Here is a 119,753-nt window from a genome sequence, read left to right on the forward strand (position 1 = left end):
CAGGGATCATTTAGTCAATCTCCTCTTTTAAGAATATTGTTGGGAACTGCCTCCAGCTCCTTTGCTCTCTCATTATCAAGGGATCAAATCCACAGCTACAAAACCAACAGCCATGTTAGTTACTCCCCTTATAAACACATCACAAACATTTGCGGAGGGCATCCATCCACCTTTCAAGCTCATTCTGAAGGTGTTCAGCATGAACAATTCAAAGCAGACATTCAAAGAGTATTTCAAACAACGGGATAAGGTCAAGTATTACTTCATCCATTAAATTTTCCATAAAAATGTACAGAAGAGTGACTGGTCTCCAAAGTTTATTAAAAATCAAAGAATAGAAAACTTTACATAAAAATATGTCAATTTTAGCTTCCACATAGTTGTCCACACAAAAAATTTAAACATGATTCTTTTTAAACCTGTAGCACATAACCACAGTGATAGCCAGGCCAATTTATTTGGTTCACCATGACTGAAGTGTTACATGATACCACTTTTCAAATGAGTTTTGCTTTAAAATGGACGCTAGTATAAGACACCAACTAAAGCCTTTGAAGGCTCCTTAATGTAGTTATGCTCAATATTGCTAGTGTGTGAAGACTAAGCAGTACAGGCTCATGTAACAGCCCTTAGATATTATTTATGAATCAGCTCACAATTTTTAAAACTTTTTTTTTTTTTTAAATTGTGATGAGTCTGGAGCATTAAGACAAACTTTTTGCAAACAGATATGCACTACTCTACTTTGGAATGTTGCCCTCTCTCCCCTCAAGGACCTGTTTGTGTTTGACAGATTCAGTAATAACATGAACTACTTCTGCTTCAAAGGCATACAGCATATTAAAAAGCTTCATGCTTGACACCTCATTTTAATATTCAGATATCAGTTTTAAAACCTTCTATATCTGTACACAGTATAGATGTCCTGTTAACAGGATTCTTCAGCTTTCTCTGCTAGTGGACTTACATAACTGATCTGTAGTTTTCTGTATAGCTTAAGAACTCTCATTAAAAAAAAACAGGAAGTCAGAGGGCATGAGATGTGACCTACTCCCAGGACAACTGTGGTGCTTTAAAAACTCAGGGTTAGGCAGGATGTACATTTTTCAAAAAGTTAAAGACAGTGTTTGTCATGGCAATACACACTTGCATAGTATACCTGTATGCATCTGTAAATTAAGTGCCAGCCACTCATACTGTGTACAACACTGGGCTGTGCTCTCCTGCAATACATTAAAAGATACTTCTCGTAATGCTTAGAGCAGCTGAAGTACTTTTTATATATTTGCTCTTAACAGAACTAATGCATACTGCTATACAGATTCCTTAATGGAATCAACATATTTCCTTTCTCCACATTCCTTAAGCCGGGTACCTCTGTTTAATAATGTTGTTTGAACCCAAACATTAACAGGTTACGTTACTAAAATGCATCAAAGCATGTAGTTCACAGCTTTTTAATTTCACATCAGGACTTGAACCAACCTTTTTCCCCTCCCTCTCAAAAGTTTTACTTCTGGTACTACAAATGCTGGATTTGTTGTCTAGTTAAAGGAATAAAATTAAAACTCATTGGTCAGAGCAAGACGACTGATAGAGGCCAGACAATGAGCTAAAAAACACAGGGTCAAAATGCTTTGGAGCTTAATACCTTCTTAAAACCGTAAGCCAAATCGCACTTTCATTGTGAATCAAGAAGCCTCAAATATTACCAAATGTCATGTTTGTAACACTGCTCAGACAACCTGCCAAAACTATGAACCCAACTTAGATAATGCAACCTGGGAAAGGATCTGTAAATTAAAAAACCTCTTCCCCTTAAATATAACTTACGTGACAATATGAAATTAAATTAAAAATTCCAAGTTATTGCACAAATTATACTTCCAATATTTACAGAGCAAAAAATTCTGAACTTTGAAACAAAAACAGGAGAGCAGCAAATTTACTTTTATGAATTCCCAACCTGATTTGCTGCAAAGAAAAAAAAAAAAAGAATTCCAAGGGGCTGAAGTTTCCTTCACTTCTAAAATAAAAGAAAACAGAACCCACAAAGGAACAGATGTAGCCACAGCAAAAAAGCCACAGCATTTGTAAATGTCCTTGCAGTTCTAGTGTCAGAGCTGCTTCGGCACTGTATGAACCATTGTGGGAAGGCAGAAAACAAACTTCCACATTTAATAAGGCTTCACAGATAAGCACAACTACTTCTTGAAGATGGACTGAACCACCACACAAAGAAACATGCAAAGAAGTCAGCTGCAGATATTTGGCAACACCAATAAAACGATGTGCTGGACGCTGGTCTCCATCCCTCAAGTCGAGTGGCACTCACTCCATTTGTCTGAACGGGGAAGGTCATTTTGGCATCTGCCATTATCTGCTCAGACTAATAGGCAAACTGTCTCTGTGTTTTTTTCTTCTCCATATATTACGATTGTACTGGTGGTGTCCTCGGTTACCAACTGGTTGCCTCATGCCTCCACTGCTGACAGGGCTGTAGCTGTTGCCTTGGTTATGAGTTCCTTTCATGGAAAACTTCATTCCACTGTGCTGCTAAAAAACACAAGATAAGCACTCAGTTTAGGCATACAACTGAAACAAGGCACACATTACCAGTGGTATCTCCTCAACGTACAAGTCATTCCCACAGAACACTGCTTGAAGCAACTAGTCCTTTCGTGCTTGTCTAATTTTAGCTGTGCAAGTCCAATGGCACTAACAGCTTAAGAGGTGTTTTCTGAAGTAGATGTCCTGCAAATGAAACGGTGTAGATTTCAAAGTGTCCTTAAAACCCTTGGAACTAAGTATGGAACACACTCCCTACGCATCACCCTTATAAAACAAAGGCCTTCCACATTAAATACTGTGACAGTCATGTTTATTTTAGAGGATCTTAGCAAGAGCATGACCAAGTGAGATACTCAGTAAGACTTTCAGAAACATCATGGATAAATGTAAGGGCGTGATCATATGTACTGATACATACAAAGCACGAGTCTGCTCCGCTCATAATCTCACTCGGCTACAGGTAAACCAGCTGTGGCTTGTAAGGAGCTTGTAAATCCTACTGGTCTGATCATACAGCTAGACGGCTCCTAGACCATACCGCACATCCAGACCAAGGCAAAACAACTGAATGATCAGGAACATAGCATGACACTTGTTTTGGGGGAATCTCCAATAACTTGGAACAGAAACTGCCAAAAAGGTTTAGTGGCAGCCTGAGTAAATCTACCACACCATAAGGTACTACAGGCATCCCTATCACTTAGTGGCATACAGTAAGTTGGTTTAATGTGTATGTATTTAAAATGGGTGCAAGAGTTTCAAAAGGTTAAATTGAAACAGACTTCCCAAACTGATAACTTCAATGCAAGCAACCTGACACCTGACAGCAATAACTGTAAGACAGACAACTGACTGCCTTTAACAAAGCTAATACATCATTTTGTCTACCCTAAGTGGTTAAACAGGAACACCATAAAGCTGACATTTGAGACAACTGTTTAGAATGTGAAATATCTGCAGCTACTTTAGTAACCTGTATTTCCAAACAAGTTTGGAGTAGAAAGAAATATGAGAACACCAAGCCATCATTACAGTGGTGTGCACAAAACCAAAACAGTTATTGAAGGCATAATTCCATAAGCAACATTTTACTGTCAAATTATAATTAGAAGAGACACTGAGCATACAGTAAAACAAACTGGTGAAGACTAGTATTAAGGAATAATTAAAGTTAACTGCAGGGTGGCAAAAACCCCTTAAACTGTTTTTTAATTTGTAAAGTGTGTCCTACAGCAACCTAATCAACCTTCAACATGCACGTTCTAGACTCCCAAGACAGAGATACTAAGTGTAGACTACCAATGGTAAAATATTCAAGGACATAGAGAAAAAGGGAATGCAAGCTGAGAATCCCTCATTCTTAAAAGACACAACTACCCAAACCTTATTTATTGACATATGTTGCTAAAACATCTCCTGGAAGCGATTTATGAAAGTCAACAACATGAGACTAAAAAAAATTTAGAGAATGTTTTATATTTTTGGCAAGTGGTCCTTCAAGCAAACACACCATCTTGTCACATCCTTGTGCAGCAAAGTCTTCTAGTTCAGGAAGTGTACATCTGACTCTCAATTACATAAGCAGACAATTAAGCATCTACATTAAATGAGGTCAAAATACTAAAAATGATCCTTTAACAGTCAAAACACTCAAAACAGCCAGTCATTACAGTTACCCTCAACTATATGCTGAAAAAAAGATGGAGGAAAACTTTAGTTTTGCCACTGTACAACCAGAACAAAATTCTGACCAAGGAGCATACAAAGTCTCAACAAGCCTATCCTCTTCAGCTGGAAATGTGAAAAAGCTGGCAACTTCATCCTCATTTTGGCGATTCAGAAAGAAAATTATTGGCGGCAGGAAGGCAGGTCACCACAAGATCAGACAAGTCCCACAGCAAGTATGACAATTAAACCTATCTACCTGTATTCTAAAAGAAGTTGTATCCCTGGTTTGTTCAGAAGGTAATCAAACTTCCAAAGAATGATTAATAAGCTAGCCAGAAAGCAATCTCTATCTTGTCATGAAGCATTTCGCACTGTTTTTTAGGCCATCAAGATAAAGACTGTCAAACTGTCAAGAGCAGAATCTGAATCCATCTGTCTTACAACTCATCAGCAGACAGCAGGTACTTAAGGAAGTTGACTCAGGGACCTCTTAAATCAGAGATGTTGCCTTTGTATTTACTAGTTCTCAACTAGATATTGTTTGCTCATTTGTTCAGATTTTTTAAGCCATAAGCTTTTAGCATCCTGCATCTTGTGCTATGGCATTTCACAGCTTAAATGAGCATCATGTTTAATTTGAACCTACTATCTGATGATTTTTTCAGTTCTTGGAGTAATTAATTTCTTGTCATTCTGCTCTCTGACTTTTCCATATACTGCTGATGACTACACAGACCTAGATCATATACCTCCTTATTTTATTCTCCAGGTTAAAGAATCATTCATTCTTCACACAGAAGCAATTCCATATGTTTGACCACTGTTGCCATCCTTCCCTATTCTTCTCCCACTTGTATTATAACTTTCTTCTGATGTAGAAGGCAAAATTGTACTCACTGTTCACGATGGGGGACGTACATGGATTTTTACATGATGTTTTCATTACTGCTCTTTATTCCTAATAATGTCTGAAATTTGGTTTGACACTCAATTCTCAGTAGGAAATCAAGAAAGCATTATCAAAGCAGTTTTCTGCAAAAACATCAAGATCTCATCTTTGCAAGAAACTGTCAGCCCAGGGCCTACCGCTCTTTACAAAGTTTAAAGTATTTCTCTCCCTCCTGATGCATCGCCTTGAAAGGTCCTGCACCCCTTCTCAGTTGGCCCTTAAGGAACTTAACACCACAAGCAAACTTCGCCACCCTTCATCCATTGCCTTTCAGGTGTTAGGGAGCATGAGGCCCAGCACAAACTCCTGCAGGGCTTTCCTGGTGAACTCCATTTACTACAAAAACTGAATCGTTGTTTCTAACTAGTTCATTCTTTACAAGAGGGCACACATCTTTCACTTAATTTCCTTCAGAATTTTTGGTAAAATAAGTTTACTTCATATCTTTTGGAAATCCCAAGACGCTGTATCAAACAGCTGTCTCTGGTCCACACACTTCTGGATATTCACATGCTCAGGACTCCCATAATCACCAAGAAATGGCAAGTCTAATCTGATGATGGCTGGAAAGAGATCAGATAATCAAAAAAGAAAGCCCTTCATCTGTGATACGACAGACAAATCTTTAGATGTTTTGACTTCTTTAGATCTATTTCTCTTGATAGAATAATCTCTCCCATCATAGGGCTATTGATTCAACAACTGAATGATAGAACTGGTTTGGTTTTGGTTTTTGTTTTGACAAGTCTGTTGAATTTGACCCTCTGCAAATAAAAGTTGCTAGATCTGGAGGGAAAATTAAAAAAAAACGCATTTACAAGCCCAGGGGTGGCAGGGAAGGGTAGAATTCTGTGTCACATAACAGATTAGAAAAATTTCCAGAAATTTAAGAAAAGGATGTTCCTGGCCTTTACCCCAAACAACACAAACCTGGTGGAAATTGAAATGCCAAGAAATTATTTACTATGGAAACAAAACTTTTATTCTTAAGTACTGGCAAATTTACTATATGAAACTGCTAACATTCAAAGACTGCCATTGTTAGAAAAGAAAATTTATTGCCAAAAATAAATCACCTACACTTTGAAATAACACAAGTAACATAAGACAGCTGAAGTCTAAACATAAACAGGGTTTCTGAATTGGTTTGGTGTTTGGGTTTTTTTGCCTGTTAGCATCTCTAAAGAAAGAAGAAAAAAGCAGAGAAGTGTTAGCAATGAAAATGAAGTATCAGTACTCTAAAAGAAAAGAGTTTATACATACAGCACTCAAAAATAATTGGTAAGGACCTACAAAGCTAAAGAAAAAGTTTAGAAAAGGCACAAGACAGTTTAGAAAGAACACATACTTACTATTTTGTTGTTAAGTCTACAGGATTAATGGCCATGATTGAATCTAGTCTGCAGTTGATCAGAATTGTAATCAAACTCATACTTCAAAATCATTCCATGTGAAATATTATGGAGTAGTATTCAGAAGAACTTTAATGAACCATTAACATTTTAAGTATCCATTTAAATAACTTAACATACATCCTCAAAATATTTCAAAGTTCTTTTCAATTTCTCACCATATTTCCAAATTCTCTATTTTAGGCGTGTAGCAAAAAAAAAAACCAAAACCAAAAAAAACCCAAAAAAACCCAAACAAAAAAAAAAAACAATCAAAACCCAAAAACATAAAGAACCCTTTTTTAAAGGATTTATGTTTACTTTCCCACTTTGAGCATAACATCTGGAAATATACTAAAAAATTATTTTGCATGTAAGTAAAATTTAACTTCTTGTCCTTTATGAAATAAATTCACTGTTTTGCAGAGAAACAATGGGCAATGACCTAAGCAACATTTTAGTCATTACTGCACAAGCAGTAAATCAAGTATTAGGCAATGGTTCAACCTAGCCTCATTACTTTGCATTAGCTAACAGGATTCTACAAGATATTTGCACCAGCCACCTGGGCGTACTCTTAATCTGGTAGGATTTATAAGTGGTTTAGATTTCTAAGCTGAAGTATAGCAAAACCAAAGTAAGTTCTTACTCAACTTGTTTAGAACTGGTGGTCTGGGGAAATAAGGCCCAAAGTACTGCAAACTTTAAAGACACTTCCTCTCCTTTTGGGCCCCTTGTTCGGACCTACTGGCTACTTTCAGCTACAACTGACAAGTTCTTGAGTCCTGAACAGATTTTATAAAATGAGCCAAAACCCATTTCTGCTCCTGTTAAAAGAAGAAAACAGCATTTATGCAACCAGCTGTGAGAGCAGCAAAGAAAAAAAAAAAATCAACATGGAGATTAGAAACTGCTCAGAAGCAAGAAAAGTTTTAGATGTTTCTTATCTTCTAACACTAGAGACTGAAAGACTCAAAGCCACAAGGGAGCAGGTTATATCGGTCCTTTGTATCCTATTTTACTTTGTGCAGTAGCTCTGCCAGTAGCCTGTAACAAAGGGAAGCTTTTGGTTCTCTTCACCTTTAACAACAGGTTAGGCAAACTACTGTTTGAGAGACCAGAGGACCTAGTCCCCAGAATGAGTGACTGACAGTAGATACTACCATCATAGTCTCAGCATATTTTGAACTACCTTGTGGTAAAGAAAGTAGAATCTGACACACAAAATAAATACCCTTTTTGATCTTGTCACCAGTCAAGTTTCAAAAGTGAGGGGGGAGAGTCAAAACAACACTACCAGAAGACAGAACTCATACTGCAACTTTTCTGCTGTTGTGACATGGGCCATGAAATGTTATCTGCATACTTGTCATTAAGGAGAATGAGATAACAGCTTCTCTAGCATAAAGCTGACAATTTTAGACCTTAAAGAGAAATCTTACCTCACTGAGATTTCTCACCTTTTTATTTGGAACAGAAAGGTATTATTACTGTGAGCAGACCTAAAACACTTTCCAAATGATGAGCTGGTATCAATACAGTACATGTGAAAAAGTCAGTAGAGGAAATGCTTCTGTGAATATTCAATCTCAGTTTGGAAGCAACAATCTGATCACAGTGACACTGGAAGATAAAGGTATACTACGCAAACAAAAATCAGGTATTACTTCTACATTTCTGTAAGTTTATCTTTTATTTATGGTGGGTTTATTTATGTTCCTAGAAACTATTATTTAGACTTTGTGTCTTTCCTGCAACTCAAAAAGCACTCAGGAAGCAACCAAGGTGGCCAGAGACTTTCATACAGTCATATAAACATCTAGGCTGGATGTTTATATGGAGACCTCTGGAGACCTGGATGTCTATATGGAGACCTCTGGAGATCATTTAGTCTGACCTTCTGTTGTAAGCAGAGTCAGGTTAGGTTATCCAGGGTCTAGTCAAGCTAAGTCAGTTTCCCTATGCAGAAGGAGATCACCACAAAGACTGTCCATGTGAATATATGAGAATCTAAGATGAAAAATATCTTGAGTACTGTTTTCAGCTGAACAGCCTCTGAAACTCAGATGCAGTTTTTTCTTCTCTCCGTTCTTTGGGAAATAAAACATCATCTTTTCCTAATTTTGCTTGTATTAAATAAAAAAACAAGCAATGATCTGTCATACACAGAAGATGGGAGTCTGACATTTAGAATCAAAACTGTTTCCGAAGTAGACAGTAGCATCCTCCTCCTTTTGCCTAACAAAACACACAGACACCAAAAAAGTATTCCACCCTAAATGAGAAAGCTCTAAATAAAAGATAAGAAAAATGCCATTTGGCTGAAGAAACCTTCAGTACCTAAACAGCTTAATAATGCCATTGAAGAAACAAGCCAAGTCACTTCTAAACTGAAGTTAACATACTAAAAACTCTGAAGCATCACACTACACTAAGGGAATTTAGCATATTTGTACATCTGACTAGTTGATGACACCTGCATTCTCAGAAATATTTGGTAAAGTGGACTAGCGTTCCATCTTGACATGAATTAATCTATCTTTACAAATGTATCTTTTGTCAAAGTGAACTACATTTAACCTGCCTGCACTCATCTAAAAGAAATACATTTTTGACTCAAGTCCCTGGCCAATGTTATTTTTGTTTCCAATGCTGCTAACTTTTGAGGAATCACTCCAGAGATATTAGCAGTATCAGCATTACTAGTCAGACAAAGCAACACCATTAACAATTGTTCTGGATAAGAGCAAACTGAAGTATTTTGGCCAGTGAAGTGCCTGTAAAGCAATATAAACAAGGAGTTTACAAGTTTAAGTGTCTGGCCTTATATGGCCAAACACAAAAGAAACAAACTACTTCTACAAGTTCTTCTAAGACTGTGGTACTTCAGCACTGACATTAAGGTTTTATTCCTAGTTGTCTCCTGTGCTTCAGAACTGAGCCAGTGAATGCTGCTATGAAATTTTCAATTAACATATTCATGATCAGACACCACTCATCTAAAGGGTCTTCAGTGGAGGTTTTCTTATCCAGCACAGCAGAAGGACTGGTGCTTACTGGCTTTAGATACTTTTGAATCAAAAGACTGCTCTTTGGGGAAAAAAACCACAAAGTAAAAGAAAGGAGTTCTTCTGACCTAAGCAACACAAAGTTTCTTCTGTCTTCACTGCTGATGAAGTGACCAGCAATCCAAGAACAAACCGAATTTATTTCATCCCAAAATAACAAGGAAAGTAGTCCTTCTCCATGGGAAGTCACCAAGCAATTTCTGCCCCCTCCATTCATCTGGACATGCATGCCAATATCTGTTTTTCTGCTTATTCCAGTGGGCAGCACTGCTTCATAAACTGTTCTGCTCTCCCAAGTAAAATTTCAAACTGCTTGTCAGTAAAGTAGAAGAATGATTACCTTGGAAAAATGACAATGATGATCCCAAAAAGCATGTAGACCTTTATCAGGAGCTTAATTAGTCCCTGAACTACCTGGAAATTCTCCAATTAATTATGCAGTATGTAAACAGAATTGGTAATCACACTAAAGCTATTTCAAAAAAGAAAGTATTAGGAAGCTCTAATGGCAGAGAATTTGCCTAGAAGGCTGCAAGTTGTTCAAAGTACAGTTAGTGCTCTTGACATTGGCACCTCCTGCTTTTGAGGGTAGTACTGGAAACCTAGGTACAGCTTCCAAGCTAAACTGAGGCAGAGAAAGTTGCCAGAGAAACGGCTGAAGACACCATGCAGACAAATTACTCCCTTTCAAAGACTTTTTGAATATGAAAGAACACTCACTGTTAAGAAAAAGGCTTGCACATGTTCAAGTCTATCAGGATAGGAGTCCTCTGAGCTAGTAAAATGTGCCCATTAAAAGTTATAAACTAGCATGGTCTTAAGTTACATCAACTGCAAAAGGAAAGCCATCAACCTGATCTAGCTCAGTCATGCTCCAGAAAGTTGCAAATGAAAAGGAGACATTTACAGTATTCTGGGTTAGAATTATTTCATTTCCTGCTTCTGACTTCGTCATAATTCTTATGAAAAAAGAACATTTCTACCTCACAATACATAAGCTTTTGGTAAATTCAATGCAGAAAAGCCATCATCCCATTTCTGAACTGTATATAGCAAGAAATTCCTCTGATTTAACATGAATCTCAAAGGCACATCTCTGTCAAGCAAAAGCCACAGAAAAATTCCCAATTTTAAACATAAGTATTGTACAAACTACTAAAAGAACAGTTAACAAGTATTGGAGAGGACAGCCAAGTAACAGAAAGCCAGAAAAAGTGCTACAAAGCAGTTGTTTTCCAAGATTCAAAATGCCAACAGAGATCCAAAATTCATGCAACACATTGCCTCTTCACAACTGAGGCAAAAAACTCTGGATGCCAACTTGTTTTGTACCAACAACTGCATGCCTCAAAACCGGATTCTTTTTTAGTGTAACTTTGATGAAGTTAAGCTCCAGGGTACCTCTTCAAAAAAGCCAAGTTGTTAAGGAAAAGAATAAACTCAACTAAGTTTGTATTTTAGATGAAGTTTAACTTCAAATAGCTCTCCAGTTTTGTTTTAAACAAACTTCAAAAGTTTCAGACTGTACACTAGCGTGTGAATACTCAATTGCAGGCACTAAAAAGCAATATATTGTTCTCTCAGCTTCTCACTAATAGACAACATTTCCTGTGCAGATAAGTTGGTTTTGACTAGGTAAGATTCAGCAGTAAGGGAGGACAAATAAAAGGGGAGAAGAGGCAGTGAGGAATCTGTGTAATCACTTAGAAGATCAAAACAAAAGGCATACCTCAAGATACAAGTGGGGCTTTGTAGATGACTGAGGATTGTGGAGGTAGCTGGGAAGAGCATGTGGTAACAGCTTTCAAAGATGGTACCCTTTCTACATTAACCTGCCTGCAAGGAAACAGTGGAACACCTGCAGTATGCAAAGGGAAAGCAGCCTGGTCTAAATGAAAAAGAGGGTGAAAACCATTTCAGTGACGTGCCTAAAACAAGCACTGGCATAGTAACTATGAAGAATTTGGGCATCAAGCTATAACATACCCTAACTCAATGCTGATATTACTGAACATTGAAAATGCTGTCCAGATGAAATTTCTTCATTGTTCATCTAAAAAGTTTCAACATTTAAAGCACTATCTGATTGTTATTTTTTTTTATTCTGTAGTAAGCAGCAGTTACCATCTCTAGACATATAAATCAAACTCACAAGCTGAATGAGAAGTATTCCCTTACGTGCCAGGCTCAAAGTATTTTGATCAGCAGCACGCAGTCCAGCTGGAGGTCAGCAGCTAGTGGTATATCCCAAGAGCTGATACTAGGACCAACACTAGTTAACATCTTTGTTAATGACCTGGATGATGGGAGAGAGTGACCCTCAGCACAGTTACAGAGGATACAAAATTGGAAGGAGTGGCTGATACATAAGATGATTGTGCTGTCATAGAGGGACCTTATCAGGCTGGAGAAACGGGCTGACGGGAATCATGAAGTTTGAAAAAGTGAAATGCTAAACTCTGCCCTTGGGAAGGAATAATCCCCCACACCAGTACGCACTGGTACCAACTGGAAAGCAGCTTGGCATAAAGTGACCAGGGATTCCCAGTGTTGCATCAAGGAAGGCCAACAGCATCCTGGGCTACATTAGGAAAAGTATCTCTAGCAGGTCAAGGAAGGTGATCGTTTCCCCTCTACTCAGCACTGGTGAGGCCACACATGGAGTGCTGGGCCCAAGTCTGGGTTCCCCAGTAACAGAGAGACATGGACATGCAGGAATGAGTCCAATGAAGGTCCAAGAAGATAAATAAGGGACTGAAACATTTGTCATACAAGGAAATTATGACAGAGCTAGGACTGTTTAGTCTCAAGAGAGAGCTTGGGAAGGATCTTACTGATGGGTCTCACTAATGAGAGGGTGTAAAGAAGATGGAGCCAGGCTCTTCTCACTCGTGCCCAGTAAAAGGACAAGAAGCAATGGGCATAAGCTGAAATACAGAAACCACCATTTAAATTTAAGAAAAAACTTTTTTACTGGAACAAGTTGCCCAGAGCAGTTGGGGAGTCTCCATCCCTGGAGATACTCAAAACCCTGACTGGACAAGGCCTTGAGCAACCTGCTGTAGCTGACCCTGTTTTGGGCAGGAGAGTTGGACTAGATGACTTTCAGAGGACCCTTCCAGCCTCAACTACTCTGCGATTCTGCAAAATACTTGAACAATCTCAAAGCAGAATCTGAAGCAAATACATCTTGTGTCATGCCAGTGCTGAATCGAATTAAAAAACACAGTCATTAAGTTGAAAATATCCCAGCCCTAGATTCCCAAGAACTGTGATAGAAAGACTGAGAAAAGAAAAACCTTGTAAGAACCTGACCAAAACTAGGTTTCAAAGAATCCAGCTCATTATTTTGTTATCATAGGCAACCTACAACACACAACTTGCATTAAAGCTCATGTGAGGCAGCTGTTCTGACTAATAGTTTTAATAATCAAGATTGAGGGAATACTTTCCTACAGATAGAGGCACTAAGGCTGTAAGAAAAAAAACTTTTTTGTCCCCGTGTACTATAACAGACACACTAGCTAAAATACTTCGGGCTAGTTGAGTAACATACTGTTTCCATGCACGTTCACCTCCCAGCATATTTAAGCACGCATTTTTTTGGTAAAAATTCTTGTACACATGCCCATAATTAATTTTCTGTTCTCTATCTTTAAAATGTATTACAGAAAGTTACAAGTGTAGTCAGATCTGTTCTACTAATGCAAAATCAAGACAACTAAACAAGCCTAGAGAGGTCAGTACTATTTCTTCAGATTCAAAAACTAGCTTACAGATACACCACCTACATGAAGTTTCTATTTTAAGAACAGGAAGTTAAATAGCCTAAAGACCTGCAAATATCCCACTGGTTAGGCACCAGGAGCCTCAAATACAAATTAAGAAGTCAGACATCTGACACTCTCCCTTCAACTTATTCCTAGGCATCAGTGTGCTGTGGAAGGGCTCTTACATTCAGAGATGCATCTCAAACACCGAACCCTTTCCCACCCATTCTTCTCCCCACACTTCTGACATGGCAGATAAGTACTTTTATGATTACACGAAGTTTAGCACATGCTATATGAAGGTTATCTTCAGAGGTTTTTAGACTGACAGCACAGCAAAAATGATCTACACTTCCGATTTGATCGCTTTCTCATGAAAAGTTGCTCCATTTAGTTGGCTCATACCTGATTACTGGCGGCCATTATCAAGGTTCTCGTAGGCGCAGATTGGGGTTTACCACTTGGCATAGGCAATGCGGGTGGTAAACTGGCCATAAGCTGAGTCGGTGCTTGCAGACTGAACTGGTAAACATTAGGAGCTGTGCAAGGTGGTGTATCAGAATCCTTTTGGCAGAGAAAAAGGGGAAAAGAAAAGCAACTTTACAGAAAGTACAGTATATACAGGCTATGCATGTGAAAATGCACCCAAATATCAACTCATGTAAATACTGTAAAATTTAATTATTTTTTTCAATGGTAAAAAATATAATATAATATAAGCCAGCACTATGTTTATTTTACACATCTAGCAAAAGTTTAATTGAACCTGCATCAAGGAGACAATGTCAACAGGTCTATGGCAATCACAGGTCAGTTCCAGTCAGCTCAAAAGCCAAAGTTATATCTCTACCAAATGCGAATTAAAAGATGGGAACTAAGGTTGGGAAAAAAAAACAGAACAAGAACAGCAACACTGTTAGTGATACAAGGGCTAGAATTTTAGATATCATGACAGAATCAGTCCTCTGAACAGTGTTCTGGATTGTACTTATCTGTACGGCAAAGTTACTCACTGTAATTGTTATAGTCTTCTCCCATTCTACCCAGCAACAGCAAAGTTAGGGCTCCACCTACCAAGAAACAAGGAGACGGTCTGCCAGTCAAGACTAGTATACGCACACCAGCCCCCACTTCACTGCTAGTTAGGAGTTCTGTTCCCCTCACTTTCCAACAGAAATCTGAGTGATAATTCTTCAGGGGAAACAAGATGGATGTAGGTTTACAGAAAAAAAGATACTATAATGGAACTGGTATTACTGGTTACTATTCGTCTTCCAGCCTGACCAACAGGAATTACAGATGCATCATAAATAGTCATAGTGGTGATGTTAAAACACTCTGTGCCTGGAGCACTTAACAGACAACAAGCAAGGAGGCAAGCACAGATGTAGGGGTTTATAGGAATTACTGAAGCCTGAAAACACCCAACTTACTGCCTCAATTCTTAAATGACCAATTATTTTCTAAGTTGAGAAAGTTGAAAGGCAAGCTACAGCCTTTTGAAACAACTTTGAACACAGACCTTGTAAAACTTATTTTTCAGCCATAACACAATGGCAACAGATAAGTACCCTTCCCTACATTTTACTGCCGCTTTTTACCTCACCCTTAATTCCAAAGTGTTCTGAACTTGAAAAGAATGGAAAAACCTATTCTTTATCCCAAAACACTAGTGTTTTTTCCATTCCCAGCCATCTGGCTCAAAGTATAGCAAGAGATGGGACTTGGCCAGTTATCAGTTTAGGAGTTACCATATTAAAAGACATTATTGGCTCAGTTTATCAAGGATCTTTACTGTTAAAGTAATTACTGAAATATTCTATTGCTCTTCCTCTAAAAATTAATTGCCTGGAAGCAAAGACTCTTCACTTAAACCAAGCAAACTTTAAATAGACCTCCAGTGCTACTACTTGCCCTCACATGGCTGTGCTTTCCAAATTAGATTCTTCAGTTAGAGAATAGGCTGTCTAGGAAAATGTTTTCAAGAACAGAAACAAAAAAATATTTTAAAGATTTTCTTCGGGAAAGGAGAAGGTCGCTTAAGACAGACTGACAGTTGTGAATACTGAGCAGCCTAAGCAATGAAGTACTAGAAAGCAAAACTTGCATCCCAGCTGAAGTGAATACCCACAGTAGAAACAGTCCTCAATAAAACTGTCAGCTATTAGAACAATCACTCCTAAGTTGTGCTTACTAAAAAATAAGTTCAAGAAAGAAAGGAGCTGCTCTCCTACTAGGTCAACTAGTGGTAAAAGTTACAGAATGCCTTTGCAAAGCAGTCTCAGATATTTGCATCATTAATTCACTAGAGACAGATTGTACTGGTACCAAGAATCTGTGCAGAAATTTAAGTCTTATTTATGAGATCAGATGTTTACCATTTAATAAATACGTTCACAGTGGGCATGTTGTAGCACTGATCAAAAAATTAAGCTTAGTTGCATGCACGTGCAAAGCCGACTGCCTGGATGAGATGGCATTTTTCTCCTTTGCCCAACCATAGAATATTAGCCATGGGAACAGGCTAAGGTCTCTACAAAGATGAAGCTGATACTTTCTTAACTAAGTAGGTGGTAGAGTCAGGTACAGGGGCAAAAACTTGGATTTCTAAGCTGAAGTTTCTTTAGGCACTATTGGGCATGGAATTATTAAAAAGCTTATAAAAAGAGAAAAAAATAAAGAAGGAGTAGTCATGTTTGAACAGACAACTTCTGCACATGCTCACAAGTAACCATGAGCAGGCAGATGGGAGGGAAAAGGGGATCTTACCATCTATCCAAACCAATGCATTATCTTCTCTGATGCAACCTTCACAAACCTGACCAAGGAATAGTTTTAGTCTCTCCACTCTTTCTCATCTGCTTAGATACAATTAGACCCCCTGAAGATTCACATACCTAACCTAGATGGGACACTTCCCATTTACAAGATTTCTAAGGGGGTTTATGCAATAAAAAGTTAACTCCAGTATGGAAGCAGCAGCAGATGGAAAAGAAAAGGAAGTCATATGGTTTAACTGAGACTAGATAAATTTCAGCACAAGGAAGCTTGTGTTGCTTTATTTTAATTTTGTAACAGGTATGTTCTTCTGCCTCAATGTTATTTACTGATACACGTCTCATACAAGTAGATTTTATCTCTCTTCTGAGGTCATCCTGGATTGCTAACAGGATTACTGTGTGGAATTGATATGCTGACTTATCAGCATCAAAATCCTTTTGTGAAGAGCATTACCTTTCTTACTCAAACTGAAAGGCTAACCTCAGTGACCAGAAAATTGAGCCCAATGTGAACAAAACTGGTTTTCCACAAGCACTGCCTACACTGAGGGATTAAGTCTTATTTGGTCTTCTGGACAGGATTCTTAAGTGTAATGCGCAAACTTGAAGCATTACAGAAGTTCAGAAGACCTACAAGTAAGTAAATGCACACAGGTAATACTCTGACACTTTAGATCTGTATCTGAAAGACAAAAGCTCTGACCCTTATTAGGGTAAGGGCTACAGACATCACACTGCAAAAAGATGAATGTAAAATAAAGGGGTAAGATCACTCAATTTTAGCAAATAATCTAGGGATAAAGCTACAATGACTGCACTAAGAGCCAAGATAAGTTCCCAATCTCTTGAATACTACTACTATGAATGCCAATCATACAGAGTCCCTCATCCTGCAAGGAAAATATCTTATAAAGAGATGTTTTTGGAAACAAAGACAGACTGCCAGATACAGGTTTATCCTACCAGTAAGGTTCCATTTTAAAACATACTCTTTAAACCACTTTCAACTTCCTGACTCAGAACTTAGTACCTGGAAGGAAGATTTCTATTATTCATAGCCTTGATTACTGAGGACTCTTTAATTTACCTTAATGTTAGAAAGAAGATAAAGTATGGAAGAGACCTAGAAACTCAAGTGTTAACGATGATCTCTCATCTAACTGCAAATTTTGCTTGAGAAGTGGGATCCCCTAGCCTTCTGTCTAGACAGAAACAGTGAAACACTGCAGTTGTATGAAAGATGAAGAGCTGAAGCAATCTTACAATCCAAACTTCTCTTCCTGACATCAGGAGAGAACAAAAAAATCCTTTACTCTTCTGCAAAATGCATCTCCCATTATAAAAAGTCCCAGGACCCCATCAGCAAAACAATATTTACTTACCAGAAGCTCCTTACTAACTAGGTCTGGCTGTAAGAGCTTATTCCATTCCATTAATAACTCAAGGCTTAAGATACAAGGTAAACTGTACTGGTACATTCATCCATCAAGACAACAGTTCAGTTTCCATGAATTTCATGTGCACTCGATTATACTCATATGCTTGCTTTCCATGATTCTAAATGCATGAAAAAGTGGTGCCTTCTGCTTTGTTTCACGATGTAGTCAGTTGAGAAGTTTCAACTGACTGACAACAGCTTCCATTTTAGAGCTTTCAATTTCCAAGACAATGTTTTTTTTAAAAGCTGGAGTGGCCTAAGAAGATTAATTCACAGTCTCAGTCTGTTTAAGTTTTGGCCCAGTGGTAAAAGAGTCTAACTATCCTAGAAGTCAGTATTCAGAAATCAAAACTTAAACAATAGAATGCAAATTTCTTGCTTATGTGACAGATTTGGGTTCTTATACTCCACTGCCCACCTCCCAAGAATGAACTACAGAGGTCTTGGCAAGAAGGTTCTTACTGTTTCTATTCTCCAAACTTCTGCCACTAATTAAACAATTTTTTTCTCTTTCCCACAACATTTGGGAGCTGGAAGCTGAGAGAACAATGACCACTTCAGTAAAAATTGTGTTCCATCTTTGAAAGCAAAGAACTGAAAATAGTGAGAAAATTAGTGTTTACAGTTAACACTTTACACAGATTTTTTTTCATGTGCTCCTCTCCTTTCTTAGAATTAAAGCGATTTAACAGCTAACTGCTGCCAGTCTTACTCCTTTTGCCTCTTTTCCCATTCTGGCCTTCTCCATTATACCTGCATTAGCATTTGACATTGAGCCAATTCATAGAGGTGAACCACAGAAATAGTAATCCCCTTTTTACTAGCTTCACCTTCTGAATCAGCTCACCATAGGATTAGGTGAACACCAGGGCAGAAAAGCAGGAGCAGCTAGTGAACAGAAACATCCCTAGCAAGAACATCTAACTACTTGATTGGCTTAGTAAAAGTGTAAAACCACGCTCCTTGGAGCATAAAGCAACACCAGAAAACTTCAGACATTTCATAGTTTGGGGCCACGTGCAAGAGCAGAACTTCAGTGCATGTTCTCACTTGAATGGTTTTAGCCCCCGCATACTTAACTCTGCTCGATAAATCAACATGCTTCCAAAGTGATTTCATGAATCATACCCCCCCCTCCATCTCATTTCTTCTGCATCACCTTGTGCCATTTCCCTTTTTGGTAGGTGGAGCCATAACTTTAACTATGGTGTAAATACAGTAGAATTAAAAGGAACAAAATTTCTCCTTCTATGGGAGGTCACAGGGTAGAGAATTTACATCAATGCAGTTGTACCATTTCCATTTGCCAGCCTATAAACAATACAAAGTCTTGAGTAAGACACAATTGGTTGATTTTTCTGCCTTTAGGTCAACTGCATTACAAAAGAAAAATATCTGGGTCATTGTGCTTACAGGAGGGGAAAGTGAAAGAAGAGATACAGAATACACAAGCAAAATGAAAAATATGCATCCTCCAAAAGCATTAGTGTTAATTTTACAGAAAGACAACTAAAAATGTAATCTAATTAGTATCTACCAAGATTAAATACAAGCACAGTACCCCTTTAACCTCACCTCATATCCTGCCAGGCCTGACTGTGGGCTTATTCCATGTTTTATCAATACTCACTATATTTCAGATAAGCCATCTTAAATAAAAAAAGGTCCCAGAAGTGCGTCATTTCAAATTTGCTTTGTTACCCCTAATACTTTCATTTCACATGCTTTCAATTGGTCTGTATTGTTAAGAGTACAGTAATATTTCATGTTTTTCAACTTAAGCACTCAGTCATAGGACTCATTATGCAAGCTGAACATATACCATACTAGAATATAAATACTGAATTTACGTTTTCTTCCATCCTAAAATGGCTTAGGTACCTCTGGTTTTTTTCAGGGGAGGGAATATTAAGATATGGCAAGAACAGGACTAGCCTTTGGCATCAGAAAGTAGTCTGAGCTTGACTTTTACAAAACTGTGTGCTTCTCTCCTTGCTTCACTGACATCATAGCAGTAAAATCCAATTTTACTTGCTGATGTACACATTCCTTCTATACCCTTTGCTGCTTAGAATACTTGTTATTAAATAAAATTACTTTATAATTTTGTGTTCAAAATTGTGCCTCCTGCAGCTTTGTAGAAATTTATACTTACTTCAAGTGGATACAGATAAAAGACTGCTCAAGCAACTGAGACAGAAGAACTGAAGGAGAGCATAAGACAGTATAAAACAGCACATGGTCAGAGATATGGGTTAGAAACACAAAAAGAAATGTGGGACTACGTGGTGAAAAATAGGCAAAAGCAGCACTGGAAAAATTTGTTCCCCTCTGGTCCACAGAAACTCTCAGTAATCTGCACAACAATAATAGGAGAAAAGAGTAGAGTTTTAAAGGATTTGGGGCTTAAACTCTTAAATGCCCCAAATCAAATGTCAATCAAATGCTTTTCCCTGGTAACACCAGGTTGTCTGTGTCTGTGTGCTCAGAGTTGCCCACTGCTTTATTTGGAGACAAGCTGGCTGCAAGTCACTTAATCTTTAGTCTTTAAAGAAAGATGTAAGAGGACTACTTATTAAAGTTCTTGCCTCTTATTTGTTCAGGAAGGGGAAAAGAGTAAGATAGAATCTGCATTCTTCTACAAAAGGATGATCAGCTATCCGTACACATATTTGAATTATTACTTTGGTTAGGACATGAGAATATTCAGGCATGTAGAAAGAAGGGAGAAAATCTTGCTCTCAGACTGAGAATTTTGTTAGGCCACCCCCTTCTGCCCCCTCTCCCTACACACACAATTTCAACTGGAACTCTACAAATTAATCATAACCATTAAGACAGATTTAACAAGACTACAGAAAGTGCTGTTACAGTAACTATTATGTAGTGTCTGTCCCTCTGCTGCAGATAAACACATGCCTTACACCTGCAAATTTAATTGCTTTAAAAGCAGCAACATTTATCAGGACAAGATATGTCATATACTCTATCACCTCTATCTGTGAATAGGGAAATACAACAGTTCCTTCTAATAAGCTGAAATTTCACAGTCTTTGACTAACAGGAAGGAAGGAGAGATGGTGATAACGTCATTAAGCATGTTGAGTTCAAGTACTAACCCACAATTACTGCAGAGCAAGTAACAGTGCCAAAGTCAGTGTGGATCCTGTATGCGTTCAGCAGAATAATAGGAATAATGAGTATTAGTCTTATCAGTCGTATTTGTATACTACTCTCACAACGTAAGCATCCAATCAAAGTACTGAATATGTAATACTTGAAGACAGTGAAAAGACGTGTTCCACGAAACACTTAAGACACTGCTCAGCATATCCCCTAGCTGATGGGGGCAGAACAGCAGGCAGATCAAGCACTGACATTCTGATGAAAGGTTGTTATAAAGCCTCAACAGCAATAGCTACAGCTAAAATTTCAAGAACAGTCTAAAAAAGCATAGTATAAATGCTAAAAAGTAAAATAGAGGCAAGGATTGTGTTCTCCCCCAAACTAGACTACACAGGTACCTTGTTCACTGAAACTTCAACTACCTTGACATGACTGCATGGTCTTGAGAACTCAGAACTCTTCACAAAATAATCTTGTCATAGAAGCCCAAAGAACATTATCACCAGAAACACTAAGATAAGGTGTATGAAATTTCTTAGATCCAAACTTCTAACAGACAACTTTGAGATTCTATGCTGGACTGGATATGAGATTATATATCCAGAAAAGAGCTTTAAAACTTTCCTATGAGCCATTACATCTGTTACTGATATGGAGGTATCACTGTCACGTAAAATGCTATGCTTTATTTAGCATGACAGCCTCAAAACTGTGGAGCATACTTAGCACCAGGAATTATACCAGACGAAAATGAGACTGCAAAACCATACCTAGGACTATTTTTTACTTGGCAGAGACTGTTGATCAGGCAGCAGATATTCTCCAGCACTACTTTAGGACTTCCTGAGCTAATAAAAAGGAGCTTTCCACAATGCTTAAGCAACAAAAAATCCAGGTCACCAGTTACAGAGTGCAGGTCCAAAATAAAAAAGCACCCGGGGCAGGGGAGAATAAAAAGGCATTTTCAAGAGGAATTTGGTCACTGCTTAAGTTCAGACTGACATCTGCAACTAGCCAGAACAAGCACAGAGCTGGGGGCAAACATAGCTCATTTCATCTGGTTTCAGATTCTCATAACAATCACTTAACTCAGTATGAAGGTTAAAGTGAGATTTCCTAATGCCAAAGGTTTATTTTCTATTGTGGAACAGTATGACTCTTGCTCCCATAGTGTAAAAACTCACACGCTTTGCACTGTCCTTGATGGCAAAGATATTTATAAAGCATCTTCCATTATTCACTTCAACATTTGTTGGATCATTTTGGAATGTGTGGCATTTTGCAACTTACCTGTTGGCATGAGTAAGTGAAGAATACATACTGCCTTTTTGTCAGGGCAGCATATGGCATTTTAAATACCTGCACAGCAGAATACTTCATTGAGAAAAGACTTACTACATAGATCAGTTTGATAATTAACAGAATCCAGAAAGATGTATGTGCAGTCAAATACGTTCTGATGATCAGATTCCTTGCATCCATAAGTTTATTTTATGTGTTCCTCAGTTTGCTCCTGATCACTAATATTTATATGCTTCACAGAGCTGAGGTAACAGGGCAGGAACTTTAGTACTTTGTATCTTGCAAGGAACTACACAGAAGTGCCAGTGGAAGGGTCAGAGCTCTGTATTGACATGTACAGTAAGACAAACCCATAAACTGAACAGCTATCTCAATAATAACAACAGTGATACCAGAAGACAGAGTTCTCTTCTACACAGTCTTTGATCTGAAATTTACTGGTCCTTACGAAAACTTTCTTTTGTGACTAAGATTTCACAGTTTGCTAGGACGCTTACGAAAGACAGCACAACTAGAATTTCATGAGCCAGATAGTGCTAGCATAAGGCATTTTGCAAATAGCTTTACTGCTTTGGAAAACCCATAAAAGGGTACTTCTTGTACAAATTATGATTTAGTCTCATTAGATCCAGTTCTTACTTTTGGGTTGCGCAGACAGTGGCCCAGAAGTGTGTTCCCCTGCAAGCTAGTCCTGGACATGCAGAGATGAAAGCAATCATCCTCCTGAATTTGAGGCAGTATACTGAGGAAAAGCATACACATCTAAAACATACGGGGAAAGACAAGGCTGTCCTTGAAGGAGGCAGTTCTCTTGTTCCTCAGTGGTACACAAGTTCTCATCTTCAGAAGGTTACCATCAGTATGGTCCCCGAAGGAAGGAAAGCAGTAGCAGGAATGGGAAGAACTCAGGGTAGTAACTTTAAGCTCTTATATCCCTACACTTCCATTTTTCTGAGTATGTACAAGAGTCAAGAGGCTGACTTCTAAGTGTTATCTCTGGTTTATGCCAATCCAGTCTCCAGAAAAACCTGCTGCTTTTTTATTGTTCTATTCTGACACCTGTTCTCTGGATGCTGGAACAAATCTATAACCATTGCTATCTCTGAAGTGCCCGTAAGTCCAAGACGCCAGGAGCCTTGTCTATTCAGCTGCTAAGCCATATTTACAGAACAAGGCAAAATCTGTAATGCTGCTAGAACTTCAAGGAAGCAAATCTTTAAACGCCATACAGCATGCTGTATTACAACCAACTAAACTAACTACTGTTACAAGCAACTATTAAACTATAGGGTTTAATAAAAATTCTAGGATCCCTATGAGCAATACTGCACTGCTTTGATAATGCTTGCATACTTAATATATACTGCCAATATTGCTTCCAGGACACACTGACGAATATATGCAAGGCCTCGAGACTTATGGCTGGTGTACAGTGATGTGATGACTTCAGAATATAGCTAACTCCGTGCTAGAGTGGATGGCTGGAATACTTTAACTTCAGTAGAAGCCCATTTCTTCTTCCTCAACATATGTAAGTTGACTTCTGTTATATTGGTAGGCAGATCTCTGAAAGGTCAAGGTGCAGCTGATCACTATTACCAGTGAAACTTTAGCAGTAAATTGAAAAGCAAATACACTATCAAGTCCCTCTACTTTGACAGCTAGGATCTTGTAGTTGATACACAGTAAAAGATATTCTGCTGTCATGCAAAATGCATCTCCAGAAACAGTGTCTTGACACAGACCTTGTGCTTAAGGTTAACAGTGACATCATAGGGATAAATATTTTGCTATTAAAATAAAACCTTAATTATTTGGGAAGAGATCAGCAAACTGTCAATCTAGGATCTCCCTGTCTCCTGCATTTTCTTTATAATCTATACCTTGCTTTCAAGTCTTCAGTATCAGAGAAGTTCAGAAGATTTAACTTTAAACAAATACAGAATCATTCCTGAACAATCCTTCCACAAGATCAGAGCTAACACTACATATAACTCTACAGTGATGAGATATGCCATATTCATATTCCCTTGTTCTGAAGCTGGTACCCAAGTTCACTGCATCATACCCATTTGCAGCACACCAGCAGTTTTTGCACAAATACCAGTTGTCACACATGCTAGATGTTCCTCTGCTGGAAACTGGGCATCGTATTATGCCAGATCATGCCACAGATAGCCTCTTCGACTCAACCAGGACTGCTCAACCAGAACTTGCTCATCCTCACATATCCAAGTGTGATTAGGATGAACTCATCAGTTATTTGTCAGAAACGTGCCATTCCATTCCAAATTAAGATAACATGCTGGCAGCCTACTAAGGACATAATACCAATAAATGACCAGGGCTTAAACTAGGGTCTGTCACAAGCACATGGGCATAAGGCTTTATTTTGTTAAAAAGGGCAGCATTTCCATTTACTTTGTGGATGCCCAAACTGATTGCAGGTCTTTCTTTTTGAGAGCTTCCTTTCAACTTTTCATTAATTTCTCTGGCATCAGGCAATGAAGTTTCATCTTCAACGCCAGGCAAAAAGGGACTAAGGGGAGGTCATAACTACTCACCACCCATTACGTTGGGAGTGCACAATATTAAGCAAATACTTGCATTTTCTCATAAAACTTACTACAGCAAAATCTTTCTGACATACTCAAACCAGGAGCATGGCTAGCAGTATCACTGGCAAGCATCATGCTGTTCTTTTTCCATTAGCCAGATGGTGCAACTAAAGCATTTACCATATTTACTGAAGGTGGAGTGAAAAGACAATTCAACACAGGAAATTCAGTAATGTAAAGGAATTACAGAAAGCAACCAGAACATATAAAGAAAGTGCTTGTATTCAATAAAAAATTAATGAGGGACAATTCCCAACTTTTAATTCCATATTTGACTAGTTTTTGAAAGCAGTCCAGAAACAGGTACTTGGACCTCTCTTGGCATCGTCCAGTTATTCACTATTGTAGTTAACTGGTTATTACATCTTGTTCCAGTCAATACCTCCACCTAGCACAGAATGCTTCAGTAGATTTATAATGAGCACCTCTTGCCATGCAATGCAGTTTTGTGCTTTATAATCTGCATTGCCCAATGTCATGTCAATTTAACTCCATACCAAAACAAAAACACCTTATAGAATCTTAAGAGTCTGGGAACATACCTAAAGAGACTACAGCCTCTTCTTCCAGGAAGTTACAATAAAGCCCAGCAATTACTTTCAAACTGCACTTTCAAACAAGGAAGCTGACAGCAAGGACTTTAACATATGAGGGCCCCATTACCATTAAAACATGAACTGACTGCTTGGCTGAAAATAGTAAGGAAAATTATTCACCTTCACAGCACAATATGATGTTCCATGTTCAGTTTGGTGGGGGGGGGGAAAGGACCAGAATTTGACAATGGGAGATTTTGCTTGATGGGAAGATTTATGAAGATATGTTTCTATTCTTCTACTTAATTAGCTACTGTTAACTTGGGTTTTTATATTTTATTACATCTAACTACTACCACAAAGAGTACCGAAGATTTAGGATGGAATTAAGACCCATTTAATTTAATGAAAAAATATTTGATTTCAGTAATTTTTCTGAGCAGGGGAAGCTATTAATTTGCTGTAGCAGCTTAGGGATAGTATCACATTAACTGCTGTTGTCTCAGTTGAGGCTTTGAAGAGTATGACAAACTCTGCCTCTTATTAGTTTAACCCATGAAAAGAAAAAGCTTACAATGTCACTGCCGGAGAGTGATGATACAGAAGAGGCAGATGAGCCAGAGGATAACTGTTGTGTACTAGCCAATGACAAAGCCAAGCGTTGGTTGTAAGATGGTTCAGAGTCTCTGTTCTGTTGCTGTTCTCCATTGCACGGAGCTATCTGGTCTCTCATTTTCAACCTATTATCTGTTAACAGAAAACATAAGTATCATTTAAGAGCGCAGAATACAAACACATGGGCCTTGAAGTCTAAGAAGAGCTGCAGTTTAACAAGCTAATTGAAAAACAGGCTCAGAGAAAACTAGTCTTGCATTAGAAAGTTACAAATCCCTTTTATTTTTTCCTACATTTCTGAAAGTGATTAATTTCAAGGCATGAGTATTTTGAATTACATCAAATTCAAGAAAAAAAATTTAAGTTGGTTTCAAAGATTCCTGCTATACGTACCAAGTTCAGGTGATAAATTAATTTTGCTCCCCCACTTCTTTTTAATCCAGGCCCTGTAGTCAATCACTTCTTGGGTCACTTTGATGATTCTACCTAATGTGCTAAAAAAATTTTTCAGTTAAGTATTAAACAAAGACTGTTGGTTACATATTTGCAAGCATTTCAACCAGCAATCAAATTATGCTAAAAGTCAGTTTAAGATATCCCTAACCAAAGAATCCTTTTGAACTTTCATTTCCTTAGCATACCATTTAATCCACTGAAGCATCACAATTTTTAAATTAGTGTATTACTTATCTTCTACCATACTAACATGCAAGCACTGACACATAGGTAAGATTTTTACTCTGTGTTTCTAAATGGAGTGCTTCTTAATTATCAAGAACATACATGCAGATACCAGCGTGCTTGATAAAAGCAATTTCCAGGTTCTTGCACTTCTCCATACAGAAAATATTTTTCCACAGAATCTGGATTTCAACAGTTATGGGATGCACTGAAGACATTAACATCCCAGCCCCCAGGCTGACTTTCACACTGAAGACAGAGACCTTCACTAGTCCTTGCTTACAGATTTACAAGACAACTTAAAAGGTGTAAGATCCCACAATTATAAAGGAAGTACCATGGATCGTGAGGTAGTGGAAACAAGAAACAGACTGGCTCCAAAACCAGAATAAGTTAGAATTTAAGAAAATTCATAACAGTAAGTAATTCAGAGAAAAAGCCTACCTGGTCCTGGTGAACAGTGACCAGTTACAAACAAGTACAAAGTAATATTTTTCCAACATACCTTCCCAACATCCAGCTACTTGAATTGTACTACTTCTTGAGCAGGAGTTGTGTCTTGTTTAAGAGCTAAACTTTCAAGCTTTCCTTTCATCAGGGACTAGTGGCTGAAACACTAACTATAAACTCCACGCTCAAGATACATGAAGGACTGACTATTGTACAAATATGGGCTGTAAAAAGTTATCATCTTGGAGAAAGCAAGTTATTTTAGTTTTGAAAATCTTCAATGGTTACAATAAAGCTTATTTTGTATTTCACATCATAAAGGTACATTGTACCTGTACTGGAATTTTCTTTTGGTTTAGGTGTATAATGGGAAGGGAGGACATACATGAAGGTATTTAGACTACCTTTATTAGGTCATTTCACAGTAACACTTTAAAAAGGAGTAATAATTCTCCTGCTAGCTTACGGATTACTATTTCATGCAAGACCAAATACCACATGTTCCATGTTTAGTCTTCCAACTTCAAAGACATGTCAGTGTGTTAGTACTGAAAAAGGCAGTCCAGCATTTTAAGCAAACACTGAACCAAATAATATCTGCTAAGTTGTAAGTCCAATAGCTGCAGAAGGGCCTCACAGACAGAATGAATGTCATCCACCATTCTATGTATGTAATGTGGACAAAATGATGCATGTTGGAAAATAAAATCTTGAATTTTACATGCAGAATTAAAAGCGCAATTGTCACCACTCAGCAACTAAAGATCTGGGTTATAATAGGTAATTCTTTGGAAACCACAGTTCAATAGCTAAGTAGAGCACATTAAGAAAGGAACAAATAAAACAGAGAATAGTATTTTGTCAATGTACACTCCCATCACATAACAGCATTTTAAATACTCAATGCAGTTTTGGTTTCTCAATCTCAAAAAGGAGGTTAAGCCAGAGGAGACAGAATGAAGACAGGGATGACCAATACTGCAGAGAATCAGCTGTGGCCCTGAAGTTGCAGTTTCCAAGACAGCAATGCCAGTATAGGACTCAAACATACACATGCTGGGTCTCTTCAGCACTAGGACAGAGAAGGAGATCTTGCAGCTAAAAAGTTTCATCTGAGAATGTCTTCAGAAAGATTTGAGCTTTTACTCCAGGATAACACAAACTTCACAACTACTACTAGCTGTGGTCTTAGAACCAGAAAATGAACACAGACTGACTAACAGAAGCTCTTATGGAGAAGGAATTTGTCAAGTCTGAAGCTTCTTGGAGTACTTTTCCAGAAGCAAATCAATCAATAGTCATGTCTTCATAGACCAGAAGGAAAATGAATTATATAGGATGGTATTTTTATCAGCCTGGGTGACTGATATACCAAAAATGCCTGCTATTAAATAGGTGTAAAGGAAGAAACTACTGCTACACCAACAGTTATGGCAGAGTTGCACATACAGAACCTGGGAATCTCTTCTCTCACTAGCTCCTTTCACAGAGAATAGAGATCAAAGCCCCACACTCTCATTCTTGGTAGAAAGGGGGGGGGGGGGGGGGGGAAGAAATCCACTAAGTTATCAGGTCAGGAGTTCAAAGGCAGGTCCATGCTACATTGCTTGTACACCAAAATTAAAAGCATTCATTATGAGACATCAGAAACTGAAAGGTGATTAAGGCTATACCGCCATATATTTAAACGTAGCAGCAAAGAAAGAAGAAGCATGATCAAACTAGATACTGCTCTCAGAGAACACCATTTCGTATGTATAGGACTCAAGCACATCCACGGGGTCAGAGAACAATTTAAAATAGACATTTAAAAATTGTGCTTATATCTGTTTTCAACACTGAAAATGCTTAGGAACAAAACACTATTAATCTGCCCTGCCTTTAGTATGAGGAAGTCCCACGCTTTGGGGTTTCTTTTTGGCTGAGGCCAGAATTTCTACAGATATAAGACGCTCCCACAATTCTTCAATGATGCTTGTTTGGAAGACATGGAAAAAGCTGTAGTTAACTGGTTAATAAAATTAGACAGCTCTCCTATGAAGGATGACCCTTTAAGGTTTTTCCCTTAATATCACCATATAGTAGAACCAGGAATAAGCTAATTACATACCTGATTTATTTTACAATAGGAGCTTAGAAGCTCCTCTTTTTACACACTGCAAGCCCTCAGTTCACCGGGACACTTTCTAGCTGTCATTATAGCACAACTACAGTGCAAATAAATCTTAAGATCACTCTTAAAAGGCTCAGATTGCTGACATAAGATTCAGTAAAATAAAATATCTAAAGCTCCAGCCAAGCTCCACATGAACAAGTGAGTACCAGAGCAGGAAAAAACATCAAGTCTGTGAAAGAACAGCCAAAATAACCGTTCGGTAGGCCTTAACTGAACTTATGAAATATCCCCCTGGTATTAAAAGGGCAATATAATCTAAAAGCAGACTAAGGAGCACCTGACTTGAGAAGGATCTGCTTGAGCATGAAGATAAAAAAAAAACCAAAAAATAAAAACCTTTACCCAGACAAATACTCTGTGTAGGAAAAGCTGATACTGCTGACACCTCTTAAGAGACAGCATGCATTCTAGTGACAGACACCCACCATTTAAGATGTGAAGCAAAGGAAGGACTGTTTCAGACGGCACGTTTCTGCTGTGTCGGCACATCTAGCAGGCAAATTTAACATTCCCTTTGACAGCTCCTAGAGCTCCCAGGACTATCTTGGCCAACCAGGGGCAACCCAAATCTAACATACAGACCTGTCAGCAGTTAGATCAGTTGAACTGTACACTGGGAAGAGACCAAACAGCTTTCAAGCACAGAGATGGAAAGATCACTTTATATATTGTTGAAGATTATCACCTGTAAATGACAACTGCAGACATGCAGTAGCAAAACCCTGCCAAGGCTTCCTCAAACTCTGAACTCTGGCCTGTTGGCATGACAGTCCCTTTCCCTCATCTACCTGCACATGTCTGGCACCCATAAGGGGGAATCTGTTGCCAATCTGCAATTTTAGGAACAGAAGGTTTCAAAAGTCTTAGTTATACTGGAAGGGCACATCACAGCAAAACCAGTATTCCATTCCCCATTTCATATGACCTCGTCTGCCTCCCAAATGTGGCTACGCTGCTGTTTAGAGATGCAGACTGAGCACACATTCATATGTGAACCATGCAACAGGTCAATATGCAAGCCAACATCCTGACCTAGAGACATAAATATTAACCTAAGGATGCATCTTTGTCACATCCAGATCAGCATAACTTATGGCTGTCAAATGGTACGGTACCACTCTCTCCAACTTCCCCCAAACATGAACTCCTGCTGCTTCTCTTGCTTCTGATCTGCCCATCATGCAGCCACAAGCTGGATCAAATTCTTGATATGACAGAAGTGTTGATGTATTTGCTTTCAGTCAGACCAGAGAGTTCATCTGACTCACCTTCTGACTGCACGATCGCTAGATCTTATCCAAGGCAAGAGTCAGGAATATACAGACTGAGAAGGAAGAAAAACAGCAGCTGACAGGAGATAGCCCACAGATAGTTAGGCTAGACAAGGTATAATGTGAAGTTGCACCTTAATAAAGAAACCATGGACAGGGCAGTAACAAATAGTCCACTATTTCAATGAACATGAATCAATGAGCAAGAGCTTGTTGCCAAACATCTGCTAAGGTTTCCTGTGGTTTATCAAGAAACAGAATAAAACTGGGAAAATGGTCACTAGCTTGAAACTTTGTATCCAAAGAAGAGCAACAAAACTGGTGAAGGGTCTCATGAACAAGTCTTATGAGGAACAACCGAGGGAACTGGGGTTGTTTAACCTGGAGAAAAGGAGGCTGAGGGGAGACATTATCACTCTCTACAACTACTTGAAAGGAGGTTGTAGTAAGGTGGGGTCAGTCTCTTCTCCCAAGTAAGAAGCAATAGGACAAGAGGAAATGTCCTCAAGTTGCACCAAGGGAGGTTTAGGTTGGATATTAGGAAAAATTTCTTCACCGAAAGGGTTATCAGGCACTGGAACAGGCTGACCAGGGATGTGGTTGAATCACCATCCCTGGAGGGATCTAAAAAACATACAGACATGATGCTTAGGGACATGGTTTAGCGGTGGACTTGGCAGTGTTAGGTTAACGGTTGGACTTGATCTTAAAGGTTTTTTCCTTTCCTTTCCATGATTCTATGAAAATATCACTCCTTACAGACTTCTTTAGTTAGCTCACTTAAGATGACACACTCTTCTCTAGTGACAGGCTATGGCCAAAGCTGTTCAAAGCACATACTGACACTGACCCTTAAGCAGGAGCTATCCTGTCCATAACTATATTTTACAGCTAGACTTATGTCCCCAAGGGTCCAAATATTAAGAAAACAATCATTATTTTCAATCATCTTGGCTGAAGTCACAACACCAAACTTTACCTTGCATACAAGTCGTGCAGATTCAAAATAGATCAGTCTCCTCCTTGTTCTACTAGGAAAACCCCTCCTTCCAAGATAATGGGAATCTGTTTGCTCTAACAAAATATACTGAACTGTCTACTAACCTTTCCTGAGCTGTTCTTGAAAGAGGATGGGTGAGAAAGACTGGGGACAAAACAGGGTTAGGGTAATTTCTGTAGCTGTAAGAATTACCTTCAGGACTCAGCTGACTACTGTCTCCACTCAGAAGATAGCTTTCAACCCTCACTACACTCCAGATGTTTTATTTGGAAGCTTGAATGAAGATGCTGGTAAGAGTTATTTGAGTCCACCCCTTATTATTCTGTGGGACTTGTTACTACAGAACATGGACAAGAAAAAGGCCTATGCTGAAGGTCCAAAATCTGACTCTTTTTTCACACTGGGAATATCAGAAGCAGCAGCTGGCTAGAAAGCCTAAGATTAACTTAGGTTTGTGCTCCTTTGAGTTGGGCTGACCCTGAAAAAGAGCAGTAACAACAATCACCCAGAAAGATTTGAAATCTGAGATTGTCATCTACAAAATAGGACTCTGTACACAGAAATTTTCCCTGGAAAAAGCTGATATGAATTCCAACACACTAGGTAGTTCAAGAACAAACTGTTCCACTTAGGGGAAAGCTAGCCCCAATTATGAAAAAAAAATTAATAAACTCAAGTCAGCCTGGGGAGTTCAGCCCCCTGCAAGTTCCTACCCTTTCAAGTGCTCTTCATTTAGTCTCTGTTGATCCTTCTAGTAGAATGTCATATAGCTAGTCATTGCTCTTAAAGGGAGCCCATTGTTTACAGTTTAACCCACTACCAACAAGCCTAAAAGAAGGAAAAAGATTGATCAGGACAAAGGGCTCCTGGATGGCTAAGGCTTTAAGTCAGGCCACCAGAAAAGTCTGTATACAGTCTGGGCCATTCTGCCTAATGGGTAGAAGAAGGATCTGAAATACACCTAGATTGCCCAGGCACATCAGGTTTAACTAAAAAACTGAGACTGAATATGGACTGCTGATGAGGGTCTGCAACAAACTTGCTACCAAACAGCTCATCATCCACCTACAGGTCCTTTGGCATTGACAAGACGGGTGCTAGGGGAATTACTTGCATACAGGACTTTGCTGAATGCTGTTCCTTTTGCCACACCGCTCCCTTTGACAGAATGGCAAGCCACTGGCATGACGAGTTCTGAGACTCAGACATCACTGGCACAGATAGCCCAGAACTAGCAGAAAGATGGGTCAGATGTATGATACCTGAACACTGCTGCGGGGACTTCTCCCCAGGTTTGAAGTTGTGACAAAATTCAAACATTTTCCCAAATACAATAAGAAGTGTACATGTCATCAGTATGTGCACTTCACATCTGAGGCTGTGTCCTGGTTTTAGCATTAAATGCATTTACAAATATACTTTTTGCTGTCTGTAATAAATACAGGTACCTCATAAGAGAATGACTATATCCGTTGGAGAACCACAGAGAAGTTAATGAAGGCCCGGACCCCAGACACAAGCAAAATTTCAGGAATCCCTAAGTTGTTTTATCTATACTTATGTAAGAATGAAGTTTCATTCAGCAACAAGAATTGTCAGCCAATACACATTTAACAGATACACCTTTAATCCATCGTAAAACAGCAGTCTCAAATGTCAGTGTGTAACACTATGTACCACTCTTCCTATACCTCCATCACAGGCACAAGTGTGGTCTCAACCTCTGTGAATTTAGTACCACAGAAAACCTAGAGATTCACAGGCACTATTAAAATACTGTCAGTTGTAAATCCACAAGTGGAAGACCGCATCCACTTTGTGGTAAACTTACTATAGGAGAACTATTTCACCTTCCAATGACATTAATGCTGGAAGTTAACAGCTTGACTAGAGTTTGAAATTTTATCTAGATAGGTTATGTGACTTGTTACAACCACCCCTCCCTGCAATTAGCTGGGAAGCTCAAAGCTATTGGGATTCTAGGGAACTCTCAAGGAAGAAACATCCTCTGATCTAGCCCCAATTTGTACTGAGGTTTAGAATAACAGATGCTAGAGCAGATACATGAATGAAAATACAACATGTCGGACATGTCTTCATTTTCTTTCTCCTCCCCCTTTCAAAAAACAGAAAACTTGCAAAGGTCAGACCTGAGAAAGTACTAGCCATACAGTGTTTCTATGAGACATTAAGAACTGCATTAAAAATGACACATCTAGAAGTATGCTACTTTTAATGGCAGTTCTGACATTACAGCCAAACTGAACTGATTCTTTTAATAGCTTAATTATATATCAAGCCTTTAAAAACAGCTTATCGGAGCATGTATTAAAGAACTAGGGAAATTTCTAGCCTTGTTGTCTAGTTTTGTGTCTAAACAAGCACTCTGATGACACACATTTCCTTCTGCCATAGTACAGACATACATCATACCAAACATTAAACCAGCAGACCTTCCTTTGAAATACTTTAAGCAGAATGTTTGAGGGAAGACCAATTATCTTCTGGCTCCCTTCCACACTAAGAGAACCTCACATTGGACTCATCCTGGGTTTTGTCATGCTGTCTTCATTTCAGTGCTGCACATTGAGGTATTACACTCTCATACCACTGGGCAGCCTAAATTTCTGGGCAGATTTCAATACAGCTGCAGTTAAACAATAAATAACAATATTCCTTTTATTGATTTAGACCCAAACATTCCTAATTGATTACACAGACAAATGGATATTTAAAAAGTGGACTAATTACCTCTCAGAATCTCTATTTGGATATGATCTTGCAAGTGGTGATACTGCATGGCTAAGAACAATGTAGGCATAATCAAAAACTTGTTTCACTTGCATGGCACCGTAAGAACTTCTGCCAACGTCGTTTCCTGAAATAATGTGACAGTCATCAGATCATCTTTTTTTAATATCAGTAACCAGAAAATTATTCAGACTTAAAGCTCAGAAGCCTTAACAATACAGCTTAACTCTGTTTAAATTGGTTAGCCCATCCTACTCATATCAGGAACAACTTAGGTGTGCCTATCTCAATAAAAGCAGCTAACCTTAGGAATGACACTTAACATAATGCATTCAATTTACCACTTATAAAATACCAATGTACCAGCTCCTGAAAGAAACAGAGAATAGAAATCAGCTTAAAGCTCTTACAGCTGTCTTTTAAGAGGGAACCTACCAAGCTTAAAGCATCATGTCTCACTTACCAGTAGAGTTTCTGCAGGCCAAATTCAGCTTAAAATTCCACTTGTGCAACCACATTATCTTCATAGGGCCAGGCATACTTACATCAACCCCTACTTAACCTTATCAAAACTACAGATTAATAAATGAGCTCATACAGATTACTTATCTCCACAGGATAAACCAGTTTGTCGAACTCTATCATAGAGGATTCCAGAAGTTTGTACAGCATTGTTTTTTGATCAAGTTAGTGGCACTTCTTGACTGCCCCCCTTTTTAAGCATGAGTGACATTTATAGCAGAACTCCTTCCAAATCCAGCACCACATGCGTGGAACTGCAGAAGTTAAGAACATGCTAAAGCTTCTGTATCAGGGACAATGTACAAGCATTGGTCTCCCATTTGACACCTATAAAGATCTTGCTATTACTAGCAAGAAGATTTGGGGGGCTTTTGTAGATTTATTTGGCACCAGACACCAAAGGTTCACTGTCACCACTCAATTTAAGAAACATAAAGAAAACTTCCTTCAAATTGCATGTCTAAAATAGCAACTAGATCTTGAGTGGGTAGAAAGCGGCTTACAGTAAAAGGTTCCCTTCTTTAGAATGATGCTTTAAATGCTGTGAGAACACTGGAAAGGGATGAACCACCGAACACGTTTATTTTAAGCTTGAAAATCAGATCAGGGCCTATGAACAAGTTTTAATGAAAAATCTGCTTTGAAAATTGGTGGGTAAAGGACAGAATCTATCCTTTGGAGGACTGAATCCAATGAGGCTAAATCTGACTTTAGAGGAACACTTCACTCGCTGAAGTATTTTGTCCAGCAAGCTGTTATAGACAAACATGCTGAGGTCTGCCATCCAGGGGAAAAAAAAACAGCCTTGGCTTTACTACTTGACAACATGTTTTAGTCCTTCAAGATTCTCCAACCATAATGCCACTTTAACAGAAAAGCATAATCAATGAAAACAGACTGGGAACATAAGAGCATTTTGGAAACAGAGAATTTCTTCAGTAATTTACATGGTCAAATAAAAACTGATCAAGAAATACTTCCTGTTCACTGAAGTAACTGAGTATCTTGTTCTGAATGCACCACTGCAGTATCCCACGGCTACTAGGTTCAAAATTACAGAAGCCTCTCTAAATGGCATATTTGCAATTGGACTCTATCCTGAAGTAGAAGCAGAGACCAATGTGGGCCTAGGACAGTGAATCTAGGAAGAAACACATTGTAATTAAGTTCAGAGCTGCACTACAAAGTAGCAGAGGACTTCACAAAGGACTTAGTCCAAAGGCAGCTGAATAGAGACCAAGCTATTGCAGTGGTCAAGAAATCGGAACACAAAAATGTTAATTCTACTAGAAAAACAATGATTAATTCAGTACACATTTCCCAGGGGCAGGACACATTGTTGTGTCCTGCAACAATGCCACCTTCCACATAATGACATGCTAAACAAATATACAAAAGAGAATTCAATTGAGAAGCAATATAGAAATGGAATATATACAAGTGGCTAAACACACACAATTGCACCTACCACTAAATTCAAGTCCATCTACAGTTGGACTCAATGATCTTAAGGCTCTTTTTCAACATAAATGATTCTATAAATTCACGTAAATTAAGAATACACACTCAAACAAATTGCATTAGTTTAGTGTAATCTGGTGCTAAGGCAGTTACATTTGATATGCACCCTGCATGAAGTTACACCAAAATGAAGACACTGCTGCTATAAACTGTTGGTTACTCCTTTCATCAGTTGTTGCCACCTCCACTGTTGTGCCACCAAAAGAAATCATAAGCCTTCCCTAATCCACTTACGGCAAACTCAGGCAGTTTAGTTTAAACCACCAACGAAGTTGTGTATGAGTCTTGATTGAAGCAGATTTGGGAACAGAGGCAGGATAGCTCATGCCATAGCATGCCTAGGTTCCTGGATTGCCTCATTCTGCACCTGTAATTAGTTCATAAAAATGTCTGAATAAATACGTCTTATTCAATTATACAGTCTGCAGAGCTTCTGACTTGCACTGCAGCTGAAAAGCAGGTATGGAAGCCAAAGCTACTACGTGAGCTACTGTGAAGTATACTAGTCAAGTCTGTGTAGAAGTGGCCCTACCTAATCCAGAAAGGAATATATTAAAGCAGCCAGAAGATCACATATTTGCATTTGCTGTCCCAAATAGATTTTCTTCTGAGAGATTGTTCTCATTAGCAGATCATGTCTTACATACCTGACTGAGCATCCTTCTTCCATCACAATCTACAGACTGATCAGTAAAAGCACGTAACCCATATGCTCTCACTCTTTAAAAAACATATAGACTTCAATCCTCAGATGTACATTAGTAGATAACAATGGTGTGTGATTTCATGTATAATTCAATCCTGATACTTTCTTACAAAGCCTTCATCCCTAAAGGAGCATGTCTAAGATTTCCATCACTCGCTATCAGTATTACCACTCTGTCAGGTAGCCTTCCATTACCTGAAGCAGTTTTAAGAACATGGCCTGAAAAGGTAAAGGTAAGACCATGAGCTAGGACTGAAGCAGATCCATTTATGTTAATCTATTATCTAGTAAGTACCTTTTTGCAATATTCAGCATCGAAGGGGTTTTTTCAGATGCTAACTTCAATTGATTTGTGTATTTTTATAAATGCATATATTTTATATACACACACATGTATTTGCATGTTCTAATGACAAATAACATATATTGAAAAGCTGCAATGAATAACTTTGGGCAGCCACTAAGGCTAGAACAGATAATCCTAATAGTTGTTGCCAATCTCAAATCTAATTACTTCCTCTGTCTGTGACCTATCAAGATGCAGAAGCAAGCAACATGAAGCATAATTAGTCCTGCAAGTTAAAGAGTCTCTTTTCAAAGAAAATGCACTGAATTTAAAGTTTAGAACTTTTGTTAGTGCCCATAGCAACTCAGAATGAAGAACAACCTATCTCATTAAGGGAGCAGCGCAGGTGGAACTCCAAGTCTTAAACCATGATTTAGCTAGTCTTGCCACTACCAATCTGAACAAAGATCAAAATCAATCCTGTTCTGAGCATCAGAAATGACTGAAGGACTTTGGTAATCACCTGATTCACAAAGGCATAAAATAATAAGCTTCCCTAACAACCTGCTGAATAAACACCAAGTTTGTTTTACAACCACAGACTAAAAGATTTGTCACCTGCAACCAGAGTCATGTCTTCCAAGACAGGATACTGCTAGACCAACTCCGCACAAACCTCTTCTAGGACAATATCATCTACCCTGCTCCAACATGTTCCTGTTAACAGACTTCCAAGTGCCTCGCTTTGCAGTTGTCCTAAATTAATGCTTTCACTTTTTACACATCAAAGAAAGGACAACTGCTTTGAGAAACTGAAATGGTGGCAGCTACAAGGTGTTTATAGGAACTCCCTTCTTTGGATGATGCTAAGGGAAAGATTTTCATCTCATTACCCTGTCCTAGGACCCAAGAGAATCTGAGCAAAACCCACTATGACCAAAACAGCAACACAACAGGTTGATGCCTGTTCCTTCCAAATCTAGGAACTAACAGAAGGTACTGAGCAGGTAGAACTGAGGTATCATATCCTTCTGATGACATCACTTATCTGTTAGCCAGACATCACCATTTCTCACTGAAGAAAAAACAGTTCCTCCAACTTAAAAAAACTAATCCCACTGAACTTAATCCTGTCCTCTACAAGACTGTCTAAAGCTATTCTTATGAGTTACACCTTTCAGCATCCTATTGCTGAACTCCTGCATACACTCATAGGAGGGACTTTTACACTACTTAGATAATCTTGAGAAATTTAAAGGCTTTTTTTAATCCCTGTATTTTTCTATCTGATTTCTGGATTAAGAAGTCATCTTTGGAACTCTTCTTCCAAGGCTCAACCAGAACTTTAGAGAAAGCTGTGATCAGGCTAAAAAAGGATCACAAAAAAGATTAAAAACTTGTGCATACAGTACAAAAACAGGTTTGAGGAAAAAACTCTACAGCAGCTTATGCTAACTTAAGTCAAGAAACATCTGTGTCCACCCTTTACCAAAATACTTGTTCCAATCTCCTCGACAGTACTGGCACTGACCCTCATGGAGTTAGAAACTGAGTGGATCTGACCACAAACTAATCAAGCAGAGATGATGACTTGTCAACTGTGGGCAAGGACCTGAAGCCCTGGAAAAGTTTTTTGTACTGCGACACAAGCAATAACAGAACTAAACTAATTAACAAAATTCTAGACATTAGCTACATACACTTGACAGGTACTTTTAGATACTGTAGGAATATGCAATTAAGTCTAGATCTAAGGAGGCTGTATTCATGAGATCCAATTCAAAGAGCCATCCCATATGTTCTATATAATTTTCCTCCTAGTTCCATCAGGCAAGTTCTGAAGCTCTGTGGTAGCTGCCAGAAAATATCCCTATGGGACATAGTGGTCAGGTAACCAAGCTATTGTCAGCTTTCATTTCCCTTACCAAAACACTTTACTGTAAGAATTACATTACCTCAGCCCATATAACCTCATTTAAAATTTAATTCTTATCAACTCTTTGACAGCATATAAGTATCTTTCTTCTAAACTACATTTCTTTGCTTCTGCAAGATTTGTGCTAGGAGGAACCGTTCAGAGCCCCTACTAGACTTGCGATTTATTTATTTTTTTTCTTCTCTGAAGAGTCATTGAAGAAAAAATTCCAAAGCACTATTAGCAGTGATTAAAATATTGTGCAGTGTATGTAATTTCTTCTCTTTCAGTCCTCAGCAGATCGGAAGGAACAGAACTGGAGACAGTAAAGGTTTTTGAAGAAATGCAGCTCATGCTGCTACTCAAACAGGTCTTCAGGCAAGTAAGTACACAGCTACTGAAGGAAATCTCAATAACACAATGAAAGTTCTGCATAATCACACCTACGCCTGGCCGAGTGCAGAGTCATGATGGACACAAACTCAGAGCTAGAAACATATCAGAGATGTGGTTAGACAAACAAGTATCTTAGCTTGCAACCTGTTCTAGAAAACTATGAACATTCAGCATATTGAATATTTAGAAAGGTGCCAGACTTCAGCTACTGATCCATGGTATTTGCTTTAGAAGTGCCATACATAAGCAGTCTACCCACAAGACGTGACAGTATGGAGTTTGAGTGCCAATTACATTATAGAAATATAAATGCTGAAGTCCAAATTAACTGAAAATTGACTTTGTTAAAAAGCTGTTTTGGAATTTCAGCTACTTGTGATAGTCTAAATGGTATCCAAACAGAGTACTATAAAACTGGAAAATTTTTTCAGGAGCTCAGCTAAAATTAATCTTGATTACTTTGAAGGTTACTGAATCAAAACCAAATCGTAAAGAAAAAAAAATATTTTAAGGTAGTTACTTTCAAAAGTACATGCAACTATAACTGGCATTCTCTAAAGCTCCCTGTGCAGCACAGAAGCCAGTTATGCAAACCACTCTTCACACCAACACCATAATACAGCTGCTGCCTTGCTACACATTCATGGATATACACCCATGTTTCTGTGCAGTCTCTACTGCACTGCCCTGCAGAAGAGGTACCTCATCTGGGGCATTTCTTTACTGTATGGTATAATTTATCTGAAGTATGGCACCACAGACTGTGGCAGGAAAAGCTACACCTTCCATTCTCATTCTCTCATAATAAACAATGGAGAGCTGTTCCTACTAACAAACCTCCTTCTGGGATTTCCGAGACCTCTTTCTTTCGCTACCCCTCAGCGCTGTTAGAGAATCTTATTATACATTCAACACAGTTCCGAATCTCCAACGCATTATGTATCTGCGCTGTTTGCATGCAATTCAATCTACTCCGGCTATGAATCTCGGGAAACTTCAGGTCATTATCTCTTAGCCCATCTCCATAACTGCACCTCGACACCAGCAACAGTGTCTTCTCAGTGCAGCTTCTTAACATATTTGACAGACTTCAGGGGTTCTAATGTAAGCTGTGAGAGCACAACTTGAGCCAGAGCTCCAGAATATTGCAAGAAGTGTACAATCTTACCAGGCAGGAGAGGATCTTCAATACATAGCATGGATGGTCTGTATCCATTAGTCATGACTTTCATGATTTCTTCTTTGGCAATATAGGCACCTCCATTTTTTATTCTAATACCAGTTTTCAAGTAGTTAAAATTCCTTCCATAGAGTTCAAAAAATTCTATCAGAAGCATTCCAAGGTTTTCATCAGCTCTTCTGGCATCAATTCTTGGATGCAGCTGTGACACAGAACAGTTGTTAATTATTAAAAATTAATGCTTTTCAGGCCTAACAGTGCAACAAAAAGCTCTCATTTAAACAGCTGAGTATAATCTCGTTACACAAGTCTGAATTGAGTCATTAATTCTTCATGTACTTAAACTACTTTCACATAACCAAGAGGGGGCAGCACTTCAGCAGTATCTGGCATCCAAAGATTTCTTCTCTCCTCTTCCAGCTTTTTGAGGATTAGTAAATTCTTTTCCCTAAGCCAAAAGCAATAAAGAAGTACTGCATGCTACATTACGGCTTAATTAGTAACAGAGCAATACCTGATTTTTCATAGAAAAATCCATCAGTCTTAATGTTTTCAGAAGCAGGGAGGGAATCTATTTACCCCAATTGAAATGCAGTTCTTTTCTCAATCTCCCCATATTCTATACAGTATGTAAAATCTATACTAATATTTCAATTAATCATTAACAGCAGCAGAATATGTAGGTTTTTCCTCTATCACAGCTGCTGAGACACTAACATTGTACCTCACTGTACTCATACAAAGCTTACTATCACAAAAATTTATTAGAAACGGTTATAACTCATTAGCTATTTCATCAGTTACCTACAATACCTGCCAGTTTTAAGTATGTCAAAACCTAACCAACATATAATTAAAAACCAACTTGACTGTTCGATTTCATAATTTTAATAAACACTGAAATCAACTACTCTGCACATTCAGTATCAGTAGTCTAGGAAGCAACAAACTTAAACTGCATACTGGCAGATTTACAAAACACCAGCAAGATGATTCAGGTACCAGACTAGGCTGCCCAGGAAGGTAGCATAATCCACATCACAGGCCCTGGTATAGAAAGCAATGCACAGCCTCTATGCCACTCACAAGGCTCCTGCTGCTGTTTCAGTTCACACAGTGAACAGAAGTTCTTTGAGGTTTGAGAGGTAATCCGTAGGAGCTGCCAGTGATCAAACACCTGGAGCTGTAACAGTAAACCTGTGCATTGCTATGGGAGTCAAAGAAACAGCACCATAGCAGGGCATAAGTACAGAAAACAAAATATTTTCAAGAACACAGAAACAAATAAGGAACAGACTTACCTGCAGGAAACTAATTGCCATTAAAATTAGGCTGTAAGAGCTAATTCCACCAGTAAAAACTTCATTCAAGTCCCTCTGAAGGAGGAACTGTTTTAATACTAAAATCAAGTAAGGCAGCAAAGAATATTTCTGCAAAGCAAAATAAGTCTTATAAATTACAATGTCAACATTCCAAAACAAATAACTACACAATCTCAACACAAGAAGATTCATCCTCTAATACAAAAATGTTATTCAGTAGTGTGCTATAAAGTGTTTCCACGGGAAGAACAGAAACATGCTTTTTTTTTTTAATTCTAGAAACAGATTAATAGACTTCAACTCTTATTTAATCAAACAGCTTACATATCAAATTTATTTCTTCCCCCTAAACAGGAAGATTTTTATATCCTTCTTTGAATGCCAGTGTCACTCATAGTCAAAGCTTTCCATCTGAACAGTACTTTTACTGCAGAGCATAAAAGTAAACCTTATTTTATGTAGCTACAGAAAAATTGGTTTTAGACATTTAGCAAGATAGTATTCATAATCAAGCATCACTTAAATTCAAGGTAAGCAAAACTTGAACAGACTTGCTTTAGAAGCAAAGTTTAGTACCTATCTGCAGACCTAGATATGATTGTAGAAGTCCTTTCAGTGTATAGGCTTATCCACACAAACACATATCACTTGAAGGCAACACTGAAGAGATACCAGTAGAAAATAAACTAAATATCCATGTTTAATTAGTATTAATGAAAATAGTCTTCAGCAATAAATTTTCAAAAGTCTTAAGCCATACCAAAAAAGGTTAGCTAAGCATTTAGCACATCCTTGGTAAGTAGGACAACATTCATTACATGGCTGATACCTTCATGTATTCCTTGATAAATCGAGCTGCCTTCACACCAGTTTCTACATTAAAACTGATGTCAACTTTCACTTCTGTCTCCTGGTCAGTAAGTTTTATTATTGGTACCTGAAAAGGTTAAAACAAGGTTTTATAAATCCCCAGAAATGCAACACTGGTGCTATTCTCCAGCTTACTCACTGAAGGCACATGGACACTATGAGTCCAAATGAATGCAACTATCAAGACAAGGAAGCGTGGTTTTGAGAAAAGATAATCTTAACTTGACTGACAAGCGAATACTTTTTAGTGAGGTAACTAAAAACACAGGCATGTATGAACACATTAACTTACGATCACTCATGTACCCTCCCATAGCTATTTGATATCTGCCTTCATAGCTGCAATATGAATGTTTTGTAAGACAACTAAATTTACTTAATTTAATGACTCACTGCTGTTAATAGGAGACATTCTACTCTCATAAGCTGTGGCAACTGCATTCATCTGACCCAGCACTGCACCATTCACTTGCTAAACTGACAGAAGACTAGCCTAGCAGAAAAAATAAAGCACTGTGTGTTGGTTTATCAGGCTGAACTGGTTCACTGCAGAGTCAAACGAAAGCCAGAATGGATAAAAGCAAAGCAGGAGCAGCAATACTTCCTCTTCTGGCAGCAAGAAATTATTACAGAACTACTGAATATGTAGTTCAGTCTCACACCACCACCTCAAAGACAGTGTCCTACAAAATAGTCTTACAATCATAACCTGAACTTCAGCTGATAACATTTATTTTAAATTGGATTTCTTGTATTTTTAATCTGAAATGGAAAACAAAAAAGATCAGAAGTATAGCATCATTTTATACCAACAGCAGAGGGAATAAAATAAGAAAGGCTAGTAGAATTGATAAGCCTAGCCTAGTGCCATTTTCCATCACTAACTGGTATCACTGATTCTGAAAATCCAACCCATTCTCAGGTAAACCAAAGATTACCAGAGCTACTGTTAATGTACTGCTATTCCAATGCAAGCCACAGGAATCTTCTGGACCTAAAAGAGTTACCCTATTTAAGAGACCACAAAACATAACAGCTTGCTAACAGAAGTTTGGAATACTATGCTTAGTCTCCTGGGGAAAACACCACTTGCTCAGTAACATAAAATTCTTATACTATAAAGTTTTTACCATATTCAATGTGATCCCTTAGGCTTACAAGACAGATGCAAGAGATACTACACATCAGTTTCACAAATGAAATAAAGCTCTTAAGTAGCATATTTTGGAAGGGAAAAAAACAAATGCTGGGTTTGGAACACTACACTATGCCATCAGAAACAAGACAACCTGAAAAGTCAGGGTTTCAAGGTGGATAGCTCTAGTTACTGGCCCCTGGCTAAACAAAGTCCTCTCAAAGGTCAGTGGAAAAACATTATCCAAATAGTTAATTTATTTTACTAGATATTTTGCAAATACTTTCAGATCTTTATTGACAACATAAGCAAAAAGTATGGCCTTCCAGTAGATATAGTACAGAGAATTACCACTGTCCACGTAAAAAACTGTGTGCTATTGCTAAGTACATACACATTCTACTAAAATTTTGCAGAGCAAAACATTGTGCTTAAGACAATATCATTTGCTTCATGACTTAAGAACACTATTTATCACCAACATCTTAAGTGGTCTGAAAGCTTTTCAGTTCAGTATTCCAAAGACTATTACTTACCGTAGCTTTATCAAGTACTTTAATGGAATATGGCTCAGCCACATTGTGTTTTCGTAGTGCTTGCTCCAGCAGCTGTAAAGGGGGCCGTTCCCATTTCCCAAAAACAACTAGATCAATATCACTAGACAAAAAGAATACAGCATGAGATCCTGAAGTCTCAAGCATAATATTCCACCAAAAAAAAAATGCTACAATTGGCATTCTACATATTACAAGTCCTCCAGGGTGACCATTTTGTAACTTTTCATCTAGGCTCCCAATAAGCTTCCTTTAGCAATGTTAAGTAAGAGATGGTCTAGTGTGCTTTAGGACCCAAAGTAGTATTCTAGTTTCTTGCTTTCAGTTCTCTGATGAGTTCTTTGAGCTTCTCTCCCTTTTACCTTTCTTGCTCGCTCCCCTCTGACTTCCACAGCCCAATCCCATCCCTCATCTACCCATGCTGACAGGCATGTCAATACTCCAAACAATTTTTATCAGTTATTGTTATTCATAGAAATGAAATTCCCAGTGCTTTCCTACTGAAAATGTAATTGATGCAAAGACAACGTAGTCTTTAAGACACAGCTACACAGGTTTTCTACATCCATCTCTTGAACCATTAAGCAATATAAAACACTGAATTAAATAAGACATTTTGCTCTCCAAAAAAAAAAAATGGAGAAACACAGCTGCGATGACTCCTCTGACTTTGCACATTAACTCTGTGATAAGTGACACACTCTTAGAAATTCACCTTATTTAACAAAACACGATCTTTACACAGGAAATATGAAACATTCAATTTCACTGTATCTTGAAAACAAAGAGCCAAAGACTAACCCCAGACACAAGGAAAAGGTAATTCACCAAAGGGTCAGTAAGTACCTAAAGCAGTACAATGATATATCAAATATTTCTCAGATCTCTAAGTTCAAAAGCTCTTCCCTTTGTGACATGGGACATTAGGCAAAAATTTTATTGGAAGTTTGATAGGTTTACACATTCCAGTCTAAATTCACCTTTGAAATTTACCATTACTCTAAAAGATGACAAGCTTCTATATAAAAGTAAATTATTACTTACCTAGTTGGAAGATAAAGCCCTGTACTAAAGCTGCCAAATATCTGGACCTGAAAAAAACCAACACCAGTGAAATATCTTGTAATTATGAATGCTCACTTCATTTACTTTCACAAGACTTAAGATTTTTCTGGACTTATTAAGGATATAGCCCAGGAAAAAAGTTATTGAACTTACTTTACTACATACTCTGTTAAGCTTGTACAAATACACTTTCTTTTATAGATGCAACTTTAGAAGCAATTGGGGTTTTTTAACATGAAATGACTACCAATCCTGCTAGCAACAGAGCACAAGCATTTGAAACAAGTCCTTTCCACTATTTATTTCCAGTTCAACAGAAGTATAAGGTGTTACATATTTCCTTCCTTCCTGCTCCCTTCTTTCCTCACGGAACAGCTTTACAGAAATTGGAAGAGTTTAAGGGAAACATTTTTCCAAATTTTTAGGTTTAAAAACCAGCAAGTGCTTCTAAACATATAATTCAGATAAACACAAATACTCCAGATTTTACTGTAAAGGTGACTATGAAATTGTGGTAGTGTTTGTGTGTGGAAAAGAAGGCATGCTGAAGAGACATTCATGGTCCACATCAAATACTTTACCGTGCTTCCAATCTAGAGAATTGAAACGTTCTTCCTCTGCTACAGCAAAGCACAATCTACAAGTTCACTTCTTTGAAGTGACCTATGTAAAGGCTGGGCAACTCTGGGCCATTTCAGTGTTAATATCTGTTCCCACAAGCCAGAAAAATGTTATTACTAAGGGAAATCACAGGTGAGGATGAAGTAGATGAGATTTATAGTATCTTTAGCTCAGTACTGTGGCCACAGCCTTCACTCTTTGTCATGGAAGGCTATGAAATCAGTGGTTTGAAATGTTTTTCTGCTTATTAATGACAATGCTACTATCTGGTAATCAGAAAGGTGATGCTAGAGATACAGTTTACATTACATTCCTTTTGGATGTTTTTTGTTTGGAGGAAACTTACTCTTGGGGTAATAAACTGTTACCCCAACCAGGGGTTTGAAACTACAACAACTTTGGTTGCAAGATACCTCAGGAAGTCAAGTCCAACCTTCCCACTAAAGCAGGGCTAAAGTAATTCCTTGAATGTCAAATTTGTGAGGAGTACAAAAAAAATATGGGTTTTTTAACTGTTCTTTTGTAGAATATTTGTATTTACAAATATCCAGAGAGTCAGGACTCCTTGCAGAAATGGATACATAGGTAGTCAGCCTCACTTTAACATTAAAAATGAAGTTATGCAGAGACAATCAACTTAATAAGCCTTTAAGAAATACACTTCTTAAAGCGGAGTGTTCTTCACATCCCCAGTTCTCAAAATGAAAAAATTATCAGTAGCCTTCATTAACCTGAAATCTAGCTTTTAAATTTCCTCCACTTTTTAAAATAAACTGCCAAGTACTGCAAGAGCTGTGATATTAAGTCAATTGCCTTAAGTTTGAAGACTTATCTGTTCATTTCTAACACACAGACAGATAATAGCAAGGTTAAGTGAACTGAGCTCTACAATTTACTAGAGAAGCAAACCAACACTTAAATTACACTCACATCAGCTGTAGGCCAAAGATCTTTGATGACCGTTTCTATTCTTTTCACCACTTCTCTTCTCATAGCTGCTTCTTCAGGACGAGGGGACATGAAGTCATAGAAGTCAATTATTTCTTCATGTAGTCTAAAGTAGAAAGTAGCATCAGTTATAATGACCATTTAACTATTACAATAAATTTCAACAAAAACAGGCCATAGGCTTTATTAAATACCATAATTTAACCAAAACCAGCAGTACTTTTAAGAAAGGTGAATACCACAACAATTAGGCTTTCATATGGGAAACTGGAGGGTTTAGGATCTGGGATTTGGGACAGATATATTCATACTTGATTTTCATGGCAGCACCTCACAGTAACCTCAGCAATACCTACATATCGGCCCTCATCACATTACCTAAATGCTAAAGATGTCAAAAGACACAGGATGCAAACACTAGCAGACATTTACTAACCTTCTTACTGGCTCAACAGTGAAGGTCAGATTCAATTCCTGATTCCCAAAGATTATTTTCTTTAAAAAACAAAGCACAGTCTTAAAAACTACACAATGATCCAAATGTGAAGCAGCACAAGAACAATTAAAATCTTCAAGGAAGTTTGTTCTTCCAGGGGTTTGTTCTTCTGTGTACATGGAAGTTTACATGGACTTGGAAACAGGCCACTGGCATTAATGAGTTTTTGTAGAGGGTGATAAAAGGGACATTTTAGTATTCCTTGATGTGAAAATGTCCACTTTGACAAACGGTGATTCCTTTGACCACTCAAGCCCTTTATTAGCCATTCATTCATATAGGAAGTAATGTTCCAACTGAACTACTCAAAGTGAGAAGCATTAAATATATTCTCAAGTGTAACGTACATTAATACCAGTGTTACATGAGGAGTTCTGACACTGGATCTTTATACACCTGTGAAGTCCTTTTGTTTCCCATCTCATGATACTATAGCACACTTGCTGCCAAATTTGAAAGAAGATCAGAGTTTTCAGGTGAACGTCATGTTTGCTTTCAATGGAAAAGCACCAAGACATGCAAAAAAAAAAAAAGCAAGTAACTACTGCTGTGATATTTTACAAAAACCTCTTTTTGATGTTGACATATTTCTAAGATTTCTCTCTAATTCAAGAAACATATCAGTTCAACATTGTAGTGAAATCCAAATACTGTCCGTCCCACCCCAAAAAAAGTCAGGTTCAATCCTTAGTCAACATACTTGGCCCTCCAAAAGGAAAATTTTATACATCTCTGGGAGAATTCTTAACTCTTCCCCTGAGACTTTTGTAACTCATTTTACTAGAGAATTCCCACTCTAACAGATAGTCTCCAAAAGACCATATGCCTAATTTTTAAGTGTCAGGATTCCTTTCTATCCACATTCTATTCAGATTTTTAGCACCAAAGCACAAAGATACCTCTAAAAGCATACAGATTTAGAATTACAGTTTGCCCTTTCTCTGATCTTAAACTTGGCCTGGATCCACAATTGAACATTTAACTATGCAGCAGACTTAAATATTTCAATTAGTTGATGAATCTACTTGATTTCAAAACTTCAGAGCAAGACAGAAAATACAAACTAACATGCTCCTATTTTATTTTGTTTCCAGAAAGTATGCTTTACCTGCCCCCCCTTTCCAAAATGACAAAACCAATGAAGAAAATACTTGAATACACCTAACAGCAGTGGGGCCAAACTAAAGACCTCCCATTGTCCTGCTTACAAAAATCAGCAGTAGGCAGATACAAGGTGAAAGCAAGAAAAGACAAAGCAGTTATCCAAACCCCTTGCAGCAATCCTTCCAAGCCTCCAATAATTTCGTTTGGCATACTTTTGGGGTAGATCCCAACCATAATGTGTATTAGCTCAAAGGACTTTTCTTCCACTGATTTTTCCAGGTATTTTTAGTCCATTTATGCTTTTGTTATTCATGGCATACTATGAGAATTTAAGTATGCATTAGAATAAAAAAGTGCTTTATTTTAAATTGTCGCCTGTTAATGATCTTATCTGATGTTCTTTTTCTTGGAGGGGTGGGGGGGAGTTATTACTGGCAGTTCATCTCCAAATGTAACACTTCTCAGGCTCTCAATTCATATCCACTTGTCTCTATCCACCAGTTCTTTTTCAAGCTAGCAATCCTCATCTGTTTTTCCCTCCTTACACAGGAACAGGTCCAAAGTTTGATCACTGCTGACCTTCTTCAGCTTTTCAGCTGCACCATGTTTTCTGACAGGTGGCCAGAAATGCACACAGAGCCAACATATAATTATGCCATTCAATCCATGACACACACCTGTTTTCATTTTATTGTCCATATCTTTGCAAGGATTGCTGCTAACTGCTATTTGAGGATATCTGAGCATACCCCTGCTCTTTAAAAGAAACCATTACAAAGGAGCTTCAAAGTGTTTTCTGAACAATAACCACCAACATAAAGCCCACCCACTGGGTATATTCAGCCTGAATTATTTTTCTTCAGATTCGTGATTCCATATTTACTAGAATTTAATTTTATCAGCAATTTTATAACCTAATGAACAATGAACTCCCACTGCAACTGTTTGCAGTCAGTCCTAGCTTTCTATTAGCCTTTCTATCCTTTTCTCAATCATTTCTTCCCTCCAGGTATTTATGAATATATCAGGCAAGAGAGTCTTGAGTAATTCCACTGGTAACTTTCCCTTATTATAAAGTAAATAATTCATTCTTTCCCTTGGTTACTTCTAAGCAGTTAACCCATAAGCCCAGCAAACCTGTGACTCTTCAGTTTTTACAGTCTTCCAAAAAAAAAAAAAAACCCAACAGTTCTGTGTTATCAGACTGACCACACGAATAAGGATTAACAATGAAGCCTCCAAGGAAATGAGACCTGTGAGGCACAACTAACTTTATCAAAGCATGCACTAGCTCCTTTCTTTATGTTTACTCACACAAATAAGTTCTGTTTTGTTATCAAACCCCATCCAACCACTCCAGGAGATCCAGACATTCCTGAAAAAAATGCATTTACGGTAGCCATCCCATATTAGGGAAGGAGGAGAATAAAAGCAGTCTCAGTTCCCCTACGCACTGCAGCCTCTACCATACACGGCGTAGTCTTTCAAAAGCAGCCCCTAGTGTGTCAGCAAGGTCAGAAAAATAGCAACCACACAAGTACTCTCACTTCACTGCCCCACTGAGCTTCTGTTCAGATGACATACACTGTCACAATTCTTAATTATATCACAAAAGACTCCAAAGAATATCAGCCATCACTAGTCTACATTAACTTCCCTGATCTACTTTTTAAGAAGTCACCTTCATATTTTCTACCTTGCACTGGCAAGGCAACACTTCATTTAATGCTTCAGTTTGCATGGAACAGCACAAGAGCTAGATAATCAAAACTCATTTAAAGCTCAAACCATACGCTGTGGTTTCATGGTTAAGTTCCTCTGGAATTCTTCAGCATATATCACCAGACATGGCTGTAAAAGTTATCATTCTGCTGATGGATTTAGATGCTCCTTACTGAAATTTAAAATGACAGTTGCCTGGAGTCAAAGAAAGTTCTGGTGAGAAGTCTCTTAAGCCCTTCTCTAACAAAAAGCAATGCAATTAGTTCACTTAGTTTTTACTACATGATCTGACTTCTCTTGGGTGCCCTTTCATGCCTCTCTGAGCCCTAGTGACTCTGGCAAGTTTCTTGCTTTCGATGTGCAAGGTTTTCAGGTTCTAATGCACTTAGCAAAGCAGTTCTCAAACCCTCTGCCTTAACAGACTTCTATTTTGTTTGCTCTTTCCAGTTTTCCTTAATTCAACAGCTTCTACTTCTCAGATAACATCATCTTCCTGGCCTACATCCTCCTGGATAAGAATCAATGCTATCTTCACAGTCAGCATATGACAACACAACCATCTTAATACAGCATTTTCAAGCATTTTACCCTTTTGGCTTCCTCCTGAAGAAGCTTCTCAAAACCAAGATACTTTTTTAAAATGTAATGTTACTATAGTTTACATTTCTCTAAACATCTTTGCTCAGACAAGGTTATTGGAACACAGTTACAAAAAAGCAGCTCTGATATACATAAAACAAGATGCTGTATGCTGCTTAGGACTAATCTCAGAGTAACTTCTGTATTAGCTGAAGGAATAATTTGGTGTCTGAAAAACCAGATCACAACGGGATATTCACACAACAGTATTTTGCTGATGTAGTCTCTACAACCTTCATAAGCACTTGTTACTTCTTAAGTAAGTGTACTGTGACTTAAGTAAGATACTGTGACAGTATCTTAAACATTAGGAACAGAATTACGATTTGCAGCACATGATATACATGCAGATATAAGTAACATCTTAACTCTTTTTTTTTTTTTTTTAAAGATAGAACTTCTTTCAAAATATAGCATGAGTCAATTTTCTCAATCTCCTTCTGGTGTCTTAAAAAATTTGGGCTCTAGCAGCATCCCAGCACCTAGCTATCTTCTATCACATTTTAAGATGCCTATTACACTACTTTCCTAGCAAAGATAAGCGTTTTAATTGACTTTTTCACAAGGCAGTTTCACTATATTTATAGAAACACTGGGAACGAAACTTGTTGGTGAGATCTAACAGTACTCTTAATGCAAGGTGGAAAAGATTAGAACGCAGGGATGCAGAAGAGAGGCTACTTGTACTTGCTACACTATTCAGCTTGCTAATTTTAACAGCCTGGAGGAACCTACCATTCACTAATGCTATTACTGCTACACACAGTAAACATCTGCTGCTTACAGGCTGAACTATGCAACAGAATTGACACCTTTTGTTTACCAAAAATTTATCCCTTTTACTGTTTTAGGAAAGACAGACACACTTCTAGTCTTCAGGTTAAAATAATACTCAGGAGACATTCTCAGACTTTTGTAGTGTTTTTCCTTAAAGGCAGGTTTCTAAGAAAGGAGATCATTTACTTTACTCATCATTTACTGTACTGTTACAACTATTATTATATATGACATTGACTTGTTACTTCAAGGGCTAACTTCAATGCAGTGAAATGAAATTCTCAAACAACATCAACAAACTAGAAGGTGAATGAAAAGCTACAGCAACTTTGCTCCCTAAAGTAAGCATGTTTCTTTTCAACATCATGTCTACACTACTAAGCACATTAATTTATTCTAAAGAAACAGACAGAGCTATGACTGCATCATTTACATGGAACAACTGATCCTTTTTAAAAACATACTCATTCCAGTAAGTAAAGAATATTTTTCTAACTGAAAAGTCTAACGCATCAGCCAAGAATCCTTATAAAAGGAAAGAATAGATGTCCCAGTTAAAGCATGTGGGTTTAACACCAGGGGTGAGTAGGAAAGGGAGGTAAAGAAATGGGGAGGCATAGGCAGCATTTCAACAGAAGCTTTGTTGAAATAAAGGTTACTAATAATAGGATAAGTTCTTTCATAAAAGTGTGAACTCAGAAACATGCCCAAGGACTTCACTGTCTCAAGATTAAATGGCGAAAGGCCCAGCAGCCACTGTGCATATTTCAGAAATCTGTTGAACTACACCTTCACCTACAACTACTGCAAAGCACAAGTGCATTATCATGGAAATGCAGATGAAATCTTACACTACAACAATCAAATGCATTCAATAGTTGAAATCAGTGTTACAGTCTAAAACTCAGGAACACAGTTTAGTGAAATAAAGGAGAATATATATATGATTGAAAGCAATAGTATATTCTGAGATACAGAATTTTTCCAATATTATCTAAGATTAAGACATCTGCAAAAGTAGCAAAAATAGAACTATGACCAAGAAGATGAGATGAACTTACAATTCCCATCCCACTCACAACACCCATCAGGTGCCTTTACTTTTTTATACCAGTCCTCCTCACTACCAGTAACACTCAGGTAATAGTACTCTATGCCCTATGCAATGTTCTAGGCTTACAGATGAGAGAAACTATGAAGACATAGTGCTATGTTCACAGACCGTACTGCTGCACCAAATCAGTCTCATATTACTAAGTAATTCAGACAGCAGTTAGCTTTGTCACTGTAATTGTATGGAAGGCAGCGAACTCAAAGACTGGCATAAAAAAAAAAATCTCAACTGTATAGAACTTAGATATGTTTTACAGGTAGGTACCCTAAATACTAAACTCAAAGAAGAATCAAGCTTACTTTGCGTGTTAGCTACTAAGGAGGTAATGGAAAAAAAAAAAGTACTTTTGTTCTCATCCACAGAACAAAGAGTAGTTTATAACATATATTGTACCTTTTCCACAAGAGATCGTATTGTTCTTATTTCCCCTCTAAGCCTTCTCTTTGCCCCACTCTTGCAAGTCAGAGCCAGTCCTAATTTTAGATCGAGTTTCTTGTCAATTAAATTTTACCTCTTAAGAGCACTTTGACAGCTCACGCACTCAAGAAACTAAGCTTGTTGGACTGATTTACACTGCAAATTTCCAGACTTAAGTAACAGAATTTGTTTGCGTTTTGGAAGAGAAAAAGAATCAAAAACTAACCTATTTTTGCATAGTATGTCAATCCAATAAAACTCAACCAATTACCTTTCAATGGCTGGACATACTTTGAAAAAGCTGCATTATAAAAATCTAGGAAAGAAACTGATATATCTGCAAGTTAATACATGGCAAAATAGATCTGCTACATAAGCTTCTGAACAGCTGTACATTACTCCTGACTTAGGCTGCTGGACTTTACCACACCACCACCAAAACATCACATAATTATTTTGTTGCATCAGTGAAGGAGCATACCATATGTTAAACCTTGGAACTGAATCAGCAAGCTCACTATGCCAATAAATAGAACCGCTAAACACTGAAATTCCTGTCTTAATACTATTCTTTTCCAAATGCCCAAAGATAGCAAGCGATTAACATCCCAGACAAGTCAGAAAGGTTGCAACAGCAAAAAACACATTAGTGATGAGAGACTAATTATGCCCATGTAGATCAGGTATGCATTACACCAGGTTAGCCACTGAAACATTTAAAAGAAGCAGCAACTCTTGATATAATCTCAAGCAGCAGAGTCTAATTCAAAATGCATCCATCAAAGCACCACTAGCAGCAAACCCTGCACGTTCAAAGTCAGTATCTCTGCAAGGCAACAAAAGCTAGAAAAGCCTCTTCTGGATTTAAGTACTGCTGCAGTTCACCATATAAAAGAGCTTCTTAATTTAAGAATCTCAACCAAAAGAACAAGTGTTCCAGTATTAAAGATACCACACCGGTTGTTTAGCAAAAGCATGCATCACTAATCAGATTTTAGGGAAAAAAAGAGCTTCTACTACCTTGTCACAGGATTCCATCAGAAGATGTCTTCAGAAATCCTGAAGTCATGTACAAAGCAGGAAAAGAGGATTGGAAGATTAAGGATATTAAAAAGGATTATGAGGAACAACTTAATGAGATGCAAACCTATGCTTGAGAAAGGATAAACTAGCTCAGGAGCCCAAAAACCTGCTTCTGTTAAGTGAATTAAGTGATCAGAACAGAGAAAGTTAAGTGATTACAATGCATGACAAGTAGAGAAGCTAGTTTTTATTTTTAATTTTTTTTTTTTATCCCTCAGAGACTTCCCTGATCCCTAACTATACAGGGAGAACTTGTCCCAAGCCAACTTTTTAGTAGAAAATACTTCACAGCAAAATCTATTCCTGATAATTTGGTATTCACCAAAAGCAGCACTCACTTGATACTGCATTTGTATCAGAAGAACATTAAGCAGCCATCTTTCTTTTTTTAATTTAAAAGCATTAGTTTTGCCATTCATAATAGTCAAACTAGTCAAAAGTAGAATCAATGCAACACATGAATAGTTATGACTGTATCAAGATGTCAACATAGCTTTCATAAATGGAGTAGCATCTTAAAACCATTAGGAATTCTTTTCAAGAATCAGTGAACCACAAAGAAAATCCTGTTATCTACTTGGATTTCCAAATGCCATTTGATAATGGTCCCACATGTCTTTATGAAGACTTATGAAGAAACTAAGCTGACATGGGATGAGAGGGAAGACCCTCATGTAGATCAAGAACTGTTTTAAAGAGAAAACAAGCAGCTGGAACTCTTAGTTTCCATATTAAAGGAAGGTCACTAGTGAAGCCCAGAAGGGCCCTATGCTAGTCAACATCCTCTTAAGTGATCTGGCATTGGGACAAATAGTAAAGAAGAGAAGTCCGAGGCTGCAAGGTTATCTAGAATAAGCCAGCTCAAGAACTGCAGATGGACGTTAAAATACAGAGTGCACAATGAAGTAGCAGGCAGAATTTGAAATGGGATAAATATAAGCACAACAGAGGCATATGAGAAAATTCTATCTTTACAAAGATGCAATGAGGGGCTCTACACTAGCTCTAAACACTGATAATCAAGATCTTGAAATAAGAATTCTGTTAAAAGGTCCTTTCAATACTCAGTAAGCAAAAAGAACAGGCAAGTCCCGTGGTAGTAATCAGGAAACAAAGTACAAGATAGAACAAGATAGCCTAAGATGTAGGAATACTGTGACACTATCACACACAGGTCTGGTTCATCCAAGTCCCTAAGATAGAACAGAACTGTAAAGCATACACAGGTGATAAAAATCTAGAGGCAGGAATCAGCTTCAAATACAAGGAATGATTAAATAGACTAGAAAACAGACAACTGTCAGGTGATTCAACTTTTCCCTTCCCTCTTTCAAGTCAGCCACAAAGAGCATTCATGGACTGCCTCATTAATGCACAGACCTGTGGCTGCCAGCACCTACAACCCTAGTGACAGCCTCAGGACAAAAAAAAAAAAAAAAAAAGGATATTTACATAACGCATAGCTCAACTGAGGAACACCTTGCCACAGGACACTGCTGATCCCAGAAGCTCATACCAGCTCAAGATGCAATGAGACAAATTCATACATAAAATCCACAACAAGTTTAACAATGCACTGCCTGTAGCCCCGGTAGTCCAAGAACCATAGATCATTTAAAATCTGAGAGATTATTCCAGGAAATAGCACCACAGGCTCCTGTTGATATATTCTTCTCCAAACATTTGGCACTGGCCTCTAATGGTCCCACCCGGTACAGCTGTTTATGTTCTTAGTGCCAATTATCTCTACTGCCAAAGCCTAACAACTGTGAAAAGCATCATGAAGCCAATGCCAGGATTAAAGTGCCCCAAACATGTCCCATTCTCCTCTACACACAGATGTGAGCACCTGTCATGCAAAGCCTTCTCATGTTTTACAACTGTAGCTCAGCTTTTCTGACCTCTAATACTATATTCTCTCTCAAGTCTACTGCTGCCAAAATATTCCTTTCATTCCCTTACCGAAAGCATCAGAGTCTAACTCTATGCTAGGCAGCCACTTTGCAAGGAAACTTTGAGCTTTACCTACTCTAGTCAACTTAGTCGACCGCAAAAAAGAGATGTTACGTTCTTTTGACAATTCATCCAGCAGCTACCCTTGAACTCTGCTGCGTACCAACCTTTAGGCATGAAAACAATCCTTTCAACCACATCATGATGCTCTCTCAAGTCTCTGTCCAGAAATTTACTATGACTAACAGGCCCTAGCTACCCCTGCCCTCCTCCTTGCATACTACAGTATATACTGCCTAGTTCTGCCCCAATCCTAAAGCCAGATGAAACAAGAATCGAGTGTACATTGCCAGCACTGCCTGCCTCTTACATTAAGACCTTCACTACAGGTAACCACCGAACATTGCAGATAACAGTCACTAATGATTTAACAGTAGTGTGGATGAAGTAAAGCCCACTGTGTTGATTCTTTATTAGAAGGTATTAGAGCAAGACAGCACTGTTAAGTACAGGACGGAGTTAGAATAACAGCCTTGGGAATCCCTTTAAGCCCTTACAAGTTGCTGGACACCCCAGCGTAGACAGTAAAGGCTTCACAGAGTTTCCAAAGTCTGCATTTTTCCAGCTCAGCCAAAGTACAAGAAAATAAAATTTGCAAAAGGGGCTGACAATGTGGCATCCCTACACATTAATTTGCATTGTCCAGCTCTGACAGCAGCATAATAAGAAGTGAGGATTGATAAACATGGAACTAGAGCTCTGGAAGGCCCTGAATGCAATGCATTTTTAACAGTGCATTGCACAAAACCCAGTAATTGAATTTATCTTGGTCACCGAAGTTCAGCAATATATCATAAAAGCAAAAAACCCAGCAAGACTGGAATTAGAAACACTTCAGCATACAGATGAAGAAATAAACAAAACCTAATACACAGCATATAGTAACACCACCACATCTGAGTAGCTACAGAAATGAATCTCTGGACATCACGTTTGGTACACAGTATCCTTCAGCTCCAAACTAGTCAACACTGAAACAAGTCTTCTGGGGAAGCATTGTCATAAGCTTACCTTGCTTATGAGGACTCTTCCCAGGCATCTGCTATGGTCACCAGACAACGCTGGCCAGAATCCTCCTTCAGCCTAACCAAATGTGGAGGTGTTTGCACTGTTGTGCTCTACAACAGAACTTTTGTGTCATTATCAAGAAATACTTAAAGACAACAGGTATGGAGGGGGAAATATGAATGCAGCAAGTAGACAGATGCTATCCAATGCTAATTAGTCCAGGCAGAGCACCATTCCAATGTATCATAACACTTCTGGTATCCACACTAATCCTCAACAAGCCAGTTCTTTTGTTTCTGCACAGCACTATAATGTACCAAGCAGATATGCCAGGTATTTCAGCACTGATCTCATTCAAAATCTACAATTTATCTGAATATGTAGTTGAAGGTATTAAGCAAAACAGGCTCATATTGTTAAAAATGCTTTAATTCTTTAGTTAATTTGTTAAATTCCTATTAAGCAGCAGAATAATTAAATCAGATACGATTTTATACTATTCATAAGCTATTAGCTACATCTTGAGATAAATGCCCTATTATCTGTGTACCCAAGCAATGCAAACCTAGCAGTAGAGACCTTAGTAAAAAGTTTAGAATAGCTTGATTCTATATTTTGGAATAAAATTCCAGCACTTTTAAACTCTCTGGATGCTTAAATTAGTCAGATATATTTAAGATACTGACTTTACAGAAACAGAAGGTATTACTTTGATGTACAAAGGCAGCAGACCCTAAGATGCTAGATGTAGTTTAAAACCACTCAAGAGGATACTTTACAGCATCCTCTTGTACAGAGGATACTTTACAGCAAGAAACCATATATAGTTCTGAACATCAGTCATAACAGTTTGAGCTAACCTCACAATATTAAAGGACACTTATCTGCATTGCATATGAAACCAATCATTTTGTCATCAGTACTCCTAACCTAAACCCAGGCATTTAAGAATTTACACTGTTTCTATATTAATCATTCTGTTGAAGCACTGGAATAAATATGACTTCATTCTCCTAACTCCTTACCTTCAAAAAATCTGGAAAAAGATGACATAGGCCAATCTAGGCCATCCTAAGGCATAGCTTCAGGATGAAATCTAATCAAGCATGGCTATTCACACTTGTGTTTTATGAGGGAGAATTTCCTTTACAATACAAAAGATTGGCATGCTGCTGTCAGAAGGCGGTAAAAGCAGTAGGTACAAGTCCACCGGAAAAAAGGAATGCTGTACATAAAACAGAGCAAAACACAGCCTTTACAACATAAAGCATTCCTAAACATCACCACACCTACCATCACAAAGCCACTGAATATGATCCATTTGAAAAAAAAAGTGACAACTTGCACTGCTACAGACCATCTCCAGCTCTGAATGAGAAAGCGGAGAGAGCACAATGCTATTTCAAAGCGTGCAGGCATTTCATCAAAAGTACTACTGCAGCCTGGGAGAGGGCAGAGATTACCCTTCTTAGTCTGTTACCAAAAGACAATACAATAACACTGTGAGCTACTGCACATCACTTGGAAATTCCAGTGTGTTGTAGAAAAACATTCTGCAGAGAACAATACTCATGGCAGAGTAAGCTCTAACATTCATGCATAATATGAGTGTAAGAGCATCTATGATCAAGTCGTCCTTCCTATAATCTATGTCCAAAGCAGACTGCAACTGAAGATCGTAAGGATCACATTTTTTGACAGTTGCATACACCAGTTTGACACCACTGAAGATGCTCTGTCAGTAGACCATCACAGTTATGGAAGTGGTGCCTCAGGACTGGGCTGACAGTTCCAGGTAACACCAGGCAACAAATCGGGAACACAAAGGATCCAGAAGAAACTTCTGTAGGGATCTGTTCCAACCCCAGTCTTCTCAGTGCATTTTTATTTGAAGAGCCAATTAATACACCAGCCCTGGCTTCAGGAAAATTAAGTTAAACTCACCAGTAGTCAGGAATTACCGCAGAAGGTAAGACACCTAAAGCCACTCCATCAGTGACAGTATTTTTGTTATTTCAATCATGTAAGTACTTCATAAAAAAGATTTCTAACACCAATCAGAAAACTGTTTTAGAATACACGCTTGTCCAAAATTCACCTTGGGTAACAAAACTCCAAGTTTAAGGCAGAAACTGCTTCTCATATTTAAGCCTATGGTTTCAACTTCCATGCTCTCCTTCAGCACTAGTTCCCTGCTACTCTAAGGAAAGCTGGACCTATGGGATCACACATGCTGTAGTTACCAGTGTCCCACTCCTAGCACCAGATCTCACTGTAGTAATACAGATCCATGACAGAAGATCAGGAAACACAGCTTCCACTTTCAAAGATATTTAGCCAAGAACTTGTCATTAACATATCAGCAAAAGAACAACCTGTATTATGGAACTGAACAGCGCAACTGAAGCTTGGCTAAACAATTTTCTTGTGTATGGATTCTCTATAAACTTATACTTGAAAAGTAGCATAAGCTTTATTAAGGCAAAGCCAACAGAAAACAAAAGGGCAGAAGATGAAAGATAAGGATATGTGATTGGCATAGGTGGTGCTGCCTAACAGCTAGAGGACAGAACCTGCAGCGCTTGGATTCGATTCCCAGGTTTGCCATAGACCTGCTGGGTGACTCCAGGCACTCCCTCATCTGCCTGCCTGGAGATCTACCTCAGTGACACTGACTTGCCTTACACAGATAAATTAAAAAGTTAACTTGGTGTTCTACTGCATCTCTATGGAAATAAAACAAAGAAATTCATACTATTTTTAAGATACTATTGGAATTTTAGACACACATCTTATTAGTACAGGACCCAAAGCTCCCAGCATGACACCTCTTAAACATCCAAATCTTAGCTTCCTGTAAGCAATTTTCATTTTCAGTCTCAGTTTGGAATTAAAAAGCAGTAGTCTTAAGTCTTGTCCTCCCCAGGAGAGGGTACGACTTGCAAAAACAGAACTTTGAAAACATCTTTTAAAACTTCTGGATAACTTTAATGTACCTGACGCCTGACAGTACCATGCAAAAGAGAAAAGGAAGATGCTGTCTTTAAGTTAAATCTCCCAAATTTCTCCAGCTCTGAAAGCACACCCTGTTATCTACCTCCCTCTACAAACATGCAGTGCCTTTACTCCATGGGCATCCAAGGGTCTTGGATTTTAGGAGTTCCAAGAAACTATTTTTGAAATGACATCAGAAATGTGCTATGATCAATCAATGCAGCCAGCACTTTTCCCATGAATAAAATAACCTTAACATTAGAAAGTAACACTTCCCCTTGACTGAGTGAAATTTGACAGCTGAAATACAGAAATCTCACGGAGCTCCCCAGAGGCGCTTTGCTGAAGTTTAGTCCCTTCTACACACCAATCGGACCAAACTGAATACTCTGCCTTACTAACTACCCATTTATATGAGAAAGTTACAGCCACAGAATAGGATAAGCTTCATAAAAGCGATCTCTTTAGAAAGCCAAGTTTTAAGTTCAGATATTGGCTGGCTCAATCTATTCTAGAGCTAGAACACTTTCCCCAAAAACATCCTAAGACCACACTGACTTTCGTGCTTACTTCAGCCAGAATTGGGCACTTCCCTTTCAACTGATGTTCCTAACGCTCCCCGAAGTAATCAGCCTGCTACACCCTAAGCAGAGGCACTTAAAAATGAGGGCAAGGGTTTTCTCTGAGCCTTCCATTTCCCCCTTATGCTCTGAATTGACCCCTAGGAGCTTTGACAAGCATCCCCCACCCATCTTTGCTTTGATTATTGTAGGTGTCGTTTGACGGTGGCCTGGCAACTTCACCTCTCAACCTACTACAAGGCAAGGCCTAACACCCTGCATCTGCAGGTTCCCAGGCCCTGCCCGCGTCACCACTTCGGCCAGGAGCCACCCAGCCAGCACAGGCCAAGGTGATTTAGGAAAGAACACGGTTTTGTGCCCCATCATCGACCTCACTGCCGCAGCCAGCTCCGGAGGAATTTGTGTGGCCCCAACCCACACCCCACACCCCCCGCCCCGTGCCCGGCGGGGCCGCAGGAGAGGCCGCCGAGGTCCCCCTTTCCTCTCGGGCTGCAGCAGCCCCAGGGGCCCCGGCTGCTCACCCCTGCACGCCCGGGCTGTATTTCCTGGTCTTCCAGGGTGTGCCGGGGCTCTGCAGTGCTGGCTGAGGCGGCTGCCGCTGCTGGTGAGGGGAGTTGTTGATGGCGACGCCACGGCTGCCGGAGAGCAGGTAATTCATCCCATAGGTGCTGGCTTTATTCTCTCGTTTCCTACGGCCCGGGTGGTACTGGTGCTGCTGGGGAGAGGCCGGCGGCGGCGGGTGGGGGCTGCGCGCCAGGTGCGGGGGCTGGTGGTGCCCGTTCACACCGTTCACTTTGTTCTCGTGGAAGTTAAAAAACTCCCCGGGTCCGGCCCCGCTGCCCAGCAGCCCGGGAGGAGCCACCGCCGCCGCCCGGGGGCCGCAGGAGGAAGAGGAGGAGCCGCCGCCTCCGCCGCCGCTGCACGATCCCGAGGAGGAGAAGCCGGGGCTCTCGGTGCCGGACTCCACCGACGAGCAGGAGGACGAGGAAGACACGGAAGGCGACTTCTGCAGCCGCCGCCCTCCCTCGCCGCCGCCGTTGACCGCCGCGGGGCCGCCGCCGCCGGCGGGAACCAGTCCGGTCAGCAGGGCCGGAGGGGAAGGCGAAGGCGAAGGCGGCGAGGAGGAGGAGCAGCAGGCGCCGCCGCCGGGCGCCCCGAGCCGCAGGCAGCTGTGGCCGCGGGGCGGGGAGGCGGCGGAGTCCAGCGCCGGGGAGTTCAGGCAGAGGTAGTGCGGGAAGCTGGCGCCGCCCCGGCCCCCCACGCCCTGCGAGGTCTCCCAGATCTGCATCCACAGCGCATTCGCGGGGCCTTTCTGCTCGGGCTGGATCCAGGCCACGCGGGGATCCATCCACGCCCGCCCGCCTCCGACCCTCACGGCCCGGCCAGAGCGCCGCGCCGCGCCGCCGCCCGCTCCCTCGCCTCAGCGCGCCGGGCCCGGCAGCGGCGCTCAGACGCGGGCCGGCAGCGGCGGCATGTGTCGCGGGGAGGAGGGCGGGAGGGCGGCCGGAGAAGGGGTGGGGAGCAGAGCCGGGCGAGGCGAGCGCGGCTCGGGAGGAGCGGAGACGGCGCGAACTGTACCCGGCCCGGCGCTGCCCGCAGCGGCTCCCCCTCGCCGTTCCAATGTGGCGTCCCCCTCGCCAGGGCCAGAACCAGCACTGCGCATGCCCCGCAGATTTTAAACCTTCACTGGAGACGGCCGCCCTGGCAACCGCACATGCGCGCTGGCCGCCCCGGGAGGGGCGGGGCCAGGCCCGCCGAGAGCGGTGGGAAGGCGGGCGGGGCGGGGCGCGAAGGGCGTTGGGCGGGCTTCCCCCGCTCCGGCGCGCTCGTCCTCCCGCGCATGCGCGCCCGGGAGAGTGGGGGGGACGCCGGGAGGGTTGGGAAGCTCCTCGGGCGGGAGGAGGGGGCTCGGCAGGCACCGCGCCTGCGCAGAGCGGCCCTGCCGGCCTCCCGCCCTCAGCCCGGGCGGATGGCGGCGGCTGCGGGCTGGGCCCTGCTGGCGGGAGCCTGTGTGAGGCCGCGGCCCAGCGGCTGTCTGTCCCCAAGCACCGCGTTGTTGTCTCCTCCGTGCCGGGACTGGTCCCTTCGGAGAGGCGTAGGCCTGTTCCCACAGAACTAAAAGGGTGAACTTTGAGGAGTAACCGAGATGAGGAGCGAGCGCGGGCAGGCCTCAGGGCCGGGGGCTGAGCAGGGCCGTGCAGGCCCGAGGGGGGACGGGGAGGCCGGGGAGCGGAGGGGCCCGCCTACGGGCAGGAGCAGTCAGTCCGTGAGCAAGGGGAAGCTCTCCGGCTTGGCTGTCTAGCACCGAGGAACCGCCGAGAAGTACTCCGCTTCTGCTGGGTACTTCGGCTGTTACCGGGCTGGAGGGTCGGTGGGGGGGTCCGTCTCTGCAGTGGATGGGGCTCATTGTGCGGAGATGGCTGGTAAAATGCGTGTGGCTGCTGGGGTGGGATTGAGGGCAGGTACGCCATGCCTTCTGCGGTCTGAAGATCCGCTTTGAGAGCCAGCCTTCCAAAATGATGTGCGTAACTGTTCTCCTTCTAATGCAACGGTTTGGCCTTTTCCTTGAGCAGCTTCAGCTCGTGTATGGATCAGGTGTCGTCTCCCCGGGGTACCCCGAGCCTCCAGTGGTCCCGGAGTCTCCGGTCGGTCAGATACAGCCCTTACCTGACTGCAGAACAGCAGAGAGAAGGGTTGGAAGTGCATAATGACAAATACTGTCGGGGAATCCCAGTTACAACAGCCCTCCCGTGCGGTTGTGTGGCACGTCTTAGGTGATCTAACAATTTACTGACACAGAAGAGAAGGAAAGGAGAGGTCCCGCTCTCCCTAATCCTGCTACTCCCTTTCCCTCTTCCCTTGCACAAGCCCTGATACTGATCAGTGAGCCGATTTAACTTGTTAATTCAGCAGAAAACTGCACTAGGAAGAAAAGTAATAGTTTTCGGCAGCTGATACTGAATGAGCTTACTTAGTGATCGGAGCTGGCACTAAGGAGGGGGCGGAGAGAGGACGAGAGATCTGGACTGTCATCTGTTAGCAGAGGGCAGTTGTATCTGATGCAGTTGTATTCTCTAACTATACCCTTAGACTTCAGAGCAAGAGAAACTGATTTGACGGTGACAGCCTAATGTTTATTGTTGGAAGTCACTCAGAAAGAGCAAGTAATTCATTTATTTTTGTTAAGAAGCAGATCTGCTTTCAGGAATAACAGCCAAACTACACAGAAAAGTACGCAATAAATTAACCAAAACCAAACGTCATGAAAGAGCCGTTATGCTTGTCTCATGTAAAAGCATGTTCACCAGAATTTCCATCTGATGAAACCAAAGCACCCTTCTAACTTGCATGGTCAACTAGGTATACAGATCTTCAGCACAGACTTCAGCTGCTTGAAGTACTGATAGCAGCCCTTGGTTTTACAGTTTATCCTCCCAAAGGATTTGGGGTATTTTTGTTTTGTTTTTAATTGAACTTGAATGGAGACAAATAAACAGGTCCCTCAACTCTGTTCTTTTTATATAAATGCCATAAGAAATAAACTACAGAATTATACTGTCTCTTTCTTCTTTTAGCCCTGAATACTTTGCATTCTTGCCTCTATGGTAGCACAGGTTCAGCAAGGAGAGGCGAGGATTGGCAGTATTTCCACAAGCCAAGCCGGTGTGGTATGCTGGTGGTGAGAATGATTACTTTGTAGATCCACTTTGAAGTACTGGGAAGGCTGAGGAGGCCGTGGAGCCCAGATCTCAACCTTTTTAGTTCCATGTTTTGACTTTTCACACAACAGGTGAAGATCACATCTTCAAGCTGCTGAGTTAAAAATCTTAATAAAGAAGTACTGATCAGTGGTTTGGGGGGGGGGGGGAAGACACAAGGACTGATCCTATGGAGGCAATTCCAAGCTCTGCAGTTTCATGACCTGGTTTCCTATTTCCTTCCCTGCCCTGCTGTCATCTTTTAAAAGTCATGACTTTCAAGAGAGCCTCATTTCCCACTTTGCTAAAATTACCTCCAACTTCATTTTCAGGTCTAGCTGGTAGAGAGTGTTGCCTTGTAAAAGGCAATAACTCAAAAGCAGCTTTTGAGGAGAGACACAGTATTTCTGAGACTCTCACCAATCCCGGCACTGTCTTGGAAGGGCCCTGGCTGTTTCCTGAAGTAGCTGCAGTCTTAGAAGGGGTTGCCTCTCACTGACTTAAACTGTGTTCTCATAGACAGAATTTCTGAAGCTACAATGGTGCTTTGTCAGTTCTTTCTATGGGGTCAAGGCAGCAAATACCGTGTGAGTGTAATAGCATGGGATGGAAGTTTTGGGCACCACCTACTCAGGGGTCCACATTTTAAGGACACGGAGAAGAAGGAAGTCTCCTCTGAGAAATCTGTAAGTGATGGTTTGTTAATACACCAGTTCACTCATGTATCCCACGATGATTCATTGAAGCTTGCGGCAAGTCCCTGAAATACCTCTACAGAAAAGGAGACATTACGTGTTTCCTTTGTAAGTGTGTATAATATGAAGAAATAACACCCAGTGGCCTGTTGTGGCACAAGGACAAGAAAAATTACCATCTTCTAACATCAGCCCTTACTCTCCTCTGTTTCTAGCATCTCCATCAAGAAATCTAAATAAAGCATGTTCCTAATCTTGTCTCCTTAAGGTGAGAATTTCCATCTAAAGGTAGTGAGAATTTCCTTTGCAAGAACTGATTTTTTTAAAAGACTGGTTGATTTTAATTCAGTTGTCCTTTACTGAATGAAACTACTCACTGAAGGTAAGACTCTCAGAAAGTTTGAAAGTCAAATATCGTTCTGATCATCAGAAAAATTTTCTTTCTTTTCAAAAGAGCCTCTTTCCCACTGGTGAACTTGTGAAGATGCAGATAATGAAAAGATCCTAACCTCAGGAGACACCATGCCTTGTTTGCTGTGGGGAAGTTCAAATGCTCGATTCAGATTATTAATGTCATATTAAAATGCCTCATACTAGCATTGCCTGTTTTACGCTGGTAACACAATGTCCTTGTGTCTACTCATTTTTCTTGACTTTCTTTAAGATGGTATTTAACTTCGAAGTTATAGAACTGATGACTAAAAATGTAGTTTCATTACTCCTGAGGTCATTTAATTAACAGTTATAAAGTGTTTTAATCTGGCTGCTTGTCGCAGAGAACACAACCACAGCTCCCTCTTGGATGAAGATTGTATTTCAGTTTCAGCTTCAGCCAAATACATCTTTGATTTGGCAACAGTGACAGTGCTGGAGTCTTTGGTAACCTTGTAGTTGATGACTGACATCCTGATGACTGCAGTTTCAATTCTGTGAATAGTTCATACGTTTTGGTAAACAATGGCAATTGAGTTGAATACCTAAGTGGGATATATACAGGGCAGTGTTGCCCAATGCTTGCTATTAATCCTTTTTTTTCTTTTTTAACGAACCCTCTGAACTCATTAATGCAGATAAAGGCAGATAGTGTCTCATACATTTCATGTGGATCAGTTTACACCCCTGGAAATGATGAGATGCAAATACAGCATACCCATGTGATGCAACCTTGGTTCTGTTCTCTGAAGCTGGGAATTGCCATGGGTATGATTCCACCAGCGTGACACAGCAGCCGAGAGGTGACCAACAGGTTCTCCAACAGTTCACACTCTCCGGGACGTCTCCAGAATTTTGTCCCATATGTCCCATATACCTTCTTTCTGGTCACCCACAACCTCGCTGCAAGCCTCTGGTGCGTTACCTTCTTCACGCTCACCAGCTCTGATCTCCTTCTTCACAGCTTTTGTGGCCCATAGGATGGATGGAGAAGGCACAGGGAGGAGGGTTCAGCAGTATATCTGACCAGCTTGTGTCTGCTGAAGGCAGCAAGAGGAAAGAACTGAACAAACCACAGTCTTGAGCTGGATGGGGGTGTGAGAGAAAGGCTGTCCAGCCAAGAAGGTGCATCTCTAATGAGTGACCTTCAGAGTGTGCTGGTCACCAGGAGATAGTGTTGGGGAGGAGGTAAAGGGGAGACATTTCCTTAGCTGCACTCTTGTCACTTTATTTTCAGTAAATGCATTCCTGGATAGGAGAGCAGGGATACAGTTTTCATCTCTCAAATGGAGCTGATCACAATGGGGAGACGAGCAGAAGCCCAGAACAGGAGTTTCTGGTTCTTACAAGGCACAATTTGGAGCATTCGTGTAATCCATCCTCTGGAAACACAGGCTTTTGCCTTCTTCAGAACGGCTTCTCTTTCCCATTAAAGAAGGCCTGGCATGAGTAACCCTGAACAGGCTAAAATCATGTTATCTTTTCCTCCTTAAATCTTCCACTTTGCTCAGTCCTTCTTCTCTTTGTGGCTCTACATCCTCTTCTGATGAATACTGAGCACCAGCCAAATTTAGGGTGTTGAGGCATATTCAGAGCCAATTAAAGTGCAGGGGCTGAAACAGCTGTCAGCCACCAGCCGTCTCCTCTTCCCGCGCCGTCTTCCCCCACTCCTAGAAGGGTTGCCAGCCCTGTGTCGGAGAAGCTGAACAGATGATAAATCAACAGCTGAACAGCTGCAGCTTCCAGCCAGGCATGTTCGTACACACGAAAATCCTTTTCTAGCTGCCTACACAACACAGCTGGGTGGTAAATGGAGAAAGCGTGGGAGGCAGTTCACAAGCCATTCCTTACGTTACGCTTGCAGTCAGGGCGGCAGCTTGGAGGGGAGAGCCTGCGTGGACAGCCAGGTGTGATTCTTGCTTCACACTGCTGGGGGTGTGTCAGCGCTTGTGGTGGGAACTCTGTCTTGGAGACCTTTCGTCACTGTGTACGTTGTATAGGTGTGCAGTACTACAACTGGAGCAAGATAAACCAGTCACCGTGATATACCCATGTTCTGTTTCCATTGATATATTTGGGGGTCTGATAGGGATTGCTTTCAAAATGCTGCTTTATTATGAATATTTACCTTGGCTTATTACAAAGCAATTAAATACTTAACACAGCATTTTTTTACAGTTTTCTGTGACATAAAACAAATTAATATTTAATTGTTCCGCGTTAAGGATGGTCTATGCAAATTTTTAAATTGTTCTTGTGTTCGATTTTGTTTCTTTTCCTCATCTAGAGAAAGTTTGGAAGGATACAGATTTTGGAAGGTTTGTTTTTTAACTCAGAGATTAGGAATTTCTGCCTTTAAGACTTGTCAGTTTTCTTAAGAGAGAATATATGCTGCTAGCACTAACACCTAATTGAAGGCAATTAAATCTTACAGACTTTCTTTCTTCAGAGGCTTATTTAGACATGGAAGTCAAATCGTGATAACAAGCAGAGAGAGGGTTTTAAGAATAATTTTAGGTGTAGAAAATAATCTGTGAGAGAGATCATAAGCAAATGAAGTTTATGTTAAATATCTATAAAGCTCTTGAAAGTGTTTTTCTAGGTGGGATCTCAAGATTTGTGTGAAATCGGGTGCTCTGTCCTCTTGTCCTGGTTAATGCAGAACCCTGCAGACCGTTGCTTTTGTAAGAAGGATCGCTTGCTTTTGAATGACAGGTTGAGAGAATACATTATGAGACTCTCATGAAAGTTCATGGGAATGAACTGGTCAGGATTCCTCCCTTACTCATGTCTGCAGTCTAGGAGGTGCCAGGATCACCTTTAAGTTGTCCTTCTCCAGGCTATTGTGTAGAGGGCAGCTGAAGGCATACAGAACCTGCTGTGTGAATCCTGGCAAGGGGAAGGGATCTCAGCTCATGGTGTGGTTGCACATGCTCTAAAATGGAAGGAAAAAGTAGATCTGGCTAGACCTTCTGCTAGGAAAAGAATCTGTAATTAATGCGTTGTTCCTCCTAGGAACAATATGACAATAAAAATGCTTTCATTCAGATCTGTTGAATGTAAGCTTTCTGCTGAGGAGAGCAAGATACTATTAAAAAAAAAAAAAAAACAGGATAAAAAAGTGCTAAGGCATATGGGACAAGCCGTGAGAGAGCTGATGTAAAATTTGCTTAGTGGGGATGTGCTCTGGAGCCCTCACCTGCCATGTTAACATGGCATCAGATAGAGCACCAGCTGCTTCTGTGCTAAACCTGGAAGAATCATTTATGCACAGCAGAATGACTGTGGATAGAATTAAAGGAAAGTTACATCGGGTGTCCGCAAAGACTATCATGGTAAAAGATGTAGCTCACTTTTATTAGCTTCCAGGCTAGATCAAAACCATGTTTGATGTTGTACAGATGTCTAGAAGCTAACTTATCTTGCGTGGTCAGCTGCCTAGGTATTTTTTGTTGGTTCATCCTGCCCACTGGTCCTCATCTATAGGCAGCACATGCGCATACCTATACGCATTTGCTCTTTAAATAGAAACTGCACTCTGTTGCAATGCACCTCCCCCTCCTTAAGTATGTCTATGTTCTGCATCTCCACCTTCAAAGCTATTATTTTTAACTGTTCTTGGGCCACAACTAAATCACTTGGACATCTCAGGAAGGAGATTTCCAGAAGAGAAACAGCTTGATGCCAGTATAGAAGTGCTGACCTGAGCCATATTCACATTGGCCCATGGATAAGTGAGTGAAGGAGTACAGAAGATCAAAGGAGAGCAAGATTTTTTGGCAGGGTTTCTAGGTAACACTAATGTGCAGCAGCTGTAGGATAGATTAGATAGGGACCGATAGGAAAGAATAATACAGTTCAGCAGGTCCTTTAGAATGCGGATAGGAGCAAGGAAGGGAAAAGTGTGAGTCAGTAAGAGAGCATGGCTGAACATTTAGTCTGATGTAGAGAAAGGCCTGGACTAGGAATAAGGAAAACAGAGGAGGGGACAGATGCGGGTGTTGGTCGGGGGGGGGGGGGGGGCAGGAAAACTGGCAGAGCGCTGACTCATCTGCCAGCACACACATTTGCTGTTTGCCCTCTGAAGGAGCTAAAGTCAAAGCCAGGGACCTGCAGAACAGTCTTCAGAGGCCTCTCCCACAGACTTTCTACCGGCACTCCAACTTTCTTGCACCAAATCCTCCTAGCTCAATACTGGAACCGTATAGCACTTTACAGCTTCCTCTGCCTCCCTTGAGACATAGTAAACAGCCTCATCATCAGGTCTTTCCAGTGCATGGACAGAGATCAGCTGGGACTTCCCCAGAACTTCGTCAGTTTGTCAGTACCATTTCAAAAATCTTGGGACCTTACGCACATGCAGTGGAACAGACATGCCTTTGGGATCCTGAAGACTGTAAATGAACAGACCATGCCTTAAGATCCCAAAGGCCCCTTGTGATGGCAGTGCCTGTGTCTCCTGTCTGTGGGTATCGGCAGTGAACGTGACAGTTATCTGCAATGGCAGTGAGAGGTCTGACTGCCCTGCAGCCAGGAGCCTGCCTTCCAACAGTCTGGCCTCCGGTACTACAATTCTAACGAGAAGCTGTTTGTTTGTTTGTCATAGTTGCTGCTGGATGAAGCTCACGATGCGATACTCTTTTCTTGCAGAGTCTCTGGCAGAGCTCATGGTGTGGTATTGACTGATGCCATGGAGCAGGTAGATGGAGCGCTCGTTCTGTTCACAGAAACACAAAACTTGCTCAGCTGTCTTTTTCTTTCAGTGTGGTGGCAAGGATGCATAGTCCTCCTTCTCGTTGGAAACAAGTTAATTTGGACATAAGACAGATGCACTTGTGGCTCTAGAGCTGCCTAGTGGGACCTGGAGAGCCTCTTTTCATCACCAGGCTGTAGCTGTTTTCTCATTCAGAGCTGCCTGGTGAGATCGATCTATGAAGTTTATCCCATGTGGTTCTTCATGAGGTGGTGACAGACATGGTTCATGACACCTATTTTTGCTGGATGGAAATAATCTCTTGAGCATGTACTCAGAAGGTGACAGACATTATTAACACAATCTAAACCTCAAGGTTTTTAGGATTGTGCAAAATTCTCAGAACCCAGCTAAGCCATGTGGCTACCAGTGTGGCGAGTTAAGATCCGTGCTGCCAATGAGTCTTGTGTGGTGGGAGAAAACTGTAGAACAAAATGCATTGAATGAATAACTCTTGTGCAGTCTCTGCCTCTTATTTGCTCAGTTTATCTACCATAAATTAGGAGAAATTCAGTGCGACTCGCCATGCAGACAACTCCACAGAAGTGATTCTGAGCATAAAGCCATGCTACTGCCCTTTTCAACTGTACACATATATCACTCACTGGTTGAAAAGTGCTTCTCTGACAACGTCATTGCCATGTTTTTTAAATGCTTCTGTTGATTCCTTCCCTTGTTGATGGTCTAGGTCATGCTGTCCAGAGACTATCCCTTCTGACAGTGGTGTTCTCATGGGATGCTGTGTCAGGGACTCAGCCAATTCCTACATGATACATTCATCCTCCGCTAGCTCCTTGTTTGTATGGATTGACCAGTCCCTCTGCACCTCTAGTGAGGACTCTCTCTTGGCCGTTCTCTTTCTTAACTTAGCTGTGAGAACAATACACAGTACCAGTCTATACCCCATACTGCCCAGTGGGATGCTTCAAGAGTGCCATTGCATAAATCTATGGGATCTGTCTACAACTGCTGTCCTGAGGATGTGGAAGCTGCCTCTTTCACCTTTTGCCCTGTATTTCTTCCTGCTGTTGTCTACATTCTGCATCCTTGCGACAAGGGAAATCTGTCCCCTGCCCTGAGTGTGGTATGTTTCTTGTCGACAACAGGTTACAGTGCGTAATGCACCACTTTTAACCTGGCCATAAGGATCCTATTGCCTGGTGCTGGCAATGGCTCTGGCATAGGGCTAGGAGACAGGGTGGAAGTGGTTTGACATTGATTGTGCCATTTACGGGATGGACAGCTCTGCCTCGGCTTTCTGTGCAGCCGCTAAGAACAATTTCTTGCCATTTCTACTGCATGGCATAATTCTTTGCTGGGCCTGATTCAAACTCTCTCGTTCGTTTTGAACTCCCTCATTTGGGCCACGTGGAACCCAGCAGGAATTAGGGACAAAATGTTTTGGTCTCACAGAAGTTACATCTGCAGTTACCCACACTGAAGAAGTGGTCTGTGATGCCTCAGGGCAGATCTCATCAATCACCCAGGAAAGTTTCAAATCAGATCTGCCAGAACAAAATATTTACAGTGTACATGAGGAAAGATAAAACCTTTTCTAGATCAAGTAGAGCTCTGGCTGAGTGCCCAGCCTGGCTGCCAAACAGCTGGCCTTGCTGTTGGAGCAGGAAGCAGAAAAAGGAAGTACGTTTCTCTGGAGGAATCTATACAGAGGTTACCAGAGGTAAGAGACCTTGTTCCCACAGACCAAAATTACCTGGAGACTTCACTAATATCTATGCCAAATGCTTGCTGGAGAGCCTTTAAGAAAACAGATTTACTTAAAATGAAAGCCCATTCAAAGGCTGCCGTTCGAAATGCCCATGGAGGCGTACTTCCCTAGGCTGAAACATATGGTGTTATGGAAAACAGCCTCTATAAACAATAGGGCTGTGCTTTGTATTTTGTATTTTTCCCCTACATCTTATGCTACAATCATGTACTTTAGAACATATTTAAGTTGCAAATCACTAATAAATGTAGGACCAAACTCTGTTTCTGGTCAGTACCAGCATTTTCCTTTCTGCTCCTCCTGTAAACAGGGCTTTGCCTAGAATTCATCAGCACAAACACTAACAATTCTATGTTAAAGAGCCTTGATATTATTTGAAAAAAAACACAACGAAGTAAAAAACAACAAAGTAAAACTTTGCTTCAGTAAGCAATCTTTTCTCCATAGTTATTTTCCAGACAGAGACTGATACTGTCATACTAATGAGAATAGTAATGACATACTAATACAAAGTCATGGGAGTGACTTACAGAAGCTTGCTTCCCTAGCTGGCCGCAGTCTCGCTTGCTTTGCTTTCTAGTGATGTTTGGAAGGCCCCTCTGCTCAGCCTGCAGATATGGGCCAGGCCGTGTTATAGTGATTTTCACGTATAAGTACTTCTGGGAAGCAGGTAAAGAAGTTAAATTCCTTGTGTGAACATCAGACAGTAATTCTGTTTGTGCAAATGGTTGTAGAGTAGATTTTGTATTTATGTCACCATTTCAGATCTCTAAGGGAAATGTATTTTCCTAACAGGAAATTAATTCAGGGCAAAAAATGTGTTATAAAAGTTAGATCTCATTAGTCAAGAAACAGAAGGAGCTTTAGAGATGACCAAGCACGACGAATGATTTTCAAGTATCTTTCATCCAGTAACCCCTCTTGTGATCAGTTCATGAGATAGTCCATAAATCCACTATGTGGAAAACAACGTTACATGAATAAAACATATGATAGTTTTGTGGTTTGTTTTTTTTTAAATTGAAGGTGTTTAGAGAAAAATCTGAGCAGAGAATAGACTAAATATACCAGCAGCTGGGGTGGAGCTGTGGGCCTCAGTGTTTTGCATGCCCAGGTGCTGCTAGCTGTGGAGAGTGAGGACCCAGGGCCACTTGCTGGATGCTCTCCACGCCTAAGGGCAGGTGATGGTGGATCCATACTGTGCCTTCATGCGTGTGTGTGCGTGGCTGTGGGTGGGGGGGTCCGTACCAGCAGCTGCAGCGGGGCTGCAGCCTCAGGGGCTCGTACGTCCAGGTGCCAGTGACCGGGGAGACTGGGATCCAGGGGCAGCTACTGGGCAGACTGGGTGCCTGAGCCCAGCTGCTGGAGGGATCCACATGGTACATGTGTATTGACGTGTTTCCCACTAACAGACCTTCATCCTGACCAGCCAGAGAGGGGAACAGGATGAGGCTGTTGGTGCTGTTTGTGTTTGCGTTGTGTGCTGAGTGTGTCTGTCCGTGCTGACTTGTGTGGCCAGCCATGCAAATATGTACACACGTGTTGCCGATGGGCGTTTGCATGTGTGCCCGCTGGGAATACGAACTCAGCCTCACTGCGAGTTGGACCCGGGCCCATGGAGCTGCAGGAGCCTCGCCTCCCTCAGGCTGCTGGATTTGGCAACCCCTAACACCTAGAAGTTACAATTCTGTCGTGCTTATACTTCATCATAGATCTGTGGACTTTTAGGAGGAAACTGAATCCCTTATATTTCTAACATTTATATTGCAACAGCTACAGCAGCGTGTCTGAAGCTTAACCCTCAGGGTAGTTGCTAGCATTACCAACTATTGGGTGAAATAAGGTTGCACATGCTTTATTCTTGTTATTTTCGTGTTCTTTGCTCAATCTGATATGCTGTTATTTTCATCCGCTGCAGAAGACGAAAGTCTCTCTCCCTTCAAATCCTGACCAAGAAAACTCAGTCTTCCTCTACTCTGCTAAGTCTTCAACACTGAAAAGCAATCCCTGATCAGCAAGCCATGTCAAACCCCGTTGCCTCAAAACTAAGAGCTTTTAGAGAGCTCCAGCTGCGTGTACACCATGCAACAGCTGGAGAGATCCCTGGTTTCCTACCTACCTCGTGGGCCTTCATGCCTGTTTGCCTGCATGTCTCTCTAACACCAAACACACGTTCTGCTCCCAGCACCTCTGACCCATGCACAGTACAGCACAAAATAAAGTCTGCTTTGCATAGGACAGCTCATTCCCTCTGCCCGCCCCCCCGCCCAGAAAAAAAAAACAACAAAAACAAAACCCAAAAACAAAATAACCACCAAAAAACTTCCAAACCCAAACACATACAAACTCATCCTGTTCCAATAACAGCCACCATTTTTCAAAGAGGCAGGCAGAGAATGAAAGAGGAAACATATTTGCCCTTGCAAAACATTAAAATCCTGCAAATCTGCATTAGTGCCACAGGTTTCTTTCTCACAGGGTTTCCTCCCAGGGCCACTTGCATATTAGCAAAATCCTGGCTTCACATTGCATCTGGCTCTTGGTCTCCTGCAGCAAACACAATGCTTGGGGGGGCAGGGGTCATAGCTGGAAGCCTCTCGAACCGTTCACCAGTACAGATTGAAAAGTTTGGATCCCAACCCAGTACAGCAGCCAGCGAGACACAGTAATAGCAGGTACCTGGGCCAGTTTCTGCCAGCTCACGACAGACAGGCCTTTATTTAGTCTTGACAGTGCTGCTCAACATCTGAACCCCAGTTCATGGATATGATCACACGGCTTTCTTTTCCAGTAGAAGTTTAAGTTTGTACTGGTTTTCCCTCTCAACAGCCCAGGAGAACTGGAGTGCTCCCTCCCAGAGCAGCTGGAACACGTGGCTTCGCGAGCACTCCATCTTCAGATCCAGCCACCCGCATCCTCTCAGGAACCAGACAGGCAGACAGGCATTTCCAAAAGGAGAGGCTGCAAGTATCAGGGAGCAGGGACAAACAACATCACTGCAAGGCTCTCACTAGCACACTGGTAATGCATCATCTCTGGAGAAGCATTATACCAAATGTGGTGCCAATCATCACATAGGTGTTCTTTCATCTCTGTGAACAAATAACCTGTTGCTTCCACCATCCACTTGAACACAACAAAACAGAATGTATTGGTTTTGCTTTCAATGCAAACAAGGGATGTACAAAACACCTCCCCCCCCCCCCCCCAAGAAGCCCAACAGCAAGTTGCAGTTGTGCAGCTCTCTCAGATGCAAACCTTGTTTTAGGCTTATCCCTTCAGTTGTCTTGCAACAGGAATTTCCACAATTGCTTCCTCACATGTGTTTTTATGGGGGCACATGGGCACATACATGCTGATAGATATATTGCATCACTGTGAAAAGTGATGCAATTTTACTCAGAGGTCTGTTTTCCTCACAAAACTGACTGATGTATGTGTGAAAGGCTGCCCTAACAAATGCAACTGCTACTGGTAAAACTTAGTAGCACGGAACAGGCTGGGGCATTCTCATACTAAAATGATTAATTTATTTAAATTAACAAATAGGTGTTTGTTAGAGGTGTTTTTCACAAACATGGCATAAAAACTCTGTGGTAGGCACTCAGGATTTCTTGCCTGCTGAAAGAATACAAGTTTGTACGATAAGTCATTTGTACACTATCTTCATTGCTCAAAAAAACAATATGCTGCTGAACCACAATTCAAATAGTTGAAATGGCAGGTGCTACAGTTGCTCCAAATGAAAAGTTCACCATGACCTCGCAGCAGCAGAAGAACCCAAAGGAGTAGCCTCTGCTTCTGCCAATCTTTGCTCTAACTGCAAGTGTAGAACATCTAAGCTACGTACTTTGTTTTACATAATTAAGAATGTATCACTAGAAAAATTTATCTTGTGACTTTTAATAATTTCTTTTTTGAGTGCATCTCCTCAAGTTCACCTATGCATCTAGGTTATTCTAATACAACCTTACTATTACAGTCCTCAAGACCTCATTTAGGATAATGAAGTTGCTGGTACAAAAGCCTTGGTCAACCTCCACAAGTTATAGCAAGGGTTACTAACAGAAAAAAAAAGTATTCCAAAAAGACACTGCAAACCATATTTTATTAGTAGGGGATTTAGGGGAAAGATATAGGCAGTCTGAAGAGAAGTATCTCTGTTAACAGTTATTACAGATATTATACCCAATAACAAGCATACATGTTTTCTCCTTCTGGAATGGGCAGAACAGAGTTTATTTTCACACTATGTATCTGCAAGAAAAATTTTTCAGTATCATATTTTCAAACAGAAAAATTCTGTCAAAGCTGCTGAAAGGGAAAGAGAGCACAAGTGAAGTATGACAAATAAATGGGATATTGTTTAAACAAAAGGCAGTTCTAGCATTTGACCAAGTTGATCATATGCTTTTCACCAGTGTACCTTGGTCTTGAAATGCAAGAATCATAGAATTGTTTAGGTTGGAAGAGACCCTTAAGATCATCAAGTGCAACCATGAACCTAGCACTGCCAAGTCCACCACTAAACCATGTCCCTAAGCACCACATCTACACATCTTTTAAATCCTCCAGGGATGGTAACTCAACCACTTCCCTAAGCAGTGCCTGTTGCAGTGCTTGACAACCCTTTTGGTGACGAATTTTTTTCCTAATATCCAATCTAAACCTGCCCTGGAACAACTCGAGGCCGTTTCGTCTTGTCCTGTCACTTCTTACTTGATAGAAGAGACCAGTGCCCACCTTGTTACAACCTCCTTTCAGGTAGTTGCAGAGAGCGATAAGGTCTCCCCTCAGCCTCCTTTTCTCCAGGCTGAACAACCCCAGGTCCCTCAGCCGCTCCTTGTAAGACTTGCACTCTAATGAACTGCCTCAAATAAATTTGTACTTTACTTAAGGAAGGTTCCAGCAGTATAATGAGAACACAAAATATAAACACACAAAGAACAAAACCTTCTTCTCTGTTCTTTTTTCTTCTTTCTTTATAATCCAATTAACTACAATTTCTAAACACAGACATTCACATCCCATAGACCTTAGCTTTTCCTTTTCTGTAACAAGAGAAAGAACATGGATAAGCTGTCAGAGCATCATGTTTCAGATCCCCATCCTGCTATAGGTAGACCATAAATGAACATTATGTGAGCAAACCAGCTGAACCTTTAGTCAAGATAAATACTTAGCAGCATAGCACCAGAGCAAAACTGAGGCATCAGTACAAACTTTCTGTAAACTATGATAAATACTACTGACTAGAGAGCTACAGCTCTTGAACATAAGGAGACAAACTGAACACTAAGCAGTTTCTCTCGCTGTTTACTACTAAGAGAATCTTTGCCTTTTCATAAAAGGAAAAAAAAAAAGTGGTGATGGATTAGAGACTAAAGTGCCACAGCCAGATCTTTTTTATTGGTTGGTTGTCCCATTAGTCATTTTTTAACAAATATCCCTAAAGATATAAGATATTAATTCACCATAAACTATGCAAGTATTTAAACACCTCAAGTAGATAGTGCTTTTTGAATCCTGTATTTTTCCCCCTAAAACAGATTTTGATAGCTGGATGATTTAGATACCAAGATTTTAAAAACTGCCACAGGAATTTGATATAGGGTTTAGAAATATCTTGATATATAAGACCAGGTTTCCAAACTTCTCTTCAGAAAATGCTTTAAGTGATCTTATTGAACTTTTATTGTCTACTAACTCCACTTTAGCACTGAGGAGTAAATCATCCTCCCTACCATCCTCTCCCCAGGGAACTTCATGACTTAGTGTTCATCAAAACAGCTAGGATCAAATGTCAAATTATAGTGTGATAACAAAAACAACAGGGGAATCCTCAAACATCCTGTAAAACACTAAGAAAAGATGTCAACACTAAAGAAGGGATTAAACAATTTCAGAATCAAGTAATGACACTGGCATCAAAGGAACGGGTATTCCTATGTTCTCCCAAAGCTGGACTTGCGGGATAACGGCTGAAAGCAGGATCGGTCATCCCAGTCAACACTATGAGGAGGAACTGACAGTCCAAGGGCTTAGCTGTAGGTAAGTTATCACTGTAGGACTGCCAGTTCCTCTCCCCTCCTTCCTTTGACTATTTCAGTCAATAATGATAGAATTTTTTGTTACACTTTACACCACTGAATAAATCCTTACTGATGATAGCCAAGACTTCAGTGCAGTAAGGACTGTATAAACATGGCAGGAAGGAGAGGAGGAAGAAACAACTGTTAAGCAGAAGCTTGGGTCACAAAGTCCTTTTTCACTGCCCATTTCCTGAATGTACTATCTTTAAAGTAATATCTAAAATTTTAAAGGTAAAGTTCATCAGATATGTGACTTTGATTACTACAGCAGTATAACTCAACAGCAAAGACAGAATTTTGAGCTCTAGACAAAGCTTACTGCAAAACCATACTGGAAGACTCAGTATCTGGCAAAATTATATTACCAATTTGTTTTGAAGAACATAACCCAACATATACAGCGTAAACAGATCAGAAGACACTTGGCAAAAGTTTGATTTCCATTGATTTCTAAAGTATTAGCAGCAGAGTTTTTGGGTTTTGTGGGAAGGTTTGGGGATTTTTGTTTATTTGTTTGGGGTTTTGTTTTTTAATTATTATTTGGTTGTTGGTTTGGGGGTTTTTTGTTCATGCTGTGTTTGGGGTTTTTTTAAGTTTTCTGTAGAATTTCTTAGATTTTTTTTTTTTCAGCTATTCTAAAAAATTCTTTAATACCACAAGCATGCAAAGGACACAGATGTGCCTGAAACTCAAAAGTCAGTACACTTGGGATGCCATCATGTTTCTGAAATCCTTCTGGAGTCCTTTGGGAAAAAAACATGGGTGTATGAGAACTGACATTAATAAAGCAGAGAGCACTAAAAGATTCCAGATTTTCGGAATATAAAGTAATCTAGACTGTTCTCAACAGAAAAAAGAAGACACTTGATTTTTTTTAAACAGCATAGTAAGAGAATTTTGTAAAAATCTTAAGGTTTTTTTATAAAGTAAGTTAGAAAACATTACACAATTGTTAACAGTGATAGACTGGCCTAAGTATTGCAAATAAAGAATGCCTTCCACAAATAGGGTTGAGTGAGAAAACACATATTGAATATTGAGATAGTCATCAAATTTGAGAGGTAGATGACAATCTTAATCTATTATTTGGGAAAGGTAGCACTACAACTGTTAATGTAAATGGCATTAAGTATTACCTACCCACTGTCCATTGCTGTGTAAGAGTGCAAAGAGGAGGAAGAACACTCTCTCTCACCTAACAGCAGCTATACTCATCTCATGTCCTTCGTCTGCATCATCAGATCTCCCGAAAATGCAGGTGGGGGGAAGAAAGGATTAGGAAGGCAAGGCAAAAAAGTCATTTTTTGTGCATGCAGACAAATAACAGGCAGAACACCCCATCCAGACTGCAGTGAGAGTGACTGGGCTCACGGCACAATCCTCAGCACAGTCTGGCTAGATCGAGTGGGAACAGCAGAAGCCTGCATAGGCAGAAAAGAAAGTACCAGAAGTCCCGTACAATACTTTCCACAATGTGAATTCAGACAGTGCCTGATGCATTTATGATGGTGCTCCACTGTTGGAAAAGCATTTCTGTTCCTATTCACCCTGTCCATCAGATTCTGGTTTTCATTAAGAGGAAAAGCAGTAACTAATAGCAGCACTGATGCAAAGGCTTTGTCACAGTGATGATCAGAGTATGCTGTTAACCGGCCAACACCTGTAAAGTGTTAGCTGTTACAAAACACATCCATTTCAAAAACGGTGTTAAAAGTACAGCTCAGTACACAAATGGGATCACAATTTTTCTGTTCTTTGGGTAGTCTTCAAATTTCTCAAGGTACCATCTGAAAAACAAAGACAGAAATCTGATGAGTACCAAATCTTCAAAATGCTGTTGAGGAAATTAAGTAATGGTACAATGCATTCAATGCAATACATATATTTTCTGTCTACAACCCCCCAAAAATGCCTTTAGAACCTACTCTGGATAGAAAACTGCCATTTACCACACTCATCCTAATGACATCTAATCACCAACTACAGTGAAAGAAAGTTACTGCTGCCAGCAATGGGAAATCAAACCAACAGATGTGGTGAGAGCAGCCAGGGAAGTAGTCTGTTGTTGCAAAATGTATGTTGTTATGCATCCTGAGTATCTGCATTTTAGAAGAAGGGAAAAAAGAAAATCAAAAACATTCAAGGGGATAACATGTCAAATTGTATAATGACTTCATGTGGAAGCAAGGGATACTTCAACGTATGTTTGACAGTCCTGTTCTGGATAGAAACATCTTCAGTTCCAGTCAGGATTTGGATAATTGAACTGAATGTGACAAATATTTTACCAGCCTTACTGCTAATTGCCCTCAAAGTCCATCACTATTTTAAAATCCAGACAATTTTAAAAGAATAAATGCATAGCGATACCAAGTGTTATTATTTGTCTGGCCATCTTATATAACAAACACATTTACTCCCATTTTCAAATATTTATTCTTCTGCTTCTCTAAAATAAAAAAAAAAAAAAAGAATTAGCTTCAAAGCTGCAGGTATTCATATCAATAACTAACTGCAAGATCAAAGCTGGAATAAGCAGGGAACAAAACATGCAATGCACATTAACCTGCAGCTGTGGAATACCAGCATAATACCACCAGATACCACTATTTATCCTTTTCAGTCATTTATTCTAAGTTTTTCAAACTAAACAGACTGCACGAAATATTTCTTCACTTACATGGATTTGCTATTTTTAGTTGGGTTTTTTCTGTACCCCTCTTCCATTTTTATGCATTTTTCCTTTAGTGCAAATTACTTCCTTTAACAACGTTTCGCTTTTCATAATACCCTGTAAGTCAAGAGCTCTGAAACAGCACTGTCAAGGCTTAAGACAGACAGAAACCAATCATGGAATTTGAGCCTGAAGAACATAATATACAAGGAGAGGCTGAGGAACCTGGCATTGCTTAGTCTGGTGGGGAAGAGACTAAGAGGCTCTGTTACTGCTGCCTACAGGTACTGGAAGGGGAGTTATTTAAGACAATGGATCAAAACTATGAAAGAAATGCAAACTCTTGCAGCTGGAATGCAATGGCCCCATGCAAAAGTGCAGGCCAGAGACTGACTGGCTAGACAGCAGCTCTGCACAAAAGGACGTGGACATCCTGGTAGACAAATTGAACATGAGTCAGTAATGATCCCTGCAATGATGAAGGCTAACTGCATACTGGCCTGCTTTAATAAGCATAGAGCCACCAAGTCAGGGGAACTGCTTATTCTCCGCTACTCAACAGTTGAGAGCCTGCATCTGCATTACTGCCTCCAGTTTTCAGGTTCCTGTGCAACAGAGATGTCCACAAACTGGAGAAGAATCCAGCAGATGGTCATTAAGATGACTGCATAGCTGGGACATACAAGAGGAGAGGTTGAGGGTACTAGGCTTGTTCAGCCTGGAAAGGAAATTAAGAAGCAGATCTAACTGCAGTCTTCCACTACCTACAGCGACATTAGAGATAAGACAGAGCCATACCCTTTCTGGAGGCACACAACAAGGGGACAAGTGGCAGGGGATAAAAGTTGCAACATGGAAAATTCCAACTGGACATAAGGAAAAAACCCTCTTCCCCACGAGAATGAGAAAAATCCTGTTCCGGGGCTTTGTCAGAGTTGTGCTGAAGCCTCCACCCTTGGAGACACTCGAAACTCAACTGGATGAGGTTCTGGGCAACCAGGTATAGCGTCGTGGTTAGCCCTGGCTGGAGCAGGTCACACCAGACGGCTGGACTGGACAACCTTCAGATGCTCCTCCCAACCTAAGATATTCTGCGACTCTGCTCAGTAGTAGCAGGTGGTAAAACAATGAGAAATGGTGACAGGCTTGGAAGGTTCAGCTTGGATAGTATGAAAAACTTGTTCACTGGGAGGGTAATACAGACCTGGAACACCCTACAAACAAGGTGCAGGAAAACCTCCGTTTCTGGAGGTTTTCAAGACCCCACTAGACATAGCTATGGCTGCCCTGACAGACAGTTAGCAATGATATTTTTTTCAACCTACTTCCTTGATAAATTCATGTTTATTTCCTCTTATGCCACTAAGTTTCAGCATGAGAACCAAAGCAGGAAGCTGAGAATAACCAAAATAAGGTTAAGGTGTTCAAATTCTTTTAAACATGCTACTCCTTAAAGAGAATCCTTTCAAGTCTTCTCAAACTATGATCCTTTTGTTAGCAGGAAAGCCACATTATGAATACAGTACATTAGCAGTTGGACTGTTTAATTATAGAGCAGAGACTTTATTAAATATCATCTACCAGAACTGTTTTCTTATTGTCTATACACTTGATTATAAACAATAGGATATAGACTTGACTATAAAGTGTGCCTGTTACAGAAGACTTGAGTGATTTTCAAAATTTTAATATTATAGAAACAAGTTTGAGCCACAATGGAAAGTACAGTATATGATCAATTAAGAAAATTTTCCAAAACTTGTCTATAATCTTTACAGATCCAGGATGAACTATGTTCATTTAAACATTATTTTGACCACCTCATTGTACACTGTGTGTGTTTATGCCCAGTACTATCCCGCTGAAATTCTGCAGTGCTTAATATTACTCAGAGTATTCTCTATCATATCCTCCATTGAAGTAGCAGTCTTTCACAAAACTTGCTCTGCAACATCCCTGTGGGATGATGTGAAACGGAAACGAAGAGTGGCATAGAGACAACAGAAATTATAAGACACAAACACTTACTGGTGGTGTTGTTTTGCCCTTGAACCCAAGATGAAAAGCGTACACAACGCAAATGCAAGGCTTTCAATGGTGCAGCAGGCAAGGGCAAACCCAAACCATTCCAGGATCTCTCCAAAAAAGTTGGCTCCACTGACATACTCAAACATTCCCCCTGAAAGCCAAACAGAGTTATTTTAAAAGCACCTTAATCAAGGAGATCCCCAATGCTATCTTTTACTGTTAGTCAAATAAGAGCTACATCACCAATGTCTCTCTATATTTTTTGAAGGCAGTGGAGGCAGTGTTTTTCAGTTCAAGCTGTACTATGGAGGATCACTTCGGACCTCATTCCAAGACAGACCTTCTCCAGCTGCATTTTTCCTCTTTAAATCATGAAAGAAAAGCAGATTTACCAGTATCAGAAGCGAGTTCATGCCTCTGTAAATAATTATTCAACGATGATATCAAACTGGCTCTTTGATCATAAACTAAACCTTTTTAAAAATATGTAAAAATAGAAAATATGCTCCCCTTTAAGAGTCCCAGAAAATACTCATAGGTTTAGTTAGCATACACTTTAAGTACTTCAGAAATTAAATCAATTATGAACAATATTATTATTATGAATTAAACTTCCAAACTTATCCTCCAGCTTAAAATGCATTGCCCTTTTGTTTCTCTACCGCTTGAGCCCTGACACTCAGTGAAAGAAGTAATTGGCAGTCAGTGTTAAATGTGTTTTACAGCCAATTATGCATAAACAATCAGTACTCACCTGCTAGGAATTTTATAAAATAAGAACTTGCACCCTAATTCCAAAGTTAGTATACAAATTGATAACATCTCATTATGTGCTTTAGTAGCGGGACTAAACAAACAAGTATTTGCCAAATGTAATAAAGGACATGTTTTGACCTTGCTTTAATTCCTTCGCTTTTGTAACAAAAGAGAAGCAGAATTCTAGCACTTAAACTGGATAAGCAATATCAAAAAGACCAACTCCTTCTGATCATGCAGCAAACAACATCTTATTTCCTTCAGAACTTTTTTGTACACTGAACACAGTACCGTAAGTTCATATTCATTTTTCACGTGGGCATTTGGATTTACATCTATTAAAATTATAAAGTTACCTTCTTGGTGAAAAGTAACAGTCTACTGCCTTATATACCTATTTCTTCCAGTTTTATTAAAAAAATCTCACTAAAACCCAAGAGAGAGCAACAACTACAGGAAAAACTTAGCAAAACAACAGAATTCAAAGGTAACTTATTTTTCTACTCTCACTGAGTGTAATACACCTGGAAGAGTCTAATGTTTCCAAAAGTGTCAATAAACCTTAACACTTCAATAGGCTCCATAAGAAATCCTTCCATATTCTCCATTTTCCCGTGAAGGCCAGAATTTATAATGCCTAACTTTCTTTGGATTTCTGTCCTCTTTTCCCCGTGCCTCCCTTACCGCAGCAGTCATCGCTCTCTGGTTACCTATGATCCCTCCCTCTTCCTACATGGGACAACCTCAGAGGGGCCAGCCACACGCAGCTGCCCAGTACTTTCTGCCTCCCCTTTCCTGCCCCCACACTGGGATGATAATTTAGGTTGTCTTCCTCCACCCACCTACTGATTCTCATAAAAGTTGTGGAATGCTATATTACATTTTTACCACTTTCTAAAAATACAGCCAGAGTTGGTCAAGAAATTCAGACTCACAAGCCACACGATATCATGAAGCAGATCCCTTCAAATGCTTGGCTTAAGAGGAAAAAACCCCAAACGTTTCCCACACTATGAAATCACTTCTTGAGGTAGACAACAAACTGCTGTTTCCAGTTTCCTCTTACATCATAAACGACTATCTCCCCTAAAAGACACCAAGTGTTAGAAGGTCATCTCTAGGCAGAATCATGTTAGGTTGGAAGGGACCTCCTGAGATCGTCAAAAGCAGGGGCAGCTAAAGCCAGTTGCCCAGGACCACGTCCAGTCCGGTTTTGAGTATCTCCACAGATGGAGACCACACAACCTCTCTGGGCAACCTGTGCCAGTGTTTGACCACCCCCACAGCAAAAACCGTGTTCAGATGTAATTTCTTGTGTTTGTGCCCAGTGCCTCCGGTCCTGTCACTGGGCACCTCTGAGAAAAGCCCAGCTCCCTCTTCTTCATTCCCCCCCATCAGGTATTTATACACATCGACAAGATCCCCCTGAGCCTCCTCTTCTCAAGGCTGAACAGTCCCAGCTCTCTCTGCCTCTCCTCATCAGAGGTGCTGCTTCTGCTACAAAAATTTCTGTACCATTTTTACTTACCTCTTGGTATCTTGTAACCGCTTTCCCCTGGTTTTCTCAGATTCCTGAGAATATGATCAGAATGAATATTGATTGCCATGCCAGTCAACCACCCTATAAAACCTGAGGAGAAATATTTAAAATACTATCTTTAATAATACACTGAGCCAAAGTGCTTGTTCAGAAAAACTAGTTATATATTGCATGTTAGGCATATTATCTCAAAGCAGTAGAAATGTAAGCAGTATAAGCAATTCTGGTGACATCCTGCACAATCCCAGTCCCACACTGAGCTCTTCAGTCAGCACAGTTCACAGTAATCAACAGGTCTCTAGATAGGAATAGTACTGTAAGTATAAAGTTTATTCTTATGTTGCTAGACTTATATAAACAAATGTATGCATGTGCATATATACAGATATACTGTGTATATTTCCCTAACTTCCACATAGAAAAACAAATACACTAAATTTTTAAACACTGAAAGAAACAGCCATTCTCATTCCTGCCAGAGGGAGACACCTCAGTCTCTCCCCCCCACTTTTTTTTTTTTACTGACAATATACCAGAGTTTCCACAGCAGACTTCCGTGCAATCAAAGGAATAATAAAATTGTGAAGGAATTCACACACCATCTACTTTTGTCATTCAGCAAAATGGTTTTACCATTTATACCAGGCTTTCGTGAAAACTGAGATTGTCACTTTCTGCATGCTTATATCTTGCTGTAATTGCATGGGATAAATCAAAAGGAATTTAGGATTCAAATTCAATATTTTCACCCTTCCATTTTGAGTCTTTGGCTACACGTTACCCATGTTATTTTCCTTTGAAGGCAGCATTCTTTGTTACTAGGAGCAGACAGGATTAGTGTTTTGAGGGTAGATGCATTGTATTGTTTTGAATCCACCTCCAAAGTCACTGATTTTTATTTAAATTCCAAAGAAAATGTCAGTGATGTGCTTCTAGAGCAAAGTCGCTTCACACACCAGGTAAAGAAAACTTTGTCTTTTTGCACCCATAACGAGTCTTCCAGATGGTTCTCCTTCAATACAGAGAAATCCGGTAGTACGAGAGCAAAGACACTAAGTGGATATCCAGATGTATGAGGCCATGTTGCCAGACGAGTAGGTTGTCAGAGCATACTTTACTGATACTTAAGCTACATTTCAAAGTGAAGCTACAGATGTAAGCAGACCTTGCCTCTCAAACAAGTTGCTAGATAGGCAGCTTTCCTCTCTCAGTCCCTCGGGGGCTGCGTTTACCTAAAGGACCTAGCTGTCTGCTTCCACATGGATTAGGAGAAAATGACTGCTCTGCAGAGAAACTGACATTTGTGTGAAAGCTCTCTCCATATTTACCTATATAAATAATAAAAATGTTGTTTGATTAGCTTGTTACAATCTGCTTACATTACAAAACCAGTAGCAGAATTTAGTCCTGTGAAAAGCATGTTTCTGAACCTTTTGTTCATACAGCACTGTGCCATAAGTTTCCATTAGAAATCAAAGTGTGTAGATGCCACATGCAAAGTGTCTGTTGTAGTAAAATTTTACCATAATCCTTTCAACTATATATTCAATGTAATTACATCATCATGAGATAGACTAGATAAATGTAATGAGGAATTTACAGACCAATTCATGTAATGACAATGTTCAAAACCACAGGGTGAGTAATACAAATGCTGTTGAATTCTACTCTTAGGAAAACAGATCATTTTAACTTTTTCCTTCAAAACAGATCTCTATCCAAACAGAGAATCTTGAATCCCCACGGCATCCAGCAACAAAAATAGTTTGCTTCTCTTAGCATTTGTGATCATGTATCAATTTGCAAATTGCCAGAGAAGATTGAGACTACCTTGGAAAACAAGGGATGTTATTCATACAACTAAATAAGCAAGTCATTGTCTCTATCCACACAATAATTTGAAAGGAGAGTTCTTAACAAGCACACAGATTACTTCTACTTAATGTAAACAATATTTCTACTAATTTATTTCACTATTAGCATGAGGAAAAATCTGTACTGAAAGTTAGTACCAGTTCTAGAAAGAATGCTAAATTTATTTCTCAGGAGAGGAAATCAGAGACCCTTTGATTTCTCTCAAATGCTACTAATTTTGGAGAATGTTACCAGTGTATTCTGTATTGGTACCTGTTTGTAAATTAGTATATGAACTACTAAGAACTTTTCAGGTAATGCAAAAAGACTGGAGCTTGCTTTAAGAGTGCCCAATTGCTGTAGAAGATTAGCTTGATGCTGTGCATTTTTACCCCTCCTACTTGAAAACCACCACATGTCAGGAGGAGACAATCAAATCCCTCTTCATGGACAACAACCCGGTGAACACAGGCTGTTTTCACAGCACCCCTCTTCAATCTGAAGACCCACTTTTGCCTGAAGTACTGCATAACCACGTTCCCTGTGCCTGTACTCTGTACTTCACTGTCCTTACCCTCGGATCCTCACGTGGCCGAGGGCTAGGACCGCGCTCTGCAAAGCCAAGAGCTGGTGATCCACCACGACCTGCGGGACTTGGCTTCCCCCAGAGGGAAACGCGGATATGGGAACAGGAAGGGAGCCACAGCGTACTCCGGTGCGTTCTCCGAACCACGGGATGCACCACACAACATAGATGACCTCACGAGACTGTTAAACTCAAGAGGCTTTTTTGCTTCATCAGGATAAACCTGGAGGTTAAGGCCTGGGTTCCTAGGAGGAGAACACTTGCATAAGGAGGACAGTAACTAGGTCTGTATTACCAAACGACCTAGCGCAAGAGAAGAGCATGTCTGCCTTATTGCGCCAGTGCCCTCTTCACCCTCGCCCATGTAGAATCTCACGCAAAAAGACCTGCTCTTGTTCTGCAGGCTATTTCAGAGCGACAGGATAGTAACTGCTGTGTGGTTCACCTCCCCAGCCCCGCTTTCAAGGACACGCAGCGCAAGATGCTGCACAGGCACAGGAGACGGCCAGTTTCTACAGCTGCGCTGGAAGTGCCTGGCAGACACTTCGGGTGAGCAGTGCCTCAGCTCAGGCTGCGTGGTTAGTCTTTCCAAGAAGGCACGAGATCATTTGGAGCATCCAGATGCCTACAGATATGAGGAGAGATACCAACTAGCCCTCATCCCTCCATCACGAGACCATGTCCAGGTACGGGCAATGCCCATGCTCTCCTCATGTCTCTTCTCTGTAGAGAGCAGAGGTGGCAGGCAGGCTTGGTTGCCTGACTGCCAGATAAAAAGCCTCACGCAACAGACTACGTGCTGATGTTCTGTCACCTGCACCTTCCCACTTACAGGTACTGCTCCGCTTCACAGAGCTGCTGCAAAGAAAAGTGTTTTGATGCAGGGCATGGTTAGCCATCAACATTAGAAGGAAGTAGTTGAATGGGGATTTAAAGGAGTAAGAAAAGACACACGGCATACTGCAAAGGGTTTGATGAAGCTAAAGCAAGCAAAGGAAGGAAGGAGTTTCCAGCTAGAAGTGCAGACAGATTAGGAAAGAACACAAGGGTGAAACACGCAGGTGCTTATGCCCCCGTTTGTAGCATTCACTGCTTCAGGGTATCACGGGTACTTTTAGTAAGTTCACAAGCTTTTTATTGGCATGCGTGTGGAAGGTACATGCTGACAGATTATGAAGTTGCTCCCACAGTGGTTTGCAAGCTTATGGTTTTATCAAGCGTTGTACTGCATTTGAAGTAGAACATTTCCATTTCCTCTGAAAACAGACAAGTTCACTGCTCTGAACTAAACCAACACACACTCCAGAGAAATCATGAGGGAACCACATCAAAACTGTATTGCTGCTCCAAATCAATTGCTGGTGTAGATATAAGCTATTGCTTTCCCAGAGTTAACTCTTAAAACACCTGAAAAGTCAGTCTGTATACTAAGGCTCCACAGACAGAGAACACATCAGTTGTTTGGAACCTCCCACCACGACAGTTAATCAGCCTCACTTCTCCAGATTTCTGTCTTCACTGCAAGTTTATCTCGTTTCAGCTTCCAACTGCTGAACCTTGTTTGGCTGCTACCTGTACATACTCTCCCATTTCTCTTCCACATGTAACTCAATATAGACTGAAGAAATACCTTGTTAGCCCTCAGCAAATACGCTTTCCTGCTATTGTAATTTTCTGACCTTCTACTCAATTTTTTTTTTTTTTAGTCATTTTAGACAGGGGCTTAAAGACACTGCCAGATGTTTTTGAAGAACTAGAACATAATAGTCCAGTTGTTCAGGGAGTATCCAGTGTACAACACAGCACTACTGCATTTGAGTTGACCAAAGCTACAAGTATAAACTGCAGATATTTGAAGGTACCTAGTTGGGATGAACACCAAATCACAATTATAAATATCCACTATGTTCTGATTATGTTGATGTGCACTACAAAAAAAAAAAAGATATTTTAGTTACAGGAATAAAAGAAACAAGAAGTCTTAGGTTTGGCCGTTTCATAGCCATGCCAAACTTTACCTAAAGATTTATTGTAATAACAGTCTCAAAAAAGCCAGCAAGTGACACTATTAAAATGGTTGCTATATATACCAGGAACCTTCACTTTCTTAGTTTTCAGGATAACTTTTTAAAGCAATATTTTGCCTTACAATAGTCATGAAAGCAACACTTTGCTTATAATTAGCATAAATAAATAAGCATATATTCCAAAATGGTATTATTTGAAAGCAAAAACCAAACACAAACAAAAAGAACCCCCAAACAAACCCAAACCAAACTAATTCATACACAGAAGTATTTATGGCTGAAGGCAGATGAACCTATTATCATTTATACATTTACATCTTTCAGAAATCCTTGAAACTCAAAGAAAAAAAAAAAACAAGGAAACCTGAGCAACAGCCTTATTACCTTAAGATCTTTCAGTAAGGAGGAATTGATTTATGGCTCCTGACTCATGATTTGTTTACAGCATTGTATTGAGATATCTTTTGATTAAGGTACTAAACTAGGACACCGGAAACAAAGACTGTGTTGCATCAGAGTCTTCAACAGTTTTGATCAACAGATCTTTTAATCAGTTTTTTTGTTGGTTCCAATTTAAGGAGACTGGAATTTCAAAAGTACCAAGAGGATTTCAAGTATATCCAAGTGCCTAGCGCCCACTGAAGTCATTCCCTTGTACCTCGATTTATCCATTTTTAGAGCACAAGCAGTACTGCCTCCTAATCTTGGCAAGAGAATCTATTTCAACTTAAATTTCTTCAGTCTTATAGTCATGACAGCATTTAGCACTGTGGCCCTCTATTGTCATCCACAATAACACTGCAATAAAGATAAAAGCTTCTTATTCTTGCTGTAAAAGGCTTGAGAAATCTGGGAGAAACACTAACTTGCTCTGGCTCCAGAATAACAACAAGAACTGGACTGGGTCAGATCAAGGATCCACACAGCCCAGCATTCTGCCTTTGACTGACAAGGCAAAAATATTCTTGTTTATCTTCAGATCAAAAAGATCCTCCTGTAAAGATTTCCTTGGAAAATGATACCATGTTTTTGACAGTAGGCAAAAGTAGATGCCTAGGAAACAAAAAATAGGGCAAAGACAATACTTTGCCACTAAACATCTTAGCCTATTAATCATACACATGGCTTCAAGTATAAATGTAACCTCACTTCCTGATAGGTGTCAGTTCGCAGTTCTAAAATAAAAAAGGTTAAAAGGCTTCCAGCTACAGCAAACAAGAGAATTAACTGTGAGAAAAGTTATAAAATGGGATTAAAGATACTATAAAATTATAATAACAATAATTTCTTTCCATGAAGACAAAGGAAAACTACACCTAAAGTTCTCATAACACGTTTTAACTCACCTGTAATGAAACGTGGATCTTTTAACCAGCCTGAAGGGTATTCTGCATAGTTGCTTAAGCTTCGGCCTTGCAAGTACCCATTGTAAACACAGAACAGAAGCGCTAGCACAAAAGTGAAACACGGTGTTGGTTTTCCTTCCCGGATCAGAAGAGGAAATATGAGCGCCCTATAGCGAACAAGGAAAGTAAAATTGTTGCATTAACAAACAGAAAAGATACTTCTGATGTCCAGAACTGTAATCCATAGTCCAGAGCTTTGATCCCGGTTCAGGAGGATAGTTACACTCTAACACCTCAATGTTAATTTTGTTGCCTAATTGGAATTACGAGATCACTCCTCTCTCCCCTTATGACGGAAATCTTGAACTTTGTACCCAAGGCAATTACTTTGTCCAGAGCAGTAAAGGCAAGGGGTATTTTTGCCCTCCTTTGCTCCTAAATCCTCAGTGGTATCACCAGGCTTTCTGGAACGAGCCAGGTCTCCCAATCCCTACACCAAACCCACCAGCACTTCCAGGGGGGGAAAGTCAATCCCCTTGAAATTACCCTAACTGAGCTCAGTTTCCTCCTTGCCCTAAAAGTCACTTAAAAGCATTAATTGCTTTGCCTTGACAATCTCCATCTAGCCCATGACACCTGTTAAAGACATGACAAATCCACAGCTGCAATCCCATTTGGGAAAGGAATCTTGATTGCTCTTCCCAGGGGATTATGAGAGTAAACAAACAAGCTCCAAACAAGAAAAGCAGGTGAATGTTTTTTGTGCTCTGCCCCACATCACTCGCCAACTCCCAATCGCCTATCGATTTAATTACAATCTATAATGATATAGGAGCAGGATTACAGAAGCCTGAGCATTCTTCACATATTTTCCAGCTACCCAAGGACCACGGCTTCAAAGGAGCCTTTCCAGAGGAAGCAAAACCGTAACGGCTTTTTTGAAAGCCTAACAAATTCATTGATGTGATTATTTAAAGCCCACTACATTACAACAAATGGAGTTGGATAACAGAGGTCTTTTCCAGTCTGCGTTCACCTACAGAACAGTCCCTTAGGCTGGCAACAGCAATAAGCAACTGGGGAAAAGAAACTGCAGTACAGCTCAGCTTTCTGTACAAAGCTTTGCCTTGCGCTTCTTGCTTTTCCCAGACACTGAGGATGAGTTAAGATCCCATGCCAAAGCTAATCGCTTTACTCTTAAGAATGGAAAAGGAGGGAGTAAAGACACACTCCCAGGTTTGCAAAGCTGGTCAGCCACCAGGCCAACGGTACATTGCATCCCTCTTGACCTGAGGATACGGAATACCTTCGGTCAAAAGCAACAGCCTCTTGCAATAAGCACCGGAAAACAACTGCATATCAGCCACACACTCGGCTTAAAGTTAGCCTGACAATTCTATCCTGCTGTATTAGCGCAGTGGCAGTGTTACTTGAGGAGTATCATCAGTAACTATTGTCCGTGACTTGAAGGGAACAGCAAAATCTTAACCGAGCTCCAGCTAAGCTGCCTTCTCTTGAGAAGTTTTACAGAACACCCAGATACCATCGACTACGTGACAATGTGGGGCACTCAGCCTCAGCTTTGCCAGGATTTTAATGAGTCATTGAATATCGTGAGCTGGAAGGGGCCCACAAGGATCATCGAGTCCTGTGTTGAAAGCCATGATTGGAAAACAGCTACTATTTCACTATATCAAAATTATATCGGCATCCAGAAGTGAACTTCCCTTGCTGGAAGACGGCACCCTTAAGCGCACCCGGTCAAGTCCTTGCTTGAGCGGGGGTCGTCACGAGAGCTACGGCTATAGGGTACAGACCATACTGTGTGCCGAGAGGGCCACGCGCTCCCTTTTTGTGCCGTTTCTGAACGGTGCCACAGCACCCCGCTGCACCCCACGCAGCACCCGAGCAGAGCCGCCAGCCCTGCTCCACTCCCGTGGAAACACGGCGCGCCTGCCCGCAAAGCAGCTGCGGCAAAGACGTTAGCGATTGCTACGTTAAGCGATAGAGGTTAATTCACAGCAGAGCGCCGATCCCCGCTGTCGCAAGCGGTAGCCGGCCGTCCCTACCCGGATGACCCCCGGCCTGCCGCGGAAACTCGCCCCTCCGGCCACCGACGGGACCCCCCCGCCCCCGTCTTTCCCGGGGCCGCACCTGTGCGCGTAGTGCACGACGAAGCAGCCCAGGAGGAGGCGGTTGGGCCAGGCGGCGGCGGCCGCCCCGCCGCAGGCAGCCAGCCCGAGCGGGACGAGGAGGGAGGGCAGCTCCTGCAGCGCCCAGGCGGGGCGGGCGGGCAGCGGCCGGCCGAAGCGCGGCGAGGAGTACCGGCCGTAGGGCATGGGGACGAAGCGGAGCAGCAGGGCGGAGGCGGCACCCAGCGCCACCAGCCCGTAGGCGAGCAGCTCCAGCAGCCGCCGCTCCTCCGGCCCCGACAGCCGCCGCCAGAACCCACACACGCCGCCATCGCTGACACCGCCGCCAGACCCCATCCTGCGCCGCTAGCGCGCTCCCCCCCGGCGCCTCCATTCATCGGCCGGCCGACGGCACGCCCACCGGCGCCGCGGACCAATCGGCGCCGGGGGCGTGACCGGCACCGACCCCTCCGCCCGCCGGTTGGTGGAGGCGGCCGCGGTGCGGGGGAGGAGCTCGGGAACGGAAGTTCCGCCGGGGCGGCGGCAGCGGCGGCGGCGGCGCGGAGCAGCCCGGAAGGAGGGGCGGGCCGGGCCGGGCCGGGCCTGCGCACGCGCGTAGCGGCGCGAGCACGCGGCGTCTGGCCGCCGCTCGGGCCAACGGGAGCGGGAGCGGGAGCAGCCGCCCGCCCTCCCTCCCTCCCTCCCTCACGGCGGGGCGTGTGGTGGGGCTCGGCCGGCGCCTGGCCGCCATGGGCCGCCGGGCGCGCGACCGCAGGCGGCAGGAGCGGCGGCAGGAGCGGGGTGGCGACGGCGGGGACCAGGCGGTGAGAGCCGGGCCGGGGCGGGGAGGGGAGCGGCGGGGAGCGGCGGGGCTGACGGCGGCGGCGCGTTTCAGGGCTGGGCCGGCGGCTACCCCGAGATCGTGAAGGAGAACGAGCTGTTCGAGCGGTACTACCGGGCGCTGGGCATCGTGCCCGCCGGCGAGTGGGGCGACTTTATGGCGGCGCTGAGGGAGCCGCTGCCCGCCACGCTGCGTATTACCGGCTACCGGAGGTAAGCGCCGCGGGGCAGGGCGGGCCGCCGCCTCCCCGGGCAGCGGAGGCAGGGGCCGCGGGGCCGGCGGGCCGCCGCCCGGAGTGGGTGCGTGGCCTCCCGCGGGTGTGCGAGTGCCTCTGCCCCGCAGCCACGCCAGAGAGGTTCTGCACTGCCTGAAGGAGAAGTACTTCGGGGAGCTGCGGGGCCTGGAGGTGGACGGCCAGAAGGTGGAGATGCCGCAACCGCTGAGCTGGTAAGGGCGGGGGACACCCTCCCCCTTTTCCCCTTTGCCCCTGCCCCACAGCCAGCCTGGCAAATCCGTTTCCTTCTCTGTCGCTTTTCTTTCGCCTCTGCCCCTCTCCCCCCCCCCCCCCCCCCGCCAGGTACCCAGAAGAGTTAGCCTGGCACACCAACCTCAGCAGGAAGATCCTGCGCAAGTCACCGCAACTGGAAAAGTTTCATCAGTTTCTGGTTAGCGAGACGGAATGTGTAAGTTTTCGATAGATCTTGATGGGTTTTTTTATATTTTTTTTTTCCTTTCATATCCCAAGCGGTGTTTTATTCAAATGTGTTGCGAGACGCTGAGGCCGTACCTTTTCTCTCAGAAGGCGAGCGGCTCAGAAGAACCTGAATTTTAGGGCGCTGTTGGCAGCAATTCGGCCCACAGCTCTGGCACATAGCTGCAGCTACAAATATTTCTCCTAAACTAATTGCGGTTCTTTTTACTTGGGAATGTGAAAATGAGCCCCTGTAAAACAGTTATTTGCTGTTAGAAGACAGATGTTTAAACCTGGTAAAAAGCACACGTGTGTGCATAACAAGACTTAACCTTTTGTGACAGATATTTCTCACTTGGTTGAAGCCAGTTTCTCATCTCTTTTGAGCAGAAACTGCATCCGTAGATTTAATAAAATTGGAGCAAGTATGCAATTTCCAGAAACTTCAATTGGGTGAAATACTGCGTGGTGGGGTTTTGGGGTTTTTTTTGTTAAATGCTAATAAAATATAATCATAAGTTTATAACTGTGGTTTCGGTTGCTTTATTAATTTAATATAGAGAGATTTAAACAGTTTATTGCAAAAGAAACGCATTCTTTTGTGGAATATAAAGGAGTTTGGTTTTGTTGTTGTTGTTTTTTTCTTTCAAGGGAAATATCAGTCGTCAGGAGGCTGTTAGCATGATCCCACCTCTGCTGCTTAATGTTGACCCTCATCATAAGGTAACTCAGGAACATACAGTGCACTAGAGTTTTTTCCTAGAAGATAGTTTGATTAAACTATAAATTACAACAGTAGTATCAGTGCTGATACACAGTTCTGGTTTGTGTTGCTATGTTTTGTGCTTTCTGCATGTAAACAGCAACAGTCAACTGGTGTTCAGATCACAAATACCCTGTCAGAGGAACATCTGCTTTTCCAGCTATATGTAATACCCTGTAAAAAACACTTAGGTTTTAAGTAGTTGTATAATCTTACTTTCAAAGTGTAAATGTATTGAGTTGCATCTCAGTTACATGTTTGTGTTTCAACCCCCTTTTAAAGTAAGATGACTGTTTTTAACTTCCTGCTACCCATCACACTGTGAACAGATGTAGTTTTCCACATCCAAATGATAATGTTCTCTACCAGGTAGTTTTCACCCCTCTATGCCTTTTGAAGGAGTTACAAACTTCTGCTCTATAAATCTGTTAGGCAAAATAATTTGGGTGAGCTGAAACATGCTGTTGGTGGTGGCTGAAGAGTATAGGTTGCTAACTTTTTTAACTGAGGCATCTGAGGAATGCCCGTGATATTTTCTAATGGCAGACTGTAGGAATGGGGCTACCTTGGTAGCAGACTTCCTGTTCTAACCTTAGTGATGTTTTCATACTCTATGCTTGTTTGCAGAATTAATGTCAGGTGGCCTTACTCTCTTAACCTGTTAAGTTAATGAGCTAGTTAGAAGTGCCTTGCTACCTCAAGCAGGCACGTTGTGCACTTCTTTCTTAAAATTTTCATGCTGTATCTCAAAATTTTAAGTTTTTCAAACTTCTGGCCTACATATTTTAAAGACTTGTTTGTACTTATTTGTTTTTGTATGTTAACATTACTTAGCATCCATAACTTTTCAGTTTGTTCTCTCCTGCTCTCACCTCAACCCAATGTATGACACAAGGCTGATGGCTATTTTACGTGAGGCAGGGTCTTCTCATCTCTCTTAAATGAATAATGAATTCAGTGTTATGTTCAGTCCTAATGTGTCACAGGTGCATTTTGAGGTTTTTTTGGAGTTGGAACAGGTAGTGAATGTGTTCAACTTAATATGAAACACAAATTGTGAGAATATTTTTGCACACACCTTACTTATATTGCATATACTAAGCTAGCAGTATACATTTTTTGTGTTGAATGTTTAACTTTGGTCACTGTATTTCAGCGAGCACTTTACAGAAAGGCCTGTAAGATTTCACAAATTTGCTTGTAAATCAGACTCAGAATACATTCTTTATCCTCTCTTTTGACAAGACAGCAAATAGCTGCTGTAATGATGCCTTGGCTGTTGCCATTTAGGACCTTTTATGGTCCTTAGTGCCTTATTTTCTGAGCTGTTTGTTATGACCAGAATTGCAGGTTGCTTTTCATGTTTAACCAGCGTGTTCTGTATGTCGTGTCTTACATGCTGATTCCCGTCTCACACAAAGATCAGCTTGATGACTGCCCACCCTCTCTGTAGTTGTGTTCAGTAAGCAGAAACCAGTAGCGTTACTTTAAATGGCAGATACGACACTGTCTTACTGAGTGTGTTTCATGATGCATTAACACTGCTGCATGGCAGTCCTTATCACATGCTCTCAGTAAATGCTCTTTGCATTTCTCTGGGGTCTGTCTTCCAGTTTAGTCTTGTTCATGCCAGGGGCTTGCATGAGGATCTGAGCAGATCCATCCCCATCTTTTATCCTGTTGCACGATTTCAGCTAACTTTTACTGGAACTAAAGGTCCAGGAGGTAGTCATATGTTTCTGAAAATCTGTTAACTAGGCAAGAGGAAAGACTATGAGCTTCCTTGCTTAAGAAGAGAGTGTTAGCTGTCAAATGGTTTGCTGTGAGAGCGTCTCTATGAATGACAATGATCACAAGCCAAGTTTGTAATGAACCGGGAGGGAGAAATATGCTAGAAATCAGGTGTTGGTGTGCTGTTCTGTTCTGCTGCCTGAGCGTGGTTCAAATACTTCCCAAGTGCTTCTTCCAGCATATAGAAACAAGCAGTTTATGCTGCCCTGATTTTTTGCGTTAAAATGCAAATGTATGGGGAGGGGCAGCAGCTCATTTTTACAAAATCTATATATTCAACTGTGTCAGATAGTCTCTGATTAATTTACTGACAGTTGAAGTACTACTTGCTCTTGAATGTAACTTTGCCCTTTATATGTGTGTGTATATAGAAAGTTCCAGTTAACGTCAGTCAGAATTGCTTGTGAGCTGATAAAAGGACCGTATCCTCATATCTGTATGCAGATTTCTCTTTCAAATTTTTTTTCAGCTGATGTATTTGTTCCCTACGAACTAAAGTCCTTTTTATATTTTAGACCCTCAGAGATAAAGCATGCAAAGAACAGAACTGTATTTTATGTTTTTGCAAATTGGTGTTCAGAACATTCATAATTCTGCAAGTATATGCAAAAGTATTTAATTTAAACTAGAACACATAGTAAATTTCTCAAGTACTTAAAAAATACAAGGTAGGACTGGTTTTTTTTAACTTTCTGGTGTTTGTAGATTCTAGATATGTGCGCTGCACCGGGATCTAAGACTGCACAACTCATTGAAATGTTGCACGCAGACATGAATGTTCCTTTTCCCAGTAAGTCTGGAAAAACTACCAAAAAATTCTGTGACTTTGAATTTCCGCTTTTTCTTGTAGAAGATTATTTTTAATATCACAGATAAGTAACTGCATTTAACTGCATGTTGAATTCCCAGAGTGGTTGAGTGATACGAGATGGGAAGTACCCCACTTTTTCCTTGAAACTTTGTGGGCTTCCTTGGCTTGAAGGAGAGAACTTGTCTTCTTTTTAAGCTTCAGAATCTTTACTTTCAGTTAGATGCTTACAGAAAATACTGCCCACAGAAACTGTGAAGTTGGGGGGAGTGGATTCTTTCTGCGTTCTTCTGGAAATCTGCTCATGTACGGGGACTGTCTTTGGTGGCAGTCGAGGTTTTCTCTGTTATAAGGGTTTTACTTTGAGAGTGAAAAGTTGAAGGGCCCTTAGTTGTGTCTTATTGCCGCTGCACAGAAGCTCTAGAACTCTTGAGACTGTATTTGACACATCAGTTAAACCTCGACGTACTTTATGTTATTTTATGTTCAGTAAGGGGTCCTCTATTCATAAGCAGTCTTTTAAGTAAAAAATCTCTAGTGAAAGGTTTACACAACTTTGAAGATAAGGCAATAAACTATGTAAAGTTACTGTTGAATGGTAAAGCATCTTCCCACTATTTTATCTTTCCAGAGGGTTTTGTAATTGCTAATGATGTCGACAACAAGCGCTGCTATTTGCTGGTTCATCAGGCTAAGAGATTAAACAGTCCGTGCATCATGGTGGTAAATCATGATGCCTCCAGCATTCCTAATCTACAAATAGATGTTGATGGAAGAAAAGAGGTCCTCTTCTATGACAGGATATTGTGTGATGTCCCCTGCAGGTATCTTGCACGTAGTCTTCAATACAGAGATTTTACTCCACTAAGTGCGGTGCTAGGATTTTTGTGTTACTGAGTTTTGCTCTTTGAGTTGCTCAGTGAGTTATGATTTATAGTAACTTCCAAAACAGGCAAATGCCTTAAAACTGTCTTAGGTAAGGGGATACCAGATGAAGGTGAACTTTTTTCATTCCAAGTGGTACTTAAGTTTGGTCAGCTGAAGGGCTTCAAATTTTGGACTTAGACTCAGGATGCTGAAATACAAAGATATGGTAGAAACGAACAGCACAGCATAGGAGAACTAGTTAACACGGGAGAGGGACAGTTAATTTTTTGCCGCTATAAATGACGTGGACATGAAATGAGCTTTACCCACAAACAATACGAATCTGTTCAACCTCTGTTACAGTGGAGATGGAACCATGAGGAAAAACATTGATGTATGGAAGAAGTGGACAACACAAAACAGTTTGCAGCTCCATGGGTAAAAATGCTTATTACACATCTGCACTTCTTTGATTTCTCTCTCCGCCTTTTCCCATATCTTTAACATCTGCATGCATTCACATGTTAATATATGACAAAGCAGAGACTAAGAAGAGTCACTTTTCTCTCAAATCAAGAGCTTATGTGCTTTTCAGAGAAAGTGTAGTGTTTCAGATATGAGGAGTGGACTGTGTGAATCTAAATTGCTTGTATTCTTATGAATATCTGACATTAATGTTCATTGAATTAATTTAGACAAGGTAGCTAATAAAACAGGGAACAAATGATTTGGTTGGGATTCTTAGCATTTAGGCAGGTAAAATACTCTTGGAAAATACAGACACTTGTAAAATTTAATAGTAATGTTTTAAAGTCTTCAGAATATTAGAGATCATACATAAACAGTTTCAGTTACCTGAGACTGACTTATGTTAACTCATGGTGAATGAGTACTTAGCCTAGTGCAGGCACATGGTAAAAAGCAGTAATTTAAACACAGATGAAAAAGCTTAGAACATTTTACTGTGCGTTTGTAACAAGCTGGGAATGCTGTCAGTTACTGTGACTCAGCTGACCTGTGGTGACTTGTTACTGCTTGGTAACTCATTCATAATTCCAGGTTTTATTTTAGTTTTAAGTATGCAGGTAGGGTATAAGCTGGTGATCCAGCTCAGTGATACTTTTCTCAGAAGGCCCATGCTAGCTAAGCTGTGTTATCCATAATCTTTGTAATAGATTGCTCCTCATTTTAACTCTAGATTTCTGAGAAGAGTGAGGTTTTGGGGTGTTATTTTTCTAGTGTTGAGTACTTTATAATAAACTTGATGGGGCACTAGAAAGAACAAAATACAGAATGTTATGTTGAAAGTTATCATGAAAATTTGACCTGATTGCTGTTTTAATAGGTGTAATTGTGAGTGTGTCTGCAGTATAGACTCCACTAAGCTGACTTAGTTTAAAACTGACTAATTTTTGTACTGGTGACAGCTGTGGAACTCGGTAAGGGCTGGCTTAGTCCATGGAGAGTAATGTGTCTGCAATATAGCTTCACCTGTAAGAAATCTGATGGCAAATCTTTCTGGTTCCTGAATGATACCTGGCTAGACCAAGAGTGTTCTGTTAGATTGCAGTTAAGAATTGCAACCCGTGGTGTTGAACAGCTGGCAGAAGGCGGGAGAATGGTATATTCTACATGTTCGTTGAATCCTATCGAAAATGAAGCTGTGATCGCATCTCTGCTGGAAAAGAGTCAAGGTGAGAATGCAAGCTTGGGCAGAGTGGGGAAATCTTTTTTTTTTTTTTTTTTCTCAGCCCAGAAAAGGATGTGTGTATGATAGTACTAGTAATAAGCTTAGCATAGGTAACATGCTCCTAGTATGCAAAACTGCAGCAATTTTTTGGTACCGGTAGGATTTCATTGGTGTTGATACGAGCGGTCGTCTTAAATGGGCCTACATGGGGTGCAAATAAATATGAAACCTGAAGAAGTTGTGTTAATGATGCACAAAAGACTTCTGCAGATCAGTGGAATTCAGTCTGTGTTATCTGGCTTCTGCTAACCGATTCCACTGGTTGGAGTCCATGTCGGACATTCGTATTTCCTTTGGAAAACGTGGTGTGGGACATGACTGCTGTATGCTGTAGGAGTAAAAAGCCCAGAATGTACTTAAGCAGTTAGAGGAATGTTGTTGTGCAACCAGTAGGTGAGAGTCACTGATACCTTTAGCATCCTTTGACCCACATTTTGACATGCTTGGAATTTTAATGTCTTTAAGCTCATGGGGTTTTTTTTACACCTTTGACTTGCATATGAAGGCTTGCTTAAGTTGCTGTTAAGTGATGAGCTGGGAAGCTGCACTGCATCAGTTTGTGATAGTAGGGCTTAGTAGCCCAAATCTCTGGCCTTGAGCTGATGGACACTGTTTTTTCTGAGTCAGTAACCTGAAGTTTGGAGATATCTGATTGGATTTTGCATGAAAAGTTCCACAGGCTTTAAGTTGAGCCTTGTACAGAGCAGAAGCAGCTGTATGGCTCCTGGAGCTGAGCTGGTTCTGGAAGTAGAATAGCCCGTTTTGTGTAATGTTTTCTTTGTGCCAGTCACTATTCTGGCCCCAAATTACACATGAAATTTCATTGTCTCAGAAACACCAGTTTAGCTAAAATGCCTGCAGATAATTAGGAATTGACTATTTAATTTCCACTCAAAGGACATTTTTATTTGGAGGTAGTTTCTTTGGCAGACTGAGTGAAAGAGCAACGTAGACGAGTTTCCAGTAAATTATAGCATGCTTGGCTTATTGAAGGCTGTTAAGTTTAACGATGACAAGATTGGAAAGCAGTAAGGACTAGTTTGGATAGGAGCATGAAGCAGTATGGATGTTAGTGGAGGCCAACAATTGCAGCATCTGGGGCAAATTCAGTACTTGGAAGTCAGGATCTTGACTGGCTGTGGCATTCGATCTTGTCTCTGCGCAGTGGGGGTATTCTGGGGCTGACTTGGAGGCTATGACGTGTCCCAGTGAGCAAGCATTATCCTCGGGGCTTGAACACAGGTGTAGCTAAAGAAGGGTGAGGTAGTGCAGCGGTCTGCAAGGGGCTCTGGACCTCGAGGATTTGCTCAGGTCAGTCCAGAATGTTCGTTGGTTCTTCAGCATTAACTTAGTTCCTCCACTGCTACTTGTGGAGCAGATCAGAGATTGCATTGCCTTAGGGCTGAAGGAGTAAGGAAAAGGCACTTTTGTACCATGTTTCTCTACTGGAAGTTGTGTAGTACTTCTGACCGACTGTTTAGTGCCTGATCGGTCTGGTGTAGTCTTGAGGCATCGGTTGAAGTCATGCTGTGGGTAGGCAGGAATATTCAAAGGATGGATGCAAACATCAAGTTTAATCAGATTTGAAATGTCATTTTGGAATTTGTCTAAGAATTCATGTATCACTACTTCATTTATTTTAAAGATTTGCTTAAACTGTCACTGTGAGAGTAAATGCTTAGTCATGTAGAACAGGTTGATAAATTGTGTACAACATGAGGAAAAGCCTACCTAACTGTTAAATAACTAAGTATTCAGAATCACAAAAAAGGAAATTTTAAGGTTGTTCTTCTCTAGGGAGATCACCTAGTTAAACAGTAAGTTTTTATATCATTCTTTCTGGACTTGGGGCAGCTTAAAGTTTTTACTCAGTAGATTAAATTATAATCTGTTGATGTTTCTTGTAGTAATCTGACATATTTTAGGCACATAGCCTTTTGTCCTGTTAGGTTGACAGTACTTCCCTTACTGTTAAACAGTTTGGAATTTTCCGTTTAAAAAATAATAAATTCTTTTTCCTCTCTCACTGGAATATATTAAGATTGTCAGTCCATAAAATGAGAATATATCAAGCATTTTAAAAGGCTTAGTCATCCCGAAAGAGTACTTCTCTGAAAAATACTTAATCAGTGTAGTAAATCTGAATACTAAGTAAGTGAGAATAAAAACTTCTATGACTGCATTGCCTGGAATGCTGATGTTTAATGATACAGGTTGTAGAGTATTACTCTATGCAGCTGCTACGAAAGGTATCTAACCATTATATTTCAGTTAATTTATAGGCTGCAAACTTTTGTAGTTATTATGAATAGTTCTTACTGTCTTGTTAATTTACAGGGTAGTAATTGTATAACATTTTGTTCCTTGAAAGTTTTAAAAAGCAGTGGTCTTAAAATGGTCTTGAAGGAAAACTATTTTTACAGAAGTTAATTAGGAACACAACTCTCAAATTCTGTTTTCAACAATGTTTATGTTCTTGGGATTTCAGGTGCCTTAGAACTTGCTGATGTCTCTTCTGAGTTACCAGGTTTGAAGAGGATGCCAGGAATTACAAAATGGAAGGTACTTAACCTGATATTTCTGTGAAGTTCTTGGTCTGTGGTAGAGTGTTAAATTAGGAAAATTTTTAAGTGTAACATTTCAGAACGTCAGGTTGCGCTGAAGTAATGGTAGTGATTTGCTCTTTAGAGTTTTAGACAATATACCATTGCAGGGGAGAGGGCTAAAAATCTTTCTGGTGGTAAGTTCTTGTCTCCTCATCTGCTCTCCTCTTTTTCCTCTAGCTTTCTTTGCCTGTCTCCTATACTTTCTTAATATAATTCCCTTTTCTATCGTGTGCATGTGGCCTGTAGATGGCAACATGGTTTCAGCCACCCTTTAAGTTACCCCTCCTCCTCTGCTTTACAGTCTGAGCATTAGATTCTACAGTTCTTTAGCTGGTCTCTTCAAATCATTTGGAAGTAAAAGCTGTTAAATCCTTTCTGGAAGTAAGCTATAAAACCTGCAGTGATGTAAGTAATCCTAGAATGTGAATAGAATCTGTATTTTGCTCCAGGCCTGATGTGATTTCAATTCTGGAAACGGGGGGCAGGGGGGAACAAAAAACCCTAAAGCTTCTTCAACTTCCTGTTAAGAGTACAATCAAGAAGAGTAGAAGGCCATCCTGGTAGTAGGGAAAGAAGCTCCGATTAAATTTTAATTACAAGCATGTGCTTTTGCAATGCCATTGGTTGTTCTGTCTCCTCTCACCATTTCACTAGTCTCTTGCAATGGCAGTCTGCAGGTTTATGCCTGTGTGTAGGCTAATGAACAAGATGCATGGAATAAAGATCTGCTTATGTTCTGCTGTTGGAAATCCAGCTTAGAAACCAGCTGATTTCTTTCTTCTTACAGTTCCAGAAGTTTAAATTGTATGCTTGTACCTGAAGGATAAATGTAAAATGCATAACTGTGGCTTTATGATCGTAATTTTACTTTTTGGGTACTGTATAAAGCTACAAAATATAAAGATCATTAAGAGTACATTGTATTCCCTGTAACATTTATTTCTGCCTTTGCAGCTGAAATATAAATCTCCCTAATGGATATTTTAAAACGTAGGCTTATAAAATCTGTTGAAAGTTTGCAAGACTTTCTTCAGCCCTTATTTGCTGCTACTGTATTTTTTCAAGCCTCATTGGCTAGCTCATAACTGGATGTATTTGCTTGCTTTGGTGCTGTTTTTACTTGGTGTAGTCTTTTGTTTCCTGGTGAAAGGTCTGTTAAGTGGGCACTCTGCACCAGTGATTACATTGAATATTCCTGAGCATCAGTTGACTATAAATCTCTGGAAGCAGCAAAATAAAAATAAGGTTTTGTTCAAGGGACACTTAGGTGCTTGGAAATAGCGTTCAGTACTCTCTCCTTAAGCCACTTAGCCAACTCCAATGAATTATTTCAGAGTCTTTAAGGAAGAGACCTTTTTAACTCCAGACTTCTAGTCTTCATCCTACCCTACCAAGAGGCTAGTGAAATGTGCAATAGAGAAGAGTTCGGCATGTCCTTTGATGCTTTGTCATTCTACCAGTTACATTGTGTGGTTAGGCTGGTAAACCAAAACTGAACAGAGCAGGGCTGTTAGGCAGTTATTCTAGTACATCCAAAATAGTTCTAGACTTGTTTGCACTTCCAGTTATTTATCCGTCCCATTGTTTGTTTCTCTCAAGCTGAACTCATGACTTCCAAAGAAGAGCAGTTCAGAATCAGTGTATCTTGTCTGCATCTAGCAGTGTGACATGTAGTATATTTGGTCTTGAAATGCTAATTCTGGAAATACAGTCATTTCTATTTCAGGAACATGCAAAGGCACAATATTTTAGGTGTGATCAGATCAGTGGCTGAGAAATGCCAGACTTCATGATGCTGAAATCTGTGTTCTAACGTTCTTAGTGAAATTGTAATGTAGATAAATCTTACATTTCAGTTTCCAGTGGAACACTTAATTAAACCTTTAAGTCAATCACAGCGAGGTATATGAAAGCACTTCATCGTACTTGCCAGTCCTGAAGTCACCATCGCTGTGACTTCTCTATTTTGTTGCCTTAACAACAGAAACGGGCGTTCGTTTCAGTCATTAATTTTATGCATTTGCCCCATGCATCCCCAGATGGAGAAAAAGAAGTAGCCTGTCCTAAATCTGATGGCTTACTAATCTGATATATTCCACCACTGCCCTTCCTTTGGATTTTGGTGTTCTGTATGTTCTAACAGGTTACCAGAGGTCACTGCAGTTGATTCTGCACCAGTCTTTACTTGACTGCACACTTTTTGAAGCATACAAACTGAAGCAAAGAGGTACAGCTGTCAAGAGTCTCCTGCTCTTAAGTGCAGACATACAATGCACAAAGGAACAATGCACTTTAAAGAACTTAATTTACTATACCAGAATATAACTTCTGGTTTTGGCATCTGAACCTTGGTTTGAAAGTATTTTAATTAAAACTTGTGAAATGGTGACTTATATTCTTCACAGTATTTATATTTACTCCTTTGAAGGTAATGCTGAAAGATGGACAGTGGTTTGAAGAGTGGAAAGATGTGCCTTCAAACAGACAAACACAAATACGTCCCACTATGTTTCCAGTAAAAGATGAAGAGAAGCTAAAGGCAATGAATCTAGAGCGTTGGTAAGTTTTCCCAGAGTAGATTTTATGAAGTTTTGATGGTTACTTTGTATGGTAGTGGGCAAAGTACAATTAAGTCAGATTAGGAATGTGTTGGAGTATACACCTGTGCTTGTATAGGTCTGAGTGTATTTTCATTGCTTCATTTGTAATGGCAGTACACAATATTTAAATTCCAGTGAACTGAGAGAAATTATTGAAAGTTGCTTACAAGGAATTAGATATTCACACAAACAGGTCAGATTCTTGGCATGCAGTAGAGATACGTAGCCAAAATTACTGGAAAAGTATGTAAAACTTTAACATTTTAACAGTGTGACTTATGTGCTAAGAAAGACTTTCCAAAACTATTCTAAAAATAGTGTTTAGAAATGAGTCATTAAAGCTCAGATGTGAATGGTAAAATGAATGCGTTGCATGGATGCAAGTTATTTTGCTAGAATGCTCTATTTTAGGTCCTGTTTCTAGCTTGATAAATTAAATCTGCACAATCCGACTAGGAATACTTAGTTTACCGTGAAAGTAAATATAAATGTGACACTTCTAGTGCTTTGTGAGAGCATGAATGCTGCTGATGAATACACTGCAACATTTTTTTTCTTTCCCCAACTCCAGTCTTAGGATATTGCCACATCACCAGAACACAGGAGGTTTCTTCGTGGCTGTGTTAATAAAAAAATCTCCAATGCCATGGAATAAACGCCAGCCAAAGGTAACTTCTTTTAAAAGAGCTACAATGTTAACTTTTAATAACATTTCTACATTTTATTTGAAAGCTTACATAATAGAAAACATATTATAACTGTTTTGTATCTGCCCTTCAGTTATAGTTCAGTGTGTCAATTAAAAATAAATTCCTAAATCTCTTAAGAACTTAAAAAAAAAAAATCTCCTTTTAAATAGGAAAAAAAAGGAGGGGGTATTTTGAAATCATAGTAAAATAAAAAGATAAAACTTGAACCTGAAATTAAGGCTTTGAAAGAATTACAGAAGCGGATTAGACTGGGTAGCTAAAGCTGTCACTTCCATCAGCTGTGTGTGGTCCCTCTGCTGAACGCTTTTTTCTGCTGTGTTGTAAGCTAATTCTGATTTCAGTTTATCTTACCCTGTGGCTGGTTGCTCAGGAGTGATTCACTAGCAGATTAGTCTAGCAGGTCAGTGCCGGGGGGAATGGATGTAAAACTGTTAGGAGCAGCAGCAGCTTCAGCCATCTGACTTTAATCCATTTGTTGTCAATTGTCTTTAAAATCCTGTTGACAGGATTTTAAGTTGACATGATTTATTTGATCTCTTAGATTGTTCATGTCTTCGAGAGAAACTTCTTGTGTGAATCCCTTTTAGCTGTTTCTATTTATTTGATTTGCTTTATTAGAACACCTTATGAGTAAAATGCATGTGGCAGTAAGGAAAAAGCATTTATTCAGAAGCAAGCGTCATCCAGATAGTTGATGTTGTTCTAAGTTTAAAGTTGTAGCACTCTTACAGAAAGTGTGCAGCAGCAGGATGTGTGTGGCACTTTGAGTGCTAGGAAGAAAGCAGCAGATCCTGACTTAAAACAGCCTTCTCTGTGAGTGCTTGAACATGATTTTGTAAATGGTACAAAAATAGCTTTCTTGGACAGTTGGTAAGAAATTGTCCAGATCAGTACTAGAGGTAAATGCAACTTATAATGGTATCTTGACTTAGTAATCAGATTAACTGCCTAAATGGATCGGTTTAAGCACTTAACAAATTGATAATAATTAAGCACATGCAAAGAGAGAACATAGGTACCTTTCGTTACAAGTTAAATACTACTTTTGCTTTGTTGAAAATTCTGTAATTTGAAATAGGTTCATCAGAAATTACCACAAAGAACAGGAGATACTGAAGCGACAGCAGCTAATTCAGGTAATGATTCTGAATGTATTACTGAAGAACCAACACTTGCTGAAAGTGAAGACACTAAGAAAATGCAAGAATTGCAGAATTCAGACACAGAGCAAAGCAAAAAGGAAGGAGTATGTGGGTAAGAGACCATGTCTAAGTATTTGTCCTGTGACAGCTTCGTAATTGCGGAGTATTCTATAGTTCTTTGTTATTGGACTCATTTAGAAGTCGATCAAGAAGAATTAATTAATCTGCTCAGTTGTCCTATGTTTCCACATTTTATGTCTCATATTTCAGCAAGTTAGGAAAATAACCACTTTTCTTATTAGCATTTGCAAAGTCTGTTAGTCGTTTCTTCTCTGTCAAGGAAAAAAACTACTTTCAGAAGTTAACCTTTGGAAGAGCTTTACTGCGTTCACAATTTCTCCCTCAGAAATCTCTTGTTTATTTGTTTTCGTGGTTTCTGTTTTCAAGCACTGCTTTCACTTCCTCATTTTAAAACGTTAAATGGTGGGTAGTGTTGTCTCAGTGAAGCACAGAAAAATGTCAGTATTCTGTTTGGCATGCTATCGTTACCATAAGCCAAGTGTTGATGAAACAAACTGAATATACTGTTTGTAAACCAAGAACTTTTACTAAAAATGACAATACAGTGGTATTTTCTTTATAGACCACCACCGTCTAAAAAAATGAAGTTGTTTGGCTTTAAAGAAGACCCTTTTGTGTTTCTCCCTGAAGATGATCCATTGTTCCTTCCTATCCAGTAAGAAAAAAATGTTTCTGTTTTGGCAGTAAGATTCCTATTAGTTTAGGAATATTAGTAGTTCAGTTCATCACAAAAGATGGGTCTAGTTGGTCATACATAAAACTTTTTCCCTAGCTTTACACAAGGTGCCCCTCTCCTCAACATTTAAACTCTTAAATGAAAATAGCCAACTATAGTTTGCAGTGGAAATTCTGAGTGTATCTTAGTGTCTATGACAGCTTGTTTTTTCTGATGTCATGCATCTTAGGAAGTCTAACCTTTGTGTTCTGGAGCCAAAGTGTTAAGTGTTTGCAGAGATAGCTCAAGGAAATGGACTAACCCATGCATTTTGAGATTGTAATTTCATTGTTCAATTAATCAAAACAAGTATTATGGCCACAGGAAGTTTTATGCATTGGACCCATCCTTTCCCAAGATGAATTTACTAACTCGAACTCAAGAAGGAAAGAAGAGACAGCTGTACATGGTTTCTAAGGAGCTAAGGAATGTGCTTCTGAACAACAGTGAGAAGATGAAGGTATGGTTCATCTCTTCACGATGGAGATCGTAAGCATCAGTGGATGTCTCCTTGAACTTTATTGCCGAGCTTATTGTTTATATAGAGGATTAGCCCTCTGATAGGCCTTTTTTTTTCAGTCTGAATGAGTGTTTTCCTCTCTATCCCCTCTCTGTTAAAGAGATGAAGAGTTGTCTCTGAGAGGTAAATAACAGTCTCCAAGATTAAAATTGGTATGTTTTTTGGCAGATGGAAGGGAACTTAAAGGTAGAGGAAGGGAAAGGGTAATATATAACTGCTGTGTGTGTACCAGCATTTTTATGCGGTCTTCGGGTACCTTCACAAGTTTACATTGACACTGTTGTATTTATGAGCCCCTTAATTGTACAAGTATTTAGATCTTTGAAAGCCTACCAAAAATAACGGACAGCTTCAGCTGAATTATTAGCAGGCTGTGTTACATGGGGTCATTGTTTCAAAGTAATTTCAACAACTGAATATTTTGAAAAGTTGTTAAGCTGAATGGTAATGGGATAAGAAGTAGTTTTTGTGAATTAGAGGGAAAGATGATATATTTTGTTTGTTTGTTTGTTTGTAATATGACTCCCCATGGAAAATGCCTTGCAAATGCTAAAGATTTGTCTTAAAAGCCATTGAATAATTTAAGTTGGAATGAGGTCATCTAGTCCAGCTTCCTTCCTACCTTCAAAGCTAGATCAGATACACTCCGGGGACTCTTCCAGTCAAATCCTGAAAATTTCCAGCGATATTCATTGCATCTTTGCAATGGATCTTTGAGATGGATAAATAATTATCCTTTTATCCCACAAGCAGGAAATGGCTACATAATTGGCAAAATTTTAAGAAACTGGTGCATTACATTAGGTAGTGAGACTTTGGGTACCACAAAGGATATAGTGTCCTAATATTAAGCACTTGTGCATTTTTAAAATCCCGTCCTTGATTGACTTTCCCAGAATCACCCAGAAAATTCTTACTCAAACTAGAATTAAAATTAGACCTTAATAGTTCATTGCCCTCATTTTAAGACTGCCACTTCCTACCAGTGTTCAGTTTTCAATATGGAAAGGAGTAAAAGGCGTTTATGTTGAGAGAGCACTACGTTTTGATAGTGGGAATTCCTTTTTCCCTTGAATGAATTTTCACATGAATTTAATTCAGTGTCCAGTGCAAATGAACAAATGTTGTGGCAGAACTATCCTTTCTTCCCCCTTTTAGTCAAGCAGGTGAGGAAAAGCAAAGTTCACAGTCGTAATTTAGAATTTATACTCCTTAATGATGCTTACTGGCTTTGCTGTTTGCAGGTTATTAACACAGGGATAAAAGTCTGGTCTCGCAACAGTGATGGTGAACAGTTTGGATGCGCTTTCAGATTAGCACAAGAGGTAATTACATAGCATTGTATTTTCAAAGGTGATACTTTGGTTTCCTCTAGCACAGCTGGCATTAACTTTGTCAGGTGATGATAATTTGCATTTTCAGTATGGTTTAAAATGTGAAAATTGTTTTCCGATATTAGCTAACGGGCATACTGTTTTTAACATTTTTCCTTCAGAAAGTAGCGATTACATTTTGAAATAACTATATTTATTTATTAAACAGGGAATTTATACTCTGTACCCATTCATTCATGCAAGGATTATAAATGTCTGCATAGAAGATGTTAAAATTCTGCTAACCCAGGAAAATCCATTCTTAAGTAAATTTAGCAGTGAAACGCAGAAGAAAGTCAAAGACATGGGTAAGCCTTCTAATTTGTGCTATTATAAAATTATTATTATACAGTACATGGAAGACTGAACATGGAAGACTGAAAATCCTGTCACATAAACTGTGTTTGCTAAAAATTTTGACTAAATTTATCTTAAGTATACTTGTTAAAGTATAAGTTAAAAGTAAGCATTACTGAAACCCAGTGTGCTACTAGAAACTGTAGTCCTTTCTGATGACGTTTAAGGTTTATGAACTCCAGAGAACAGAAGAGTTGCCAGGCTTGTGACTTCTGTGAAGCAGTGCTGTGAGGCAGCGTTTAAAATATCTCGTGAACAAAGATTTTATATATGCTACGGATCTTTATGGGGAACAATGTCTACTCATATTAAATTTTTATTTATGCTGGATGCTTGACGAAATGAAGACTGGTTTTCAGTTTTTTGTTTATGTTGTTTTTTTTCCAAGTCATTGCTGGTCCTTGTACTTCAGTGTTTGATGAGACAAAATGGGAAGAACAATTTTTCTGAAGTTTGGGCTGGCATGCTCTTATGTATTTTAATTTGTTTGTTTGGGGTTCGGGAGGGGGCAGGGTTGGCAATTGTTTTTGTAACTATATAGGTACTTTGGTCCGGGGAAAAAAAAAAAGGAATAAAAACTGGTACTGCCTATAGTTTACTGTACTGATGTAGGTAACTGCTAACCAGCTTGTGCTGTGTGGCTATCTAAAAACTTGTTTTCTTGACCATTTTCAAATTATAGTCATTTTAACATTGTATGAAGTAACACATCTGTTTTGGTTTTGTTTCCCCCACCCCCCTTCCCTGTAGCAATGGGAAGTATCGTTCTGAAGTACAACCCAGACCCTGAGTAAGTAGATGGGTTGCTTTTCATTTATGCAGTTTTAAAACTTGAACAAGAATTGATTTTCACTCAGCAAAAACAGAAGTGGAGGCATAGAGATGCAGTGAGGTCAACAGTATAGCCAGACAGGATACAAAGACTGTAACAGGGAAAGAAGCTTTCTTGCCTGTGTATTCTTAAAACAACCGTAGGATTTAGCCTTATAAGGAGAACTGGTAGTTTTGCCAGAGCTCCACAGTATCACTGCATGTGATTTGTTTATTTGTTTGTTTCCCTGTGAAGTCCAGCATTTGGAATAGAAAAAGTTAAACATTTTCATTGTTCATTTTTGCTGGCAAAGTAGTATTAGAAGCTCTTGAGAACTTTTTGAATGTAACCTTTTATCGTGCTGTTGCTTATATTAGTTGTGAAACCAGAGTCAGAAAATTAGTTTACCTGTTGCAGAAATCTAATAGCATTAAGCTTTATTTTATTTGCTTGCTTGCTTGTATAGACAAGCAGGTACGTGTTTAGATATTGAAGTTAAGACCAATGTACTTGTCTTCTACGAATAGTTATAAAATGCATTCACTATTAAAGATTGTGCACTCATTTATCAGGGTATGGCTATAAAATTAAGTGTTGAAGATTAACTTTCTTATAGTTGACCGAACGTAACTGCTTGTTTGTAGAAAGCCTGATGATCTTCAGTGTCCTATAGTGCTGTGTGGTTGGCAAGGAAAGACATCACTCCGTGCCTTTGTGCCCAAGAATGAGAGACTTCATTACCTGAGGATGATGGGAGTTGAAGTGTTTAAAGCAAAGAGGAAAGAGGAGGAATCGGAAAGTAAAATGGAGGAAGAAGTTCAACATAGGCTGGCACAAACAGAGGAAGGAATGGATGTGGAAGATAAAGAACATGATTTAGTCACAAAAATGGAAGCTGAAATAGGTGAAGAATCTACCCACAGTCCTGTGGAAAGCAGTGCTATGGAAGTAGAAAATAAAATTGAGGATTTAGATCAATCTAGTAAAAATGCCAACAGTCATGTAAGCCAGGAAAGCAAAGACACAGATACGAGTAATGTGAAAGATTAGGTTTCTTTCTCTATTACTTGGCAGCTTCCATGAGTCTCACATCCAGACTTTTGCTTTTAGCATGGAAGTGTATTTTAAAATTTTGGTTGGAATGGGATGTTCCTCTTTTAAAGTTTCACCTATTTTATTTTTTAAATGAAAATGATAAAGAGATTTCTCTTCAAGTGTGTCTTCATTTTACCATTTTAAGCTCCGTATTACTGGTGGGTTTCTGTGTCTGTTGCTGGCAATGGACCATGCACCAGTAAAATCTAAAGCCCATATTTGAAATGGAATAATGGTATGTACGGATGAACTGCCTGTGTAACTGGTCAAGAATTCCTTCAGAAGAAAAAACGGGTTTCATTCAAAGCACATAAGTTCTAGAAAAACATTTTTTCTCTTACGATTGCTTACCCCACCTACCACCCAATCTGATTGCTACTTAACGCAGGTTCTTTAATGGATAAGGGAATCGGTGTGAGTATGCGTACAGGTGCATATGTGGGATATCTAACTAACAACCTGGTTAACATTTATTCAAAAGAAAACTGTGCACAGCATCCTGGAAAAAAAAATGCAGAATGCATTTTGGCAGAGACCGATGTCTGAGATTCTTCTTCAGAGTGATGAATTGCCTGACAGGCACAGCTAGTAAATGTCATTAACTAGATCTTCAGGTACGCTGACCATGCCTCAAACTCGTATCTTGAAATGTGCCTGTGTGAGAGTCTGTGGCTGTCCCTCAGATCTACTGCGGTCATCTGTTTCTCTGTCATTTCTTCAAGTGGGAGTCATCTCTAATTTTTGCAAAATACTTGTTTCTAGCTGAAATAATAGTTTAAAAAGAAGTGGTGATATATATATTGTTGTTTAGTAGATGTTTAAAAGAGGTTATTTAGGTCCAAAAGGGTAACTTACTTAATCTGACTTAATAAAAAAAAAAAATTAGTTGGCTACCTCAGAAACTTATAAGTTCCATCCTTTGTGGCTTAGTTTCAGCAGTACTCTTTGTACTTGTATCAAGTTGACCTGAAAGGGAAGTGACCAGTGGTACAAGGTATTGTAGGACCACGGTGATGCAAATATTTGTGTTGCTTGTCAAACTGAATTTTACCGTGTGCATTTTACTGATGAAGTCTTAATGTGGCTTGGATCCATTTGCTGTACCTTGCTACAACAGCCTTTTTGATGCCTGCCCTTGAACTACTTCATCAGAGGGAGTATTCTTGAGGGAGAGACGTAAAAGTGAAATAATGCCATGTCCTCTGTTGAGATATTAGTCTCATGCGGTGAAGAACCATTGACAGGACTCATTTTCCTCTTGAGAGTCCATAAAATAGGTTAATAAAAAATCAGTTCTTGCCCTTGTATTTTGCTAAGGTTTGAGTTTGTTCTTTGAATTGGGAGCTGCAATTGGACAGGTGCTTTTTTGGCAGCTCCTTGGGCTGAAAAGCAGCATAGCAGAATTGTCTTTTGAATGGAGGTGTATGCAAAGTAAAATTTTTAATTCTTAAAGTATATGAGGAGAAAAATTTTAGCAACTTGAAACTTCAAGCATGAAACTTAACATTGGTTTTCATATCTTTGCGTTTATTCTGAGATATTGGGCATTTGAAATGGAAGAAGGGTGGAAGACCAGTGTCATTTTTAAGTCCTCATCACCATCGCAGTCTGCGGGAGTCAACCCTGAGGATGACTGATTTTAATCCCTCTAATCTTTTTATGCTCTAATCATCTCCATCAATTATCAGAAGGTCAAGTGTTAAAACTTAGCTGAAGAAACCAGAATTTGTTTTGAGTTACGCCTGCTGTTACTGTATTTACTGATGTCCCTGAGCAACAGTTCAAGCTTTGTTTCAGTCGAAGTCCCAGTTACTCTTGCCTTGATTGCCAGAAGGGAAGATGCCCAAAACTCTAGGTAGTGGCTGAAAACAGTGTCCTAGCTTCCCAGGCTGGGGGCCCGATGAAATTGGGGTGTGTTTTGTTTGTCTGTCTCTGCTGAGCTATGTGCTGCTGCGGCTCTGATGGTCAGGTGGCTGAACCTCTGCTTGGGTGGTTTTGAACGTGGGTTGCTGTAAGTAATTTAAAAGGAAGACGAAAGAGAACTGGCATGCAATTGTGTTAAGTTTGAAAATGTGAAAGTCTTAAAAATCACTAGGTTTGAAGTTCATGACTTAGTAAGTCCATCCTTGTAAGCAGTCCCTATTAAATGTGAGAATTCTCTGGTTAACGTTGCTGTGTTTTAGAAACACAGGGCTGTAGATGTTTGCACTGATGGCAGGGGGGTTTATATGTGATAGAGGGGAAACAAGAAAGAATTTCCTGCATCTAAATGAATAGTCTGTTTATGTTCTGCTTAGAAATGCCCTCAGGAGAAGCTGCTGGAGCCTTCAGAAAATAATCTGTTGACTGAGAAACCTAGAAAGAAGAGGAGGGAAAACGCCACATGAGATATTCCTTTGTAGCTTTTTCTTCAGTATTTACCTAATGTTAGTCATTGCTTTGGAAGCTTGTTAGGATTTTCATACTTTAGTTCACTGCAAAATTAGTATACTGTAATCTAGTGCCACCGGGCTGATTTATTTTTTCTTAAATGTCCGCATCCTATTAAAAGTCAATGAGACTTCTTGAAGTATACAGACCCCTTGAAAAATTCCTGCCTATAAACTTCAAATTCAGACTTAGCTGTAAAAGAAAGCAATTTAGCTCCTGTAACAACCCCTATCCGAGGCTGCAGCAAAGGGAAATCGGTGTGTTTCTTTCTTCCAGTGGGAAAGCCACCCTGGAAAACAAGCTCGTGTGCTTGTGCCGTGTTGCTGCCAGAGCCGAGGCAGACACACCGTCCTGCCCTGCTATCTCTCCGGGACAAGTCTTGTCAACAACTCCGGGCGAAGCGGCGTGGATACAACAGCAGTTCTGTTATTCCCAACAAACGTCCCGATGAAGTCGGCTGGCGCGCTGGCAGCACTGCGTGTTTTTGCCGCTCGGCCTTGCAGCCGGCGCTGGGGAAGGTCAGTCGGCGATCCTCATGGGGGGACCCGCGGCCAGCCAGGGCCCGCTCCGGGGGAGCCGGGGCAGCGCGGGGATGCGCCTACCCTCCAGGTGCAGCCCTGCTCTTCCGTCGCTGCGAGTGGGTTTTCCGCACCTACCACTGATCCTTGAATCAAGCACGCGGTTGTATTTAATTATTTAATTTGTTGCTCTGCGTTTCTTAAAGAAACCTGAGTACTGGGTTTTGACTAAAATCTGGTTTCCTTCTTATGGTGCGGCTGCTTGTGTTAGGAATTTAAGTTTCTTACTTCTGCGCTTGATATTCCTATTCGGTGAACTTTAAGCAGGCTGTTGGCTACATAAGTATTTGCCTACAATCCTGCTTTTTGCTGTAAACGAGTTACCCATGCATGGCTTTGGCAGGATGGGTAACTCCGGGTGCTCTGTCACCAAACCATCCCTCAGGAACATGGTGTACACTCCTGCCTCATCTGTATGCCTCTTTGTATTTCTGATGCTTTGCATCTTCCACTCCCATTTTCCATTTATCATCCCTTGAAATTATTGACTCCACCCCAGTTTTCTTTTTGTGTGGCTTAAAGGCTTTCAGGTGTGTTAGCAATGGACTTTTGTCTGTTCCTAAAGGGAAAACCGATACGAACAGTCACCAAAACAATTCTTACAATTTATGTAAGAACAGGGCAAATGTACAATGATCCTTGCCCAGAATATTCTCCTAGGCTCCCAGGGTTTCTTGGACCAGATATCTTGTCTTTGGGTTTAATGGTCCTTTGTATGTTTCTCCTCCATTAATTTGCAATCGCTGCCTGAGACCATGTGAAGTTTTAGCGCTCATAACATCCTGGGGCACGGACCCCCAAGATCCTGCCTGTTGTGTGAAGTATTACCTCCTTTTGGTTATTTTGGCTCTTAATATTTTGTTTGATGATCCCCACTTCTTGCATTGGAAGAGACAATGAGCAATTGATCGCTGACTAGTTTCTTCAGGACACTTGCGATTTTATTGTCTTCTTGTCATATCCCTTTCCAGTCATCTTTTTTCCAAGCTGAAGAGTCCTAGCTTACTTGTTTGTTCCCAGCGTGGAGACTAGAGCAAACCTTTCATCATCTTTATCAAATGTTTCTGAACTTTTCTCAGTTTTTATGTGCTTTTCCAGGTGGGGGAACCAGAACTGCTCATGATGCTTAAGATGTGGCGTTTGTGCAAGTGTGTGCGCTCTGTTCTGTCCTCCAGTTGTGTGGTTGGCATTTTTTAATGCTACTAAATATCAACCTCATTATCGTGTTCTGAGTGGCAGTTGAGAACCTGTTGTTTTACATGTGATGTTAGCATTATTTTTCCCCACATAAATCACTTTTATCTGTATTAAGTTTCATTTGCTGTTTTATCACCCAGTTGCTCAGTCTTCTGCAATTCTTTGTAGCTGCACCTAAAGCAATAGCTACTGATTGAATTGTATCCCACCCAGAATAGTCTTCTGGAAATCTGCAGGCCCTTGGCAGCTCTGAAGGGATCCTCAGCTAGTTGACAAGATCATAGGAGAGGAATTTCATATCAAAATGCTGATGAGCAGGATGGCTGAGCACCAAAGAGAATATAGTATTTTCATTCTAATATTTAAAGAAAATTAAACATCTGTCCACAAGATACACTCATAGAATGCTTTTCATCTGGAAAATACCAGCTTACTGGAGGAAAAAAGGGTCCTTAGGAACACAGCGGTCAGACTTCTGGCAGCCTCCCCTGAATCTTTTCTGGGGCTCCTCAACCTAGAAATCTATCTGGGAGGCTCTTGAGAACCACCCCTTGCGCTCCCGTTTCCTATGGCTTCTCAGGCTTCAAATTCACCAACTAACTTGTTGTGCAACAAGGTGATGCCCTGAAGATTGTGTTACGAGGATTTCTTGACCCCATAGGTCTGAATGTCTCCCTGGCCAGCTGTCAGTCTGGTACACTGGCCAGCTGTCTGTCCATATCTTCAGCTGATGCTGTAGGGCAGTGAAAAGGGAGTTGGGGAAACAGCCTGAAATACTAAAACTGTGGATTTCCATGCCTCGTAACTTCATTTTCATATTCTAATTTTTCAAATTGTTTTTCTCTTGACAACAGGAAAAATCTGTGCAGCTGTGCAAAATGTGCTGATTTACTGAACAACAAGAAGATATTTGTGCTTTGTGCAAAGTTCTCTTGAATACAAAAAGAAAATAAAATGAAATGCAAAGATTTTTCAGTAATCATTGCTTAAGGGCTTTTTATGTGGTGACACTTATGATGATAATGTAAATTATTTTGAATGATGTTTTTTTAAAAATATCATATTTAATGTGTGGATCATCTTTAATGCAAAGGTACATACCTTCTTTTCTGACCCAAAATACGTACCTCTCAATGCCTGATCTCCACTCAGTGGACCAATAACTTGTTCTAGAAACACGGGCTATGGAGGCAGAAAACATGTTTCTCTGCTCTGCCTGCAGTACAGAATGGAGCCCAAGGGCATGACTACATCATGGTCAAAAAAGGAACAGCCAGAAGCTTCCAGTTTCATCCACGTCCTACGCACACATGTCCTGCAGGCAAAGAGTGTGTGAGGGCTCCCAGTCTTGCTGTCTGGGTCGGGATCTGCTCTTGGGGACAGTCCCAAAGTACTAGTGAAAGAGCAATGCAAATTGCTTCTCCTCCCCTCGTCTGAGGTCCTGTCTGGATTTCTGATGGAGGCTCTTCACCTTGGCTTGAAAACTCTTAAACCTGCAGGTTAGGATTTTAGGTAACAGAGTTCCTGATCCCGAGGAGGGTTGAATCCAACCAACTTCTTCCCCCTCCTAGGAAAAAAAAAATTAACTGAAAGGATAACTATGATAGAAGGAAGGAAGGAAGGATGGATGGATGGAAGACAATGTGTTTTCTGAGGTTTGGTCTGTGGCTAAGAGGCCTCTAGATAGCCAGGATGGGCACAGTATGTGCACCATTTGGTGTAAGGCCCTCACAATGCTAACGGGTCTCTGTCTGCAACAGGTCTCTGTCTGCAACAGGTTACCCACCACACTGATGAAAAAACTCTCCAAACTGTGGAGAAAGAGGAGACCTTAGTTCTTTGAGCTTTCACCTTCTCCCACAGATAATGGGTGGAGCTGGGTCTTAGTGGCCCATAATCATATATCCACCTGTTCTGAAGAAGCCTCCCTCTGTCTTCTGTAATGTAATTTTTTAGTGCCTGTAGGATCTTCAGCATGAATCCATAGAAACGATGAGTCGACACCGTCTTTCTGAATGGCTGTTTACAAGGACAAAAAGAAAACAACCCCCTACTTTCCAAAATGGTTGAACATTGCTACTTCTCTTGTGCAACTTTAATTGCTCCTACAGACATTTTAACACGACCTCAAGTTTTGCAATTTCAGTCGCTATATTCTTAAACCTGTCGTTTGCATAGGCACAGACCTTATGGTGTTTACAGTGAACTTATTTTTTATATATGTTTCTGTATCCTATCATTTCCTAGTTTGAATCTGAGGGTTTTTTTAAAATTATAGAGGGACAAGTGCACTCAGCTGATCTGAGGTGATCTGCATCTTAGAAATATGTGTTCTTTCACACAGGGGGGTGGGGGTGTTAAATTGGTTGCTACAAAATCATCTTAGGTTATCCAGATTTGGATTTTTTTTATTGTTATGGTAAAAATGATTTAGAGCTTGTGAAAGGTGCCAGATTGACAGCCTTGAAGTTAAGCTGATTGTTCCATTATATCCCAGCTCCTCTCTTCCAGCCTTTCAAAGACATCTGCTCTTTT

General features: G+C 40.4%; 3 protein-coding genes across 8 annotated transcripts; 1 reads left to right on the forward strand and 2 right to left on the reverse strand.

Moving 5' to 3' along the window:
• Positions 1-300: 300 nt before the first annotated feature.
• On the reverse strand, positions 301-62,946 carry TENT4A (terminal nucleotidyltransferase 4A). 6 transcript variants are annotated; one of them, XM_052782061.1, is made up of 12 exons: positions 61,672-62,946; positions 47,185-47,308; positions 45,613-45,659; positions 44,551-44,671; positions 42,839-42,946; positions 41,989-42,117; positions 40,676-40,889; positions 34,162-34,288; positions 26,226-26,326; positions 25,792-25,964; positions 13,823-13,981; positions 301-2,553 (listed from the first exon to the last, which is right to left on the reverse strand). In XM_052782061.1, the coding sequence occupies exons 1-12, from the start codon at positions 62,496-62,498 to the stop codon at positions 2,377-2,379; spliced, it is 2,307 nt and encodes a 768-aa protein (XP_052638021.1). In that variant the 5' UTR covers positions 62,499-62,946; the 3' UTR covers positions 301-2,376. The 6 variants fall into 6 exon arrangements, with proteins under 6 accessions (XP_052638021.1, XP_052638011.1, XP_052638042.1 ...); XM_052782051.1 differs by having other exon boundaries at positions 301-2,556; positions 61,672-62,945; XM_052782098.1 differs by lacking the exon at positions 301-2,553 and adding an exon at positions 14,431-14,487.
• Positions 62,947-76,546: 13,600 nt separating this feature from the next.
• Positions 76,547-93,895, reverse strand: SRD5A1 (steroid 5 alpha-reductase 1). Its single transcript, XM_052782109.1, has 5 exons — positions 93,515-93,895; positions 91,361-91,527; positions 85,536-85,637; positions 83,252-83,402; positions 76,547-80,336 (listed from the first exon to the last, which is right to left on the reverse strand). Exons 1-5 carry the CDS (start codon positions 93,847-93,849, stop codon positions 80,270-80,272), a joined length of 822 nt encoding a protein of 273 aa, XP_052638069.1. The 5' UTR covers positions 93,850-93,895; the 3' UTR covers positions 76,547-80,269.
• Positions 93,896-94,167: 272 nt separating this feature from the next.
• Positions 94,168-114,320, forward strand: NSUN2 (NOP2/Sun RNA methyltransferase 2). The gene is made up of 19 exons (XM_052782120.1): positions 94,168-94,316; positions 94,388-94,545; positions 94,676-94,780; positions 94,911-95,016; positions 95,676-95,747; positions 98,284-98,368; positions 99,018-99,210; positions 99,617-99,691; positions 100,817-100,947; positions 103,492-103,565; positions 106,038-106,168; positions 106,781-106,877; positions 107,998-108,173; positions 108,705-108,797; positions 109,182-109,317; positions 110,622-110,702; positions 110,920-111,058; positions 111,858-111,897; positions 112,563-114,320. The coding sequence occupies exons 1-19, from the start codon at positions 94,242-94,244 to the stop codon at positions 112,966-112,968; spliced, it is 2,373 nt and encodes a 790-aa protein (XP_052638080.1). The 5' UTR covers positions 94,168-94,241; the 3' UTR covers positions 112,969-114,320.
• The last annotated feature ends 5,433 nt before the right edge of the window (positions 114,321-119,753 follow it).

Source organism: Harpia harpyja, chromosome 1, assembly GCF_026419915.1.
Source record: "Harpia harpyja isolate bHarHar1 chromosome 1, bHarHar1 primary haplotype, whole genome shotgun sequence".
NCBI classification, from domain to species: Eukaryota; Metazoa; Chordata; class Aves; order Accipitriformes; family Accipitridae; genus Harpia; species Harpia harpyja.

Excerpts from the sequence above, each read along its gene's own strand:
- NSUN2 (XM_052782120.1), top strand. The coding sequence starts at position 94,242 with ATGGGCCGCCGGGCGCGCGACCGCAGGCGGCAGGAGCGGCGGCAGGAG. Across the intron at positions 94,781-94,910 it reads ATGCCGCAACCGCTGAGCTG|GTACCCAGAAGAGTTAGCCT; the intron begins GTAAGGGCGGGG and ends CCCCCCCGCCAG. Across the intron at positions 111,898-112,562 it reads AAGTACAACCCAGACCCTGA|AAAGCCTGATGATCTTCAGT; the intron begins GTAAGTAGATGG and ends GCTTGTTTGTAG.
- SRD5A1 (XM_052782109.1), bottom strand. The coding sequence starts at position 93,849 with ATGGGGTCTGGCGGCGGTGTCAGCGATGGCGGCGTGTGTGGGTTCTGG. Across the intron at positions 91,528-93,514 it reads GTCGTGCACTACGCGCACAG|GGCGCTCATATTTCCTCTTC; the intron begins GTGCGGCCCCGG and ends TGTTCGCTATAG. Across the intron at positions 80,337-83,251 it reads AGGGCAAAACAACACCACCA|ATGGTACCTTGAGAAATTTG; the intron begins GTAAGTGTTTGT and ends TTTGTTTTTCAG.
- TENT4A (XM_052782051.1), bottom strand. The coding sequence starts at position 62,498 with ATGGATCCCCGCGTGGCCTGGATCCAGCCCGAGCAGAAAGGCCCCGCG. Across the intron at positions 44,672-45,612 it reads GGGCTTTATCTTCCAACTAG|TGATATTGATCTAGTTGTTT; the intron begins GTAAGTAATAAT and ends CTTTTTGTCTAG. Across the intron at positions 2,557-13,822 it reads TAATGGCCGCCAGTAATCAG|CAGCACAGTGGAATGAAGTT; the intron begins GTATGAGCCAAC and ends TGTGTTTTTTAG.